Source organism: Danaus plexippus, chromosome 10 (assembly GCF_018135715.1).
Source record: "Danaus plexippus chromosome 10, MEX_DaPlex, whole genome shotgun sequence".
In the NCBI taxonomy this organism is placed as follows: Eukaryota; Metazoa; Arthropoda; class Insecta; order Lepidoptera; family Nymphalidae; genus Danaus; species Danaus plexippus.
The window spans coordinates 6,013,353-6,120,388 of record NC_083543.1 but is presented as its reverse complement, the minus strand read 5'-3'; the positions used below and the strand labels follow the sequence as shown (position 1 = coordinate 6,120,388).

Sequence of the window (107,036 nt, the reverse complement as noted above, 5' to 3'; positions counted from 1 at the left end):
TGTAGCTCTCTGGGAGAACTTCCGAGCGAAAGATCGCAGGAAGACGTACCGTTTTGCAAGTGAATGCATCTAGATGATGTTGATGAAAGCCGTAGTCACTGACAGGTCCCTAGTTTCGAGTCTGCACAGACCTTGACAAAGAATTTCCTCCTTGACGTATAAGGAAATTCCGACCCACAATAGAAATAGGTGCTCAAGTGTGTAGCCGTGGTAATTCAGATTAGAAGTATCGCTAGGGTTGGATATTTGTGTGACGGTCAGAAACAACAAAAACTCTCTAGGTGGTGATGAACGGCATTAAGATTAGTGCGTATACAAAAGATTTACATATTTTGTGCAGGTGAAGGTAATGATGGAAGGATGCTAATAGTTCAATAACCATCCTGTCAAAGAGCATTGCTCTTGGTCTAAACTCCAAACTGAGGATAGAGTATTGTGTTTTGCTGGTACGAGGAACGGAATGGCCCCGAACCGGACCCATGGTTGCAAACTGGGCTCCACATCGGTATCCCAAACCGGCACAGCGAACAACCGACGAGATTTTTTCAATGACGGTGGAACAGCCTCCTAAACTGGGACATACTAGGTTCGGGTGTCCTACGGGCGGCCAGCGGTGTACCGTTTCATCAGGTCTCCCTGAATCCGACGGCAATGAAATACCCTCAACACCTGAATACGGACTTAGGCTAATGCAGGCAATTTACATCGAGTTAAATTAGGCAATTAACATTGAGTATTACTTTTTTTAATTTAAATAATAAAAATGAATGTAAAATATAAGATGCTTGAAGCGAAAACTTTACCACAAACAGAATTTCTTAAGATCAGGGTGGGGTAAAGGACTGCCAAATATCGATACCTTTTCAGATGGTCTTTATACATAGGCCACGAAGAGATTTCTTTTATAGACAAAACACCGTGACCTTTACACATCATAGTTCTCATGGACAGAACTCTTTGGTATAAATTACAAACTGTATAGGGAATGCTAAATAAAAGAAAACTTTGTATATGTTTAAGTGCTTTATTTATTTTTTTTATGTCACAAACTACATACTGCGACTCTAATAGTCAAGGTTTCCGTTGGACCAAAAGTTCCATTCACAACATCGGCATATATAAAATCTATAATTACAAACTATTCTTTATTGTAAAATTTTATAGCTCGTTACAACAAAAGAAAAATACATTAAAATCTAAATTCATATACAGATAATCCTTACGTTGACGAGAAAAAAAAACGAATAGAAAAAAAAAAACAAAGCGGTTTTTTTAATGGAAAAACATGACGTTTATCACAATGTTATGGACACGAAGATCCCCAGTAAACTATCAAGTATACAGTTAAAACGATAAGCAATGAGTTTCAAGAAAGCAGAAGGTCGCAGCAAAAGCCACCAAACGAACGCAGTTTGATGTCGGCCAGCACAATGAAAACCTTGTGCCTTATTGAAAACGCTAAACTAATATCCATTTATACAAAACATTACTTCTCTTATTCTATGGCAGTACAATTTTACCCTTCATGATGACTTCGCAAATGTTGTCAGCTTTTTATACGATATACAACTTCGTTGAAATATATTTAAAACACAATTTCCATTTTAGACCTCAAGATAAAAAGTGTTGTGAGTTAATCATTAATTGGATGGTATGCCATTTATATAAGTATTTATTGCAAGTAATTGAAACTCATATAAATGGTATAATCGATTGAGAAGCATGTTGTGCATTAATGGAATGTGCACGTCTATAACATATAATACAATATAATTATTAAAAAAAAAATTATACGATTTCATTAGCACACTAGAATTAGAATTAATTATTTAAACGTACGAAACAGTCATAGACAAGATTTATGATTTTATTTTAAATACAAATAATATAATTGATGATACATTTGTTTTATATAAATTTAAAATATAATCCGTCAAGCCATTGTCGTGTCGATGGTCCCGCCATCTTGTGTCGTGTCGATGTTACTTCATCAAATAAAACCACAATTCTTGTTAACAAAATCCTCATCGAGTTTACAACGATATCTGTCAATACGTATCTTCGTAAATGTGTAGTCATCTATGTGATTGTTAGTATGCAATTTATTCCCAAAATATAATTAAAACTATACGATAATTATATAATTTCATAAACATACATTTCCTTAGACATCGTTAATACTTTACACTACTTTAATGATATTCAAAGCAGTTTAGTAATCTTCATATGAGACAAATATAAAGAGCCGGTATCATAATTATTTTTTAAGATCGATTTAAAACGAGGCACCTAGTCGATAAGCAATATACCTGCTAAAGAGTAAGCATAATTTAAATGTAAGCCATAAATACTGCACTTCATTGTAATATTAGAAAGACGCGATACGACACGATCGAGGACATATGACTAATTTCTTTTAGTAATTTATTTCATATCGTGTAAAGGACACTTAAGTAGGGCCCATCGTGTCGTGTCGTGTGACAAGTGTTTAAATACTACACAGTGACAAAGAGCGTGACAGAATATTGATGGACTAATGGATCCAGCCAACAACGTAGCTGGGGCTGCGAGTGAACTGGCTCACGCGCCGGACCCTTCCACCTGCGGCAACGATATTGGATGGTTGGTGACAAATATTGGCTCAAGTCACTATTATGACAAGTGAAAATGACGTAGTTGGTCCAATGTTGGATCATGTTGGCCTATTGTTTGTACAATATTGATTTACAGAATTGTATTTTATGTGTAATCACGTCAAATGTATATAATTGTATAGTGTTATGTTGAGGATTTTAATTGCAATATTACATTCTGCTTAACACTAGTTCAATCCCACCTCTCAAATAAGTGTCGGTGAAGGTACGTGAGGGAACTCACCATGTGTCGTTTAGAATTCTAAGCGCCGCTCTGGCTCCGGCGTTGTTGGCGTACTGTAATACACACACGCACACATTTCAGGGCTTTATTATATACAAATTGATGTTCGCTATAAAACACTGATTGTTAGATTATAAGTTCCAACATGTTTTAAAGTCAACATCATTACAAAGGGACTCTGATTAACTATGTATGTAAATATAACTAACACAGAGGATTTCGCAATCTTATTATTTGTGGGTAGATTCTAATATTCATGCTTAAAATTATAAGTTATTCCATACATCGCATTCTGTTAGTTCACACAATCATGCGTGAGAGTTAATCAACACTCATGGTACGGGTCTTAAATGCAGAGTAAACAAAAAAACATCAGAGCTCGACCTCTGTAGTTCCGACCCCACGGTTTTATCGAAGGTCTATGTCTATGCAGCAAATACATTAGCTAAGCTGTAGCGTAGCTGTAAAACCGTTACTGGTTTCGAAAAAAACACGATTTTTATCGTATTTAACAGCACTCGCGCCAAATACTTTTAAAATTTTACCGATTTTTTGGCGACGATTCTATATTTTATCATTTTTCTCTATGCTCCCCTCTCGGCTAAAAATTAAATTGTTATCGGTTAAAAAAAAAAACAAATAATCTGCTTTATGTAGTATGGACTCTAATGAAGATATTTAGTATACTGACAGAATAAAAAAAAAAACAATTTTGACGAAGAAGTTCTGTTAAGTTGATAGATTTACTTCACAAGTTAGTGAAGTATTTGAAGTGACTGGGTGCGGTTTTATCAATATTTATTATAAATAAAACAGACATTATGACTCTCCATTCATAAAACGGCACCTCTATTAGATAATCAAATCAATCGACACTGTAAAATAAGCTTTGGAAGCGAAGTTTGTTACAGGCGGCCGTGCCAACTAAACCCATGATGGCTGACCTTTATAAGTTCTACTGACTACGAGCCCCTTTTTGCAGGTTGTTAAAGAATCTGAACTGAAGTCGCAGCGTTAGGTCTTTCCGTACTGTAATTGAACAAAAAACGTGACCGTCTTGTCACAACAAACAGCGAAATTGATCAAACAGCGAGCTGGGTTAGGATTGATCAATTTCACAAATGTATGATGGGAGCATGATGGTGTGAGCCTTACTCACAAGTGGGTAGCGGGGTCTATATCTGGCGTCCTCGCATTAGGGAAACCGTTCTCATTATCTGTTTCCATTATAGGTTTATCGTTAATTCTTCGCTCGCTCGTCGGCGTTGGAGTCTCAGCGCTAGGGGGCGTTAGGTTGAAGAAGCTAGAGTCGACTCCGACCGGCGGCGGACGCCCGCGCGGCAAGCGCAAGCTTAGCGATACGCTAGCCCGCTTTTGTAATCGGCAATCTGATAATATCGATATAGTTTATCGATTGTATCGTGTTATGTTCGATCCCTTTTCTCGTGTTTTATATAAAATAATCGATTCAGTGTATGTCGATGTGGTGGGGTGTTTTCTTCTTCCATTCTCGATCGTGGCTCTTCCGTGAGCAGTTACAAAATTGTCCTTTTGTATGATTAATGTTAATAAGCGAAGATGTAATGCCTCAGTTATATCGTGCTCTATGATCTATAATCTATGATCTATGGTATGTGTTTACTATAGTGTGTGGAGCCGACGCCCGCGGACTCGCCCCGACGCCCCGCAGTGTACTAATGTAACTATCGATGGCAATGACCGTCCATGACTCATGGGGAATATATTTTATATGAATATTGATCTTATGAATGTTTGTATGTTCTCATTCTACATCTAGATTGAATATGGAACAACGAAGGTGAGTTCAAAAAAAAAGGCTGTACAATGTAATAATTGTATAAAACCTTGTACTCTGCACACTAGATCCAAGGACTCTATATCAATTGTTTTCAAGCAAAGAGCTCGAATGTTTTACTTCATTTGTTCAGTATTCGTCTCTACTAGGATAAATGTTTAGTACATAAGAAGTTTTGTTGTCAAAATATTATTAATAGATTTTTTTTCTTTCTCTCAATGTCTCTCTCTCTCAAGCATCACATGTGCATCAGTCTTATATTTATCACACCCTAGTTAAAAATCTGAATAATTCATATCTTTTTCGATTTTAACACAATATTAACCTTTATGAAAAATGTAAAACAGTGAATAATATAAAATTATTTTAGGAACTGAAAAATATGTTTAAAAAGTTATGGAAGTCATGGCACTGAGATGGATAGATATTAAATAAACAGTCACAAAGGACTCGTTAAACTGATATCTGTGTTAACTGAATATACCAATTCATAATAATTCGAAATTTAAATATATTAAACTTTAGTACCTTTCAAATCATATTTGAAACAATGCGATGCTATTGGCGTATTCTATCACGAACACTGGCCGGTTACATATGACGTAACCTGAGCGATTCCAATATATAAAGGGCGATCGACGGTCGCGAGTCAGTCGCTTGTCGACCGTCGCGGCGTGAACACATGTACTCACTTCTGTCGATGTTCCTCTGCAGGTGAGAAGCGACCCGGTGGCGAGCGTCGCTGTACTCGAGATGCAACCCAAGCCGCAGCAGCGTGGGATTCTGCTCCACCAGCCGCGTGATCTCCATCTCCGTCTTGTTGCCCAGGACTTGCGACCGCTGAAAGATTTTAAATAGATATTCGGTAAAAGATCAATCTATAACTTGATACTTATTGATTTATGCCTTGAAAAATTTTACTTCATTGAACTATTTTTACAATATGATTTCGATATATGCCAAAGGATCGTGAAATAAACTTAACACCCGTAGCAAATTGATATAATCCGCTTTGATATGCTTCACTGCGGTTACATATCGCGTACAAAACATCTATTTTCCAATCAATTAAACAAAAAATACAATACAGATCAAATAACGATTGTGTGATATTGAGATAAAACCGTTATTTTCGGATATACTACGCGTTTCTAATTATTTTAAGTAAATACTCCCGACGTTTCGGTTCCTTTGCCACAACCGTGATCATGGTAGGACGAGATGATCTGTCATCGCATATAGTAGTACATCCGCATATATTAGTATTATTTTAATGACACTCTCGAAAGTCTGAGACCTCATTAATAGTTATATTGTTATTAATTATGGTCAAACCGGTGTACCTGGTTCGAAGCGCGGAACTCTTCAACGCTGGTGGTAGTGAGCAGAGCCTTCACCAACTGAACCACTCCCGCCGGGCTTATAAAGTTCGTCTCCACGTTAACCACACGCAGCGTACTGTTGACTTCCAAAGCATCGGCCAACAGTTGGGCGGTACGGTCGTTGAGGCCGACATTCACCAGCGACAACACCTCCAAATGCGTATTAGTTTTGAGACTCTCAAATAGTTTTTCGAATTTCTCGTCACTTATATTCTGTAATCGGGGACATTAATATTTAATATTAAATACACATCATTATTATATGTAAAATTATTACTAATATAATACTTATTAATATTACCTTAATATTATTCCAATTGAGATCGAGGAACGTCTGATCATTCTGTTTGACCCTGTCGATGGTCTTATCTGGGTCTGTGTCGTTGGGAGGATCCATTGGGTACACCTTGAAATAAGCACATAGAACTTGAGAGTACATGTAAGTTTAAATATATTATATTATATTATATTTATTAATCGTCTTTGAGCATACGACAGCTTTAAATATATGGGATGGTAGAAATGAATTATTTAGTAACTAGTCTCTAGCACTTCTAAGACAAAGTGTAAAAACATATCTATTCCATTGCACTATGCTTGCAGTATTTCAATAACGATGATACACAAAGACAAATTTAAGTATTCTTAGTACGAGTGAAATTCAAATAATAATTAATAAAATATTGATATATTAATTGTCAAATCTAAGTCATAATACAACATACCTTAGGAAGGTTACAGTTTTTAATTCCAATTTTTATCAATTGAAACTAAGGTCAAAAAGAAACTAAATCTTTAATTATCGGATCATATATTATATATAAAGTATATGGGTTACCTTGGGTTTAGAAGCTTTTGTTATACCGTCCCAGCCGAGCCCAACCGGCTGACCTTTGTTCAGTAGAGAGGCGTGGTACTGGTCTTGGTTCATCATAGAGTGGAAGCCCAAGATAGCTGGTGATTAGAAAAATACCACAACCATGAATTCAATTTAATTTTATATTAAAACTTGTAGTTAAAAAAAAATATACTGCGTACAGTGACAATGAGATTATGATACAAACATGCTCAGTTAATTTGTAAATACATTTACTTCTTGCTTCAATTTCAACGAAATGGTACATCCATAATATATTAGTCTACAAACAAATTATAAATTTATAATTTAGAACATTATTTTTATAAACAAGTAAGATATCAGATTGTAGAAACTTCTAGATTCATAAAAAAACGTCAAGCTACATTTTAACTGATTGTATATAAAGAGAATGTGTTAATGTCAAGACTAAGATCATCAATTAGAGGACTGGACAAATGCCAATCTGTCGCGAATTCCTAAAGAATTTTATTACAAAAGATTTAATATGAAACTTGTAAATTTCTTGCATTCGTTAAACATAGGGCTTTTGATGTGAGCCTGAGTTACATTCATTGAACAGTTGCTGGCAAGTTATAATATATTTATGAGACATATTATTAATTTCGTTCATCAATATATTTTTAATAGTTTAAAATTCTCAATTATGTCACCAATTATTTAATATTTACATAATTGTATTAAAAAGTACGTTGTCATAATACAGATTACATAATTATTACAGAACAAAAACTGTTGAGAATGGAAAAAAAAAATTAAAAACCATTAATCAAAATCTTGAAAAACCTATTAACATAGATTGGTTGACAGTCCTTCCAACAACACTAAAATACTTTCTAGAGCTTACTGGGTGGTCATATTTATTAAAACTATTGTAGAGTATATTGTAAAATTTACTAAGAAGAAAAATATATATAAGAGACTTCATAATAATTAGTTCTGCATGTCAACTTGCTAACTACATTATCCTCTAAACTCAATTAAACAACACAATATTTCATAAGAGAAACCAATATTTGCAAATTAAGACTTCCTCTTTGTCTCTCAGTAATTTATAGTGAAGTGTGAGAACGTAAAACATATAGTAGTCTACAATATAATTTTCAGTTTTCTCGAAAATATATGAAGGTTTTAATGAATCACCAGTAATTAACTATGTTTTTAACGTTGCATCAACATTCATCCTTAAATACATTAATATACAAACCCTGGCAACTCGGAAATTGTTTATAGTAACACTTATCTGCATGTTATACCTGCAAGATCAATAATCTCCTCCTGGGAGGCGGAGCTGAGTGCCTGTTCATATTCATCACCCAGATCTATAGTGATTTGCTCTTCAGCATCACGGACTTTCTCGGGGGGCGGTGGTGGAATCCACTGAAAATTATCATATTTATATGAGCTTTTTTGGCTGTGTGGTTAAAAGTGATTGGTGAGTAATTAGCAGAGGTTCTAGTTAATTACTGACTGGATAGTGCTTGCTTATAATCTGACGAACGTGGAAATGAAAGTCCCAATAAAAGCCTTTTACTTGTGCCTTAAAAATACCAAATTCTCAATTGAAGAAAATATATTTGGACGGAGGAGGAATCAATGTAACTTTTGCTTAATTTCTTCAAAGCCATTCTGATCTAAAGAATTGTACTGATATCAAACTAAATTAGAATACTGTAAGCTATTTTGGTTTATGAAATGTAATCTTAAGTCTGATTATTTTTTTTTAAATTTACATATCACAATTTCTAAAAGCAATCAGCCAAAACAATTTTATTTATAAAAAAATATATATATTTATCTTTGAAGTTAGTGGATGTTAATGTAATATATTACCTTTTTACCCCTTACAACACCGGGGACATATGGTTTGACTTCCGGCCTATCGGGTGTTTCTAAGGCTTGCTTGTTTATGTGTTCGATTAATTTCTTCCTGTTGAGGGGGCCGGTGGGGTCCTTCTCGCATGCATAGTTATTCCGCTGCGAGGGAGGGAGAAAGTTGTCCTGCAACATATAAATCATTTGATTAATAATTTATTATTTTTTGCATACATTAGTAATTTTTATGGTCATATATAATGATTTGATATGTTATGGTAAATTTTATACAATATATACAAAATAACATTCATAACATAATATTTCATATTCATAATTAAAATTTTATGTTGTATTTTACATGACATAAGATTATTTTTGTAAACAAATAAGGAGTTTACATCAAATAGTGTAAGTTATACATTAATTCTGAGTAATAAATAATCTTTTTTTTTTTCATTTAATAAACTTATCATATCATTGAATTAATTAATCATGCTGATTAAATATTATGTTATATATCAATTATGATATTACCAATAAATGCTACTCAAAAAAAGTAATAAAAAATAATTTGTTTAAGTTTAAAAGATAGCCTATATATTATTGTCTATTACACAACCTGTGCATTATGGGAAGCACTTCATTATGTATTCATAAACCAAAAATGCCTTACATATTTTGGAAAAGACCTGACACTCCTGAACAATATAACTCAAACATATCTAACAATCACTCATGGAAACTAGCTTTCTAATGGAAAAAATAAATAAAATTCTTGTAATTGGTCTATCAATTTCAGACTTATGATGCCCCAGGCAAACACACATCAACACGAGTCTCATAACACTCCTCTTTTCATGAAGAGTTAAAATAAAATAAGTATTTATAAGATGTGGTTATAATTATAAATAACCTTTCAAAGTAATCATTATAAAAATATCTGTGGCACATATCTTAAGCGAAACAATAAGAGTAGAACTTTAATTTAAAAGTGTAATGGTCAATTTATAGAGCAAACAGAGCATGCGAAATTATGCAAATTCACAATAAATCTTTATAAGTCACAAGCACTAAAAATCCTATGTGATTGAGTAAATCTAAATGACAACAAAAATTACATTTGACAGATTTGGAAAAAAATTGTATAATTGAATCTATAATCTTGTTACAAATTATTTAGAAAAGAAAATTTTATAAATTAGAGAAGAAAATGTATGTAACAATACTGTCTGGAATACTGTCTTGAATAATGGGAATTTTAATATCACATAGAAAAACATTTTATATACATGCCTTTGTAATTTTATACCCAATTATCACTATTGCTGCTAAGTTGACGATGATTAGATAATGTTCAGGGTTTTTCAAGTAACCTTCATTGGTTATTACAGTTGTTAATGAGTTGTTATTAAATAAATTAAATAATTTTATTACTAATTAATATTCATAACCTTTACTAGGACATTGTTGTAACATTGTAACAATTGTGACAATGTTGTAACATAACATTGTCCTGTAGGACAAATTTAGTCTTTCATACAGTAACATATCATCATTCTACTCAAATCTAATTAAAATGTCTGAGTCACTATAAAATTAATAATTTAAGTAACTTATTAGGAATTGAGGTTGAATCTTATTGTGGTGAATATTTTGGATAAGTAGCGAATTATACAAAGACTTTATGACATATTGTCAAATCAAAAATTGTGATTTTACCAATCATTTAAGTGCAAACTAGAATTATTTTGGTTATAAACACAAATGAACTGAATAGAATGAGTTCTACTCAACTCAAAGAAAGTGTATTTGCAAATTGAGTGTAAAATTATTTCATTATGTAGAAAACAGGATCACAAGATTATACAAGATATTACATATTATTATTAACATAACAGATTTTTCTACTGCATAACATCAACATGTCTTTTATATAACCAAACATAATTTACCATGTAAATTTATGTTTGCTAATTTATAAATATAAATAAAAATGAGCTTGAATCATCACCTGATTAAATATTAATAGAAGTATTAAGTGTATCTTGTTGCATTTACGAAATGGATTTTTATCCAATCTTCAATGGTTAATAACCGATCACACTCAGTACTTACATCTGGATCAACTTCTTTAGCCAACATGGTGAGTTCCTCTTGTGATAACTTGGACAGCAACTCATCAACGTCAACCTCATCGTACGCCGACAGCTCGCGTCCATAAAGCTTGGCCGGCGTCGTCATTGTTGTCGTCTTTGTACTGGACGACTTCTGCAAAACGCAAATCACTACACTTAACACTGAAAAATCACTTTTTTAGTAATACAACAAAGATTAGAGTTAAAACTTCAAACATAGATTTGACAGCGACACCACACCCAGTGTTAATTAATCGATAAATTTCATGGCTACAGCCTTATAAAGTTACTCATTTAAGTGTTCGTTAATATTTCTCAAATTATATAAATATATTATACGAATTCTTCCTTACATCTTAATATTCTATTAAATTTATTTAAAGTATGAACCTCGCTTGATACTTTACTGCTCAACTAACGAATACGGACTGGAACAGTACGTAAAAACACAGTAAGAAGAGGAAAAGAGACCATGATAGTTTGTCACAAGTGTGACAAGGAAAGTAAGTTGCTAGGGAAGTTTGTCAAATACTGAAAAGAAAAGAATAAATACCGGTTTCTTATCAACTTTTTAGATAAAAAAATTAAAACGATAAACGAAACAACTTCATTTCATATTAGCAATAATAATAGTTTTGACATTTCTTATATATTTTTGAAATTAGATATAATATTTCTTATTTTTAAGATAGGTATTTCACTTTTAAATTACTATTGACTCAGAACCTTCTTTTTAATACAATATGCATTCTAATATAATTGTTACACGAGGTCACAACTCATGACTTTTTGTGTATCGCACTTTACCCACAATGAGAAGATTACGCCATTGCTTATATAAAGCCTCACCTTGATACTACAGTATTTTTTCATTTTGTTAAATTGAAAAGAACCGTAAGTTAAAAAAGATTTTATATATATGACTTTATATAATAGAAATCTTCAGAAACGTAAACTTTTACAATAAGGACCTTCTAATTTATTAACACAAATTTGGTTTACAAGGTATTTTAATTCCCATTAATATTAGATACGTAATTTTAACAAACGTAATAAATATCATATTATGATATAAAACTATTTATTATATTTGTGCCCTCTCATTTATATAAAAGGATGTAATTAGACGTGGGTGGGATGATGTTCAACGTCAAGCCAATAAAATAATAAAACTGTTATGATTCCACGTACCTATTTTCCATTTCTTTGAACTAAATAAATAAATACAATGCATTTAATGCTTATTTTTATATATTCTAACAATAATAAGTCAAATTGCTATAAAATTCAATAAAAATCTCCTATTAGTTATTCAAACGCATTTGTAAATGGTTAAAACAAATGAGGACATTTAAAATTAATTTAATAATAGCTATAATAGTATTTTTTAATTTTACTTCATGTTTATTTTTTAGTGGATGTAGTTTTTTAATTTATAAACATATATTTAGATCTTCACGAGTACCTACACATTTCAATATAACTATGGTTTTTTTTTTATATACTATTGGATTTATTATAATACATTTTGATCACCGTCTAGGTTACTTTACAGAAACCGTGATAACGGGCAGACAAAGTGTCTGTCAGTTAATCGTGTTTTTTGTGATCTCTAGCGATTTCTCAGTATTTTCACGTACTGCACTAGCGTCTAGTGGTGTGATTACAAAAGTCCGAGTTGCCAGTCATACACTGCCTTGAAATAATGACTTTTTTAATTCAATGTCAAAAACTCCCCTTAGTAAAACGGCAGGTTGTCACTCAACTGTTAGTGACTTACCATGGATTCTACAATGCTCACAAGTTACAGGCGGTTATTTGATGGTAAGATGCTTCTTTTTGCGACGGCCTCTAGATTTTGAGAAACTCGTAGGTATGGGGGTACCAAAAACAAAACCGAGCAGATGGTAGCTAAATGGCTAGTGTGTTCTGATTTCCCATTGATACCTATCTTAATATATATATATGGGTCTCTTATAAACAGTAGTACCTAGAGGAATGTTAGGATTCTTATTACGATCACGTCAAGAAAAACTGAAATATTGTTGCCGTTGATTGTATAGTGTATTCAATGTTAGTATTAATTAAATTAACATGAATAAGAAAGAAAAACGTTTTAATTATTATTGTGATAGTGTGATCATGGGTTTAGTCGTAGCAGAGCAAAGAGTTCACGATTCGAAGTGCTTTAAGGATATATCAGCGATAACGGAGAACACTGGTGAACCTTTTACAACTCCATGTAGTTGTGTATAGAATTCATCCTTCCTTAAAAAATAGCACGATTTTAGACAATGCTAAAGTAACTCTGTGTATTCTATAAACACAGTTTTATCCTTTAGCTTTCTTTTTGTTATCTACACTAAACAACAGGTAAACGAGTAAAACATAATGATTGTACATCGAAACTCCAATACTGTCTTTGTCTATCAATTTTAAAAGTTTAATGTTATTAACAAACTGGTAGGAATCCTTCACAAATAAATTTGTCCCCGGATTTATTATAAAGTATCCTTAATAAGTTTAGCAAGTTTGTATGTAGGTGAATAAATCTAGATCACACTAGGGCGTAAGGAAACATTTCATTAATGAAATTTTGGTAACCCATATGATTTTGATGATTTTGCGCAAATTTGATTTTTCGATTTCATGTCAAATTTAAGTTGTTGTAAAGTAACCAAAACGTTGGGTCGGATAGCATAAACGAAAACCATAGTTTCATGCAACTTGTTAAAGCTAACAATTATGTAGTGGTAAAAAGATTCGTATGAAATTAGAAAACTTTATAATAATAGTATGCGAAAGCTACAAATAATTATGTTTTATGATATTTTATAAATTAATTTTCTTAAATTTAAGACCTTAGCTGAGAAATGAAAAGTGAATATGCAGCAACAGATGACAGCTCTGAAAACTTTTATCAAGGCTATTTTGGTTACGTAAAAGTGAAAATTAGAACTATATTGCAGCAAAAAAATACTTGTAATTTTGTAAACACTGTCCAATATTCTGGTGGTTTATTTAATATTAAATTTTGCATTTCTCATTATCTAGTCCTTAAACTTTATGATATAAATGTTTAATTAATTACACTTTAAGTTGTTGTCATTAATAAGTCTGGATATATTTAATACTATGTTTGAATTTGATTGATTCGATAAACGATTGTTCCTGTTGACCACGCTACGTTGGCACTTTAACTGGCGTCTCGCCAGCCTGCTATAATTGGTGGTCACCACACTAGAGACAAACGGTATTCTTAGCTGCACTCCGGCCACTGGCCTTCCGAACGACATAAATGTTATTCCGGAACAAAAAAAAAATAATTTTATTGTTGTTTTATTGCACTTGACCTACAATCTAGTGATGGACTTGTCCAGCTTACCGATTTCTGTAAAGAGTTTACAGATTATGATGTATGTTATTTTTTTCTGTTCTTGTCAAATGTCACATGACATTTTAATATTGTCTGACGTGAAGTCCAAAATAATAGTTTCAAAATGTCACTGCCGTATGGACCTCCGGTTTTAGTATCTCCTTTGATCAGGGGTCTAAGATTTGGACTACTCTTTGCAGGTATAATTTATGGTCGTATTAAACAAAAGAGATATGAAAAACAAGAAGAAATTTGGCGTGAAGAGGAAGCTGAGAGAAAAATCTTACGAGATCGTCAATTAGCGAAATTAAAAGCCAGAATCGCTATCGAGGAGAATGAGGCTTTGAAAAAACTAGAGACTGGAGAACTGTTTGAAGAATTATAAAGTTTGTGTAAATCAAGCATTATTAACATTATTAAAATTTTTAACACTGAGAAATGTTTCTTTCTGTACAAAATACTGATATTATGTTTTAAATACAATACATATGAGGTTGACATAAAAGTTTCAATCAAGATATTCGAATAAAAACTGCATTCAAACCACGTGTGGATGTATGTTACTTTCCAACAAGTTGAAAGTCGCGAAGTTTTCTCCACACCATAGCGCGTTATCATACAATTACTATTGTAGGCTCCGAACTGCTTGTAAATTCACAAGGTCTCAACTTTCTACCACATTGTACACATGTTATTAAGATGAAGTAATTCATACGCTTGGAATTCTTAATGTGATGAATGGGCGACTGAGTTAACAAATAAACTGTACGCTTTTCAATTTTAAATTAAACCTCTTAAGAAGCAGTTTTACCTTTTTTAATAACATCTACAAAAAGCTGATTTTAGCTCATTGACTTATCTATTGGTAAACTTTTAAGTAGCAAGATAAATCGGATTTCTTTAAATTAATAGATACACTACATTACAATAAAAAAAAATATTTATCTTTTTAAAAATACTTGAATATTATTATCAGGTAAGTGCGTAATTTACAAGACGACTTTATAAATTTACTTCCATAAAAAGAATTTTTGAAAAGTTGTTAAATTAAATTAATTGATTTCGGAAACGAGTCGGGTTTCACGGGTTCATGAATTAGAATGATCATTATATTTTTAAAAACTGAATTTTTTATATATTTTGGTATAATGTATTCACATAATATTTATTTACGTAATTTAATTTATTATCTATTAGATAATAGTTTACTTATTATTATTGCTAATATACATATCGTTGTTACGTAATATTTTGCCGGTTGCCGTCTAAATGAAAAAACTTGTTAACAATACGTATAGATATAAAAGTTGCAGACATTTTAATCAATTAGTGTATACGAATGTATGTGCAATTATTCATGCTTGCACATATGCCAGGAAATCTAGTAACCCATTCACACAAGACGGATTTATGATTTATTCATGAACTGGTATCGTCAAGACACTTAACAGTATGTTTGCATAACTTCAAAATACCCTCAAACAAGTATGGCCCTTATTTATATGTTGATAAAAGCGATATTTTTGTATATTTTTAATTTTCTACGATGTTCCTTAACCAGTGCAGCTTGACATGAGGTGCCTTGTTACTCGTTAAAGCGTAATGACAGAAGATTTCTTTGTTTACCGGTTATATTACACAAGTGGCCGACTCACAAACTTTAATTCGCATAGTAAATAATACTAGTTACTCCAAGTAAGCAATCAATAGATAGTATAGATAGTAATAGTATTTGTATTCAGATTAATTTTAATTAAAAAAAAAACTAGCTAAATTAATGCAACGATAGAACTATGGCGTCTATTAAAAATTACAGCTTATAGCCGTCACGCATCGTCCAACATGCAATCATAATTGGTTACGCAGCTAAATTGCGATGGAGCCATTTTACTTTATTCCTTATTTCTATTTAGAAATTTCTATGAGTTGATCTCTTCAACGATGTCGTAATTTATTACAGTTATTGCGATATTACTATGCTACCTAAACGAATTATTTATTTTCATTAATGTAGATTTATATCTATATAAGTAACATTATAATTTATACTACCTATAGATAGCGCAGCCATCTTAAAAACTAGTAAAAGTATCATGTTATCTGTTCTACTTTGCACGTAACGAATTGATTACTTTTACTTTTTTCTTTACGTCTTTCTTGTTATGGTATTTTAGTAATCTTACAATTAGTAGATTTTTTTATATTTCTGTGTTCGGTAAAATACAAAGAGGTTTTTTATGTAGGTATCAAATTCTAGAAAGCACCTATGGCTGTATAAATAAAGAGTAAAAGCCTAGTTTGACTTAATTTGAATCCCAAGTTGTAACATCCGAGATTCATAGTGTATTCCGAATATATTAAATTTAAAAAAGCTACACGACACAACCAGTTTTGTCGCGTTAACAATACATCATGCTCTCTTAACTGTAAAAATTTCTTTTTAAACGAGTTTCTTGTATGTCGTTTTTTTTTAAACATTTTTTATTACATTGTTAATAGATTTTTCATTTATGAAGTTTTAGGTAGTTATTTTCATGATGTCTTGAAGTACTAAGTTTAGGTATGCTATTGAAAATTATATTACCTAATTGAATTCTTAATGAATAATAATTCTAGGCGGTATTCAATATTTAGGATAGGAAAATGTAAGTTTTTAAGTTATTGGGGTTTATTCCTATTTCTCATAAATATTTCTGCGTTATAAAAAGAGCTTATCGTCTATTGAAATTCAAGCCGTAGACTAATAGACAGTCCAAACAACTCCATAGACAAACACAAAGACAGACAAAGTTAATTTATCCTGTCTTACAAGAAATGAAAAACACTTAACTAAATATAGACATTTTGAATCATAAATAGACATTTAAAAATAATTATACTCCTAAAGAACAGTAAGTTTGAGTTCACAATTTTATGCTCATCAAATGCCGGAAAATCAGCAGTCGATTGTAATCGATTGGCCACGTCACATATACGGCTATTACAAAATAGTGATGGCTTTAGTTATCTGTCAGTATGAGAAAAATGAGTCAGTAGTCACTATGAGAAAAACTTCAATATGACAAAACAAAAAAAAACAGGAACTAACAGAAATCTTAAATAAGTGGTTATTTAACCCTTAATCAGGCCCCATGTGCACTGGCATTATAACATATTTTTAAATATGGTGTGTTCTTAATTTTTAGCTGTATAATGTATATGTAAGGTCTGTTTTTTAAAAAATATTCAAATTAAGACAAAAAGTCGTCATATTATGCACTATGCCTCAGTTTCTGCTTAGGCATAGTGTATAATACGACGACTTACTAAGTATAGTTATTATGTTAAGAAGCCCTCCGTCGTTTTATAATATGTTTCCATTCCCCTATTTTTGATTAGGAACTGCATAGTTTGAACTCAAATGGACATATTAATGTCGGATGAAAACATGACACAAATTGATAGATATTTGAAATGTTGTCCTGCGACGGAATATTTTATGGTCAACATGGTGCTGCGGCAATAAATGTACTGTTTTGTAAAAACTGTAGCGGTGACTTTATTTAAATCAATGATAAAAAAAAATTACTGCTAGAAGAATGTTATTTTTGTTAAAAAGGGGTAGAATGTTATTTTTGTTAAAAAGAGGTAGAATGTTATTTTTGTTAAAAAGGACGTAGAATGTTATTTTTGTTAAAAAGAGGTAGAATGTTATTTTTGTTAAAAAGGGGTAGAATGTTATTTTTGTTAAAAAGAGGTAGAATGTTATTTTTGTTAAAAAGAGGTAGAATGTTATTTTTGTTAAAAAGAGGTAGAATGTTATTTTTGTTAAAAAGGACGTAGAATGTTATTTTTGTTAAAAAGAGGTAGAATGTTATTTTTGTTAAAAAGGGGTAGAATGTTATTTTTGTTAAAAAGAGGTAGAATGTTATTTTTGTTAAAAAGAGGTAGAATGTTATTTTTGTTAAAAAGAGGTAGAATGTTATTTTTGTTAAAAAGGACGTAGAATGTTATTTTTGTTAAAAAGAGGTAGAATGTTATTTTTGTTAAAAAGGACGTAGAATGTTATTTTTGTTAAAAAGAGGTAGAATGTTATTTTTGTTAAAAAGGACGTAGAATGTTATTTTTGTTAAAAAGGACGTAGAATGTTATTTTTGTTAAAAAGAGGTAGAATGTTATTTTTGTTAAAAAGGACGTAGAATGTTATTTTTGTTATAAAAAAATAATAATAATTTACAATCATATTATTATTTCAAAATTATCTCTTGTATAATTGTAATGGTGTCCACATCATACTACCGTCAAAGGTGTATAGGGCATATAATGACAATTTTCTAAGAATAATGATTTTTCCCAAAATGAATAGTTTAGTAAAAAATGTTTAGCTTCATACGAAAGATACAAATTTTGGTTATCAAATAAAGGTTTTATGAATTAACAAAAGACAAAGATCACTTATAGAACTCCAAATACGTAGGTGGTCGATAAGTCGTACTATGCCTGATTAGGGGTTGAAAAATAAATCTCATCTTTTCCTTCCATGTATAGAGCCTCAAATATAAAGACGATAATCAAAGTCAGGTGTGATTTATATGATATGTATATAATTATGTATAATTTAATTATAAAAATATCGTCCACTTTTACTAATAAATATTTGCCATACATAGACTATTTAAGCAAAAAAAAAAAATGTTTTCTTAGGTAAAAATGAGAAAATAACAAAAATATATGTTCAATCAAGACCTTCCTCTTTTTATAAAAGCCAGTAAGTGAAAAAAAAATTGCTTTTGTACTCTGTGTTTTCGTACAACATATACCTACTCTATATAAGTACATCATACCATTAAAGTAGAATACAAAATTCATTATACTATGTATCGTCGCCATCGGCCTATCGGAGCCCACTGCTGAACAAAGGCCTCTTCTCTCATGGAGAAGGTTAGAGAGTTAATCACCACGCTTGCTCAAGGCAGATTGGCGATTTTAAATAAAATTATAAGTCCAGGTTTCCTCGCGATGTTTTCCTTCATCGTCTGTTAGTGGTGTCTAAATACTGGTAGAGAGTATTCTATGTATATCTATCCATACATATTATAAAATAAAGTACCCCGCCGCGTCTGTCTGCCTGTTCGCAATAAACAGAAAAACTAATGCACCAATTGTTAAGCGGTTTTCACCACTCGATAGCGTGATTCTCGAGAAAAGTTTTAATATATAATTTAATAATAAATATAATAAAAAGCCTACACCAGTATCTTTAAAATACTCTTTAAATCATTTAAATCGGACGTACCATTTGAAAGTTATCATAATATAAGTTTAATAATTCTCAAAATTAAATAGGTTATTTTATATTTTTGTTACGAGCCCGTGCAAAGCAGGGGCTAGTACCTAGTTGTATACAAATGTCAGTTTAGAAGAAAACAAAAAATTCTTCTAATTTCAAACAAAATTTAAAAACCTCTCCTTTTGCAATTTTGTATTAGTTCTATAGGACCATTTTAATAATTGGATTGCCTAAATACTTGCTTAGATGGTAAAGTTATTAATTGAACAATTAATATTGAAACAATTACTAAGTGACTCATTGTGATGCAATTTTCCCGTCTTTTAATAGCACTTAGCTATTAATGTAAATAATTACGAAAATTACTTTGTTCGGAAACAATATAATTAAAAACGAATTCTGTTAGTTTGTGTTTGTATAACTCTTCGAGTGCTTCTGTTTTCAAAAATATTCTCCCATTGAAATTACCTTCTTTTAAAATCTAAAGCAATGGTTTAGGACCTTTTGGAATATTTTTTATTTTAGTAAAAATGAAAATAGAAAATTAAGAAAAATATTTAACGACAGCAACAAGATTCAAATTTATAAAACATTTGGAATGCATCATTCCGAAGGTAACAAATTATACTATCACGATATTACAGAGGTTGCAGTTAATAATACTATTCGTATCATTAATTTTTCATTTTATATTCTATATTTGAATTTAAATTCAAGTCTTTAACTTAACCTTACTTTTAAGTTAAAAGATAAATATCATATCGTACAGTATCATTTAAAACTTTTCTTTTACAAAGGCTGATTCACACGGTGTTGGTTCTGAGATTGAAAATACTCAAACAACTTTTGTTTATTTTTATAGTTTTGTTAAGAACTCATAAATTTTGAATATTGATATAAATACGCTGTGCTAGATTCAGCCCGCGTTATACTTGAACACGTTCTTTGTGGTTAATATTACAAGACATAACCTATAACCTACTCATAGACAAATACATATATTATTTGATCTGTCAAAATTATTAACAATCATACAATTACTCATACAATTATTATTTTTTTATGTAATTGTCATGTTAGCTGTGGACTGTGGTCATCATGACTTCTGTAGTACATAGTTTACTTTCGCTTCACGGTTACAACAAAGTCAGTTACTAAGAAAAAGTTTTTATACTCAAGTTTAAAGATATAATTATAATATAAAAAACTCGACTGGCAAGTTTCGAAGATTTTCACGCTCAATGAGTAGGGTAATAATATTGAATATGACAATCAAAGTGTTTAGAAAACTGTCATTAAAAAATTTCTAGATTACTTTTACTTTAATAACAATTTTTTATGAGGCCGTAAATTTTGTGCCTTGTGGCTATTTTACCGTTTCATCAAACTGATGAAATATGAATATAAATCCGCTTCAAAATTTTTGCTTTGTGTCATTATTAAGAATAATTTAAGGTTATGATATCTATAACAATGAATACCGTGTCTGTGTACATCAATAAACGTTGCTACTGTGAAACCTCAATGTATTAACTACTACGGAGAAACGTTATAGTGAGTTATTTTCAGAATGGTTTCCTTCTTACTATAAATAATTGCTTTAAAAATAACTAATTGTTTTGAAATACACCTGCTGCTAGTTCATAGTTAATACGGCTTCGTTAATAATCCTTTAGAATTTTAACAATTTATTCTTCTGTGTTAAGATGAATGCTTCTAAAAAAATAAAATAGAGTAAAAATGAGTTTGGATGATCTCACGCAACAAGAGAACAAAAATTTAAATAAACAATACAATAGGCGGGCGAGCCCGACGGTCACATTCAAGGTTTCTGACGCCCACTCCAAAGACTAATAAATATTTTGAGTCATTTCCTATCTTAATGTAGGTCTAGGTACATTTAGCAGATAACTCGTATCAAGTAGTCGACATCAAAGTAAATTGGAGCGTTATGACTGATTTCTGAGCCTTGGATGTCACTAGTCTTCTAAATCGAGTATCATTAGAATCTCAATCATAATTTTGATGTCTTTCAAGTGTCACGTATTTGTTGGATTATATATTTTTGAAACTCTCAATGCTGACGATGTTTTGTAGATAAATAAGATATATGTAGCAGATTAAAGATTTGTGTAAGCAATATGAATGAAAAATGTTTTATACCTGGTGAAACTGGATAGAATACTTGAAGCTAAAATATAACTTATCGTGAAATGAAATTAAATGTTCATTACATAATGGTTTTTTTTTATTTATGATATGGCTTAGTAATAATAATACTTTTTTAAAGAATTGTCTATAAAATCTAAAAGTTAATATAATTTAGACGATAACTTATTAATTTTAAGAACTATTGAATTGATTTTATTTTTATATATGATTTTTTTTAACAAATGAAGGGTTTATAAGTAACAGCTATGATTTAAAGTGATGTGTGCTAGAATTTTTTTATATTATTTCTCTGTTGTTTTACAACGGAGATAAAAATTTTATTTTACACGCAACAACTAATGGCGATGAAAATTTATAACGAAATATATATCTAAAAGTAATTATAATTTTACAACTTATTATAATATCTTAAAAGTATTGCTTCTCTTAAGATTTTTACGATCATTTTAAATCTTCCGACATTTTTAGATGTCGTAAATTACATACGTATATTTTCAGAGAAATATAACCTTTAAGTTGTCACGACATAAGAATTAGAAATCAGTTGTTTTTTATTACTCACTTTGAATTAATTAAATTTTAATAAAATATAACCTTTCGGTCTGACATTTTGAAACTTTGAAAGTTGGAAATGATCAAAAAAGGTTACTTATAATTATTAAAATAAAATGAATTTTATCATCGACAGTATAAATTCGTTTTTCTAAACTGACAATGATAAGTGTTCATTGTCATGAAAGGTTCATTGAATATTAATAGATCAATTTTAAGTACTTCGTAATGATCTTTACAACAGACCATGGAGGCTAACTATTGACGCATCACATACCCAATGTTACCAGCATTGAAATTTTATAAATAGTCTACGAATATGCTCAATGATGATTTTAGTCTGTATTTTGAATATAAATATCTATAATTTTAATTATGAATATCTATAACTTTAATTATAAATATCTATAACGTTTTATAGATGTTTATAACTATTTAAAACCATTTAAATAAAGGCTTTTATGCTTAGAAAATATTACTTCAATTATTAGTTTTAGTATGTATTTGCTAAGCCTCGGTAGGTTCTACTATCGTATTGAAATAAATGTGCGTCTTCGGCAGCGTAAGCATGAGAATACTCGAGAATCTTTTTCGACACTATAGACAGTTTCAACACTCCCCTTTATTTAAAAGGGTAATGAACTTCGTTAGCTATTTTGCTCTGAATCATACGAGTGCTGACGTGAAAGCATCTTCAAATCTCTTTTCGATGAGATTTTGCTAATTCAGTTGCGCCAGCTCATTAACGAGACAGTCAATAGCACTATATTTATTATCAATATATCTAAAATACACTTTATAAACAGAAATACGTATTTTAAATGCTATAGTTATTTGGTTACAAAATAATACATGCTCTGTTATTTAATCAATAAGCAGATAAAATTTTTGGTAATTGTATTTATATCCTGTCTATTTTTATCCAACCTTGCTTGATATGATATTTATAGCGCAGCTTTTATTTGATTTCCAAAAAAGTACCTATCCCGCGGGGCGGAGCGGGACAGTCTATTTTAAGCGGCCGCTCGCTAAGTTCAAGAAAGTCGTTACTGATAGGAGGTTGTGCCATGCGATTTCCAACTCTATTATTTTTAAAGATTAGTTTCTTACATTTAAGTGATGCTAATATTAATTTTTATTAAATTAAAATTAACTATTTTCTATAATATGTTTCGAACACATTTCAAATCTGTGTCTGCAAAACCTAGGATGTGAATAAAAAAAATAATGTTTTGATCTATTTTTATAACTATGCATGTAACCGAATAAGTTTTTGTCTTGAACTGAATCGTTGAAACTTAATTCTGAAAAATTTGAATTTATATATCTACAAATGGATGATAATAGAAAAAAACGGATAACATTTATCTTTCTCCGAGTTTTATAATATTATTCAGTTGAATTTGGATCGAGAACGTCTATGTAATTTGAATATTAAACACGACAATGAGAAGGAATAACATTTAAAACTTGCAGTATCACAAAATATAAAAAAGTAAAACTGGTAGTAGGTACATTTAATACAATGAGTATGTTTAATGAAAACAGTAACAGTTTAAAACTGCAAAATATCTATGTTTTATTCTTTCTATAAAAACAGACAAAATCTGCACTTTAATTATAAACTACTTATATATAAATTCTATACTATCTTTCTTATTTTATCTAAAACAAGTCTGATATAAGCCAGATACGTTTATTACACATAATTTATATGATCAATATTTAAGTTAACTGTTGTAATTTTCTACATAATTTACAAAAAATATTCAGCTATACTGATCATTTATAAGACTAAGTTTAAAGATTATTTCACTTAACTCAAGAACCATCTTAGACGAGTTCCCCTTCTTATAAAAGAAAGGTTGATAAGTACCTAATTTATATCCATAGGTAAATTAAATTAAAAATAAGTTCCAGTTTATCCCTCATTCGCAAATACCTAAACGTTATAAGATTTAATGATCTTTAATTTTGAAATTTTCCGTAAAATATAAGCTACTAACTGAAAAAAAAAGTCAGCGATATTTTACTGAAAGTGAAATGTATTCGAAAATAAAATCATATTCCTCATATTCGTGTTCCATTCCAAGTACTGATAAATTCGCATTTATATAATAATGAGGAAACACTTTTTTAAAATGTTAAAATATGAAATAATTTGTAAATTTTGTTATGTTTAATTTTTACCATGTCAACGTTTCTCTGTAGTTCCGCTGGGGGAAATTATAATTTCTCGGAAATGCAAATACAGCGTATAGATCATAAAATTTTGTATTTTGGCTCACAAACATAATGTATTTAGTTTGGTTGTCTCAAGCAATTAGCGCTTTCGTCGCCTGTCATCGAGACACATCTTCGCTGTTTGATGTATAACTATGAGACCAAAATTCATTCACATGAAACTATACCGTATTGCGTTTAGTTAGACGTCATTATTGAGTGCATAATTTCACACTACCTTCGCTCATACGCCCACTGTAATAAGGAAACTACGAAATACTGTGTCTTGGTCTGACAATTATAGCTCCCAGTGTAGAGCTATTGAGTGCTATAGTTAAATATTTGTGGTATTAGTTAGCCGAGGTGTAAATCCCGACAATATGGCTTGTACATGCAATAAGCTGTGTATTAAGTCTGTTTTCCAAACACTGATTGTATATTGCTGTACGAAATTTAATATATGAATAATAAGACAACTTTGAATTAATTTGAATTTGTATGAAATAAATTTAATAAATGTAGTTTTATTAATACGTGTAATAACCTCAGCAGTTCTTCTATTTTTTATAAGACAAAAATGATTTCACGAAGTATTGGGCCGTGTTAGGCATATTTGATTTCCACACCGATCAGTTGTGGCAAGCACTTAGACTGTTGATTGTTGAAGGTTGTATTCGGAAGATTGTTCTCAGGTGTGGCAATGACATTTACCTATTAGAAAATCCACCTTTGAACTTGCAGACGCCTGTCAGACAATCGACGTGCAAGTGGGTTAGCGAGGTGTAGCAAGGAATGTCCTATTTGTAGCGTTTCCACAAATATAAACATTGGCTTTGAGGGCGCCAGTGCGTTCACCCCGATGGTACACACCTACAACTTTAGAGATGCCCATACTTTCAGTTTTTAAAGCTATCCATTCCAGTTCTATTTGCATCAAATATATTATGCCTAAGAAATATTGTTTCATATTCCTATCTCAAAGTTAAAGAAATATTATGACGAAAGTTTTTGTTGTTTTCTTCATTTTGACTGTTAAATTTCTGTATAACATTAAGTTTAAAATAAAAATACAACATTAACATTAAAATAATTACAAAACAGTTATTGATATGTATAAAAGTTATTCTGTTATTTTGTTATTTTATATACTTTTATATTTTTATTTCTGTTTTTTATCTATACTATTTTCTTGCCTCCCTTAAAATGTTTAATGTTTAATATTTCAACAGTCACTAAACACTGTTTGAGGAAAACAATACAATGTTTCAGGATGTAGAGCACCCGCTTAATAAATCAGCTATATTTACCTACATATTCTGCTTTCTAATAATTTATGGTTAATAGATTTATTAAAATTTGTGCAATAAAATATCACATTTTGTTATTTTGTGATCAAATTTGATTTGTTTAAATGAAACTAGTATTATTCGGATATACTACGACGAGATGTCTGCCCGTGATCACGGTTGCTGCAAAGTAACTGAAACGTCGGGATTATGTAGTTTTTTAAATAATAAAATCCGCGTAGTATATCCGAATAATACTAGTTTCATTTAAATGAATAAAACTCGCGAAAATCTTAGATCTCAAATTTGATTTGATTAATTTTGTTACAGGACTAATCATCCGATTATTGGCATATTAGTTCTTTGAGCTGCATTAAATTTATTTACGTTGCAGTGTTGCCAATGTATTGTGATATTTTTCCCACCTAAATTAACAAAATACATAACAAATGAAGCTATGTAAGTGTCGTAATGCCGTCAGCGAGTACGCGAATAGAGCGAACGTGAAAACATTTGAGTCACGGCCTTATGGAGTCCTTCAATAAACAAATGTAACAATATTATAAAAAGTTAATTACATTATAGTAATTAAAATAGACATAGTATATATAATAACATTTTTGTTCTAAGATAATATTCAATACTTCTGTCGTATAAATAATTGAAGATTTACCGAGACTTAAAAAAAGACACTAAAAGTTAATGTGTTTAAAAAATTGCAGAACCAAATTGAAATAAACTTTTATTTTTCACAGGGGGCTTTGTTAATATAGAATGTCACTTACCAGTACTTGTACCTAACGAGTACTTTGCCACGATCATCAAAAACTTTATTTTAAGGAGACATTAGTATTTATCATGAGAAGTGCTATCACATCATATCGTGCCACGTATTGGAAATAATAATTAGATATTATCATCTATACAAGTCACAAAGTCACGATTTTAGTCGCACGACTTCAGCCATCACGGTTTCAGATAGAATTACATTTGGCATGGCGTATTGTCTTTAATATAATATAAATATGAAAGTGATTTTGACTTTGAATTTTTATAATATATAGTTTGACTTTGATCGTTTTTTTATATGTGAGAGGTTGAATAATTGAAATATTGAAGTAATAAGTAACTTTTTCGTGTTTTGTTTTTAGCTGAAAGTTTAGCTCGAAATAAATAAAGTAAACACAATTGACAATATGCAAGTATTCATGTAATAAGAGTTTGTGTTTGATACATATCAAATATTATTTTATTAAATTAATTGAGGACAAATAGCTGTTGAGCGCGGCTTTACCTGCTTATTAATAATAATTCGAGATGCTTAGGAGTTACTTTAGATTATTTTGCATCCTTTCATTAGATCCCGACTTCATGACAGTGGGACTACCTCAAGGCGTCTACTCTTTATATAAAAAATAAATAAATAAATAAAATCTAACTACAATGGAAGGAGTAAAAACAGCAATCATATGGTCGAAACAAGAATTTTCTCATTAAATAATTAAAGTCTTTTAAACATTAGTCTGTGTTACTTCTTATAACGTTACCTACCTGCAAAGGAAACTGCTGTCAAAACAGATCCAATTGTTATAGACATTAGATAGAACAAACAGACAGACAGATAAATTAAAAAAATCGAGATCTTATATACTCTCTTATGAAATTAGTAAAAATCCATAAATTTTAAATTACAAACAGTTTGAAAATTAAATTTTACAATAATTAATTATTATTAGATACAATATTGATTGAGTAAAAACATTATGTAGTGTAATATAACCTTGTTATGAAGGCTATTAAGATCATTATTTTTTTTATTTTGTTATGTGAGATAAATATAAGTATTCGTTCATTGAGTTCGGAGTATATAACTTTTTGTTAAGGTACGATGAAGAAGGTAGACAAATAAATACTTTATTATTTATATAAAATTGTTTCTGTTTTATTTTGATAATTTTTTTAATTACCATTTAGGTCAGTAACGAAATGTTATGGAAAAATTGAGTCCCAGCAGGAAGCGCTTGCTTTAAAGTACCGTTACCGATTGGAAAGCAGGTGGCGATAATCTTACTCCGCTCATTTAGCTGAAGTTTTAGGGGCCTTTACTCAACGAAGGAGCTCAACTCAGGTTATTAGTTTCCGACGACGTGATAGTAGTAATTCGACATCGTCTTGATCCCTCGCTTTAGGTGGTACCGATCACAGCTTAGACGTACAAAATTCAAGATAACCGGCAAACCTGGAATGGCACATGTAGTAACACTCTGGTATGTTTAGGCCTAACCATAGAACGAGTATGTTTTGGGAGACTAATGCTCTCAGCTGGCATATAAGTGACCGACAGCAGTCTTTTATTGTTAAGTATTGGAGAGTCAAATCCTCTGTAGAAAGTCTTAAAGAAATAATATTAGAACGAAGAAGACCGGAATTTGTAAATTGAGTTCTGTCTCAATAAGTCTTTAATTATTTTACTAAAATTAGAGAGTGAATAGGGTGCCTAATATTTATTATTTGGAGGTATCCTTATAACAGTAATAATATAGTTAAGCCATCGTGGTAATATGCGTAATGATCGCCCTGTGTCCAAACATGATGGCGACCAAGAAACAGGAAATGACACCTTTATTAATAAAATAAAGGTTTGGATAAATTGCTACTGAGTCCATTTACCATAATTGCCTATAGTAGCGGTTTTTAAAAGTGTACATAGTCTTTTTGAAATGAAAATATAATTTCTTTGCTATTATTTTTTAACATCTTCATAAAAACAGATGTTCAGTGCTCTTATTTTGAATCCAATTATATTTTTAAATCTCAAAGCAAATGTCGACATAAATAAATATATTTCACACTACATTAACATAGTAAATGGTCTGTTTAGTTAAAATTAAATAGTTGTCTTTGTTTGAGACAGGTGACGTTCAAGTGATTATTTTTAGGAACCTTTTCACTTGTATAGTAACTTTGTAATCAAGGGAATTTCCATATCCCAATTAATAAATTTATTTTGGTTTCGTAATACTAAGATAATTGGACGGTGGAAGCAATTAATTAATTTAATTAGGCATAAACGATGACATGTGTTACTAAATAATGGCAACCACCCACTTATTTTCAGTAATGCATAAAATAAACTGAAACTTTTGTTATTATACTGAAAGTGTAGAAGCGTATTAAATTATAGTTTCCATGTATCTGTTTTTTTTTTGCATATTCCCCAATGAAGTAACAAATTTTATATTTTTAGACATAGAAATATTGTGTCTTTATATAAAAGAGATTTTATTTGACATTCACGCATCGCCTTCACCTTGATAAAACGTGGTTTCTATCAGTGTTACGTGTCTCTGACAGCGCCCGTGACATCTACTGGATGTCATAAGTAACTAATCCAATAAAAACAAACTAGAATGTGAATATTACATCAGAATATATGGGAACGATACAGAATTTCAAAGATCAAAGTCAGTCAGACTGAAAATTATCTCCAGAACCCGGAACGCAATTCTAAATAAATGTCTGTTTCAAAAATACACCTGCGCTATTCACGATCAAGGACGTGCAACTTGTGCAGGTCTTGAGCTTTTGAGACTTACATCAGGAACTACAGTTTTTCTCCTTGTCGTGGTTGTGGTCACTGTTTCAACAGTTTCTTCCACTTCCTCAACGTCGTGGCTGTCGCTCCAAGAACCGAAAAATTCCGTCATTTTACTGGACTTTCACACTGGTATCACAAAACTCAAAACTGAACACATCCGCTGTTAAGCACTCAACACGTAACATTCCTACATTCAAATTGCGAATTCGTGTTATCCCTTGTGGTCTTTGGGCACATCCATTGCACTGAACTAGCTATGAACTGATTACTTATTATAATTATATTCTCCACCGTGGAGACGGCCACTGTTGCTCCTGTTCAGAAACCTACTGGAAAACTGAAATAACCGCGGCGAACAAAAAGCAGCAGCCAAAACATTTCACATACGTGATTATTATTAGTTGGACGATCTAGCCGATAGTGCGAATTGTCGCCGTAGTCTTTACGTAAATCCAATTAAAAAAATCTTCACAGATTATTATGATCCTAAAATAGTCACTATTGGATACATAAGTAATTGTTTATAACGTATACAACTATTCTTATACAACGAGACATGTCGCGTAATCAATTGCTCATTAGTGAAATAATTAATTTGTTCACAGTTGCCAATCAGAATGGATATCCACAACAAAAAGTAAAATATGATTTTGTTATTGTCTTAAGATGATTTTTTTGAATATCTTTATTCCGTTTAGTTTTTTTTTTTGCTTTTTAAAATAACATTTTGTTTGCAGCCGTCCAAAAGCGATGTCGGCGTAGGAGCCGACAGCTTTTCCACTTAATATAAATACTCGGCTCTCCTAATACTCCGCGATAAATCTGTGCCACATTTTCCATAGACTTTAGCACGGTTTACTAGTTTATGCTCTTATCAATAAAGTTTCTTATTGCATGTAGCAACTTATTTAAATTACCAGATTTCCTAGTAAACGTTTAGTTTAATAGAAAATTGAATCTTTTCTAGTTAGAATAAGGAAGGATTTCATCTAGTATGCTACAATATGGGTCATATCTGCCATATTTTGGATTTTTATAAACGATTGAACAGTAGCCCTCTTAAAATTTGTACTTTACCGTAAAGTGTGCGAGTGCTAAATAACAGATGGTGAGCTGTAAGGGAACTCGATATTGAAACTGGAACCGTGAGTCTTGTTTTTTTTAAATTTAGTAGAATGACCTGAATTTAAATTTAAGTTTAAAATATCTAACAACTCATAAAGGAACTTGCATTGACTTTCTGTACTATACAATTGTTCTATTTTGTACAGGGTTTTCAAAACTTCCATATATTAGTCAGTAATGTGTATTTTTTTCGGGATTTACAGGAGAAAATGCCACTGAATGAGTAAGTTTTTTTCGTCTCTTTAAGCATACCTTCCAAAAAATTGTCCTCTTTTTAAAACTTCATAAGAAGTTACATGACGTTTGGCTTCTGAGATGTTTTCATCTTCCAGCTGACGTCATCCAATGTGACTTACCTGCAAGTACAATTAAAATAAATTGAACTGTCACATCAAACATAAAGTCCCCTTCTCAATCGACATTGACCTTACCCATTGAAATTAAAAATAAAAAAAAAAATTAACCATCTAATCTACCACATAAAGAAGTTGTCTATGTTCTATGAATAGAATATTCAATTAATGACTATATATATATATATATATATATATATATATATATATATATATTATTATCACAATATAGTATTTGAGTATTTTTTCCAAGCAGTTGAAGTAATATTAATAGATTTTTTTTATTTACAATAATGACTTAGAAATTGCATTGCAATTGCAACAAGATTTTAAATATTTCACTCAAACTCTAATCTGTTAGACTTCTTCTAGTTATGAAGCACCTTTTCTTTTTGTTGCCCACATAGTGAAAAAAAAGCTCGGTCAGATAATGTCGTGACTCTGTCTTACTTAATCTTATAGGCCTTTACGTTGTCACGCATGTCAAGAAACGATAGAAAAGATATAATAAAATTGGTATATTACATTCTAAATTTTATCACATTTAAATGTGTTAACCGAACGTATATAATTCGCAACACGCAACACGGTGTGACATGTGTAGATATCACAATAAAATTAGATTGAAACGCGGAAATATGTTGTTATAGGGCTGTTGTTGTAAAATTGTAATGACATTGGGCTCTTAAAATATAACATTCCGTATAATATTATTCGTTGGCATGATTACAACAAACTTCTTTTAAAAGTAAATAAATAATTTTTGTTTCACCATCATTATCATGTACTTTTTCAAGACTTTGCTACTATTAACACACAAAAAAAAATTTGTTCTGTTCCTTTGTTGCACACATGTGTGTTATAAGCACCCATTTAGATGTCAATGTTTTTGTGGTATTTAGTTATGATAAGAAAAGTTAAAATACTTGTATTTAAAAAAAATGTTCTCGATTTATGTCTAACGAAAATCTCAAATAACAAAAAACAGATAAGGTATATGTTCAAATTGGCCTCAAGCCAAAGTTGTTCATATTTGGAATACAAAAGATAAAAGGTAACTTAAGTCACTAAATTCATTTATGTACTTCTTTGTGTTTATTTCGGTACTAGGATATAAACAAAGGGATTACATTATGATGAATTTTCTTTGTGTACATTTGTAATTGAATTTTCAATACGGAGTGTGTGACACGGCAAAGTGAATCGCAAAAATGTGTTTCAATAATAATTTTTTATAAGGTTAATAATTGTGATTCGAAATCCTTGAAAACCATAACAATTATATAAAACCTGTAATATGCACAGAGCACCGTCTACAAAAGATATATCTATCTTGCATGGTACCGCGAATATTGACGTAGGTCCGGGATATCGCGAAATTCATTTCGAGATCGTTTATATATTACGTTGATGTTTTCTAATTATGGATTTCCTTTAAGATGCGCTTCGCTAGTTTCGCACATCTCAGTTAATATTTATTGTCAAAATAATGCGTCATAGTGCATCCAATTGCGACAAGCAGGAAGTAAATATAATTTTATAGTCTTGATTACGTAGAAGTGCTTGCGAGCTCATATGATTCAAAATTGCCATTCTTCCTTCAATAACTTCCTTATGTAATTGTCAACAATGCTATAAAAAGTACTATTAAATAAGTTCAGCTAATTAAATATCTACATAATTATCATTGGATTATTATTTTTTTAAAGATTTACGTCAAGTTTAATAAAGAGTCACAAAAGGGTGTTAGAATAGTAATTTAATATCCCTTTTAAAAATATTATTCTTATATTGAAATATTATATGATAAATTTTCTTCAAGGCTATAGAATTACAAGTTTCAATTTTGGCAAATGTTTGGCATCATATCCTAACACTGATCTGATGCTTATGTTAATAAGGAACGTATATACCTTACCGTAGCATCCAGAACAGGCTTTTAAAACGAAAACCATACATTAATTTGTCATGAATGTTTGTGAATATTGTAAGGACTTACACATTGAAAGTGGACATAAAAGTAACTTTCTCGATAATGTCCAGTTATTGTAAATTGCGTTTTTGTTTTGGCAGGGTCCTGTGTTTTGTTATGAGCAATATGTGTTGGCTAATCCGTTCTTGGCAAGCGGTAAACTAATCAGATAGATTAATCGACTTTCGTGAGTAATAAAATAAATACTATTATTGCATTGTTATCATGTAGGTCAGACTTGTTTAAAGATAAATTAGGTTTCGACATTATAGTTGAGGGCGGTTACTTCATAATATTTTTTGAACTAAGATAGGGCAAGTGTCATTAAGTCATTATTAACAAAAAGCTTCTCATACTTATTGACTTATTTTAATAAAATCATGTGTTATTATATTAGTTTAGTTAAGTGGACATATTTTTATTTTAACAGATTTGCTACACTCAGAGCCATCTTGTTTTCATACGCGGAACTACTGTTAGACTGGTTCCTATCAAAGTACGTAAACATATTTCATATTTTTCATGATTCATACTCTCGATTTAAAATAGTTATTGTTTCATGCATCGTCAACTCACTTTAAACTGTATCGTTTTGTATTCTTAATATTTCTCAAACTTCATATTACCTCATAGAGGCAGCAGATGGAATTATAATAAAGAAATGATTTTAATTCATAAATGATAGCACGTGGCTGACCGTAAGAGCCAATAACCTTTACCGTCTCATCAATCAGAACATTGACACGCCCGAAATCGTAATTAGTAGTGATGTCGTAATGTACATACCTACCTACATACTAGTTGCTCAGAGGTATCTTGCTGCAAAGCAACCCATGACCACATTTTTTAATGATTGCATTTTATTGCACTGGTAATTACACTAAACATTAGTATTTAAAGGAGTGGTAAGGACTTATTTAACTTGAAAAAAAGAACGTCAATGCTTATTTTTATATTATTATAGATAATAGGGGTTAGAGAATTTACCTTTAATATTACTTAGCATTGACAGATATCATGTTTTTAGCTGTTAACCATTACGTAATTACTTTTACATTACTTTGGCTCCAATATATGTAAGTAAAGACTGAACAGGAATTTAAATTTTATTTACAATATTTTAAGAATAGGTGTGATACGTTATTTAATCTGTGGATTATAATGACTGCAGAAGCCTGCAGAAGAAATCAGATATGATGTTTTTGTGAAATCAGTTTTTTTGTGTTAACGCTGCGACATTTAGGGTAAATCGAATCAATTTAAACGAACGGTAAATTTAGCCTCAATAAACTGAAACCGTAATTCGTATCTCATTTGTATCTTTTTTTTTTTTTTAATTTTGAATCAAATTATTTATAGCTGCAAACAAATTATACGGCTTAATGTCGATTATTAATTAATAATCATATAATAATGTCACAGTCACTCGAATATTTTTAAACATACGGGTATTTTTGTACAACTGATACAAACTTATCTCCTTACAACAGCTGGGAAAACAATAAATATGTGTTCCAGAAATTTTTCTTTAAATCCGTAGAATGTGATATAACTCCTAATGTAGACTATCCCTTATATTTTATTTTTATGAATATTTATTACAAGATTTCTAAATTTATATCAGTTTTATTACTTTGCCTAAAACAACATACAAATAAGATTATTTAATTTAAAATATTATATCAAATAAAGGTAAAATTTGACGAGGATTAAATAAAAAGTTATAAAGGAAATTTAAACTTAGGTATTATTTGATTTAAGGTTTTTCCTTTCACATCCTTTTTTATAACTTTAAGAATAGACGTTTGACTGGCAGCTGGTATATAATAAAATATTTAATTTATACGTCTCATTATGCAACCTCTGGGAATAGCCAATTTATAAATAACTCTTTGATAGTTAATACGTTTCATCATTCAAACGTTTCAACACAATTTATGACATATTTATGACTGAGCCTAAAATGTGTCATTTTAAACACTTTGAGACATTATACTAAGTGAACAGAAATAAATTACCGGTTATACGGAATAAGAGATGAGAAAGTCGTCGAATAGGATTTGCTTTATGTCATAGATAAACGTAATTATATCTGATAGTTTCGTAACAGTTTATTGATTAAAAATAAATGAAAAATGTATATGTTATTGAATTTAAAATGTTCTTATTTAAGTTATATTTTTCATATGTTTGGTTTTTCACACATTTAATTATAAATGCCTGTGTGTTCATTAAAATCTTTATTCGTCATGCGTGTTTTTATTATTAAAAGTACATTGGCCGGTGTGATTCATTATAGCATGTGGGTCGCGCGTAAAATTTCATTAGCTCTGACGGGCATTGAACATTTTTAAAAGCAGAAAAAGCTTTTATTACGACGAAATATAGAGTTTATTGAAATATATAAATTGCCTTTTCATACACCTTTTGTTATGTTCACGTATAAGAAAATTCAATTCACTTAACATGCTCGAAGAAAATAAATGCATGTGTATTTGTGAGGAAGTAAATAGAAATTTCAACAAATATTTCTTGCTTCTTATTCTATATGTACCTATATTCTTTTAACTTAAATAAGAAGACCTAATTAAATCTTACTTATGCGGCTACGTTTAGACATTCTGTTAATATTAGGTTAACAGATAATGTAAAATATATTGTTTAGAAATGGATATCGATGTTGAAAGATTTCAAGATAATTATTTTTATTATTTTATAAAAAATTGAACTGAGAAGATTTCTATGATTTTTTGTACAGATATTATTCTTATTTTAATCTTAAACATTTAATATGATGCATGTCGTTTGATATTTTTCTCAAGCACAGACTAGAATCATAAAATATTTTACTTCAATCAAAATAAAATTAATGGGCAAACAAAAAAATAAATTATGTCAAAATAGTAAACGAATTTCAAAATTTTGAAACAAATAATCTGTTACACTAATAATAGTCCTGTAAAATTAGACTAAAAAATAAGAATGAAGTTATATTAATTTACAACAAACTGCAAATTGGTGAGATCGTTCAAAATATGATTATAAATAAAATTTGAAACTTCCCCATCTTTCCCCTGTGTAAAACAAATTAAATTCAAGGTTAAAGGTAAAAAATTATCTGTAAAAATGTACAAATACATTATTTTCCTAAGAGCCAGTGTTTCGAAAATATGACAATTCAGAAATTATGAAAGTTGTAATCGTTATAATTTGCACGAGTACAACTCGTATATACATCTCCAGAGTTGTAATATGTGTTCAAATATTTTTCTATAGATTATTATAGCTCACACTTAAAATATAAGATGTACATAAGTTATAACTATAAAAGATGCCTAATGCCCGGATAATTTTATCATCGATATTTTTTGTCTGAGGTATTTTACGATAAAACTTACTGTTTTGCTGAAAGTCGCAAAAAACTGATATTTTTTACCTTTGACCCTAAATAGTTTTTTTTCCATACAGGGGAAGATTTTAATTTTTATTATAACGTATTGAACGATCTCGCCAATTTATATAAGTTTATGCTTGTTGTATGTTTGTTCAAGCTTGTTGTTTCATGTCTAAACATGTCAACTTCAAATGTAAATATGTCAACTTCAAATCTCTGACTATAAATAGTAGCATAAATCTTCATTACATTTTACACTTTTAAAATTTATGTCACTACATAAAAAAATATTTCTCTTCTCTTACTGTTTAATTTGATCTTAGAAAAACTACATGGCAGCAATCAATACTGTTGTTTGTTAAGATTTTACAACAATCTGTACCTATGCATCTGTATGAGAAATAAAAAAATTTACTTAAAACAATTAGAATGTCTAACGAACAATCGAATTTTGAACTTCTTATTTTCTGGAGCCAGTTAAATTTTATTTATGAATTTGTAAAAGTACAGGCTATATACTACAATAATTATTAGCGAAACAAGTTTTGTGTCAAATTTTTTAATTCAGTTTACGTTTGAAGGCATTAAAGGTCTCTCTAATTTAAAAAAAAATATGTTCATGTCTTTAAATTAACTTCCAAATGAAACCTTATATAATTTTATATCTTGTTTATTTAGAAACACGACACTCATCCAATGATTGCTTTGGATTAACAAAATGACTCAGTATTTCTTTAAAGAATCCCCTCAATTGTAGCGCCAAATTTTATTTAATTAAAAAAATTGTGGGGCTTTAAACAGTTATATAAAAACTTGATTATCAAGCTTTGCTTTGTAATTTGAAAATGTAAGTTGCGATGACAAACAATTTACGTTACTATATATTTATAATGCCAGTCTCAGCTAGAATCACCTCGACATTGTCGGGAGCGTCTATTTATGTTTGAGTCTTATTTTCACATTCGTCCACTCGGCTTCAACAAAAGACCGTCGCAAACATATCCGTCAAGCCGTTTCGTAACTGCTATATATCATTTTCTCTGGTTTATAAATTTAAAATTCAATTACACAAGAGTTGTATCAGTATGTAGGTCACAAAATTTAACTAGTCGAGATTTTGATTAATTAGTTATTAGCTCTTGCTTATAACTGCGTCCATATAACATCGTAAAGCCGACGTGCCTAGTGTTTAGAAGTATTCAAATCACAAATCTACATGGTTGCAATGTAAAGAGAAGTAGGAGAAAAAAATTGTAATCGGAGAAACAACATCATATTAACGAATAATTAATAATTTAAAACTCACTTCTGGACTTAGCTATGATTTAATATAATTAAAAAAAATTAATAATACGACAGAATTTGTTTGAGATTCAAATACATTAAATATCGTAACATTCTCTGTTAAAATTTGTTCCTTTAATTGTCTCTTTTACTTATTGATTTCCTAAATTTTAAGCAAATTAAGAAAAATATAACGCTTTTTAGATTTTTAGATTCAGCCTTGTTGGAATGTATTCAGTCTATGAATCTTATTCTCCTGTCTTAAATTTCGAATCACCAATACTAAATTTAATTCTCACCTAAACATCCAGTTTTAGTACTAGGAATAAGGATTTTGTTTTCCTCAAACCGCATGCTGGATTATTAAGATCAAAAAAACTCAAACACATTAAACGCATTCTATGAAAGCCAACAAATTATTTATAAAAAAATACATGAAATTTATTCAAAACACGTTAAGAAAATGTATACTGTATGAATCTTTTAACGTGTAATTAAAACACTTCAATGCAACATTGCTCTCGACATTGAATGACATAAAAAAAGTGGTGTCAAAGAACCTATTAACATTTAGAGAACGCTTTCGACTTTTTTACGATACAGTATTTCTCTTCAGAGTTCACACTTTATACCCTTATTTTGTTTAAGCCACTAAATAAACATACGTTAAACGCAGAGCGCATACGTAAAACTGTATTTTAGACACATTTCGTACAGTAATGGTCAGTTTTGCTATAATTTGTAAGAGATGAGTTTAAAAAATTACATGGCACAGTATTTCGCAATAGTTATTAACATAAATATCATTTAATTAAGATGTTAGTTAGAAATCACTGGTGCAGGTAATTATGTATGACGGAAATGCTAAATAATTTTGGATGCGATATTTAATTAAGCTTATGACAGATGCCGCTTGACTGTATCGTAGTATGAGGGTAGATTTGATTTGAAATAAATGTTTACAAACATTGTAATTCTATTTAAGTTTCGCCCCATATACATGAGGTGACGCACGGCTTTGTGACAAGGGTTCGAAAGCACGTTAAGAGACCAATGAACTTATCTTGCCTTGACTAATGTCTGGACTTTTAATAGGTTAAAGACTTCCGATAATAATAAACTCGCAATATAAACGAAGAAATTTTTTTTCGAAATATTTAGGTATCACTATCTTTTTGATATGCACACTTCTGTTTTATATATTTTAAAAATGGAATGCTATTTGAAATATATGCATGGTATCATTGTAGTGCTAATAGTTATTGCCATCCCTAAAGTCATTCATGACTCAGCAATCTGAATGTGTATAGTCGTTATATACGTGAAGAGTATACACAGCAAATATTCAAATTGCAAAGCAATATTGCACTTAAAGAAAAAAACAGCTGTACATTAACGTAGGTACTAGAATCGTCTAATGTTAGAAGCATCAGAAAGGTCATTGTGCATAAATTAAAACATCGATTTGGAACTGGCCGAATTCGCGTGTTACTCGCCAACGATTAGTCCAACCACATTTAATTATACCCGCTCCGTTCCATTTTCGCGTCGAGGCGCAAAAACGTTGCTTCCGTGAAGTAACGTTGGACGCCATGTCGAACGTGATGGACGAACATCGATATTATGCACGGTAATTTGCACTGCAAATTGCATTAAGACCTCCGGCACGACCAGCATGATGTTGTTATTAAGAAACACTTGTACACATAATAATTTTTCATTTAAAATTATAAATGTATGATATAATCGATACTTTGTCACCTAAACTATATCTCAGTCTTATTTAGATAAGGATTTACATTAGCCTGATATCTTGCTTTGGTTACTATTGTATTATTTTCACTTCGATAGTCCATATTAGAATATATATTTTGAAGGTATTTGCTCCCTTGCTATATATATCCCTTATTCTCTTTGAGAATAACAAAACAGGTGTGTTAATACGATTTGAATAAGTTTATTATGAAAGAGAAATTTCTGTCAATTTGGAACACATTGTTATATAAAATAATAATCATATTGTAACGAATATTGTACCGGCTGTTGGTTCCAGAAGTGTTTTATTCGAGCATCGATCTTGAGTGATCAAACGGGCTGCCGGTCGTCAATTAGGTAAAATCGCACATTTGGCAACCTTCCCGAACAGTTGTGCAGATCTGCGTTTCATTTGAACAAAACGTCGTATAAGGATCCTTATATGGTCTTAATGCTGACTCTTAAAAGGTTGTTTGTGTTACAGATTGTGGTCAAAAAAGATTTGTAAATAAAAAAATATATTACTTATATAGGTACATACATACATTTGTGTTAGTGTAAAGGAGGTCGGTTCGAGCGGAAAGTTTGTACTGATATAGTAAAGAGTCCTTTGTTCTTTTTCTTTTAAAATATTTTTTTCTTTTTAATTTAATGTTTTTCTCAAGATTGTATCTATACTGTCATGTGTTTTCTGCAATGTATCAATTTGTATTATTATATATAAACTTTACAATATGAACATTTAATAAGAGCACGGGAGCTTCGCCAATTTCAGAAAATGAATGGTTATTTGTAACTTAGACGTAAAACAAAATACCAATTGATCTATTTCGCGTCCACTGAATACTGAGCGCTTAGATTGTAATTCAAGTACCTATAAAGTTTGAAACGCTAGTATGATATTATAAATTATTTAAATATCGATAGTTTACAACGTTCTATAATCCATAGTGGACCATTTTTATTCAACTATCCTCGTGTTTTGAGATATACGTTAATGAATTCTTGTATATTATTTTTTAAAGAAAGCACAAATATATTTTCTCTTTTTTCATTTAAAAAAAATTATTGAGAACTTTAACATATTCGTCTAGGAAATTATGAATTGGTAAATTTAGGAGGTATTTTAATTGATGATACAGTTATTTAATTCGTGATGACTGTTCATCTAGTAAAAGAACATGCTGCTGCGGATGTTACGGCCTTGGTTTTAGTTCATATTCGTGTCAAATATCATATAAATAACACACAAACTGTTCGTTTTATGGTCGTACCAAAGAGATTTGTAACTTACATTTACAGGATAATAAATATGTTTTGTGGATTACTTTTAAGAAAGAAACTCAATGTAAACAAATAAAATTGTCTTAAATATGTAAATGAAACTGGAGAAAGAAAAAATCGTTTTCTACAATTACGAGTATGTTAAAAATATATGAACTATTGTCTAAATTAAAGATTTTATCTAAAAGTTATATCCCAAAGAAGATATATAGAGGCCAATGATGTTCTCCATATAAAATTATTATATACCTTTACTTTTCGTAGTTCTGCAGTATATTTTATAAGTAACCATTAATAAAGTATGCATAAATAATATACTAATTTATTAGTTTATAAAAAAAAAATCCTTTATAAACCTCACATTTTGTTATTATCTGGTGTTGTGGAAACTATATTTAAAACCCCATAATGGGAAGCTGAATTTGAATTATGACCGATTACTCCAGGTGAAGAAAAGAGTATTTACCGCTTAAAAACATAACAGGCTGAGAGATGGGGAGACTTAAAATGTAAACATCGGGTTTGGAAGGCTGAATGATGAAATAGAAGTACATATATTACCCATGTATTAGGTACTTATAGAATCGACGAGCAAATAAAACCCCTTCCGATGTTAGAAAATAGATTGCGCAGTCAGCATTGACGTAAATATAAATAAATGTACTTGGAGATACATACGTGAATAATGAATGATTGAAAACAAATTTATTAGATAGTATCGTTGTAAAAGAACCTGAGGTAAAAACTTAAGGTGAGGTATGTATTTATTTCTAAGTATTTTTTCTTATATTTTACTTTAAGATTTTGACAAAATCTTAAAGTATTACAAATATATTTTTGAGGTTTACATTCTTTTTTAAAATATCTTAACAAATATTTGTAATGAATTTTTTTTGGTTTTCAATAAAGGATGAAATAAAATAGATTATATTCAACAAAAGATGTTTAAACAATGTTTAGATATTTTTTTAAAGTGACTGCTTATTTGTCATTAATTTAATCGAAGAAAATTTTACTTGTAAACAGTTTCAACATTCATATTTAAATTAATGGTTTTTAGGAAATTCATCAGGGGTTTTAAAAAATTTACTATAATTTAATAGTTTATTATTTTCTTTGTTAAAAATGAATGATAAAGTTTATTATTTATATATTATATATTACGATGGTACATAATTGTTAGATAAACCTTTTAAGGGAACAGTGAAATTGTCCTTTACAATGATTATCCGGTGTCCTTCTACGACTTTTGTTATATTTAAAATTAAAAATCTCTACAATTTACAAGGGACTTTTTACTAAAGAATAATTGTTTTTTTCTCTTAATTTTGAAATGTCAGTATGTTATGTAAAGAACAAAAAATTGTCTTGAAAACAATAACTGGTTATAGTGGATTTTTTTATTTATATCGTAGTATAATAATCTATTAAAGTATCTGGCTTACTTTTATAATAGATTGTCATAAAAAACTAATTACGGCGGCTGATTTTTTTGTAAGAGAATTGTTATTTTTTAATTTAGTAGCTTCTAGACAGTTTGAAGTAAGTTGGGTCATTAATCCCCGGTAAATATATTATATATCGGACCAATTAATAATATATCAATATCAACGGTCGCTATCCAATGATATATAAAAAAAGTAAAATATAAAAATCTTTCAAAGGACATTTCACTTTTTGGTGTCACTTAGCCTATTGTAAATATTACCTTCTCTTATCCTGTTACCAAATTAGAAACCTCATCGGAATGAGAGTTATAATATTTCTTCGTAATATTCTAAAACTTTTGATTCTATAAATTCTTGAAGCATCAAATAATTTCATATCATTGATAGTTAAAGCTAAATAAAATTCAAATCAATAACGTTTTATGACAGTACTACCAAAATACTCTTGGTGAGAGATTCCATCCGGAGCAGGCTGTGGATGCCAAGTAAACAAACCCGTGGATTCGTGCCACCCTAAGCTTTTTTAACGTCATGATGATATGCAGATATATGAACATTCTGTCTTTTACTACAATTTGTTTTATAGAATCAAATACAAGGACTAGGACATTCATTAGGACACAGTCCTCAGGAGGCTTAAAGATACCATAATCAATGGAACATTTGCCTTGAAGACTGTTCCCATCAATAAATTTTGCTTGTTACTTTGATTCACAGACCTAAATACAAGTGCCTCGGACGCACACATTAATGTTCACATTCGTATTGTGAATAAACATCGTAATGTAGCAGATAAACTAGGATGGGAGCCAAGACGAAAATATGCCACGGCGCGTTTTTCCATTGGATTTTGCGCTTTAGAAACGGGCAGTAGTCCCCAATGAAAGCCATTGTTAATTGCTGATGGAATATGATAACGCAACACCAAAGCTTCTGTCACTACACTTACGTACACATGTTTCTGAGACACTGTAATAGCCTATTGTCATCTTCCAGAAATATCTGCAGTTTTTATGACGAAGATGTTTGCTCGTTCAAAAAAAACTATTGCATAACTAAAACCGGAGATGCTTTGTTTATTTCGTATAGATTTTGTGTTGGGTTAGTTTGTTCCTTTCAAAAGGAGTAGGATGTACCTAAGTTTGTGTTGGTGTTCATTCTGAATCCGTGTGTTTTTGTTTGTCTTGCAAGGTCGCACGTGGTCATTGTCCATATCACGGGACAGGTCGATGCACACGCGTCAAGGTGGATACGGAAATTTTCATTCAACCGCCAGTTCTATTTGCATCGTCACAAATTATAAGAGGAGCATTGCGCACACTTCCTCCATTGACGTATGATGCACAAACCTTCGCGGGTCGTGATGTGTAATCGATGTTAACGGCTGGTTTCCAACACGAACTGGCGGGATAGATATATTGGGCACAAAACCGACTCATCCGTCAGCAACAAACGAGCAGGACGATTACGAATGATTAATGCATTTATGTTTTTTTGTTTAACGTTTATATTCCGCAAGCGTTCAATGTTTGTTTCAGGATAACGCTAGTGTTTACGTCCGTGTTCACTGTCAAATGTTATCGGTTATGTGAGCAGATGCGTACATGTGTGTGGGCCGTGGCGTACTTGAGCTATTTGTGTTGCGTCGGTTACATAAAACAGTGATGTCCTCACCTCCTCTATCCTGAGGCTTTTGCGGACCACCTTGCGGGTGACCGCAGTCTCATAAGTTTCCTCGATTGTCTCCGCCATGGTTGCGTTACGCGTTATGCGCGGGCGTCGCGCGCGATTGTTACGGCGGTACTGAGCGACGGACGGTTATTTTTAGTTTTCAGTCGCCGGTTGGCGTGGTGTATCCGAGTCGCCCGAACACTGTTCTTGGGATTGAGGGGTTGAGGGAAGTCGAGACACTGAAAATTTTGCTCTCACTAAAGATGCGACGGAGCGAATAATGAGGTCCCAGTTGACATATAATCTAAATCTTTGTGTTCAAACCGCTATTTTCGTATTTTTAGGGACATTTGGTTTGAAAAATAGAACATAAGCGTTATCGAAATTAATACGATAATTCATTAATTTTAATACTTTTCACGAAAATCAAAATTAGTCATAATTAACATTATATTAACCTAGTAATACTCTCCTAAACTCTAGCACGTCAAATGGATGGACATGAAGACTTGACATGTAGACTTTTGTTACTGTTTCACGTAGTTGGTGTACAGATTTTATATAACTTTACAGTATATAATTTATCTTGCTTCTATACTAAGTCACACATATGTTCCCTTTTAATATGTATAAGGGAAGATGTATTACACACAGACATTATATAGGCACACACAATACAATTTCCCCCTATCTCAATATTAAAACTGTTGAAATTAGTTGACACTTGACACGTAAGCATGATGTACATGTGGTAGGTAGCTGAAATTATTCCAAAAGGTTACATGAATTAAATCTCAAAGTATTTACATTCAAATAGTAAAGAATACTTTTCGGATATTTTTTATAACCAAAAGGCTGTTAGCTTCAAAAAAAGCTGTTCGAGCTATTTACGTCTTAGGACGTGATGTACCAGATGTTTAGATTTGATAACATACCATTTATTTAGTCGACAATTTGACATGAATATTTAAAATAGATCAGCTCACACTGTATGTAAGATCGTTTTTACTAATGGTGTTAATAATTGGCATAGAATTAAATTTATGTATAATATAATTAGAATTATTAGAGTTATAATTGCTCGGCATGACATTTAGCGCCATTTTCCTTGGAAACTGATAATACTGCGAACTGTTATTAATTTTTAATCCGTATTTATAGACCTCATAGACCTTATAGACCTCATACTACCTACTATATTTTGATATTGTTGTGACCGAAATTGAATAGTTTTTATATGTAAGGATGGCAAATTTGCCGGGTAGTTGCAGGTGGAAAAGTCCATAATTAAGTCAACTGATTCTAACTATTGTCTTTAAAAAATATGTTGCTGCTTTAGAATATTTTGCAGAAAAATATTAGGAAACATCCATTCAATAAATTGGAAATACGGAGACACAAAAATAGTTACCATATTATTTCGAAAATCCGCTCCAGGTTTAAGGTGGATATCGACAAAGAATATAATAAGATATGTAATCCAACATTGGTCCGAAATATTACTAGTGAAAAGATCGATAATTCCTGTTTTCATAGGTGATCGTAAATATACATTTATAATAGAAGAAATAAACTTCTAACTGACTTAATTTTTTTTTTCAACATTACAGAAAGGATTTATTACTTTTCTGCAATACAAAAGGGTATTTGAGTTTTGCTTCAGAGGAATTTTCCAACCCTAGGTTAAGTAACACGAACACCTTTTCGACATAAGCCAATCTGGAGCGAAAGGGTTTACCCAAATGTCTTTTCATAGAAAAAGGTTATGTGGCATCCAAGTATTTTTGGTATGACACGCAATAATGAAATTCTGCTTCCTATCATGCTTTAGCACTAGCTCACCACGTGGACGACCCCGCACCACACATTCGTCCAGGTTGAGACGAGCTGAATCCTTCGTATCGATACGGTGGTGGTGGTGGCAGAAGGAGATCGGTTTCCTCTTCGCTATCTTCAAATGCAGGTACTGCCTGATGCTACAGTATCTGCATAAGTCGGGACCCGTCCAATAATGGGGTTCCGTAGAGGGCCTTGTTCAACATTATGTTCTCGTGTAACAGCCAGTACACAACACACGGCCCTTCGACGTTGAGTAGAAGCTTTTTCAGGTCCAAGGCTATTAAAAGAAAGTCGGGACTAAGGTGGACGAATGGGTTTAAAAACATCACGATTCTTCCAGAGTAAAGTTAGGATACTTTTTCTGGGCATATTTATTTACAGTCATAGACATGTGAATGTTGCTAGCCAATTATTCTGTAAATGCATGATGAATATTGAAGTTATATGCTAGAGACTGGTGAAACTTGAAATATAAAAAATATCAGTGGGATTCGAGAACAGTAGGTATTGTGTTTTGTGGTTTAGTAATTAAAAGTATAGTGGTAGAATTATAAAAAAAAGAATGGAGAAAGTACTGACAATAGGTGATATAAGTACATGAAACTGGTAAAACTATTTGTTTTGTAATATTAAGAAATAAAAAAAAGTTGATTACACACGAGAGGTAAATGAGTTTGCGGCATGACAAAGATTACAATATATTTTATTCTGTTTTGTTTTTTATTCAGTATTTTTTTGATGTGATAAGTTGCAAATGAGCAGATGGCTTACCTGATGTGAATTAGTCACCGTCGCTCATAAACATCTGTTGCATAAGGGTTGTTGTGGATACGTAACCGGCTTGGTTTGTGGGGCAAGTTCCTGAACAAGTGATGGTTGAAAGACCCCATGTTGAAACTCACTGGGAAAATATCGAGTGGAAGTTCCACATCCTGCACGTGAGTGGATAAATTAATGCGATGCACGTACAGCTTTGCAACTGAATTCATCTAGGTGATGTGGATTAAATCCGCCCACGCGGCGAGCATTGCGATGATAAATGGGTGACGATGGCACTATGGAATTTTTTTTTTGTTATCATTGTGTAAAATATCATTTTATTGTTCCTTTCGGTCTTAATCAAACTCTTAAGTGTAGTGTTTTATTTAGTTATATACGAATTCGATTGTCGAAAACTAAGAATAATTTTAAAACATTCGCGGCTTTTTTTTTCACCTTTAGACTGTCAACTTTCTGATGCACTCTTGTTAGTATAATATTTTATATGATATATTATTTTATTATTTCAATGTTTTATTGTAACTAAATACTTTCTTTATTTTCCATATAGAATATTAAATTATAAAGTTTGCTTAACATTGTTTGAAGTTTTTAATAAATATAAACTTGTAAATTTTATGAAAATCAGAATGATGATTATTATGATAAAAAATAAATTTTCAGTTCTAGTTAAAGTAATGATTATAATTAAAAAGGAAAAAACAAAAATTTAAATCAAAATTTGTATTTTTATTTCATATTTAATACCTATAACAATATTAAATAAGCCTATGTATACAATATTCCTTAGGCGTGGCACTTAACTATCATAAAAATTACATACCTTACACAATAACTCGGCCAATAAATGCCTCAATCACAAAATGAAATTGTTTATATATCTATCCTATTTCATATCTAAATATATATCCAGAACCTAAAATGTCTAAAATCAAATTGTCTTTTGTGAGCACATTACTGAATAGAAGATGGACGCGATAGATACATAGTGAAATTTGGCAACATTTTTGGCTCCTCCTTCCAAACAAATACATAAATTATTCACATTAAAACAAATATCACAATATGGATTTATATCTAAAATAACTGCTGTAATTACTATTATTTTAAGACAATGAAATAGGTTAAAGTTAATAATTTCTTATAATTCATTTAAAATTGAGTGTTGCCAGATAATCAAATGTTATAATTCAAAAGTTACGTCGCCTTAAAATATATCTCATGGCTTACGTTCTACATTGAGTATATTTATCTATATAACTATGTTTATCTAGCCACTCTATATATGAAATAAAATGTGAATATATTAGATACTAAAGACTACAAAATTAGGAACACCAATCTACTGAGCCAAAAATCGTACGACATACATGAAAAATCAAGAACAAGTGAACTTAGAGCTTAGTAAAATTTTTCATCATCAAGTCAAACGGTTAAATTTTTATGATTTTTACTATGAAACATTGTTTTAAAGAACTGCGTAGGTCGATGGTGTAAACGCATACAAAGTCACAAGAACACATACGCTTTTATTCTCAAACCAAGTGCGAAAATAAGATTATCTTAAATTATTATAAATATTAGTGAGCAGTGTTTCATTACAAAATACAAATGCTTTACTATTCCTTCACATTTGATAATAGAACATACAACAAACATTTATTTGATACACTTTACAAGCAAGAAAACATTCAGTGACTGAAAACCGTTTATTATTTTAGGTGTTCCAGATTCAAAATTGTAAATATTTTAATAATTTAAATAGGTGCAGGAAAAAAACAAGTACAAAGTTATCTGGTGCACAAATTGTTTGGTATTTTAAAAGCGATAGAGGAAGACCGACGTGATTGAGCAGAAAACTTGTTAATTCCACGTTAAGTTAATAAAAAAAACGATATCCACACGTGTTTTGCCGTTGGAATGGTCACTGGACACTCAGTCATTTGCACACATTACAAGTTAACACTATTAACATATAAAAACTAGCAACATTAACCACAAACGGTTATCAATTTGAACAGCCATTCCAAATTTGAACACTGTCTATATTTTTTATCTACACTTAATATCTATTAGCCCTTGCCTTCGTCTGGTATGACAATGCACACTGTTGCCGGCCTTTGTTTTTGGTCTGTCTGTGTGGTACGTGGGTTTTGAGCACTACGGCACAATTCGTTCGTAGTAGTTAGCTTGCATTCAACAACGCGGTAGTTGCAAGTCGTTGACCCGCAATCGAAGTCCGTGGGGGACACAGCATTTGGGATGCTCTCGATTGTTTTAGATTCATCCTTGAACGGTGGATAGCTGGAAAATGTAATAAAATATCGAGATATAAGTTTTAATTCTAGCAAACTTCTTCTCGTTTCCTCTGAGTTGTCGCCACAAGGCAAAATCTTAATTTGGCCTAAATGTGGGTTTAATGAATACTCATACTTGTTATGGTCTGGTCCACAAAGTAACTATGGTGAAGAAAACTGCCTATCTTGGGATAAATTTTAAATCAACAAAGCGAAACGAAGCCGCTTACAGTGAATTGCTTTCAGAAAACTTCCATTCATGGACTAAGATTTCAAGGATTGAGTAAGTCATTATATCACATTAAAATTTTATTTATTTGTTATTTTTCCAATATTTATTCAAATAAAATTACGTAAATGTACTTCAACCATAAAAAAATCTGTAAAAATCAGCTTTTCTTCCTACAAATAAAAAAAAATCTTCAAGATTCATGTAGGGCATGATTAAACGATCCGAAACTTATTATAAGAATCCCATTACTATTCTAAATTTGAATATTTTAATGTATTTGTGCAAGCAACGTGGTGAAAACATTTTAGTAATGTAGCTGAGATATAATCTGTAGACTATAATTTGTGTCTTTCTGCTATGTGGTTTCCGTGGGAACACGAATAACCATTCTGTTATGTATCAAATTGTATTCTGTTATGTATCAAATCAAAAATGGGCATCCAAAAATATATATGTTTGTTAAACATATATATTTTTGGATGCCCATTTTACTAAGTCCAAACGGACGAAATCGTGGCCAAGAACTAGTGTATTGATAAAAAAGATTTTTCTTTCTAGTGGGTATATAAAAATAGATAATCTTATTGAACAATGTTACCCGTTTTTAATATTTATAAGATGTTTTTTAATTACCTAAGAGGTGGTGGAGTCGGCGATCGTGACAATGGGAAGCTGGCCACCTCTCGTGAGATAGCCAGTGACTTGATAGACCCGAAAGTTTGTTCTGGACTTAATGGTACACCCAGCACTGACGCCATCCCTCTGAAATAAATATGGTCGTATTACATAAAAATTAGTTTAAATGAGGGAGAAATAATTAAAGATATAGCGATAGAGAGGGAGATAGATAGACAGATAATAAGTAAGAATTAGTTGATCAATCGCGTGCTGGTGTCTTATTCAAGTTGAAAGGTATTGGTGGTTTTAATTTGCATATTACTTACACAACAGAATCGCTAGGGACGAGAAAGGGTAATGGTGGCGGGCAGGGGGCATCCGCTCTTGCTGGCGAGGCAGGCTCCACTGAGCGGGGACAACGGGGAGCCTCGCCCTCCTCTACCATGCCCAACCAACCACGCAGCCATCTCCAGATGCCACGTGGACTACCTGCGAAATGAGTGGAAAGTCATATAAAAGCGGTATTGATACGGTTTTATATAGAAATTAGTATTTTTAATTATCCCTTTTAAGACTTCACAATGTCACACACATATATATATATATATATATATATATATATATGAAGTGGTGAATAGTGGACTGATTAGGATAAAATTAAGTTTATATGTATTAAAATTTTTTCGTTCATGCAATTTTTAATTATCTATAAAACAATCAAATATACCTATGTCTTTACTTTGTTGTTGAAACAAACTTGGTATCCAAATTACTTAATATTTCATGTTATATAAACCAACTTAATTTTTAAAAACACAATTCTGACTGTATCTTATAAAACTTATAAAGGCCATGTCATGTTTCAAGAGGTAACAGACTTTCGACATTTTATATTTATAAACCATTTCATAATACTCATAAAATATTCCTGCTATAACTACGTCACAGAAAATCTTAGTTATTATTATTTTAATTATATAATTTATATAAAATATATTATGTTTATAGCAATATGTAAATATGGTTTCAGATCTAAATGTCATAGAAATTCAATATAACAATGCTCATTGTTTGTATTGTTGAGCTTTACGTAATGATAATGATATCTTACGTGTATATTTCCTGCTATTTTGTGGGCTGAGTGGATAGAAGTCACCGTGTATAGGACAGTGGAAGGCGAGTCTTCGTTGTCGTTTTTGTGCCGCTCTCATCAGCATACACAACACGATACCTGGAATTATATATTTTAAACGATTACTTGTTACATTTATTTTATTAAAGAAAAATGAAAATAAGTTAGAAGCTGTTTCATGTATATAATTTGCCACATTTTTTTTTCCTTACAAAGGGCAAGGCCGTAAATCTGTCTATGAGCGAATAAATTTAATTTCTACTTAGCACGAAATTTTCATTCGACTCATTCGTTACGTGACCTAGTTTACGTCAGCGTGATTGTATCGGATGATAAATAATTCTTAGGGAATGATTACTAAGAGATCTAATAAAACTGTAACTTCGTCATGTATCTGCAATGTTTTTTTTTATTTTAAGTGCCTGGTTTTTTGTTTTATCAAGACATTGAACGGAAGCATTTTATAACAGCCTTCATCACCGCTGAAGTTACTCATGTGCATCGAGATTTAAAAGTTAGTGATTCTTTAATTTGATTACCATAATGTTTTGAATAAATAAAAAAATATTGCAGATGTAAAGCATTGACGCCAACAGTAACCTTAGCTGTTAATATCTTAACAGTATTACATTGACGTGTTTAATTATCAGCAATATGTAATAATAACCTTATCGATTTATTTTTATAGAAATATAAGTTACGGTCGTTTTCATTTCGTTTGTTGTCATAAATTTTATTAACAAGAAATAAATTTTACTTGAAATTATTTATGAGACACTATATATATTGAAACACTACATATCAAGTATTAAAATCACGAAAGCGTAAATCTTACTTCTACTGGTTGAGGTCATCAAAGGGCAACGGTGAAGTTTATGCCTTTTTTTTATTTAATTTCTGGAATAACGCTATAAAAGCCGAGAATATGGAACTCTTTTTGACCTATGTTTTCGGCTCAGTTCATTCCGCTTAAGAATGTTTTTTCACCGGAACGAGGAGAGTGATTATAATAAATTTCCTTTATATAGTTCGAGCGCTTTGACGACATGTATACATTCATTAAAAGTTGTCTAAAATTATTACATAAAGATGTTATACTCTTCATCAGGCAATAAGGTATAATCCCAATTGACAAAACTTGTTCACATCTCGTCTGCCCGTGATCACGGTTGAAGAAAAGTAACCGAAACGTCGGGAGTATGTAGTTTTTAAAAATAATAATAAGTACTCGTAGTAATCCGAAAATATTAGTTTCATTTAAAAATTGTTTTACCAAATGTAGGGCCTGTGCCTTTTCCTCTGGAATACAATAAATCTAATAGAAAAACAATATTTTTTCTTTATTATATATCCCATAATAGTTACCAGCTAAGGTCATGATGGCCCCGGCGACGATGCAGACCGGTCCGAGCACGCGCGAGTTCCCAGTGAAGGCGATCCGAGCCGCATAGTGGTCAGGCTCCTCATTCTCACCGCAACCACGATACGAAGCCGCTGGAGATACAGTTACTTGACTTACATATTGTTGAATACAGGTTGATTTCATTTCGAATTAACAACAATTTACAAGATACATTCACTTGATTGGAATAATGTCATACTCATATATGAAATAGAATTAAATTTTCGCGTTCTTGTTAACAATAGAATATTTGAGGCAATAAAAACTAAGCCTTCTACCTCAGTGATATGTCTTAGATAAAATTCAAAATTTCTTAGAAATTATTCTTGTATACGTATCTGAGCAATAATATATTGAGAAGTTCAGTAAGTAACCCACATTTAAACCCCAAAGATAATTAAATCTGTCAAATCAAGGTTTTAATGAAAACATATAGTAATTACGTAATTATGAAAACTTTATTTTAGTTTTTGTTTGAAACTAGAAATAGAAAGGTCATTTGAATCAAAATAAATTTAAAATAACAAACTGTATTTTTAGTTTCCGTGAACTTTAGACCAAAAATTTTTGAGAGAAAATAAATTCGTTTATTTTTGGATCGTCTGAAATGCTTGCAATTATTTTACTAAAATTTTATTTTAAAATCATTTTATTATCTATTTTAATGCTCATTACATTGGCAGTTGCCAATTCGATACAAGTGCTGAACAATGAAAATAACAAGGAAAAGCGGACAAAGCGCTGACTCGCTTAAATAAGAATGACGGAGAGGATTATCTGGGGACTAACAGTCTCCAGTATTGGTATTGTTCGTAAATCATTCTTAGTTTTCAATAAACACTCCATTGTTAACTGAATAAACAAGACGAGCATTGATTTTACATGACTGAAGCGGTTATGTACACAAAAATATTTATTTGAATTAAATTTATGTGATCTTACCAGTTAATACGCATCCAACAAGCATGAAAAGAAACCCGAATATAGGGAGAACTATCTGGCAGTTGGCTGCAACAACCACACCAGCTACGGCCAGTCCTCCCTCCACCTTCTCCACCCTCAGCCTGGATATAGCCGGCGGACAGCGTGGCTTGCCCGCTGGTGCACGAACCAACGGTTCGCCAGGGGGCGAAGTAGTCCTGGAATAGATATACGATTATAAGAATTACAATTCCAATTCCTGATGTAACGAAAAATAAAATCTATTTAGCCCTTAATTTTGTATCATAAATATATGCAATGGGAAAGTTTATAACCTTTGTCTTAACGTTATATTATTTCATCCATTTCCTTCAGCTTAACAAGCGACGGATATTATGAATAAATCAAACAATGTGCCTACGGTTTTGTTTTTGACTTGATCATACAACATATACACTGAGGTTCTTAAGATTTTTTTTTTATTATATTAAATTTAAAGAATTTCGGGAACTTGGGTCGATATTTCATAAGTAGGATATTTAATAAAGAGCACCCAATGTCATACGAAATATGATAACGGTAGTAATCATATACGATACACACAACAATTAGTAAAAAAAATATTACATCAAAGGTTAAAACAATTAGCTCAATTTACATGTTTTTCGATGACAGCTACTAAAAATTAACAGTGTATAGTCAATAAACTAATTTTTCGAAATAATAACAAAACAGCTTTAGTTATATTTAAATAGTAATAAATCCCTAAAGTAACATTCTTTAAATAATCTATTTTTACTTTACACAATAACGAACTTACATTTTATGAAAAGTAATTATGGTTGCTATAGCGATCGAAATTTGACTATAATTCAATTTCAAATTTGAGGTTTGAACTTTGTAAGTCGAGTAGAACGTCACAAATCTTTACTTTTAATTACCAGGGAGATAAAATTTTGGACATTAATTACACTTTGAACAACACATTGTTAGAGTGAAAATTTTATTACAGCACCGCAAATGTTTTCGTTTCATTAATCATTTCATTTGTTCCTACGTCCGTAACAGAAATAATAATATGATGCATTTAATGTTGTTCAAAACCTTATCATAAAATTTTAAATAAATAGTTAGATATAAATAAGCAGTATAACTTTTTTTTAATTAATCAACACACAGAATCCAAAAAAGCCGATATTTTTCAGGCGTTACGTATACGATCTGTTAAGTTTTACTTGTGTCGTTTTATCACCACCGCGTTTTATTATTTAAATGATAATGAAAGTAATATTTCTATGTAATAAACATAGAACTTTCACTCTAGATACACTTCTTCTCTAGAAAATCATTGACTGCTACAAATTCTATTCTCTATTTTTATAGAAAATTAAATGAAACATTGCCTTACCTGTCATTGTACTAATTAACAGTCCTTATTATTATAAGAAATGATTTTGGCACACGTTTTACTATAGTTCGCTGACCTAACCTTGAAGGATCATTCTAATGCATTCCAAGATATTTTTGTACATATCATACGCCCATTGTTCGTTTGTTAATTTGACTATACGTTTATACTTAGATATTTTATTTGGATCAAAGTGAAATAAGGTTGGTTATTAATATTATGCAATTATTAAAATAGTGTAGTGATGATGGTGGATATAAAGATAACCAGCAAGAAAAAACTATTTTTACTATAGACTTTTTTAGAAAACTTGTAACTTCCCAATTTGTTTGCGCATGTTTTTACCTTTACCCAAAGGAGGGACATTCTTATTTCCAATATGTAATCATTGAAAGATCCTTTTTAACATTTATTAGAATTAGCTTATGAGGGTACAGAGAGTACGGTAAAAAATATGAAGTGGGTATAAAGTTACTTAAAGATTTAATAATTTGTAGTCAAAGCTTCTCCGTCTCACTGGGTCGCTCTGGGAGAAATGTTCCAGAGATTACTTTTGTATTTCTTTAGTTTTGAATATGATATGTCAAAAGCTTATATTTTTTCTCAATGCGTATGTTCGTCTCAATGACTTGTTTTGTGCTTTCTCATAAACAGTTCCCTATATTCATTCCTAAGCAAATGCACTGTACTAAAAATATGTCCACAAGAAAAAACTCTTTTTGACGCATATAATTAAGACTAAAACCGATTTCTTACAGGGATAGCCCTTCTTTTTCTTACTAACATTCATATTATTGCACAATTCAAAACAGTTACGTACAGTTTAGACAACTCTAACGTTTCTGACTTCAGTCTAGCTGCCCGAAATAGCAACGGTCTCCAAGCCAATAGTCTTCGCCGGATTATTTATACTTTTGCTAAAATATGAAACTTAAAAATATAATATTTTATTCTCTTTTTCAAGAAATAAACATAAAATCTTCGTCTTTAGGTGTAAAATGGAGTAAAATAATTTAATGGAGTAACATTTTCAAATATCTTTGTATATTTTTTCGGTAGACGACTTTTTATCTTTATCATATCATATAAAGTCTTTATCTCTACTTTATAATCCACCAGAAATACCCAGTAAAGAATCCTATGTAAAGTAAAAGTGTTATCTTTTTAATATATGAGCGCACACTGCAGGCACAAGCAATGCGGTATATTTACATTATTAGCTCAGTGTGACAGGTAGCATAAAGTTGAACCGCCCATAGATAAAGATTAAAATTACCTTGCTGCAGTTATTCTAATGAAACAAATTTGTATTACATATTAAGATATAGTAATCAAGGAATTATATAAAATCTTTAACAATATTTAATTTATAAAAGTACAAAAGCGATCTGACAAAAATATAGTATTATTGAGTAACTTACGAGAATAACAGCAATATTGTATTTAAGTAATGAAATTTATCATTATTATTTGCTGATTTTTTAATTTATTTATTTGCTTTTAAACTGTAGCTATACTATATATGGCTTTTTGTTCAATTTCTTCTTTTAGTTACTTAACAAGCGAATCAATTCTATAGGGAAAAAATAATAATTAACTCTAGTGAATTTCTAAATTTTTTTTAAAATGTTCTTTAAAAATATGCCTTCCACCGGTTTTAGGTTAGGCCTTGCAAAAGATTTTCATGCTTACAATTTATGTAAATCTCAAATTAAAATTAATTACATCACTCTTATGATTTGTACTTTACAAAATTGACTAATTTACAATGGTGAATAAAAAATTAAAAAATAATTAAAAATGCATATGAAACCATGTTCTTAATAGAATTTACTAGATGAACTAGGTACCAACCCCGGCTGCGCACGGGCTCTTTAAAAAATAAAATAGCCTATTTCATTTTGAGAATTATTAAACTTACATTATGATAACTTTCAAATGGTACGCCCAATTTAAATGATTTAAAAAGTAATTTATACACACTGATGTAGACTTGAAAACAAAGTATTTTATTTTATAAAACCTAATACCGCATTTATGTAAATAGCTTTCCAATAAACACTTTAGGAATGCCAATTTTTTAAATTGTAAAATGGATATAGTATGTTAACCTTTAGGTAAAGACATATACCTGAAACTAGTATTATTCGGATTTACTAGACGAGACACCTCGTCTGCCCGTGATCACGGTTGCTGCAAAGTAACCGAAACGTCGGGATTATGTAGTTTTTAAATAATAAAATCCGCGTAGTAAATCCGAATAATACTAGTTTCATTTAAATGAATACTCGCGAAAATCTTAGATCTCATTATAGACATATACCATCGCGGACTTTTCTGTAGACCTATATAAGATACACAATTCCACCATATATTATTTTGCTATATCTGAAAGGCTTCAGGCAACGTTTTCGTTAAAAGCTCTCAGACGGCTCATGTTTTCCCGGCAACTTCAACAAATATCGTTAATGTATACACAACACAAGTAAATACAAAAATTTAACAAATTATATACCAAAACCTTCCTCGAGAATCAAGCTATCGAGTGGTGATAACTGTTTCATAATCGGTACAATAGTTTTTCCGTTTATTGTAAACAGACAGACAGACAGACGCGGCGAGGGACTTTGTTTTATAATGTGAATGGATGGATGGATAAGGTAGATTTAAATTAAAATTGGAAGCTGATTAAAATAAATTAAGCAGCAATTAGAGTCGTAGTAAAGTAATTCTTGTTTTTTTTTACCATTTTAAAATTTGCAACACCAATGCAGTTTTAATAAAGTTTTCCTTCGTCTCGTGATGAAGCTTATGAAGAATAAATATATATTTTTGCTATATTAGAGATAATAGTGACGATTTACTAATAGAACTCGATCCAATCCATACAGGCACTTACTAAATTTATTCCAGATAGTTTTTAAATATTTTGCAATACATTGTTGTATCGTGTATCAAACTTTAAACCGGATAGTGTGAATGCTTTCATTGTTCCTCGTATAAGAATACTACATGAAATTGATTTCAAACCGAAACGAAACGTGATCAGCGTTCCAATAGCGATGGATTTGACGCAAGTTTGTATCGTCAATCTAAATATATAACCTATGTTGACATGATGTTTTGTACGAGAGGATTTATGAATGAAAAATTTTAAATGCTATTTATTTACTTTTATAATACAAAGTTATAGTAAATTTAACAGTGTCTCAGAACATCCTTGACAGTTTAGCTTTACATATGTATGTATATATATATATGTTGACTACGTCACATTGACGTATAACAATTCTTAGAATTTTCTGAACGTAGTTTTGGCAGTTGGAAGGAAACGAATTTATTTTTCTGACAACCTAACATTTGTTTCAGCTTCAGGAACTTTGTATTGAGTTATAATATATCTCGCTGAAACCGTTCTAAGTGAAGCACTTTGATGTTGTATCTATTTTGTATACTTATGAAACTTATTTAAATAAAATTAAGTTGAAGCTCACGCAATCGAATTACAAAACAATAGCACTAAATAAACGAATCAAATATCTGTATGGGCACCAAGGTTGACTGTACTATAATGGAAAATCAAATCCATGATGCCTCTCATTAATTATTTATATAAAGGATTTAGTAACATCAATTAAGTCTTCTGTGACATAATTTACAACACATGTTAAATGTTAAATAATAATAAGACTTATAAATTAATAAACGTACCCTATCTTTCAAATTATATATATATATATTTTGAATTCAAAATGGTTTATTGTGTAACAATTTACATATTAACTCCCATAATACATTTATATGATATATTTATTACAAAGCAACTATACCGATTGTTAAAGAATTTACCGTTTCACGAATATACGTTATGCAGGACAGTACAGCAGGAAGTATTTGAGACAATGGCTCTTCCGTTTGTAACTTCAATGGTGTATTGAGTTCGTACGGCAATAATTACAGTTGGATGATTAATGATTTAACAGAGCTAAACTGTACTTCAAATACGTCAATAATGGTATTAGATTAACGATTTGAAGTATTTCAAAATACTCAGTAAATACCCTGAATAATATATTTTACGACCATTTAAATAAAATTGCCATTATAGTATTGCAATCAAGGTGATAAGCGAGTCTATCGTATACATACAAGCGTAATAAAATAAGTTATTTTCCATTTAAACGTTCGAATTGGACAAATAAGTTTAGTGTGATAAGGATTTTTGTGTTTCTTTGGCTCGAAAAAATCTGTTAATTAGTGGTTTCAATGAAAGGATCAGTCACTGTTCAGTAAAACTTAGTACGTGATTGTAAAGTGCTCTGTTACACTTAATAGCTAATAGGCAACCGATAATCGCAGAAACAGTGCAACATCATAAAACCAGATTAATTTGGTACAAGTATTCACAAACAGGAAAGATTTCAATCACATCTTGTATAAGAAATAAAAGTCTTTCTAAATAGAATATAAAAATTTTATTTTTGTTTATTAAAATGAACAAGAATTAGATATATTTTATTTAAAACATATTCTCTGTATTTATTACCGATTTTCTTATTGCCCTTTTACAGTTTAATATTAAATACGACTGAAAATACATACAATTTTTAACTAGCACACCTCGAAAACTACTTATTCTATTTAAGGATTACTTTCATAAATTTTAAATCTTTCACTGTTCGCATGTCTGATGTCTTGGATATGTTGTTGTCAGTCTAAATACCAGCTTTGACGTATTAGTTACGTTTAATATATATATTGCTCCTCTTGAAACGAAATTCCGAAAATTTCTATATGGCTGGATACGTGTTGCTTCTACTAAGATGAGACTTTGACAACATGACTAGGAACATAAAGGATTTATGATTAATAAAATATCTATTACTTCTTCGCTCCCATGTGTGAAGTTTTTGATCGATACATTAAATTTTCATTTTTATTCGAATCATTATGAATATGTTACATCTTTCAATAAAATCCAATCACTTTCTTCCTCTTATGTCCATTAAATATACACACATCCTTACATACTAGAATTTTTATTTAATTTTTCTGCCAATGACGAGAACTAGTAAAATAACAAAACTACTGTCAGTGATTATATGTGAATTGTCAAAAAGCTTCTAGCATATGATAGCGTGATATCGTTTCATTCATAATCGAAATGCCTGAATTGCGATATATCAGAATAGACTTACGTTAATCGAGTTTTACGATCAATCGCAGCTCGTACCTTCTATATTTGTGGTTTTTACTGCATATTTAATCAATTCGTTTCAGGCAATGCTTATTGTCTACGAAGTACAAATGTTTATAAAGTATACCTCGCTTTAATCAATTTCAAAAATAATCGTAATTTAAATCAGCCAGAAGCTTCTGAGAAAGAAAGCGATTTGAATTTTTTTTATGTTTGCATGACGTAAATTCTTTGCGCGTAAACTGTGCGAGTATGTTTGGATGTTTATTCCTCGTTTCCGCTTAAACAAATGAAATGATTTAAAAATAAATCGTTACACAATTTTTAAATCCCTTTGAGTTGCAACGCTTACTTCTGGTAGTTGTCATAAATTAGAACCTGGGAATGAAATGTAGGAACAAAATATCAATTATTTTTTTCATTAATTTATGTATATTTAGTTTCAATTACTGTTATTCGTATTCCTGGTTTACATTGTTAGCATAGTCAACGATTCAAACGATCTGACCTCCTTACAGTTATCATCAATAATGAAGATTCTGTAATTGTCATTGATATTATAATAATTGAACTATGTGTTATCTTTTTATAGGTAGTGTTTATAGGTAGTGTTTAAACTTTTAATTGGACAGTAATAAAAGTTTACCACAGCTTTAGCTGAAAATATTTATATAACTATATACAATTGATGATTAATATTAATATGAAACAATACTTTTATTTATACAAAGATAATTAAAAATGTTAAAATTATAAAATATATGTTAACTATTAAGTAATTAAGTAATAATATTGCATATTTTATAAAGCGTCCGACAATTATAGTCAGTATTCAATTACAAAAGATAATAATATTATGTAGATTAAAATGCCGTCTATTAAATAATATCATTATATCCAACTGTCAATGAACAAATTTATACCAGAACGTACTTTGAACTTTGTGCATACATAATAAATTACGAACAGTACATTAAAATCATGTTTGTGTTATGTATTGCGTTTCAATGTTGCCGAGCCAAGTTTAATTATAATTATTAAATACCCAACTAGTCTCAGTCTGTGGTGAAAATAAAGAAAATCGAAAGATAATAATAACATATTAAAAACATACTTAAAGATACATTAAGGAGAAATATATAAGTTTTGAAAATATGACTTGTTTGATTTTTGTTTTTTGATGTTGCTATAATAAAAAAACTTTACCGAAAAGATATTTTTCTTCTGGTATCGTCTACTTGAATCTGTGAAAGTGTTAATATTACAATGTTAAGCCTTGACGGAGTGTCTGTATATAGAAACTGACAGCCTTTTATCTGCGGTCACTGGATTGGAAACAGAACGGTAAATCGACGTCGATGGGAATAGCCGTTACGGATTAATTCAGACATCTTGTTTACAAAAACCTTCATTGATATGGCCTCTTTACATAAGAAATAAGTGATACAGGTGACATGTTATAGTAAAAACATGAGGTTAATAGTATAAAGATATTGAGGTAATTGTCAATTATTTGCTATTTTCATCAAATATTTTGTATAATGATTATGTATGTTAAATTTTTCTTCCACATAAAAATGTGTTCGATTGTAACATTTTCTAATAAAGTTTACTAACTTATAATTTTATTATCGTAATTTTATTATCGTCGGGATTATGTAGTTTTTAAATAATAAAATCCGCGTAGTAAATCCGAATAATACTAGTTTCATTTAAAGTGTAAGGACTTATGTCGCGCTTTTGAATTTACTACTCAAGATTAATATTGAGGTAAGGTTACTTTTGGTACCAATAGTTAGAAGTATCATACTACATAATTGTTAACTAACAAGCACTAAACCGTCTGACAGACGCGCCACACGGCGTGTTTATTCTGGTCGTGGCAATTTGCTGCCATTAGGACGGGACTACACAGTACAAAAATAGTCTGTCCCCCACAAATTGACTGACACAGCCGATGAATGACTCCATCCTGTTTAAAGTCCAGCACATAAATATACCAGATACTAAATTCTTTTCCAACATTATTATATTAATTGCTACGTAACACCAGAAGTTTAACTATATAAATAAAATAACTTACTAGTATGGTCATATAAAAATATCCATTTCATTGAAACTTGAAAGGAACATTGTGTTTATTATACGTACTTATTAATTATACAAATAGATGGAATAACTTTTATAGTATGTTATACATTTCTGTATATTAAAAAAGCATCCATAAGGAACATTTTATATTAGAATTTTATACGATGATGTGTGATTCTATTTAACACAATTATATTATGCTGCCACTTAAAATTGCAAAGGTGTTTCCTCATTACAAACAGAGTTTAATTTAACAGTTATGGCGGTAGCTATTTACTTGTTAAATTAAGTGTTTAACAATCTGACTCGCGACTATATATAGAGCGGTAAGCCTCTATTATATGATTGAATTAACTACTTCAAGAGAGTATTTACTAAAAATAATACCAGATATATTACAATTGAAAATGTTATTTTAAAATGTATTATCTATCTTTTTTTTATTTATCTGTATCACTTTATTTGTTTTATAAGCTTAATATAAGGATGTTTTTGTTATATGTATGGATATATTTATGAAATTATTTATTTCATTTGCAGCAGATAATTAATTTGTTATGCAGTTATGTTGAGTTAAACGTTGTTATTTTTATTTACATTTCGAACAAATCAAGCTTTCGAACAAAAAGAAAATACAGGCGCTGCAACTCTATAGAAATGCCAACAGATTATTAAAATCTCAAAGCTATGCACATATGGGTACATTGAACTCAATCCCTTTCCGCTCCAAAGCAGACTTTCATTCTGTCCGTTTTAAGTTATATTTAAAATGTACCATTGGTGAATACAAAAAAAATGTATGCCTAGTTTATAGTCTCTTTTGAACACGTGCCATTAAAAAGTCCTAAAAGTTTTTTTTGGCCTAATGACGACCAAAAAAAAAATTTAAGCTGTGTATATAGACAACGATGTCACAGAAATATTTTATATACAGATTTCTTATGTAACATACTCCTGATCAAGTTTATATTTAGTAATAATACTATAAAAATGTAACATATTTTCGTTATAATATCGCTTATACTTACAAAAATATATCCTTCAAATAATAAAACTGACATTTGTGTGTCATTGATTATGAAGTGACAGCCAGCGCCATGTTTTTATTTCACGGGGTTAGGTTAGACAAAATATTCATAGGATTTTCTAAGCGTAGTAAAATATTCAAAACAGGCTTTAACCTAACGAAATTCAATGGATACACCACACTGACATCATCAATTATCTTTTTATTTATTCCCAACTCGAAAAGAAGGGAGTTATAAGTTTCACGTCGATATTTGTGTGTAAATGCGTGTGGGAGAATGTCTGTGTGTGTGCTTGTGTCTTTAGGTGTGGCATTTTATCTCTGATGTGGCATTTTATCTCTAATATGTCTACCGATTTTGATAGGTTTTTTTTTTATTTGTAAGCCAATTTAATTAGTTCTTAGCTATATTTGTTTATTGTCGGCCTCAGCTTTTTGCCAAAATTATGTAAGATATTTTGAGCTTGTAATTATTCTATTAAGTTGTTCACTCGTGCCAATATAATCGTTATTAAGGCAATCAATGCGGGGTGAGTTTTCAAAAATTATATTTTTTCATACATATAGATTTATAAATATATTAATTTCTGATCTAGTTATTGATAAATTTCTATTTGGCTGTACGGTGACGAGTTTTAATAATAACAATATGTATTATATATAAACACGATTGAATTATTAATTTTTTTTATTTAATGCAACGAAAACGAACAAAAAAATATGTATTACATTGTGTTTTGAAATATGTTACATACATTAATACATCTTAAACGAATTTTAAATCATATGAATAAAAATGACAGAATAATCCGTGAGATTAAGATCCCACAGATTATTCTGGGCTATAGAGTGGCCACCAACGAATATTCGGAAACTGGCACATGCTAAGAAGCTTACAATGAGATAAGCCCTCGCACTCCAGTTTTGCTGTTCCATTGCCATTATGTTGTGTACCATCAAGTCTTCGCTACGTTCTAAATTCGAAAATATATTTGTTCTATCTAATGAAGTGCCTATTATATATTTATAAAACATATTTTTGACTAATCTTTCACTTTATCTCTTATTACCATATGCTATACCATATTATATACCACTTGTTATTAAAAAAGTATATCGCCGGAATATTGCCGCCACTCCTTATATATTCAAACCATTAGTATTCCACAACTGACTCAATTCTAAACTTGAATATTTCAATCGGTTATCTTTTATTTAAGTTGTAATTAGCATTCATGTGCTTCTGTCCACATGAATGTATTATGACGAAGTTATGGCATCACGGATTATATATTAAAAAATGTGTTAATAGAATAAATTTTTCTGATTTAATTTTAGAATTTAAAAGTAAGATAAGTAAGATGTAAGATGCTGGTATAAAATAAAATAACAGTATATTTTTATAAATCAATTTATCCATGTTAAACTTAAGAATACGATTTGCTTGTAAAATATTAACACGACCTATTTAAGTTCGAACGCAATTATGAATTGCTAATCAAATTTTACTAACTTTCAAGAGGTCAATGTTTCACTAATTAAAAGACTATTTTGGCATTCTATTTGTGAACAGAGAAAACAATAGTGTTCATATTTTAAAGAAATTCAAGTAATATTACGATGTTAAAAAAAAAACTAGCAAAGACCTTGTTGTGAATCATTTTTGTCATTCTCAGCAGAATGAAAAGAAATAGGGCACTTTATGACGTGAAAGAACCGGGACAGGGTTGCTAGGCTAAGAAAAGTATTTCTATTTCTAGAACATAAATATAACAGAGAATTTTTAACAGTTTAAAATACAGATTTCGTTACTTGAAATTTTTAAAACCGTATCTACAAAAGGAAGATTCTCAATAAAACATATATATAAAGACTAAGTTTATGCAAACGAACATAACAAAAGTTAATATTTATAATAAAGAACACGTAAGTCATTAATTAATTTTATATAACTTGGATAATTGCGGTGCAGAGCTGTTGTTGAAAACTTTAGTAGTTCAGAGGAACTTTGATCAGACTAAGGTTTAATGAAAGGCTTACTAGGAAAGTTCAAGCTTTACGCCAAACAAATAAAAGATCTGAACTCGAACATAAAATATATATGCTTTATGACAATAATAATGATCTCCAAGATAATATATGTGGTAGCTAAAGGGGACAAAATATAGTTTAGATATGCTCAAATGCGATATTAGTAATGAGACAACATTCAACTCGAGATGTCTCTAAGTAACTAAACAACGGTAGATGAAATTCTTTATAACTATTTCAAACTTCAGTATAGATGTATTACACGAACGTGTCCACAATGAAACCTCAATCTTATTCTACTCAAAATTGGATTCTAAGTTCTAACACACTTGCTCGATGATGATATTATCGTATGAAAATATTGACGAATATGAAAACATTATTTATTTCTAGAAAAAAATAATGTCTATAATTTTTAAAGCATTAATATTTTTATTGAAAATACTCGGAAAACTTTATTTTTATAAGTCAATCATACGTCAATCACTTATTTTATCTATCAATTCTTGTTTACACATTCGATATGTGACCATTGGAGTAAATAACTTGTTATGTCACTTAAAATTAATTAAATTATGGAGACGATGACAATTAATACTGTATGAAGTATTTGTTATCTTTTGAGTGTTATATATCCAGAATAATTTGTAACACATTTCTTTATACGGATTATGAATATGTAGTTCTTATTTCAAATAAAGAATTTTTTGAATAAAGAGCGATTCATTTAAACTTTAAAGTAAACATGGCACGTTTATCGCCAATTTATAAGGAGGTTTAAAATTTTATTTAAATAGATTACCTTGTATTTTCAGATGAAAACACATACCTACTTATAAAAAATAAATGAATAATGTTAAATAAATTATTTATTGAACTATAGATCTATAAAAATGTTAACAGATTTACAGCGTGACTTAAAGCATGACAATGTCATTTGTGGTATCGTTGGTAGCACGTGGCCACGTGTAGTATAAGAGGATTACTTGAACCTTGTAGGGCAATCTTATTTTAGACAAGAAACAATAACATGGCGAGAAATACGCTATTGACAAACCCTAGTGCAATGAATTCTTTAAAAAATCGACCTTTGTACTTCACTAGTACTTATAGGTATAATCATTAGAGTTCGGCGCAAATTAAATGACTAGACTTAATGGATCCTTCCGGTTCATTAAAACGTACAACACGTAATGACAAAGACATATTTACTAGTATTATAAAATCTGCGTCATTTTGACTTCAATTGTAAAAGAATTTATTTGACTTATGGTGGCTGTAAAATATTTTGCGAATATATTATTCCTATGGCTGTGAATCACGTTAAATCACTGAACCGATATGACCTGGATTTCACAGCATAACCAGGTGTCATGTGGGCGGAATATTGGCCGCCTTTTAAATATGATGCTTTTAAAATTGCTCTTTTTCTAAGATACTGGATCAGTCACGTAGACTCTTTAGTCCAAATCTTTATTTAGACAAAACGCAAAGTTTCTTTAAGTAAATATAAAATAATAGTCGATATTTCTATAACAGTTAAGAAAAATCGTAAAAATAATAATTCAACCACACGGTCAGGAATAGGAAAAATTTTAAAAATGGAACAACGACTTGTGCATACTGAATTACAATACTATTTAGAAGCCAATTCTTGTGAAAAATAACTACTATATTAACGTAAAACATTCTTAAATTGGGAGACAATATTTAAAGCATAATTAATAATTCCAAATATATTAATAAATAAATTAAATCCGTCATTTAATGTGAAGTGTTCTTTCCAAATCGTGAGATCAACGCTTGTTTGTTATCAAACTCTCGAAGCCATACGACAAGTATCCTTCGAACTGTTGCTAGAGGCTCTCCAACAAGCTTAACATCGGATCATTTATTATAATTACTGAAACCTTTCAGAGTTCTACACAAGTATATAATCAAATGTAGAAGTTATTTCCATTTTAATAGTTACGACATCAATAACAACATAAGAGAGAATTTGACTTAAAAAGTATTTTATTATAAATTTAATGTACATTGATACGATAGTATTATTATTTTTGGGTTCCAATTATTTAGATTCTTTTTTCAAATATTTTGGTCCCATTTTTTATAATATCCTGTTAGAAGTAGTAGAATTAGTTGTTATGGCCTGATTTTAGTCTATTTTATATTTCTGACACAGCAAATCTTCCTGAAATCGCTGACAAAAGCTTGTTTTATGAGATACCGATATATATTTGTATTGATTTATTTGTAAGGGCTTATAATGTGTATTGTGAATGTGTGAATTTCGCTGATAACACACTCTTCCGGTTCTATATACCCATGTCAATGTTTATTCGAGGGCTTTTATTTCTGGAAATATTTTCTTTCGTTTACTATTAGGCCACCATTCGATAAAGCTTTAAGGAATTGTATCATTTCGAAGAGACGAAAACACAAACAAAACATTAAATAAAACGTGGGGTGAATGAAGGTTTAGCGAAATTATTAAAACAATTGCTTGTTTGATCTTGTAATATAACTCAGGGTCAACCCTTATTTGATAACATCGTCACCAAACCATGGTATCCAACGAATCAAATATATGTTCCTCAAGTTCGTTTATGTGACTATGTTAAAAAACCTTAATTATCAAAGTAATTGTAATAGATAATAATTTTTTAATAAATTAATATTCTAAAAGTTTCACTTTAGAATCTTTTTATATATCTATACATTACACTATATCACAATTTAATAAAGTACTCAACATTTTTAATAACACAAGTTAAGGTGGAATAATATTGATACTCAGTGCAGAAGCTCGATGTGCGGGCATTTTTGGAACGGAGCCAGAAAGTGTGGCAGAATGTTTTGGCGATTTCTAGTACATAGAATCTATTATATCACGGACAATGCTTTTCTTATTTAAAATCTTTGACCTGACATTTATTTCAGTGGCCCATTCAATAACTTTAGCTATTCATAATTTAATGTATCGTTTTTACTAACATAATTACTTTAGAATATATATTTTTTTAATAATATTAATCGCAGTGTTTCGGGTGAATCCAAGTATCGTGCACCGTACTTCGCGGTTAGCGTCTGGTGAAGATGGCGTGCTTTACGATATCTTAAAAACTGTATGATATGGAATTAGTCGTTTTGCGTGAAGCCATGAACTTCGCCGAAGGTCGGAGCCGTGACAACCAGCGACGTGACCGCGACCCGACTATTAATTTAAAATTTCCAGCATAATTTATTACAAATTATTTATCTTCCTTTTGGCCATTTCCAGTACGTTTCGTATATATAAAATACAGTAAATTTACTATAAAAATATAATGTAAATTATTCAGTCAAAATGAATATAAACATTCTAATACTATGTACTCAGTAATGTTTAATGGCGTTCGACATCAATAAAGCCTTATAAAATATTTATTTTTGATAAGTCGTTATATAAAAGATAAAAATTCTGAGATAAAGTGTTAATTCATCACAATTTACTATTCAAAATTTCTCTTCGTGCTCGTATGTGATTTTTGTATTCAACTTTTTATAATAACAGCATTTTTGTTGTTCCATATTCAGTAACTATATTCATATCGAACATTTTACTCTACATAGTCGGAATAGATTCCGAATTTAAAATATGATTATGTTTAATTTCGAATTAAATCTTAAAATTTTAGTGACAATAATTTTATTGAATAAAATTTTTCTTTATAAAAAATAATAATATTTTGATAGTACAATTGCTCAAATGTGACTATAAATAGCATAAAAGTCGTTCATAACGGGAACATATTCGACGACATTAGCAGTTAATCTAAATTTGACGATATTAAAACCAACCGTGGCCTAATGACTTCAATAGATTAAAGATTCGGTACTTTTGTAACTCTTCTGCAATATCATACCAAAAAAATAGGAGCATAAAGTTCAAAATTGGGTATGAATGTATGATGGTGAATATTTATGTTAATAAACAAATAATTCATTTCCAAAGAAAACAGAATATAGAATACACCAAAGAAATACTTGAAACCGTTACATTCCCGAACTTAAAAAAAAAAAAATCGAAGATTCTAGGACAGATTCGTTATCGAAATTTATTTATATGTCGTTGTAATTATTTCCTCTTCACGATTACAAAATAACGTATCATATGTTACTAATATGTAAATACCATGCCATTGTTATATTGATACAGTTAATGCATCGGTTGTATTATTGTTGTGATGCAATCTTGGCTTTTATTTAAAGTATCGACTGGCCCAGTTTCAACTCTAGATATATATATTTAAACCTATGATAGCGTTTGAAATGGTAATTATATTAAAAAAGCAATAAGGATGTACAATAATTAATAAAAAATGAATTGATATATTCGCGATATAACTTTCAAAGAATAGGTTTTGATTGACAGTATTTGTGGTTTTAGGTAAAAAGGTAAGGTTTAAATAAGATTGAAGGATTTCAGTGTTGTATTGTAGTGCCGTATTTTGTAGTCAAGTTAAAAAATTAATGATATTTTATATCAATAAGATTCTTATTTCAACCATTGCGTAACGTTTTCTTAGTAAACCAAGGCAATAACATAGAATGATGATATTAAAAATAAAATTCATGAGAATATTACTGCGTTAAAAAAAGTTGTGGTTAAACACTTAAGTTTTGGAGATAAATTAAAGTATTCTTATGAACAAACAAACTCACAATCTCGCTAACTAAACACACACCGTTTGTGTGTGGAACACGTTATTAAAGTTTTAAATGTATTTTTTTTTTATCTGAATAACAATATTTACCTTTTTCAGTTACCATTTATCACTTCATGACGTCCATACACGTAACAAAGTACGTGATTTTTATCACACGTTCGGTGCAAAGTTCTGCTACATCTCGTGATATATAAGCATATGCGTTTATTAGTTATGTACGTTTATTTAATGAAATATATTTGGCCAGTTATAGAAACGAAACTTATGTAAATGATTTATATCTGAGCGGTTTGCTATTGCATTCCTTCATACATTTCCTGTATCCATGTACAAGTCGTTAGAGCCTAAATAAAGTATTACGTAAAGTTGCTTTTTGTAACGATCCACGTAATGCTACAATAATAGATCAGTGAGACAGCTTTTCAAGATTTAATTCTTTAATATTTTATATATAAATTTTTACTATGTGAAAATATTAAATTGCTTTAAAAGATATTATAATGACGTATATATGGCCTATTAAATCTTGGTGCCGGCTAATATTGAGAAGAATTTGTAATAGAAATACTCGTTCGTAAATGTTTACAAGGAACGTTCGTTAGGAATCCAACCTCTTTTTTTTTGCTTCACTCATTCACTCACTTCACCTGTGGATAAAAAATAAACCAGAATTGGAGAATCAAGAGATCGGTTCGATGAACTTTGTACATTTCAGTTTTAACTTTAACATTGGATGCATCGCTCTATAAATATCATTTATACCATTATTAAAAGTCTGTTTAGTATTCTTCACTTTTATAATTAGTTTAACTGATATAGCTTGAATACTCTATTAAATTAAATTGATTAATAACATGGACATTTTGTTCATTTTTAGTTTTCAGTAATTGAATGAAAAGAATAGAGTATTTTAATCATTGAAACAACGAAGAACTCATAAAATAGACGGGAAAAAACTTCGCAGCAAATATTTTTAGCCAGTTTTGAAATAGCAAGGACAGGTTGTCACCTGGTTTTTTTTATTTTCGATGTTAACTGAAAGAAAAAGCAACTTTGCGATGACAGGTGGTTTTAAAAATCGAAAGCTTGATCGATTAGCGAAAAAATTAACGCACAACACAGAATTGTAAATTAAAGAACAAATAGTATATTAATAAAATCAGATCTAACTTCAACAATAATAAACAAAACATGAGAAATCATTTAATATTTCTTTTCAAATTTATAACCGATGAAATTTTTAATTTAAAAGCTTCGACACTATCCAATGAAATTAAACTGCTTTTTAAAATAAATTCACAATAAATTATTGTAAAATGAAAAAAAGAAAGTCAAAGTCTAAGAGTCGTGAGCTCTAACAATCAATAGATCTGAGTCGTGACCTAGAAAGCAATTCCTATTCAAAGACATCTCGGTCAGAATGTGTTTACATACACAATTTACAAGACATGTTTACAGTAACAATTTGAATATAAAAATGAGGTTTCAAATTGTACGCTCTTGTTTCATACAAAATTTAGGTGTAAAAACTAGATGTAACATTTTTTTTAATAATTTATAATACTGCTGGAATAATTATTATAAGTAAAGTAAAACATAATATTTTTATTGCATTTTTTTTTCAGTTTTATGATTTAAAAGATATGGCAATGACTAATTTTAATGAATTATTGTTTCTAAACTCGATACAGATCTCTTATTGTATAGGTTGTTTTAGACGACAAATTTGATATATGTATAATCATAAGCTCACCTACAATCTAAAATAAATAGTTGGTAAAAATAAGCTACGTATTTCTGTTGAACCATTTTAAGACTTATTTTTCTCAGACTTGTTTCATCCAAACATTCCACGGTCAACACATTCTAAGAAAATTGTTTGGGAAACTCATATCAGAACAACAAACAGAGTTGAAAGCTAATGAATCTTTTGTCCTTAATATTGCGATACAAAACACTCGAGTACAATGAACCATAGAGAGCACTTTTATATTAAATTAGCAGTTATCCTTCATAGAAGAATGACGTAGAGATTATTTAAAAAAAAATTACAGAAATATAATGTTTCTCGGTTTAATTATCGGCTCGTGTAATCCACATTTTTTATACTTACAATTTTAAACGCAAATCTTCGTGAATAAACGTGTTCTAATAGATCTCATCCTTGAACATTTCATTGTACAGTGACACGAAAGTCTACTGGGTGCTATTTTATAATTGAATAAGTAACCTGGTTAGCAATATTAAAATTAAATTTAACGTCAACGGACTGGTTAATGTGAAATTGAAAAAGTTCACATAAACATTATTATTTAGGAAATGTAGAGAAATTATATATAATTTTACTAAATACAACGTTCCTCACGAAAAATTTTGCTAAACAATTTGTGTATGTTATTACGTATAATTTAATTTGCCTGTAGGTCAATAACCTTTGAAACAATAGTATTAAAATAAGCAGCAATAATTTTGGTATATTTAATTATTTGACGTATCAATAGTCAGGGGTTCGGCTCATTTATTATCCGTCAAAGTAATTATTACTGATCAGGAATGGAAGTATTAATTAACTAATGATTTATAGCGGCGGCTTATCGCGTCACCCTTGGGAAAAAAATATGAACTACATTTATTAAAAAACAAAAGTAATATATACACTAACAATATTAATGCATATTTATATAAAATATATTAAATCGAAATAGAAATAAATCAACATTGGTAGATTATTTTCTAATAATATAAGTAACTATGTCGACGAGAAATTTTTTGGAAGTCAAAAAAAAAGAGCACCGCGTTTTATAAACATTTGTTATGACATTCCCTGTGACGTTGCATTGTCTCTTAGAAGCTTTCTGAGGTTGCATATTCTAAATAATTTCGAAGTCACCGCTCTCTAAATATAAGTTGCTATAAATATGACTGCATATATTACATTTCAATTTAAATTAGTATAATATCAATTTCACTAGCACTCCTAAAGCCAGTACATTCAGAAAGGTCATTATGTTTTCTTTTAACCTCCTAAGACTAACGCGACTGTAAGCGATGCTTTCTAATACATGTGACTGCTTACCAGACCGGTTGTCCCTTCATTCCTGTTTTTATCTCCGACAACTTTATGTGCATCACTCTTACACTTATGTCTCAACGTCAACGTCCATCTTTATCACAAAACACGAACTGAATTCTAATAACAAAATTACTATTCCGACCGCACGTCCTGTCCCCTCGTCAGTCAATGTACGACTGGCGACGAGTCAAACTACCTCATCGTAGTACGAGAAGAGAGCGCTCTAAATAAAATTCACATAAGCTAATGTCGGCTTTCGTTAAATAAAAAGAGGGTGCTTTTTCCTATATCAACACAGGGTGTTTATATCAGTTGGAATCGATAGTACGTAAACTAGATGCGGAGGAAAGTAAGTAGGCGCATTTCCTCGTGGATGCTGCAGGTTAGGATTTAAGAGCACATTGAGGTCGACTCTATTTTTAAGTCTGTGATTGAATTTCATTAATTACATTAATACTTTCCTACTATTGATACATTTTAAACTAACATTTTTTTTAATAAAATTTAGATTTCATTTCGTTTATTCACTTTTAATTGAATATGAAAAATTTATGTGCAATTTAGGTAAGAGCAGTCTATATAAATTGCTAATTGGCATATATCTGTGTTTCCTGTTAAATGAATGTCACCCAAAAGAGTGTTGTCAGATAATATTCTGATTATCAAATATTGTTTTATATTTATTTTATTTCCTAATAATTAATTAAGGTGTGTGGATTTTTAAGAAGAAATAAGAAAGTACGTAGTTATTATTTCAACGTGCTAACCGTATCCACAGATCCTTCCGCGTAGTTTCACATTACAAGCTTTACGAACTGTCTATTTTACTTTACACGTTTCATCAAATATAATGATGTTGTTCAATTAATAATAGTGATTATTATATTATATTGCGATTTATTTCTGAATCTTACTGCAAAACAACATTACGTACATGTATAGTTCGCTCTTTTAAGCAATGAAAATTTTTCAGTTCCATTCTTGTCTATATTATTGCAATAAATACTTTTATATATTGTATCGACTGTAAATATCGATTCACAGTGACATTTAATGTCAAGTAAACGTTAGATATTAAAGCTATCCGAATTTTTGTTTAATATTATAATCACGACTCGTCTCAAATTATTACGTTTTTGACTCATTTCATATAAATTTATCAATTTCTGAGTGTACAGATTTTTTTAATAAACAGGAATAAAAATTTAATTTAAAAGAATGTGCTAATTTTACACGGCTTATTAAAAGCAATATAATTCTTAAATATTTTATTTCGAGATGAAGAAGATCAATTCATATCGTTCTTTATCTAATTATTTCATATTAATATGTTAATAGATAAATAAATAAACGTAATGTTCCTATACAATCTATATTCATATAGCAAACAGTTTAAAGCAAAAAGGAAAGTTGTTTGTCTAGCGACTGGTTACGATCTAATACAGCTTTAGTCTGTTACTTATAAACGGTGTCTATCACATTGTAACTTTGCATTTGATGTAATAACAGACCACGTAAGCTTTTCTTATAAGAGACCTGTTTGTATGAAATAATTTGGTACAAAAAAATATTTTATCAACAAACAAAATTTCATTATTCTTCGAAGCCGAGCTCATATAAAAATTTTTGTTTTTCAAAATGAGCGCTGACTAAATATTGTGACTATTTATTACTATCAACTTGGTTGTGACAAAATTTATACTAAATCAAACACCCATAATCAGAATGTTTACTTATTAAGGAATTTCAAAAATTATATTATATAATAAAAGAATTATAAATTGGAGGAAATAAATAACCACTGAAATTGACATAAAATATAAATTTAAGTATGAAGATAAGACCACAGGTTGGAAACCTTTCGTATAATGGAATTGTTGCTCTGTATAGTTTAAATTTAAATTCAACAATAATTTAATTTAATAGCTCTTTAATTATTCTACATTATCAATTAATTTTAAATTTATTATGTTCTAAAAATATACTTTTAACTGTTAATGCCAAAGAACGCGTCAGAATTAATGTTATTTTCGACATTTTACGTAACAAATCTTTCGATACGAAACAAAACAATGATGATAAAACCCAGTTGTTTAGTCTTCCATATGTTACTTATTATGTAAGGGGTTCGTGTCCATTATACTATCCTGTATTACCCTGCCAAAAACTTACTTAAATACATTTCTCAAATTTCTTTTAAATACGTAAAAGTTATTAAAGTGACATAAATAACTCGTTTATATGAAATGACCTAAAAATTTTAATTTATATATTTTTTTTATTTTCATTCAACTTTAATAATTTTAATAGTCAAGAGATATTTATTTTACTTTATTGTGCTTATGAAAGGTTTTTAAGCTTATTTTATGTACCACTACAGTGAAGTACAACTTATTTTTTAAGCACAGGCCAATTTTGGATATCGTCCCAGTTTAAAATTTCTCGTAATGAATAAAAATACTAATTATTTTTAATTTGCTACAGAATTTAATGCTTGCAGATTTTCTATGTTTGTGATTTTTCTTTCTGGTGTGGCATATTATAAGGATTGGCAGCTGTTTAGGAAAAGGTTTATCTATCAATAAAAAGGGCTTGTGACCTTTACCGCCTACGTTATTACTATGAAGTAATTTATAAATTTTAAGAAACAAATCAACTTATTTACTTTAAAAAGCACGTTTTACTCAATAAATAATATATTTTATTCGGATCAGTCTCTTGATAACTTTAAATGCATTATCTGCGACAGCATTGGAAACAGATGCTTACTAACCGCGGTTTGTATTTACCACCTTTTCGGGGGCCGCGTAAAACAATGGCTTGGTAAATATAGAGAAATGGTCTACGAGGCAGAAGATAATAATTTTTTTTGGAACAGTTTATCAGTTTGAACGTAGAAAATGTGATAGAGCCTAATTAAGGATCTATTCAAGTTCTTAAAAATATATATTCATAAATACAAAACAGTACCACGTCTTTTCTCCTTTAAACTATCTCCATTTCGTGTCTTCAACATTTCACTAATGATATGAAAATTATATAAATTCGGTTTCTTTTCTTCTTATATAGTACATGTGATCATCACCTCATTAAAAATAAGTTACTTGTAAATGAATATCATTTGGAATGTCAGCTAGACTTCAAAACTGTTAGGCACTTTTATGAACATAATTATTTTTATTATGGAATATATTGAAAAAGATGTAATGTCTTGAATTTAATCGTCTATTCTACATATTTATTGATTAAATTGAATTATATTTGTCATTTAAAACAAATTTTTAATATTCTATAAATACAAAATATGTTTATATACATTTTGTTCGTCTAACAGATTCAGCTAAGTTTCAAAATGGTTCAACTTATTTATATTGACAAATAATAAATGAATAGGCGTCACAAAATAAAAAAAATATAGTAACAGTCACGTCATGGAAATCAGACATATTTCAGTATAATTAATAAAAAATTCAAAAAGCTTATAAATCGGTCTAAGTTCGTTCTTTTATTTAAATCAGCCTCTTAGAGCCAAGATTAGTCTTTTCCAAATTTTTAGATAGAGGTAAATGTAACAGAAACTGAAATACTTGAAACTTCTCTAAAATATTATAAAGACGAATATTTTTAAAAGCACTAAGTTGTTCATAGAAACAGAATTCTTACACATTCTTTCATTCAAAATTTCAAACTAAAATAGATGTTATATGTTTTGGTAACAAACTTTGATAGCATCTGAATAACACGAGGGCAAATTTTGTTAACATAATAATTTATGTATATATAAAGTAATCTATAATTTAAGAATAATAGCAAATTAACAAATAAGCAAGCGAATCCAGAGGCAAAATCTAGTCTATTGCAAAATATTCAACAAACGTAAACACATCCTTTTATTTTTAAAATTGTATCTGATTTATTAAAATCCGGGTTAGCGTTCAACTTGTTTATAAAACGCTCTTTCGTCGATGAGTTTGTTCTTTAATAGTAGGTGTGTACTCGTAAGTACTTACATTGCTTTTGTTTTTATTGATTATGAAAAATCTTAAGAATATTATCTTATTAATTATACGTTAGGAAATAGTGAAATATTAACTCCTGCAATTGTAAACTATATACATAGGATACATCACATATAACAAAGCATTTTCTTATATAAAAAAAAATATTTTTTTTATAAACAATAAAACAATATAATTTTTAATGACTGAAAAATATTATAAACGTTCTGTGAAAACAAGTCCGATATAGGCGAGCAATTAGTATTATTAAACCAAAAATAAATTAAATTTTAAATTATTTGTACGCGAACTGTCGCGACTTCAATAGTTGAATACTAAAAAACATATATATTTTTTAGTAACGGAAATCTGCATGTCACACAAAAAAATAAACGTAATTTGAATTTGAAATTAAAACATTTTCAATATTCATGTACATTTTGACTTGGTTGCAATTAAATCAACTCAAGCCAAACAAATACAAATAGTATGTGTGTTGATCATAAAAGATTTGAACATATAAATATTTGCTCCGCCCTCAGCGAACTTTCTGTCTATTTTTAAAACATGCGTTGTGAGCAACAAAACACTCCAACACAATTCAATCAAACCAAAGTGGAAAGCACTTGCAAATAATATGATATGAAGATACATTTTGCGGAGTGTTGTTTTCTTTCTTTCAGTCATATTTATATTGTGAAAGTGATATTCATGTGTCTAGAGCTTGAATACGATTCAGCAGACTCTTGCAGTACTACACTTAGTAAATAACAACGATGTCTTAACAAAATTACAACTTATACATCGTAATAATGATATCTCATAGCGATCTGTCTTGTGTATTAAATTAAATTAAATTAAACCTATATTTTCATATCCTCTCAAAAGAAAGCCTTGTAAATATCTTTATAAAATTAATGTTATCGTCTAAATGAAGACAGCGTTTATTTATCCCAACCTTGATTTATAGATTTGTCGTCACAATCTAAATATTGGTTTCCTTATCCTTTGCTTTAAGCACTGTTTGTATTTAAGTCACTTTTTCCGTATCTAAACAGATAGCATCATGAAAACATAATAATAATATCTTTTGTATTTCTATACTAACTTTATTTTCAAGCAAAAATAAATGTTAATATCAGATTTTTTTTTTAAGAGGTTTCAAATGACCCTTTCGGAATGTCACGATCAACTCTAAAATATATTAATTAAAAATATATTATTTTGTAAGTATACAGGGAAACGTTACTTTTTAATGCATAATTTCTAAAGGCTTACACAAATAAATATAATATATAAGCGAAAGCGAGAGGTATAACAGATTAATCTCTAAACAACATACTAAAAGCCTTGGGCCTGTCCAGAACTAACATAACTTCATTCTAAGAACGTCCTTCGAAGGCAGCTATAGTAGGTTTGTTTAAAATTTGGTTAGGTAGAGAGAGCAGCTTGGACGTCAGAGGTGAGCGTTTAATGCGCTTTAGATAGAGGCCCTTTAAACCTAGACCTGGTTCGTAAGCCCCATGCACAATTAAAGCTCGTCCCCTTCAACGCGATGGACCCGGCACCCGCACAGTGAATCCATGGAATGCTGAGAAATTTTGTCTTTGAATTATGTTAGATAAAAATTTATAATAGCATACTCAACATAAACTAACCGAAGTCCCTATATTATAATTATAAGGCAGGAATTTTAGTATTCCTATTTGTTTAAGAACACAGCATTTTCATTTTCATAGAATTAAAGAATGCTTAAATCGGAGTTTTTTAGGATTCAATTATTTTTGTGGCAGATAAAAATAATGCAAGGGAAACAAAAAAAATATGTTTTCGATAATATTTCAGAATATCACAAAAATAAAAAAAATAATTAACAATTAAATCAATGGCCTTTGTTATTCTTATCAGAAAAATTCATTAGTGTTTTAAAAAAGGGAGTTAATTAAAAATATTTTACGACCCTTCATGATTACTTTTAGAATAAATACCGACTTTTGTTTTGTTTTTTTTTTTTTTCATTTCATTAACACAAAGACGGTCAAACTAATGAAAACCGAGGAACGTTGGGATTAGGATATTAGACGAACAGTCGAGCAACTTATTTCTTCATCTCTATCCACCTTACTCTATCGGATCCAGCCCGGGTAGAGATAGGCAAACGTAGACGACAAGCCGAAAGAACGGTATTACTTTTCTTCTAAGCAATCACGCTTTCCGTTCAACTGAATCCTTTACGATGTTGTTCTGGAAATATTGATAGTGATTAAATTAAAAAAAGTCTTATACTTTTTTACGGATTTTTATATTTCCTACAATTAATACTTACTTATCGTTATTATAATGTGATATAATTTCAGCGTAATAATAATGTATCATCTAAACTTTCTGTCTGAATAGTAGGTAATGATTTACATCACATTCGGTGGAACTACAAACCGTTTTAATTAGCCAAAATGAAAAGAGATTTATTTTTAATTATTTAAGATGCAGGAGCCTTGTTCCTTCTATATCATAATAAGATTATAAACCAACCAATATTTTCAAAGCGGAAATATGACAGAGTACATATATTTTGCGAAAAGTTGATTCACAACTAACTTGCAATACGGGAAAAAAGTGTGACTCAAGACTGAAAATTCTGTTATTTCAAAATCTGGCGCAAGAAGTATAAAATGGAATAACCTTAAAGAATTTATGTGTGGTAGTAAACGCTGAAGAATGCTACAACTCATTTATATAATCTGTAATCGCCGTAGGAGAGGATCACACAGATTCGAACAAATTTTATAACACTCGTCAGAAGATAAAGCAACGATCTATCTTGGAGAACCCAATCTTATATTGATATGGATTGTTTAATAATTTAAAACGATAGTCATATTTATACAATAAGAAAATAATTTTAGTTGCAGATGCATGCGACACGATTGTTTCTATTCTGAGCACTAGCAATAAATTCGAGATCCATTACTGTATTAAAAATAGAATACACGACGTCACCTATTACGTACAACACTATCTTATGTATGTATTTTGTAGTCATGGCTTTGAGTACGTAAAATATTAAACAATAAAATTAGAACCAAATGGCATTACGATGAAAGCTTGATTTACGATTTTCTCAACTGTTCTTTTCCGTTTCAAATTACGGAACTTTAAAGTCGTATAAATACTTTTTGGTAAGTATTGTTTCAATGATCTAAATTTTAGGGATCTTATTTAAAGTTGAGATAATCTATACCTGTAATCAATAGAATTTTAGAAATGAAACAAAATTTTACATAGTTTTCATTGGTATATAGACACTTATCCTGTTTACAATTAGATCCAAATCGTGACAGCTCAATTATATATTAAAATGACCATATTATTGCTACTAAGTAATCAAAAACACAAGTATGTATGTACAAATTCTCCGTATTATACGTACTATAACAGTTCATACCAAGACCGACATCTTGTGGTACAGTTCAATGACCCACAAACTGTTGTACTATTTATACACACATTATATTTAGTTACGTAACGAACTGAGAGCTTATACTAACATTCACAAATTAATAGTTATTTTATATCCAGAAACCAACGCGTAGAATTAGGTTTAATAAAAAATAAACAGTTTTGTAATGTTGCTATCAACTTTGTTACTACAAATGTTATAATATTTTAACTATATTTTTGGCAACAGGTCGGCAGGCAACACTCACTTAAATTTTGCTTCTTTTACAGGTTTTCCCACATTTTAACAATATAATGAGCATAATAGGATTGCATTATTTATAATATATTCACACTTCGTTCTACTGAAGCTCTACCGTTACTGACATTCTTAAAAAAAATGTTTTACAGACAAATTTCAGAGAATTTTTAGGATTTTTCGGCTATTTTTTCCGATTTGATCGTTATCCAGCGCTTATTCCGTGGATAATCAGCGTAACATAATATCTTCTTAGTATTTGTTTGCTAATCCGTAAAGTCGATCGCTCCTCATTTTTATGGCTTTGTTTGTTTCCATCTGAGAGTGTCTTGTATTTATTCACTATAAAAATTTATTATATTTATATCATTAATTTTATTTACAAAGTGTAACTAACTATTATTAAAAAAAACTAGTTAAAGGCCACTTCATGTTCACCCATTGTATTTCTATCAATTCGTCATATTTGATCATTTATTTACGGAATTATATCATTTTTTTTAATGAAATTATCATTTAAACGATTTTTGTTTCAAGTAAGGCTTCATAGTCTACATAAACGATTTATTTATCCATTATGGGATCGTTGATATTTTTTCGACATTTTAACTCCGTCCGGATGTGGGAGCGATTTCGGTGAACAAAAAATAATTCGCCGAAATAATTACGGATTGAATGGCAGTTCTAGAATTGAATCTTTTTGTTTATAACATAAACATCAGTCAATTTCCAGAAAATAACGCTGTTTTATAAAAAAGAAGAGGTAAATGTTCCGAGGACTAGAATCACACGGTGATTTTTTCATATACCCGACATGAATTTTGTATTGAGTTATGTTTATTTATTAGATTATTGTTCAGCGTTTAAAGCGCTTTAGATAGGGGCCGACACCTGGGTCGCCCCTTGAACCTGCACCTGGATCGCAAGTCCCAGATGCAATTGGACCTCCTCTCCCTGAAACGCAATGGACCCGGCACCGGTGCGATGAATCTTAGCAGAGAATTAACAACCAGCACATGATTACTCATAGGTTTAGGAAGTATATTTCTGGAAGTAGTGTCACTTGTTAAGATAGCACACGTTAACTATATGTTCAATGTTTAATGATTCACTTCATACTTTTGGATTTTGGTGAATTGCCAAGGATATGGGAACGCGGTTTTTTCAATAATTCGTTGTATGCCTTAAAGAGAAAATGATTATATATTTTTTTGGTGCGTTTAATTTCGCTTCCAGAACCAATAAACATGTTAAAATAAAGAGTTAACATGTATAATCTTACGTGTAATGTGTAAGTTGTAACATTCACTGTGTAATTTTGTATTGAAAGCGAGATGTAAACAATGATTATGGAAAATATTAAATTCCTTGGTGAATTGTTGTTATTTATAAATAAAATTTATATTGCAGACTCAATGGCAAGGTTGTAGATAAACGAAATTATCAAATATCACAAAAAAAATACAAGTACGTACTCAAACAAGTATCTTATCTGATAAACTGAAATAAAAGCAAATATCACACAATGTGAAAATACATTGACATAGGTGTGTAGTGAGTTTTTGCAATTGATAGTCATATCTCTATTGGTAACTACGTCTCAATAAAACGTTTTTATATAATTATTTTATACACAAATAACTCTATCTCATATTATAGGAAAAACTATTACAAGTAAGGTTTTAAAATTAAATTCTTAAAGAACTGTTTAACATTCAATATTTGAATAAATAAATATTAATTATCCTAACTTTTAAAACATTAATTCGTGAAAAAAAATATCTATAAAAATGTATTACAAATTATAAACTTAAGTAAAAATGTCTATTTTATGAGCCCTAGTGTATTTCATTTATTGAGGACGTCAAACAGCAGGGAGAATCAAACAATAAGTAGTTCTCTTAACAGAAATTATCAAATCATTCATTAATAATAATTAAATAGGGTATTACTTTATCATTAATATATTGTAATTAGAATATCTGAATTATAATATTTATTCCAGTGGTAAGTGAATTCGTAACTATACATTCTAAAAATAATAATAAAACACTGATTTGTTATCTAATTACTTTAGCGCGTTACGAACATTAACGAATAAGCGCTAATTACCAAAAATAAATGCATTATAAGGAAAACTCGGCAAAAAGTATTCTCATTTGTTATACCGAAATCATAGTTCTTTCAATAAACAGGGCGAGTAATACAATTTTACAAACTTATGTGAATGTTGAACATAGAAAATAAAAATCTACATGCGATGATTTAATATCTTAGTAATATTAATCTAAGCATAGAACGTTTCTATGAATAGAATGAAGGTGAGAGGTCATTTCTTTATTTAGAATAAAAATTTATTTGCGGTTTTTCATTTTTGCATCAGGTCAAGGTCTTCCGATGATTGTAGCTCAGAGTACGTTGCATACGACGACAGAAACTACGTTTTAAAAGAGTGCGCAACAAAATAGGGTATACATAATAAATAAATATTTCATTGGTAACTTAAAAACGATTGTGTTAAAGTGAAACCAAATTTTTTCATGGTTAAAAATAGAAATACTTATAAAAATGAAAAATTAAACTGGGTTTAAACTAACTAAATCATGCATAGCTATTTTGGTTATTCATTCTATCGTTGAGTTCTTGAATGAGTTTTATAATATTATATACTTATAATGTATATATTACGTTCACATGTATTTAGGCATTTCAAATAATCATTAATTCTCTATGAAATAAAATTGTTTGAACTTCATAATATTATTTTAATCATGGTAACGAACGTGACGCTTGTTATCACGTAGCCGAGTGTCTCGTGTAACCATACAACGACTTAATTAACACAAGATAAGGTGTTATCATTTATGATAAATGTTTGCTTGTGTTTCAAATAGCGTATCAACAAACTGGTATTGACTGAACTGAATAGCTTCGACACAATAAGGCTACATTTATACATAATTCAATTGTAATTTTTATATAGAGAACAATATTTTGTCTAACGATAACAAAAAAAATCGGTAAAACTAATTATATATTAAGAATGTTTTGGCATTCTAATCTTTTAATCGAATTATGTTGTTTAGATAACATTGCTTTTATTATATCTCACGAGCGAATTATTAATAGACATATTGTCGTACGAAGAAAACTGGCATGACGGTGTCTTTTATATTTTATAATAATGACATTACGTCCAAACACGTGTATCGTAAATTTATGTTTAATAAGCCAGCGATAAACATTAAACATTATTTTTTTATTCCTATTCTATTTAATTTAATAAAAACTCTATGTATAAATATTGTCACCAGCAATATTGTTCCCTTAATCACTTTACATTAAGTCCTCTTCTAGAAAGTTGTTAAAGTGTAAAGTTGCAGCCATTTGAAGCCTTTCACGCTACTGAGAAACACTTACTTGTTTATAACTAACTAAGATTTCCAATTAACAATAAAGGAAGGGTAACTTTAGTTATAACCGTGGCCGTCTAAAGACTTATTTCGATATGATCCTATCTACAAAATAAATTATATTAATTTGTCATTGAATATAATGATAAAAAATGTGATAAAAAATAAATCAAGATTATTGTGGTAACAGATTTTAAATGCTACATAAAGTATAATGTATTTCTTTGAAAGAACAAGTAAAAATTTAAAAAAAATATACCAACGTTATATACTTTGTTAGCTCCACTTGTTGGTTGTGGATCAAGTTAAGACTTTATGTTCGTTTCGTCAATATTAATACATGCCATAGTTAAATTAATAGCCACAGATAAATGAATTCTGGAAATCTTCTGTTTTAAGTCTTCTAAGGAAACTGTAATATGTTGTTACTCTGTTTGATTTTTAAAATTCAGCCAGCAAATAAGAAATCTGAATAACATATTGTGTTCTTTTTATAAATATTTTTATCCTTCTCTGTGTTGCCATAATCTAGATTACTGCTAAATAATGTTTTATTTCTAATTGGAAAATCGAGGCTATCTTTTTTTAAATTTTAGACTACGAATAAAAATAGTGCTAACCTTAACGTTGCTGTATTTTAATAACAATACTAACATTTGTATAAGTCGCTGTTGAATAGTTCCACTTTTATTGGAATGGTAATTTTCTTACGACGTGTATCACACAGTTCTGCGAAATGAAGCGATAACCGATTATAGGGACTGAATAAGTCGAAATATAAATAAGTCATATCACATTCATACGAAATCTCCACATTTAAGTATTTTGTAAAACATGGCGTACATACTAAATATATGTTTATATTAAATCCCTGGTTTAGTTACGATTTATATAAGTTCTTGCTGAAGTTGTTATTTGAAAACTCAGTAAAAATATTTCTATAACAAAACGTCCCATCAAAGTTATGTCTCCTACAAAGTCAATGCAGTAATACGTTTTACGATCCAGGATTTAATGGACTTCTGTACTTTTTAACATAAAATAACACTTTTATTTTACTCACTGAACTCTGACTTCTGCGCCTTCGTGTAATTTTTTCAACCGTCATGTTATATATAGAAATTTACTGAGTAAACTTTTAAAATTTGAACAGAGCTCTCTATCAGAGTTAGTGAAATCAGACCCAACAACGACTGGCAGGAATCCAAAAAATAAAACTTTCGATTTGAGTATTCCGACCTCCATTCTATCTTTATCTCATCGTTGTTTATTGTTTACCAACTTAATGTTTTCAGGAATTAAAACAAATCCTTATCTACCAGAAACCAGACGGTGTATTTAAATACACTTAAGTATTCAACCGCACTGAAATCGGTTCAATCATATGATTTGCAAACGACAATTTCCATAACTTGAATTTATAATTGCTGTTTTACAGATCATTGTCAAATACCGAATCTATATTTTCATGTATTCATGGAGTAAATGAGCCCTAAAACTTAACTAACACTATATTTTCTGAGATCGTCGTGCACATTAAGAAATATTATGTAGGTAATCCAATCTATGTTAGTTTTCCCTGTCTTTAATATAACCTATTGTTATCAATACGAATGATGTTAAATAAAATATAGAAATATGATAAAGATTGTCTTATTACATTTTCTTTTTAGGTATCATTTCAGTATTTTTAAATAACAGTTTATTATATTAGCAAACGAATTACCTCAACCCACTTTGATAATATTATTCCTACATGTATTGTCATCTTCTTTGTCGTAAACAAATGTATTTAAGTAACGTGGATATAAGGAACATTATTAGTAATAGTATTTTTGTACGATAAAGAGCTATGTCAAAAGTGATAATGGTGAGACTTTTATCATACATTTAAACTTATTCATTTTGTTATGTTAAAGCGTATTTTTTATATTTAGTCTTAACAACACTTCATAAATTAAAAAAAATCGTGAACATTATTCGATTTCTAATTAAATACCACATTGCAACTAAATTTTGTACATGTTTCTAATTATTTGATAAAAAAAATATACTTTCTTATGAATTCTACAGGTGTCTTAAGTACATTAGTTAAATCGAATTAGCAATTGAGTATAGCTATGGTGAGATCACATAATTATAATAGGAATCCTAATAATACAACATTTTCTTGTTATAAAATTCGAATTTTAATTTTTTAACTAAATGTAATGTTTATATGCTGAAGCATTAAAATGAGATATAAGTAAAGTTTTCTCGCGGTCAGAATTTAAAATATTAGGGAAATAAAATTACGTATTCAGTATATTTTTTTTGTCTTAAATAATTATTTTAGAAGACGAGTCTAACTGTATAAGGGAACCGCTGCAAGGAGCAGGTGAATTTGTTGTCAGAGCCAGTTTACCTTAAGCAAGAAATATTACCGTATATTGAACTTTGTATTCAATATAATACCTACTTATTACACTACACCAGGTTAAACTAGTTTTACCTCAAACAAAATTATATCTTCAACAATTCAATTATTTATTTAAATATATTAATAGCAATGAATTACAAACTCACCCATTTTCCCGGTTCTCCAAGGAATTGTTCGAAGAACGAGGAACTAGAGGCCTGTAGCTGGATCTTGTCATCTCGACAATAAAGATCACGTGTCAATATACAAACTATTCATCGATAGACACTAATCACTATTATAATTAAACACGTCTGACATATGACGGTATAAGTCGGATACTGACTGCGATTGTTAATACATTTGTTGTTCTAACAATTGTCTGTGATAAGTGCTATCTATATATCGAGGCCAATGTACATCGACCTGCTTTGACATAGATAAAAATAAAATGCCGAAAAATGGCATGTAAAGTATTTACTATGAAGCGATCAATAAAATTAAAGCTAGGGTGAAAGCTCTGTTTTAACCACGCCTCCGGCCGGGTCTGGGAGCTTTAGTACGCTCAACGCCATCTGTTGATAAAGAGTGGAACGAAGTTTTGTTTTCAGTGTTTATTTAAAATTCTGATATTCTTTTTCGGTGGGGAGTAAATAAAAATGGTTATTTAACATATAAGTTATGAGTTTAGGTGTGTTAAAAAAAATATTATTTCTATTATAGAGCGAATTGCAAGTATTGTATTAAATATTTTTCTTGACTTCTTCTGAAGCAGGTTCTACGATTTCAGGTATTTTATCGATGGGATTTTCCTTTTTGCCATCAATTTCTGCTTCTTTGGTGAATTCTTCAAGTTCTTTCTCAGCGTTATTTAAATCCTCTTCGGTTATATTTAAATCCGGAAACCGCTTCTGTAATCATTATACTTACATTTTTATAGCTTAGTCTTACTAACAATGAATATAGTATTGTTGATGCAAACAAAAAAAAAATACTATTTGCTTATAAATAATAATTAATTAATTTATAGACATGATGATGTGGATATAACAATATATAAATATATATTTTACGTCTTGACATTACTTACAATCGTCGTTGTAACTATTGTGATAGTGATTTTATTGCATATTTACTTATATAGCGAGGAAAAAATAAAAAGATAAGAAGTGACTTTATTGCGTTCTTCGGAATATAATCTTTAATTTAGTAACCGGCAGAAAGTCTATACGGAAATATTACCTAAGTATACTACTCATAACTTTTTTGCTAATACTTTTGTTATCTATTATGAATATCAACAATTTTTATTTCCGTGAATGATAAATACAGTATATGACATTACGGATTACCTATGTTATGATGCATTGAAAAATCTAGCATTATTATTTGTTATAATGATTAGACTCTTTGGCAATGGAACATATTATATTTAATTTTAAAAAATACTATTAGCAGACTATTATCTCAGTTTCGAAATTGGTACAGCATTCAATTTTATTACATCAAATTACTTCAAATACATATAGTTTACAATATAATTTTCAAATCGGATCTAAAAAGGAATGTTCTACAACCTCGAGCTGCAGTAATAGAGATATTTTAAATATTAAACGCTGAAATTTGCTGCCTATAGCTAGTATACGTAAAAATCTTACAATAGATTTACAAGTTCTTTACTGACATCTTGTAAACCAAAAAACAAAGGTAATGTAGCAATATAAGTGATCTGATCGAAGTTAAACGATTTTTTTCCGGGTGAATATTTAACAGAAAGTAAGTAAGTAACGAGAATATTTCTCAACACAATTTATTTATTTTTTTATTTTGAGTTATCCACCATGAATACCTTTTTGTTCTGAATTCAAAAATATATCTGTTAAAAATTTTGGGGAAAGGAAAAAATCTTCTCTAAAAAGGTACACCTCCGAGGCCGCCTTAACCTCGTAATTGAATCAAGTCCAGGTTTCTACTACGGCCACTAAACAATTAGCGGTCTCTTGATTGTAGAATCAGGACTGCTCCACATAATTATTCCTTACAAACCAATAAAAGCGCAAATTCTCTGCCTTTTCACCTGATCTGTCTTTACCAATGCCAATGATACGCTCAAACTTTAAAGACCATAAAATGACAGGAGGCCACAACATTAAAGACCCGAACTCGCATGGCTTTTGGCTCTCTAGTTTTTTTTAACAATAACCATCTAAGTTAGTTTATAGTTGATATTTTGTGAGAGAATTACATTGACCTGCCTCAACATCCCAACAACGATTTACAGATAACTAGAACACCTAGAGATAATAACAAACGAAAAAATCTATTAAACATAGAATACCAAAGGATACCTGACCAGTAAATAGTTGTGTCGTTAGGAAAGAAATCAATTATATACTAAAGGCTTAAGAAGAAATAATTTTTAAATAAAAAATCTACACGAGTTTACATACAAAAGTAGTATGAAGTAAATTCACTTATAATTAGGTCGCTCACTTGAAGTTCCTGTAAGGTGTGCTGTATATTTTCCTGTTGGGAGCGAAATCGTCTAGGCATTGTATACACCGTGTGGAAAAGACGCAACATAATCCAACAAAGTGCAGTCAGGGCTCCATACGAAAACATGGTCTTTACCATTGTCCAATAATCAACGGTCACTTCTTGGTGTTTCATTATGTATCGATTCTTTTTTAATTTATGCAAGGATAGTTGTACAAACAAAATTAAAGTCTGTCGATAGCAATACTTTACTTGAATGTTGTTTAATAATTTTCAAAATAAATTTATTAGCTCATACTTATTCCTTTCAGTTGAAATTTATTGATGGGCCACGTATGAAAATGACGAAAATGATATTTACGTGTTCGACACACAACGGTCTCTAACAATAGTGACCTATTTTCCTTCCATTAGCAGACATCAAATTCAAATTATTAATGCCACAGGGGTGGTCAACCGTGAACTGTTTATTTTTTCTGTTACGCCAATATTTTTAATTTAAGTAACTAGGTCCTATATTTTAGACATTAGTTCTTTTTAATTGATTTTACTTGGATTGGTCGTCGATAATGCAGAAATATTTAAAAAGTTTGATACTTTAATGTATAAAATAATTTAAATTTCGAATGAAACCAAATGGTTGCTCCTGCTGCTACAGTCATTTTAAGCGCTCTTTGTCATAGCTTTTAACATGGTTTATTTAAATAGGTGTCTACATGGAACAAAAATTTTACAGTTTAAAATAATTTAAGCTGAAATATTTTTGTTTAAAATATATATATATATATATATTAAGGAAGGTTTTTTTTAATAGATAACTAATTATCTACAAGGTCAATAACTGAATCGATAAAACTAAGTGATTTAATAATTTAACGTGCGACATTAACAGGTGCGTGTATATTTAGATTATAGATAATACAGTATTCAGTAGTTTTTATTTTGTCGTTACTTATTTTATTTAAAATTTTACAAACCAAACTTGTTCTAGGTATACGTCTTATACAGTAATAGCAGTTTAAATAGAACACTCGTAGGACGTATTATTATAGTGACTGGACCTTTAAACTCTATTACGCATTAACTATATAACTATGGGTACGACGTATTAATGAGATCTAAGATTTTCGCGAGTTTTATTCATTTTAATGAAACTAGTATTTTTCGGATAAACTACGCGTGATTTATTTTTTTTAAAAACTACATACTTCCGACGTGTCGGTTACTTTTCAGCAACCGTGATCACGGGCAGACGAGATCTGGGAAAATAAATCACTATCCGAAAAATACTAGTTTCATTTAAATCACGTATTAAAATGATTGCATGGGTTACTCATTTATGTAGGTATTATCTTTGACTTTTGCTTAGTGTCTTTGAGTTAACGGAAAATGTAGTAGTTTTAGCTTATTTCCTTAACCTTATAGATATGTTTGCTTCGTTTATGATTCTCTCTTAGTGTGAGATTTATCACACTTCCCCGATGTCGCAGCTACTTATCGTATGTATAGATAAATCTTTGTATGTCTAGAACGGTAATGACCTCGTCGACTAACGATAGCGAAAGGTACCAGTTGAAGATATTATAGCTGTAAAGACGTTATGGATTTCTTTTTTTTTTTAATCCTCACAGCAAAGTTTTGAATAATAATTTTCAATTTATTTTAGCTGATTTTAGATGTTTTATGCTTAAATCACTTTATAATAACACAGAGGGTTTTCGGCGTATTTTCAATTTTTATTCGATACGACAAGATAATAGTAAATTGATAGTATAGGGTTCTTTGGAAAGTAATGTTGTTTTTTTTAATTTTTTGGTGAAAATGAATGACGATTTTTCGTATTATGTAAAAATATTTTATTAAATTACATAATGGTCATTATGATCCAACACCGTTTTTAAAATGTTTGGTTTTTGTTGGCAAAAAACTGACCCAGTTGATTTTTGAAGTTATCATTTGTAGTTGTGGGCTTACCGTCCAAAAAAAAAATTGTAGTGATCGGAATAATTATCAATCCGAGGGCACCAGATCTAAAGAATGTGGTAGGTATAGCAATATATCCCATTTAAGCTTTAAAGCTTTTGGCAAGTGGCGTAACTTGCAAAAGGTTAAGGTGGTAGAGCCTAGCTGTGGTCAAATTACTGCAGCTCGAACATGGGCTGGCTCGACGGCGGAAGTACCACCCTCTCATAGAAGTTCGGCGTGAATCAGTCTTTAATGGCTGCGATTCGTCCGATGAGTGAGAGTGCCGGTATCCTTTTCCCTTTTCCCAACCTTTTCTCTCCCTCTTCCCCAAATAAGAGTGGCAACGCATCCACAAAATTATTTTGCGGAGGTCCATGGGCGACGGTACTACCTCCAACAGTTAGAAAGTCTGCTCGTTTGCCCCCTTTATATAAATAAAAAAAAAGAGATCTCTGACTGTCTTTGTAGAACACTCCACCTTTTCTGTTCATTCTGGCCTTTTCTGTTGAACGGTATCATTTAGTTCGACCAGCTGATGACAGTAGATTTCCGAATTAATTGTTGTGTTATCCAGTAATAGCTCACAAAAAACGATTTCAGGCAGGCAGCATCATTCTTTTTTGATGGAGATTGGCTTTCAAATGCTCTGAGTCGGTTAAATTTTTCTGCTCGTGATCTCTTGAGTTTGACATTGTTCAACAAACCATTATTCTTTTCCAGTACTGATAATTCCAAAATGGATGGATGGAATCACAGACGCCAACGCGACGATACAAATTTCTCCCCGTGAAATGTGGCGAGAAAGGGAGAAATTATCTCTTATTTATATAAATTATTATATAAATAAGAGATATCTATCGAGTTTCGATGTTAAACCTAGGCATTTCAGTTGGTCATAAACAGTTGATTTCGATAAATTAAACTTCTCACCGATCCCACGTATATTCACAGGTTTGTATCAATTCATGCTTTTATCGTGTCTAACAACTTCAACCTATCTTACAGAACGAGGTGCATCTTGCACATCAAAATTGCCTGCATTAAATTTTGCAAACCAGTTCTGGCACTGGCGTATTGTCAATACATCTTTCTCATACACGTCGGTTAATTTTTTACAAGGCTTGAACAGCATTTTTAACTTTGCTATAGTAAAAAAATAAAATAACACGAAAATGCTTCTTGTTGCTCTTCATATTCAAAAGGTCACCAACAAAAAGCCACTGCGTAAAATTTGTTGTGCTTTCAAAACAGAGATATAATGATGTATATAAGTGTGAATTCGACTAAAAAAATACAATTATTTTCTCTGTCGGCAAACACGAAATTATTTCTTGAACAAATTATTATTCTTGATACAAGCAAAATATTTTGTTTAAAAATATGTCCTACGCTAATTATATTTACGTGTAAAAATAAAAAAAATATGTAAAATGAGAAATATAGATCTCAACATGATAAAGATTATATATAATATATACAAGGGTACAGCTCACAAAACAGTCGTTGGATGTAGAAAAAAAAATTAGGATTTAAGATCAATGTGTGTTTTTGGGTCAGTAATGACTGCGAAGGAAGCTTGTGTATGGATACAAATCTATGGTTTCTCTCCGTTGGGAAGTAAAGAGAATTTTCTCCTAAGCCTTACATTTTTGTTAAACTGAAGCATCCTTAAAATGATGTAATCACGATATATCAGCATTGCTATAATTTACCATAGTTGCGTTTTAGTCTCTGTAAACGAGATAGCAATTCCAAATAAAAGTTCGTTTTTATTTAGTAGATAAATGTTAGATCCCACAAATAAACTGATTTCATTTCTGTCCACTAGATGGCTCTGATATTATAATAATTTATTTTGATAGCTATCAGAGCCGACTTCATAACAAAATTCAAATAAAATTTTCTGTATGACGAAACCTCAAAATAATTGACATCATGATCACATTTCATTTTTTCTAATCAGTAATCACTCATAACATCTGAACCTGAAGAATTCAATCCATACTGTGATTCTTCCTCATAAATTTGTATTACCCAATTTGCCCAATGCTTGGAAATCTTTTTCTTTATATCACACGCAAAATTAACAGGACCTGTATGTGATCACTAAAGATTTTGATTATCCAGACAGATAATGTATCTCATTAGAATCATTCATTTTAAAAGTTCCAAAAATATTCGCTTCAGTTACTTGAAAAAAATACATGTACTAAAATAAACTAAAAATCATCTTTCCTTTAACACGACCTGCCAATAAAAAATATTATTTAATACTTAAAAATTCATTGATCTCCTTTAATAACTCCCGATTTTTGCATCGAAATGTTCATAGATTTTAAGGAGATTAATAAAAAAAAAAAAAAATAGGTACTTAAATATTTTTTTTCTGTATTAATAGAATCTTATTAATCAAATGCAAAATGTTGTTATATTATATATTTGTATACATTACGAATTCTAATATATAAAAGGTATTGATGGAATTTAACATTAAAAAAAAACCGACGAATAAATATTTACATTATGTATAATTAAGTGAAAATATGATTCAAAAACTGTACAATGTTTCCTATAGAGGTCGCTTAGCTTAATGAATATGACTGAATTAAATACGCGAACATTTCTAAATACATTAACAACGCCATCTCTGTTATGAATTTAAAGCTCAAATAATATAAATTTTGGTCTTCGAAACTACTTAGACAATTGAACTTATATTTCCGTTGCTTGATACAAAAGTGCTCATATAAATAAGGTGCCGCCGGTGGGTTTGTGTTCATGGCATGTTTTGAATGCATTCACGGATTTGCGTCCATGCCTGCAAATTCTGTAAGTACATAATTTCATTATAAGTATGAAACATTAATTTTTATAAGAGACAGGTTTTAGATCAGAAATAAATTAAACGTTTCAAGTTATAAGTCGATTTAAGTATACAAAAATTTGATATACTAGTTCCGATTTTTCTGGTATGTATTATATCTCTGTATGGGCGATATTTGACCCAAATCACTGTAGTAATTTTGGGTTATAGAGTAAAGGAATACGCTTTCATATGCAGATTAACCAAAACTTATTTTCATCATATAGTTTTTTTTATTTTAAAAGATAAAAGATAAGTTACCTTTTTCGCTGCTTTTACTTGTAGTGTTATGAAGGCAACAAGCGACTCGTGCAAGTCTTTATCTTTTTGTTTTTGGAAGTATTCAATCTCAACCATAGCCTTTTTGGTAAATTCTCTGCAAATATATATAAATTTCAGTATTTTGTAACTGTTACATGGAAAACTTACAAAAAAGTATAGTATATACAATAGTGACATATTGGATGAAAAATAAAGCCCTTGTAACATTAACAAATGATCTCAGTACGCATCCTTCAAACTTGAATTGAAACTTTATCTACTTTGTGAAATTGTTATCGATATAGTAATTTCCATCTGCGTGTCCGTTTGTTCTTTGAAATCTCTGAGCCAATTTTGACAGCAATCTCATTGGTTGTCAGCTAATATAATGAGGAGCAAGTTAGGCTATATTCATCATTGAAATTAATGTAAAAAGTATATGTTTTGTATTCACAAATATGCTTATATAAAAATATAACTAACTCAAGATCTCTCTTGGCTCTGTCGATATTGTCTCTGTCTGTGTGTATCTTGTGGTCGAGGGCTCTCGTGGCGTGGTCGCGTACTATGTCGGGTTCGGTGGTACCGAACAAGCGAGACATGATGCCAGACTTGCCGGCAGCCGCACGACCACGCTCAGATATCCTGGTAGGGGGGAAACGATAAGCAATAAATATCATCGTACAAGCATATCAATTACTAAATATCGCTGTATGGTCACCATTCGACATTTTAATATCTAAGATTTTGGGGTGCACATAATTGAAATTAAATAAGTTTTTCGGATACTACTCTTATTTTATTATTTTATTGGTATATGCTCCCGTAGTTTCGATTAATTTTCAGCGAACGTTATCACGGACAGACGAGATGGAATTGTGAAAAAAATAAAAGCGTAGTATCCGAACTTTAGACCCATTGGAAGTTTTATTGACTATTTCAAACTAAATAGTTTATTGTTAATGTCGCTATGTTTGATATACAGTTAAGATATGTCAACACACATGTTGACTTATCTTCACATATTGGTATAGTTATTAGTATATAGTTATTGTCCTTTGCTCAGCAGTGGGCTCCTATAGGCTGATGATGATATAGTGTGGTAGTTAATTAAATTAATTTCTAATGCAATTCATACAAACAGAAAAATGGCTTCATAATTGACACTTATTTTCCATACAAACTTTGACCTTGTTAAATTATAAATTAAATTAAATTCCGGTACGAAGCACTTCACTACTGCTGGATTTGCTCAGGTAATACCTGTTATTGAGAGCGTCCTGGGCGTTTTCCAGCGCCCGCTGCAGCGCTTCATGGTTAGCGCACAGTTGCTGCAGCGCTGCAGCGTAGAACAAATACTCTTTAAGCTGATCTGCTAATTGCTCTTCGTCTTCCGCCACTGAGTCTATGGAATCCGCTATTGAATCTGAAATATATAAAGAAAACATGCCATAGCCAAAAAAACGTTTGTATTAGACTTTATTTTCTCAATAAAAATAAATTTATATGTTGATAAGGTTTATATTTATATATAAATACGTAAATATACTGAAGTTTGCTTTGGAAATTCAATCTTTACATATATAGGACTCAAAACATAAATAAAACAAATTCATAGTTTAATTACAGCAAAAAATTTTTTGCTGTTATTCAGGTACAAATGGATAGAAAAATAACATTAACATATAAAATTTTATATTAATACAGATAGTAAGATAGAATTCAGTGTTTCATTACCAAAATAATGTCCAGCCTTTTGTAATCCATCGCCCATCTCTTTCTCTATAACACTCCACTCACTGAACAGTTTGCCATAGTTAGCATGTAGCTTACATAGGGCGTAATTTTTTTCTATAATTTTTGATCTGAAAATTTTATAAGGCATTATCTTGCTTTTCTGCTTAATACTGAACTACTCGGGTACCACTGTGTCTTATAGAATTAATTTTTATGAATTTTATCAACATTTCTTAAATAAAAAGTAGCTCTAATTACCGACTGTTACACAAGTTGTTTGTCAGAAAACTATGATAAATATCAACCTACCTGTTTCACGGATTAGTCAGGAAAGAAAGATAAAAATTTGTGACAAATGTTACCTTGATACATATAGGCACCATGTAACAGGCATTTAGAAAGTGTTGATTTTAACATTACAAATAGACACACCAGTTTTATATATATATATATAATTTATTATACCTTGTGTATAGAAAATTTCCTAAATTAGTTTCAAGTTGTTTCCCATAATTTTTAACACTCTCTATCTCTGGATCCGGCTTCTTCAGTCTTATGGATACTGATAATGATTTTAATTTGTTCTCCGCTTGTAAGAGATATCCTGCAAAAAAGTTTTTATTTGTACAAGATTCATTGGAATTGTGTTCAAGATTTATATGTGACAATCTATATATATAAGTGTATAAATCTTTTAAAAATATTAACTAATATGCCACAACACACAGTTAATTCATAGCTATTTCTCATTTACTTAAAATCTTTATATACAAGCTCATGATTTTTTCATCATAAAATATCTTTAATGATGATTGCATGACAGTTTATAACGTAAACAAATGGAGTATATTAAGAACAGCATGTGAAAAATAAGTATATAAAAATGAGATACCACTGTCCGTGATAGTTTCTCTCCATCCATGTTCCTGTTGAAGGAAATTGATAAACTGATCGTCAAAACACAGTCTGGGGTGCGAGGCCACTCTTAGTAAGAAATTCTCCAGTGCAGCCCGCCTTCTCTCAACAAACTCGGGATCTGTTGTATCTGATTTCCTCCATGCATACAACACCTGGAAAATTTTATGAGTAAAATGTTAATAAAAGGCCTATAACGGTAAGATTACTGATATCTTAACAATAATCATGCTCTAAGTAGCTCTTACAATCTAGTTACAAATTTTGGTAACAACAATTACACGTAATTCATATTTTAAACATTTTCAGTTTCTTTTTTGTTGCTTTGTTGATATTAATTTTTATGTAAACCATACAGCATGGTTAATTATATTTTATTTATATAACAATATGAAAGGCTTTCATGAAACCTTTTAAGCATAGTAACTAAACACATAATACATAATACAACGAGCCCACAATAGAAATATATTTCTCATAACCATCGTTAAATTTAAATAAGTGGCAATCAATAATTTATATAAGTGCAAACAATGCTTGCCATATATATTTTATTACTTTATAAAAATTTTATCCGCCAATATATTAGTAAAAGCAGGGTTACAACTGTTATTAATATATTTTTTTACAAAGAAACAGCTAAATAAATTATACGTTAAAAATATATTTAGAATAAGTAATGTTACCCTTTTTTCTGGCAGAGGTGGAATTACTACATGTGGATATGTAACCTGTAAATAGTCATGAATTTGCTCGAACTCGGTGTATCTTCTCCATATAGTACTGATTTTTGATTGCACTATATTGTATTCAGGATCTGTAACTCTGAAAATTTAAATAGAGAATAAATTAGAGAAATACAGATATACTTGTTATATTAGAAATTTCTTGCAATTTTTTCCTGCACTACATATTACTAAAGTAAGTGCTATAAAGCTAAATAATATAAGTTATTAATAATGTTAATTTTTAATAAAAACCAAAAATATAATTTACACATGAGTTCATACTAATTTGTAACTAAACTAGATCTATCGCGTCATACATTAGTAAGATAAAACAATCTAATAAGACAATAACAAGACCTAATTTACGAACATTAAAAGTGAAAACAATGAAATGAGGTCTTACTTGAGATCGATTAAATATACAGTGTAATGATCTCGCACATGCAAGGTGCCGTTAGCTCGCTTCTCAGACTCCACAATCGATATATCAACATGTTTTAACAATGTGTCCTACAAGAAAACAAGTGTATTTTGATATTGTTACCATAGAAGTAGGCGGTGTGAGTATTATACAAACAAATACTTGATTTTCAAAGTCTTCCACTGTTTCAATTTTATTCAGAGATCTTGAAGATTTTATCGGCGAGCTATCTGCCGACATTTTATATGATATTTTTTAAACTAAAGAATTTAGAATTGAATTTTAAAATCTAAGAACAGTGACTGTTTATTCTATAATATAAAATGACAGTTAGAGATGTAACTCCAATGGAAAAAAACCGGTATCATACTAGTGGTGGCGTAAGGGTTCCGTACTGATACCGTAGAAATATTGCATTTTACGGTTTTTCTATGCTCTTTCTAATTTTACTTTTTTGAAATCTTTAGCATTGCAAGATTCGATTTTCAAAAGTTGATGTTAAATTTTAATAAGAGTAGATTTCCTTCTTTTTTTGACCAAATAAAGTTAAATAGAAATACGTTAAAGTATAAAAGTTTCTACCAGTAGTTTTTATATTCCAATGAGTAAGCTATGTAATGTTTCGGTCTTTTCATTACCTTACTAATAACTGCTGCTTCTATTTTTTTTCAAGATTTTTTATCCAAAACCAAATCTTAAAATTGATGGATAAAAAAATAATACCATAAATTTATTATAGCTATTTGAATACTTATTTCAATGGGTATGTGGAAACACTTAGCATGTAAATATATTGGCAAAAGACCAAAAGTTTGGTGCAAATTCATGTCATTTGTCATTGCATTTAAAAAAACATAAAAGAGGCGGTACCATTTCAGAAGCATTTTACACGAAATATTTTCTCTTAGCTGTCAGAGAGGAATGCTTACGAGCGTTTATGTTTCTATTTTAAAATAATATGGAAGCCTGCCCTAAAATTTATAAAATGAAATAAACAATGGGTATTTGAAAAAAAACAATGAAAATGGATTTAATGTTAATAGTAAAAGTATTTCGAGACTATCAAATCAATCCTGAAGTTGAAATAAAGAAAGAATATTTTCAAATAATTCTAAGGGACCTAAAAATAAATCAAAATAGAACAGCTTCTAAATACACATCGAATAACCAGCGATAAAGAGGCAACATCGTCGTGTCGACTGACGCGTGTCAAGAACGAAGACATTCCGTTTACTTGACTTAGTATGAATATGTAGTAATAACTACCTATTTTTGTTCCCAATTAATAGAAACAATCACTTTTGAATGCCAACCCGTTTGAATCTAAAAAATCTTGACAATTTCACCATGAAATTGAAAACACAATTTAAATCTCCGTTAAATATTACGAATTCTCGATAATAAATCCCCTCACTTTGGTTAATTTTCTCATCCTTGTTACACATAATTTTTTACATTCAACGTAATTAAGCACAAAGACTAAATTAGGTGGACTATACAATACCTATATCTACATAACAATACATACATATGTATAGGTATGTGATTTTTTACACAGAGCATAAATCAATAAAGGATATGCATAGATGAATGGAGATGGATCTGTTAGACCTCTTTTGTCAATTTAATTCTGACTAATTTCGTAATAACTCTTTTTTTATAATATGGCCTTCATCCGTGTAAAGACATGCACAGTATATTCTGCCAGTGTCATGTAGAATGGAGTAGACACGATCCGGGATTGATATTCGTAATAACTCTAATAATGCTTTATTATGATATATATATATATATATATATATATATATATATATATATATCTTTCTATTAGTGACAGAGAGTATTTATATTTGAATTAAAAAAAAAAAGATTTATTTTATTTTATTTGTACACTATATCTATCTGAAAGATTCCAGTTATTTTGTTACTGAAATAATATATAGTTTGTCATATAATAAAAAAAATATATATGACTTTCACATTTAGTAGTGATTATAAAAGTAAGAAACAAAAAGGAAATTATTTTAAAATCCAGCATTTAGAAATAACAATAAATAAAATTAAGAAATTTAGTAATAGTAATAAAGAGTTTGTTGGTATTTCCAAATCATAGAAGTTGTTTAAACATATGCAAATTACTATGGTAAAAGTTTAGTTCCCTCGGTATCACCCTAATAAATTTAAATGGCGAATTTTATGACCTATCTATGTTTCTAAAAATAATTTATAGGTAAATGAATCCGTTAATTCATTTGAGTTGGCAATTAGTAAGTACATAAGTATTTTCCTGACCCAAAAGCATATTTTAATTTAATAAGGCGTACAAGCGAACTAAAAAGGTACGAATTAATTAATGAGCAATCATTAAAGTAGAGCAATTAAGTTATTTCATATATACTCAGAGTATATCCTGTACATATATACCATCCATGTATATGCCATCACAAATGTCATGTTTATACAGGTGTACTTAATGAAAAGATAAAATGTTATGGCATTTTTATTTAAACAAAATAATTTATTTTCATGTAAACTTATTTGAATAAAAAGGAGACGAATTTTATTAAAGTAAAATTATAATAAATAATAAATTTTATATAAGCACCGTTTGTTTTTCACCTTCGGTCAAAACCATATTCTGTATACATTTTGATTGCTTTATTATAAGCCCTTGGCATTTTAATAAATTATTTCTTTTAATTATTATATATACATTAAAAAAGGATCTGTATGTTTACTAATTTTTAACACCACAGAACATTTTAAATAAAAAATTAAAGTTGAATAAGATAAAAGCGTCGTTTACACAATATAAAATTATGAGAAAGTGAAAACCTGCAAAGTTTTCACTTAAGAATTTTCGACATGATTTTCTGTGGCTTTCCGCGTGGAATAAATTATTATCAAAGCTTTGTAGACCAAAATCACAGCAGCACATCTTGCTGAAATATAAATGAATCTCATTTAAGCTTCCATATTTCGATTAAAGCAGATTGTACTAAAACAATGAAAGGATTTTAAATATTAAAGAAGCGTTTCAAAATTTTGGTTGTGTAGTTTATTCGTAATTAGTTACTTATTTTTATATTTTTACCTATTGTGCTAATTATTTGACGGTGAAAACTAGTGTTGAACAAATGCAAGAACAACCCGAGACTTGGCCGGTCTTGGTCTTGCATTAATATACCTGGTCTTGGTCTTGCATTAATATACCTGGTCTTGGTCTTGCATTAATATACCTGGTCTTGGTCTTGCATTAATATACCTGGTCTTGGTCTTGCATTAATATATCTGGTTTTGGGCTTGGTCTTGTTCTTGCAGTAACAGATTAGGTACATTTTGAGCTTGAATTAATGTAGGCCTGATAAAGACCAACCAAATTAATAACTGTCTAAACATTTCATGAGAAATTCAAAAAATCATCTGACAGCCACGAACCCACGTTTGAACCCACGGCCTGTTCCTTAGTAGACGTTTACATTTAATAATTTTCAATGTACTAAAACATGTTTAAAACAAATTAATGACATTGACTTGACTGTATTTTAAAGTAATTGACTGTATTTTACATGTAAATCAATATTTGCAAAAATGTATTGTGATGCAACAGTCAATATATCAATTTATTTATTTAAACAGTTCTCTCATATATTATTATATTCCTGCTCCTAAATAGTACATAAATCTTATTGCACGCATTTTATATTATTCCTTGACCTTGTACTTCCGAATAGCTGTAAAATTTCTTTGAGAGTTCAGTACCTGACCTTTGATGATGCCGACAAAGCACCGCTCACACTCAATGCCGATGGTCAAAACTAGTGATGCATTCGGTGCGTATGTTTGTTTATGTACCTAGTGTTCGTAATTCGCATAGGTCCAATTTTCAAGCGTTTCTCAAGCGAGTCCCTAAGCGTATGCCCTGAACTCTTGTACTTACTCCCTGAAACGACCCGCAGTCTTATCTGCAAGACGAAAGAGTCTTGCAGGCTTGGTCTTGTTCTCGCTTAAATCTTGCACAGTCAGTCTTGGTCTTGTTAAAAATATATGGTCCTGGTTTTGCAAGAACAAGACCAAGACCGATTTTGGGCAACACTAGTGAAAATATAAAAGTTAAAATGTCATTTTATAAATTTTTCATTATTCACTCAAAGCTTCAAAATTCTCAATATTTTAAAAAGTGTAGTTAACACTCGAAAGCGGAAAAAATATATTTACAGGCCTTGGTCATTGAAACCAAAAATCTTTTTTTTTTAATTTTTAGGACTTATGAAAAAAAGGAGGCCAAGGTTTGTTGAGTACAGACAGTACAGATGAGTCAAACTTTTTAACTTTTTAGTCATAAAAAAATTTACAACCTTTTTGTAAAACCAATTTCCTCTTATTATGAGTCTTCAAATTTTGGTATAGGATAAGATTGTTTCAGTGCTAGTAGTAAAATTGCGGTTTATATCTCGAGGTTTTTATTAACGCTCCATATTATCTACAAAGCGTTTTATAAATCGCTGGCTTAGTAGAAGGTTTCTGGTTTTATTATGGTACTCTGTGTTTATATTAGAAGTAGCAAGTTAATTTAGGGAAAAGCAATATCTACATGTCTCAAATCCCTATGAGGGTGGATTTCCACATTAAATAATTTAAGTCGGTTGATAAACATTCGTTTATACGTAAACCTATGTGACTTCATTATTATAAAAAAATTGCGGGATTTATACAAATGTTTTTTTTACAAGTTAGATTTAATGTATTTTTACATTTGCAAACTAAAACCTAAATACCTTTTTTATAAATAATAATGCATTTATCACAATTTATTCACGGCTTTTTAAAAATATAGTTGCATTAGTTATACCTTGTTAAATATCTGTCGGTAAAAATGTCTTCAGCAGTTTCAGAGATTAGCCGGAATAAAAAGAAAGACTGACACTTAATTGGTCCCTGTGTACGTCTACATTTTGAATTAAAAGTTATTTAAGAATATCGAGCTAGGCACGATGAGAACTTTTTATCGATTGTTAGGCGCCTTTAATATTTAAAGATAATAGTAATTGCGATAGTATTCATACATTGCTTCAATAGTAATTGCGATTGAAATAAGTCTCTGATTTCCTTCCAGAATCTCAATGAGTAATTTATTTTATAGGAATGTCTTATAATTTAATTGCGATCTTTCTTCAGTGCCCTTTGACGTGAGACAAAAAGTTTTTTAAGTTAATAGTTGTAGTTCTCACGAATAATACATAAGTCCTGAGAACAATCTTATCCTTAAAATTCTTATAAATACTGTTCATATTGGCACTTTCATTCCTTATCAGCGAAAGCTGTCAAACTCAGTAACTATTTGCCGTTATCTGTATGAAGCTCTAACTAACTGGCATCGTTCAAGAATACTAAAGGAGTATTATTTCACTTAAATCCCGCCTTAACTAATTATCTCCATCCCAAGGTACGTTTTATATTTTTGTATGTTTCTAAGCATTCGTTATATGTACCGATAATATATCAAATATGATATCCATATTTGTATCCGTTTTTGTGTGTAAATAATGTATAATATATTTTCAAATGCCCTTCACCTACACCCTTATCTATATGTCTTTTACCAACACAAGTACCTGGAATAAATCACTCATAAGCGATAAGGTCGCCTTTTATGCTCCACTTTTGTTTTGTGTACATAAATTACTTTTGTGTGAAGTGCAATAAAGCTAAATCTATTCTACGGTGAATGAGCTTATCCAATTATAAGTATTGTTTGATTCATCTTTCACATTATATCCAGAAGTTCAGACCTCGTGTTTCAGAAAAAGAAAGAATGATATTATATGTCAATTTTATATTATTCATTTACTACGTAATGGCATTTTCATAAGGACATAATCAGGTCTCTAAACATTTCAATGGGCATATTATAGGCATTTACAGTTCAAGCCATTATGTCCTTTGACCATCTGAGCTCGTTCAAAGAGATAATTGGTCTATTTGTGTCCCCTGATAACTGGCTATTCAAGCTTGACTAACAAAATGGGGATGTTAACGAAATCTAAGGACCTTATGAGATTCAGAAATACTATTTTCCTTTCTTGTTATTGAAATAGTGTGATTAGTACGACTTACCTCTAGAATGAGATTACGATATTGTAGATAGATACTAAGCAATCCCATTAATGATTGATCGTTTAAATGTTTTTTATAGAGATGTATATAAGTTCTATTGAAAAGAATATTTTTTAATATGAGTTTTTACCTGTCTTAAAAATTTCCATGCAAAATTGGTTTCGTAAATGAAAATAGATAGCCAAAATATTTAAAAAAGGCGACGACGTATTCGTGTCGCAATCGGTCGTAGTACTTAGTGGAGATTCACTACGGAGTGGCAGAACTTTTTTAACAATTTAATCAAACAATTGTAGATTTAATTTCTCGCAGGATTACAAATTTAGAAATAAACCAGCTAACGGTAAGTGAGTAAGTAAAAGTATTATGTGAACAAAAATATATATCACACAGCTTTTGTAAATTAATATGAAAATATATTTTCAAATGTTTTATATGTTTTGCAACACTTTTAAGGAAATTGTATTACATTTTTTATAGTGTTGGGTGGCGATGCCAACTCAGTTCTATTTTTCGTGTATTTTAAAGTTCTAAGGGAAAATGTTTTTAAGGAAAATGTTTTCGGTACGTGAGATATCTTCATGTGTTACCTTTGGAGTTTGAAAACATTTCTCCAAGTTCATTATCTAAAGTAAAGAAGGATCTCGTATTACCTTAAACCGGTTTGTATGATGTATTTTAAAAATATATGTGTAATTTGATATGAGTTATAAAAAATATCATCGTGAGTTTAATTTATTGCAACCACTTCATAACTCTAATATTATATACATTTAATAACTGTAATATTTAAACATCATATTGAATCTCTCGAATTTTTTCTTGCTTTGTAGAAAAATTATCGTTACAAGAATATTTTAAACATGCCAAGTAAAGAGCCTGTCAAGAACATAAAATAAATTTACAACTTATAACTTTTCCGACAGAGATGTATTATATTTTTATAGTATACATATATTTTCGTTACAAATAATATGGTGTAGTTTCTTTGCTTTTCAATTTGAGATTTTCTTTGATCCTTAAGTATATGTAAGACCCACAATATGTGTGATGAATAAAAACGGAATACGGGGAACCCCTCATCAAAAGCTTGTATTCCTTAGCACATGTCAAAAACTTTTATAGGCACGTATGAATTTATCGATATAAATAGAAATAGAGTATTGTTTTATTATATAAAGTAACTGCTTCTTAATCTGACAGTATGTATATACGGTACGGCAAGCTATAATTTTTCACTACTTTTTCTGGCTGTAATTTGTTTTTCCTGCTTATCCCTGAAACGGTGGGCATAATTATACCGGACTGTCATTAGCAGATAGCTGACTTAATAAGAAGAGATAAGGTATGTTTTGTTTTTGCAATTTTGTATCCAAACAAAACGTATGTTTTTCTAGAACAATATATTTTTTTATGTCGAATAGATTATGAACTACTTAGGAATTAAGCTGAATGAAATCATGCAGAAAATATTGAGAGAAGTTTTAAGTTTTACCTAACACCACAGGGAATTAAAAGCGTATTTCGACTTATGTTTAGTTGTGTAAACTCAAATATATAACTTGAGCTCTTCATACTCCTCCTTTAAACCCTGGAGAGAGAAAGTTACATGTTTTCCAATAGTTTTCAAAATAAAATGATTATAAGAAACTAACGTGACTGAGGAAAAATATTTATGAAAGTAAAACATTTCTATTGCACATTGTTCTGACTAATCTGGCAATTGCAATTTATTCATTGTAACAACAAATGGCTTTGTGTTCCAATTAGAAAAAAATGTAGACTTATAATGATATAAATAAAATTACTTCCGGAATTTTGATAGTAAAAAGTTTGTCTTTCGCTAAAAATATAATATACATGAATATAATAAACGTTAATGGAACAAAGTAAATTTCGAAACCTAATTTCAAATTTCACAATATTGTTCAAGGATATATTTTTCGTGACGCGCATAAAATTTTTATTCGCAATTTACAAATGCATTGGATGAATTCTTGAATTTAAAATAGTGGTAGTGGTCCGTCCAAGCACGTTTGAAGGCTTAGACCAATTTGGAAAATTTGAGCGGATGGACGATAAAACTTTTTAGAATTTTATGCAAGACTGCCATTAAATAAATATATATTGGTTCTCTGGAAAATTTACAATTAGTTGCTGTTGGATGATAAATATTTTGGATTTGGATCGGATGGATCAAATCAATAGACATTGCGCTTGGAGGAAATTGTGACAGAAATAAATAATGCCCCTTTTGTAAGTTCGCCATCAATATCACTTGCTTAAGTTTGTGTCTCTTGTTTGTTGATATTTTGTTTAAACCTATTTTATATTTCTATCTATTTTACTTTTATTTCTAACGGTTTAAGAGAACAGAAATTACGTTAGCTAGAAAATAATTTTGGGTATATTTAAAATGATCAGTCTGTAGCATTTTTGTTATTCACAATAGTTTTGTTTATTTTGGATGTTCATAATTTGATAAAAATAAATTTTTATGATTATTGTTTGATTTTTATTGAAAATCATTTATAATACAAAAAAAGTCCATAGTATATGTATCAGTTCACATTATTTTGATTTCGGTATCAAACAAGTTCCCAAATCCTTTATATTTTCCGTCAATAATAATAACTGAAAATTTTTTATCCCTTCATTGTATAACAGGAAGTGAATTGGAAATATGCGTGAACTTTTTAATTCGAATATTTCGATACTTTTGCTTTTTTTGCAACAATACGATCTTTTACAGACCAAAGAACAATAAAAATAGTGTTAAATTACTTTTTATGTCTTTTTATAAGAGAAACATAAATTTAAATAACATTATCTAAGTTTAGGAATTTGGATGCAGATCAAGGTTTCTAAAATAAAATAGATTGAACCTAGTTTGAACTAGTCACTGTTTTGATGCTGCAATAAAGAAGGAAGTCTTCTTTTTATTTAATATCTGTTTTAATTTAAGTTTTAAATTTATGTTTCATTTAAGAGAGGCAAAGTTTACGGCAATTTATATATAGCCGTCTTGGGAGATTTAATTAATACATTTTTACTGCCTCTATGATAAATTCTTCTAAAGTTTTAAATTAGGACCTCAACTCTTTTTTTTATGTTCCATATTTTTCGAAATATCTACGACAGTAAAGTCTCCTACTTGCAAACGATTGGAATTGCGCAGTGTGGTTGAATGCTGTGATTTGATTGACTTGATATTTTCGTCTCAAGCCAATGTCAGGCGAATTTAAATGAATTTAGTTAGCTGTTAACCATGTTTGACAAACGGTCCATTTTATCAAGTTATACTTGATTACTGAATAATACGGTTTGATGACGATTCTGCATAAAATATTAATAATTATTACTACTATTGTTATTCAGAACATAAATGATTAAAATTATAAATAATTTTTAACACGGAAAATTTGTATGAGCTCGTTATAATTGAATGGTATTGATTATGATGTTGTTTCTATGCAAATGTCCGACGTTTAGCAATAATGTTACACGAAAATACTAGTATAGATCAATTTTATTGAGTTAGTGTATTTTATATAAAAAAATATTAGGATTCATACTTCTTATTAGTCCAAATTTTTGAGT

The 107,036-nt window shown here is 30.0% G+C and overlaps 4 protein-coding genes across 14 annotated transcripts; all 4 read right to left on the bottom strand.

Moving 5' to 3' along the window:
- Positions 1-1,004: 1,004 nt before the first annotated feature.
- Positions 1,005-43,827, bottom strand: LOC116766655 (tropomodulin-1). Of its 10 annotated transcripts, none has more exons than XM_061521716.1 (12): positions 43,671-43,827; positions 10,886-11,038; positions 8,786-8,953; positions 8,209-8,332; positions 6,914-7,029; positions 6,377-6,481; positions 6,037-6,288; positions 5,386-5,533; positions 4,037-4,265; positions 3,822-3,906; positions 2,878-2,930; positions 1,005-2,601 (listed from the first exon to the last, which is right to left on the bottom strand). In XM_061521716.1, the coding sequence occupies exons 1-10, from the start codon at positions 43,746-43,748 to the stop codon at positions 3,864-3,866; spliced, it is 1,416 nt and encodes a 471-aa protein (XP_061377700.1). In that variant the 5' UTR covers positions 43,749-43,827; the 3' UTR covers positions 1,005-2,601; positions 2,878-2,930; positions 3,822-3,863. The 10 variants fall into 10 exon arrangements, with proteins under 10 accessions (XP_061377700.1, XP_061377697.1, XP_061377699.1 ...); XM_061521713.1 differs by lacking the exon at positions 43,671-43,827 and adding an exon at positions 29,380-29,715; XM_061521715.1 differs by lacking the exons at positions 3,822-3,906; positions 43,671-43,827 and adding exons at positions 3,423-3,478; positions 29,380-29,715.
- Positions 43,828-46,994: 3,167 nt separating this feature from the next.
- LOC116766734 (uncharacterized) lies at positions 46,995-86,393 on the bottom strand. Of its 2 annotated transcripts, none has more exons than XM_032656809.2 (7): positions 86,101-86,393; positions 52,910-53,106; positions 51,931-52,059; positions 50,545-50,664; positions 49,760-49,922; positions 49,449-49,577; positions 46,995-48,590 (listed from the first exon to the last, which is right to left on the bottom strand). In XM_032656809.2, exons 1-7 carry the CDS (start codon positions 86,169-86,171, stop codon positions 48,359-48,361), a joined length of 1,041 nt encoding a protein of 346 aa, XP_032512700.1. In that variant the 5' UTR covers positions 86,172-86,393; the 3' UTR covers positions 46,995-48,358. The 2 variants fall into 2 exon arrangements, with proteins under 2 accessions (XP_032512700.1, XP_032512701.1); XM_032656810.2 differs by lacking the exon at positions 86,101-86,393 and adding an exon at positions 72,431-72,613.
- Positions 86,394-86,532: 139 nt separating this feature from the next.
- Positions 86,533-88,832, bottom strand: LOC116766903 (uncharacterized). The gene is made up of 2 exons (XM_032657047.2): positions 88,427-88,832; positions 86,533-86,844 (listed from the first exon to the last, which is right to left on the bottom strand). The coding sequence occupies exons 1-2, from the start codon at positions 88,601-88,603 to the stop codon at positions 86,677-86,679; spliced, it is 345 nt and encodes a 114-aa protein (XP_032512938.1). The 5' UTR covers positions 88,604-88,832; the 3' UTR covers positions 86,533-86,676.
- Positions 88,833-92,815: 3,983 nt separating this feature from the next.
- Positions 92,816-97,641, bottom strand: LOC116766926 (sorting nexin-4-like). Its single transcript, XM_032657071.2, has 10 exons — positions 97,482-97,641; positions 97,302-97,408; positions 96,857-96,995; positions 96,148-96,325; positions 95,721-95,859; positions 95,256-95,383; positions 94,782-94,944; positions 94,002-94,163; positions 93,519-93,633; positions 92,816-93,221 (listed from the first exon to the last, which is right to left on the bottom strand). The coding sequence occupies exons 1-10, from the start codon at positions 97,557-97,559 to the stop codon at positions 93,171-93,173; spliced, it is 1,260 nt and encodes a 419-aa protein (XP_032512962.1). The 5' UTR covers positions 97,560-97,641; the 3' UTR covers positions 92,816-93,170.
- Positions 97,642-107,036: the final 9,395 nt, after the last annotated feature.

Excerpts from the sequence above, each read along its gene's own strand:
- LOC116766903 (XM_032657047.2), bottom strand. The coding sequence starts at position 88,603 with ATGAAACACCAAGAAGTGACCGTTGATTATTGGACAATGGTAAAGACC. Across the intron at positions 86,845-88,426 it reads ACACCTTACAGGAACTTCAA|AAGCGGTTTCCGGATTTAAA; the intron begins GTGAGCGACCTA and ends TAATGATTACAG.
- LOC116766734 (XM_032656809.2), bottom strand. The coding sequence starts at position 86,171 with ATGACAAGATCCAGCTACAGGCCTCTAGTTCCTCGTTCTTCGAACAAT. Across the intron at positions 53,107-86,100 it reads TTGGAGAACCGGGAAAATGG|GACTACTTCGCCCCCTGGCG; the intron begins GTGAGTTTGTAA and ends TATCTATTCCAG. Across the intron at positions 48,591-49,448 it reads CCGACTCCACCACCTCTTAG|CTATCCACCGTTCAAGGATG; the intron begins GTAATTAAAAAA and ends TACATTTTCCAG.
- LOC116766655 (XM_061521713.1), bottom strand. The coding sequence starts at position 29,490 with ATGACGGAATTTTTCGGTTCTTGGAGCGACAGCCACGACGTTGAGGAA. Across the intron at positions 8,333-8,785 it reads GTGTTGTAAGGGGTAAAAAG|TGGATTCCACCACCGCCCCC; the intron begins GTAATATATTAC and ends GATAATTTTCAG. Across the intron at positions 6,482-6,913 it reads CAAAAGCTTCTAAACCCAAG|GTGTACCCAATGGATCCTCC; the intron begins GTAACCCATATA and ends GCTTATTTCAAG.
- LOC116766926 (XM_032657071.2), bottom strand. The coding sequence starts at position 97,559 with ATGTCGGCAGATAGCTCGCCGATAAAATCTTCAAGATCTCTGAATAAA. Across the intron at positions 95,384-95,720 it reads GGAAATTTTCTATACACAAG|ATCAAAAATTATAGAAAAAA; the intron begins GTATAATAAATT and ends TAAAATTTTCAG. Across the intron at positions 93,634-94,001 it reads AGAGCCAAGAGAGATCTTGA|AGAATTTACCAAAAAGGCTA; the intron begins GTTAGTTATATT and ends ATATATTTGCAG.